This window comes from Frieseomelitta varia, unplaced genomic scaffold (genome assembly GCF_011392965.1).
Source record: "Frieseomelitta varia isolate USP_RPSP 00005682 unplaced genomic scaffold, Fvar_1.2 scaffold_551, whole genome shotgun sequence".
Classification (NCBI taxonomy): Eukaryota; Metazoa; Arthropoda; class Insecta; order Hymenoptera; family Apidae; genus Frieseomelitta; species Frieseomelitta varia.
In genome coordinates this window covers 20,456-164,634 of record NW_025110314.1, presented here as the reverse complement: position 1 = coordinate 164,634, position 144,179 = coordinate 20,456, and the positions used below count along the sequence as shown (strand labels likewise).

Here is a 144,179-nt window from a genome sequence, read left to right as displayed (position 1 = left end):
CTAATTTTTATCTTAAATCTAACCTAAACCTTACATCCAAATGAGCGATTCATTTTTAAGGTTAGGAATATTTCAGTTTTCATTCACGAAATCTAAGAAATCTCATTATTTATACGTTACGAACGAACTGCAAGTTATAGTCGTAAATTCTAATATATGTATGATTGTAATATGAGTTATAAATCACGATATGACGAAAAGCAAGTTTCTGCATTATTAACCCCTTGACATACGAATCAAATTGAGATTCGATATGACCAAAGAAATGCAAACTTAACAAAGATCATTTTTACACTCGTACAATTGTACTGCAAATTGTCATAAACTTACAAACAAAATTAATAATAAAAAATGATGAAAGAACAGATTAATAATTCGATAGCCCCTATAAAACGCACGACGTCTCATTCTATGTCAAAGGGTTAATAAACTACAAGTTGTAGTTACGACGATGGATTATTTATACGAGTATTAAAAATGTATCTGAATCATATTCAAAATAACCTCAAATCATATTCGAAATAACCTCCAAGTCAAGGTTTAGGTTAGGTTTAAGTTAAATTTACGTTAAGTTTAAGTAAATAAGGTTTAGGTTAGATTTAAGTTAAGTAGGTAGGGTTTAGGTTAGGTTTAAGTTAAGTAGGTATGGTTAGGTTAGGTTTAAGTTAAGTAGGTATGGTTTAGGTTAGGTTTAAGTTAAGTAGGTATGGTTTAGGTTAGGTTTAAGTTAAGTAGGTAGGTTATTTAGGTTAGGTTTAAGTTAAGTAGATAAGTTCCAAGGTTTCCAATATTCATCGCTAAAATCTACAACAGGAGAAATGCAAAACGGAGATGCGAGTGCGTCCTAGAAGCAGCGTTCATTCTCTCGACGCGCGACGGCAGTTTTTTTCCAGGGCTGAAGTATCGCGGACCTGGTTGTGGCGCGAGGATATAATAACGTTCAATTACCGCTTCTGTCTCGACGTTTAACGGGTCTCGAGACGTTCCGGGGAGGAGAGCCCGGATTAACGCTTGTTAGCAAGGTTAAAGATGCTGTTCTTCGTGACTCGGGGATTACTGGGTTGCGTGCGTGATAACGTGGCTTCAGGATGGAATTAACAAGAGTCGAAGTTATCAATTTGTAGGTTTAATGGATGTCTCGCGGATCTAAAACCCCTCGTGAAAAGTTTCCGATCGATCGTGATTCATTTTAACAACATCCTAAACAGTTGGCCTGACTTCAAAGGCGCCGAGTCCCTATTTTTCGACAAATTTCCTTTCGTTTTTCCCAAAAGTGCTTTTACGTCGAAGGAAATTATTTCCTATTACCGAATGATAAGCTTATAATTCAGCATTGCAATTCAATTATACTCGTTTTCAGTGTTCAATATAATTTTACGATTTCACTCGCAACGTTTCATTCTCATTTCCTTTTCCTATTACTGAAATAAAATTCCAAGAATTCTAGCCAGAATCGATAATCGTATAAAACCGAGAGGAAACTGCAACATTTCCAACGTTATGATAAACCACTGCTTGGTTCCTAATCCTTTGAGTGTTTTCCGGAGCACTGTACAAATAATCTCATAATCTTATAACAAAATGATCGATTCACTTGTTCAGAAGTTCAAAGAGAATAATATATCATGATGTAGTACAACACACAATGCACAATACAACATATACAGGTACATTATTCAAAGATGAACGCATTCTTAATTTGTCACATGCTCAGAATTCTGAACACTCGAAGGGTTACTCAATGAGTTTAAAGGAAACATCCCAAAAAAATCTACTAGAATCACTGACTCACCCTTAACCCCCAAACTGACCGATCCCAACATCCGCACGATCCGTGAATGTCCCGTCGTTGATCTACACACCAACACCGGAGCCACATCCATATTCATAAAACACACTCGTTAACAAGCCTCATCCAGCCAAATTCGCCGCGCAACGCGACGCGTATCAGCAACATCGAAAGCGCCGAGACGAAACAGGGGAGGAGGGAGAAGGTTCGCGAGAAGATCAAGCTACGAGATGCATAATTCCCCCTGGGCGGCCTCTCAAATTATATTAATCCACTGCCATCAAGAAATTGGAGCTCGCAGCGAGATAGATAGAAAGAGAAAGAGAAAGAGAGAGAGAGAGAGAGAGAGAAACTGCACGACATGTGTGCTCTGCATTTCCCTTGATCGATCTAGCGCGCGATACTAGCGCCCGCTTATCCACGATCTGATCGCGGATCTGGCTTCAACCTTTTTTCGATGATTGCTCCGAGCTACTACAGAAATAAGCGAAGGATGGAGAGGGAGAGACCTTCCCTCCAGAGGAATTTTCAAACAGAGGTTGGTAATTGGGTACGTACCGGGCTCTGGGTTCTCGTTGTTTATCCCCGTATCGCGAAATGAGTTTTCGAAATGAGCAACGCGGCGGAACGAGAAGACGCGTGTCGACGACAAACAAGATAGGGAACAAAAGGGAGGGGGGGGGGGCCAATTCTCGACAGCTTGTTATCACTGGCGCAATTTTGATTAGAATCTGATGTAATATTACTGATGAGGTTTTATTAATAATTGAATCTTTCACTGTTCGCGTGATTCAATCAGACTCAGGCAACGTAATTTCTAATAATAATTTCACGATAAATTCAACAAGTTATCGTCGTATCGCGAGAGAAATGTATTTAGAATGGACATGGAGATTCTCGAAATTTTTCGAAAATATTTCGCCGACGTTTTATCAATTCTTTAAACGAAATAGGCGATGAAAATACATATAATGTGATAGTGAACTGCTGTTACCACTGAGAGAAGAGTGGAGATCTACTTGTTCAGAGACATTCTATGTCAACTGAAAAAAAAAACAGTTTTTTTTTTCTATACACTATGTCTAAACAAAACTCTTCTTGCGAAGGACGACTATTGTAGCTCATTTCTAAAATGTTATTCGACATATCCTGAGCTACTTTCAATTTACAGCTCGTCGTTATCATTATCAATTATTTGTAAATATGTTTAAATAGAAAATTGTAAAGTATCGATAACAATACCAAATTCTAATAATAATAAATAACAAAAATAAATTGACTCGACAAATAATTCATATTATTCATATTATTGTTATTATTATTTCACTTGTTGTTAGTAAAATTGTCAATGTTATAAATTATTATCTTATTAATATATTTTAATCTTTTCGAAATTTCAGTGCCAAGTAAAAATTAAACTAATATTACAGTCGTTCGTTTGTATACTAATATCGTTAGTTTGGGAATTATTGTGCAAGAAAATCCAGGGATTACCAATTCTTGAAATTTCCAGGCACTCGAAGGTTGAACTTGTTTTGGTATGCTTATTGTGAATAGTATTGAAACGCGGGAATTAATGATGAAAACTCTACGCTATTTATCTTTCGAAATGAATGGCTCCACAATCGGAATATTACATATTATATTACGATATTTCACATATTATGATACCTCGCTTATGAAAAGGAAAAAATACCATAAAATGATAATTACCGTAAAATAAATTAAATGTTGTAACTCTTAGTTTGAATTGACGAGTATAAAAATGAGATATTACTTAAAAAATTAGTCGCATAAAAATTGCACAGACATTATGAAACTGAAAATAAAAGTTTAATTAGAGGGTGTAACAAAGCTCAACTCCATCTTATTCTTTCTGTAATTCAACCAGAACATAGCTGTGACACCGTGATTTGATGTTACAAGAAAAAAGAAAATTAATAATGAAACCAACCTCTCCAACTGTAGGAAAAATTCATTATGAACTCAAAAAGAAAAACCTCGAAATTAGTAAAAGAAAAGAAAATTTGCGTGTAAAGCGGAACCTCTCAAACAGCGGTTCAAACTTGTACAATTCTCGTTTACAGTAGTTAAACTGTAATCAAATATTGTAACATCTACAAGGAATTAGTAACACAACAAAATTTCTCTGCACGAGAGAGGAACTGAACCAACAGAAAATCGAAATTGCAAGAAAAATTCACGTCCTTGCAACGAGTCCTAAAAAAAGAACTTATACCTCCGAACGAGAACAATATCCCTGTCAGTTATAACTTTTCTGCAAGCCCAACCATCCCTGGCCTCGTTCAGTCTGCCCGCTGAAATACCCCGGAAAGAAAATCCGCGATGGCTCCCATCGGCGCGTTCGGATAGTTCTATGTTCCGGGAGAGTTATCGAACAAACGACGACGGTCGGAATAGGTTGGAATTTTTAATACCAGCGGACGCACGCTACTCTAGCAGCGACTGCGGCACCGAGTGACACAGCACTAGAACCACCCCTAAGCAGTACACCCGACACCCCTACACGTATTTCTAGAACCATGCACGGATGGTGAAGTCACTCACCGTCAACAAGAAGACAGGCCAACACCAGCAATCCAAGTCTCCAATCCATGATGATGAAAGTAATCAGTCAATGTACAACACCAGCTTCACAAACTTCGCTGAGATATACTTGTATTCACCAGTCTCACAGACGCAGCCTTGCGTCACACACAACGTCAGCTCACCGAGACGGCAGTCCACGCACTGTAACGTAGCCAAGTCAGAGGCACCTTGACGAAAAGGAGGGAGTAGAGCAAGCAGCGAGAGAGGCTCGAGAGGTCTGCCGGACTCCCCTTGACCTCCCTCTCACGAGAAGTCGCAGCACGCGTGACGATCGCGCGAAAGGCACGCGTCGCGAGGAAATAACCGCAGCCGGTTAGGCATTTGGGATGAGCGTGTGCACCGCACGACGATCGCGTGTCCAAGTGCCGCGACCCGCCAGGCAGGCTCATGCCACCCACTCCACACATACACACATACACACACACATACACACCCTCCCCCCCTCCATGTGACGCACGGCTGCCGTCAAGCGGAGCAGCAGCGTGGCCGAGCACCGCCGAAGAGAACCGAACGCGACCGAGCGCGAGTTGCGCCCTTTCAGGCACAATTGGTGGTGGGAGCGCGCGACGAGCTCGACGGTGGTGGGGGGCACGCCACGAGCTCGATGGTGGGGGGAGCAGGACACGATTCAGGAACGACGCGTAGTGACCTGTACCCTCGTCAATGCGTCCCTGAAGGGCTGACGATTCCGCCGATTTCCGAATTTGGTAAAACGAGATTTGCTCCCGAGCGAGACCAACTGGCATTCGGTGGGGTGATCAGACGACGACGACGGTGGGGACTAGACGAAGGAGACCGGAATCTCTTTGGGAATTTTTCTGGCGCACGTCGAAAGGGAAAGCGGTAAATAGAGGCGGGCCAGTGGTAATGATTGTGCGAGCGAGCCAAGCTCGGTGGTAATTAGGGGGGTGGCGCCGCTACCGCACCGGTCCTCTTTCTTTTTTACTAATGACTTGATTGTTCTCCTCAGCGGGATTTTGCTTTTCTTTCCTGGTCGTTCCCCGCCAGAGTTTCTCGTATTTCTTTTCCTTTTGGTGGGGAGAGGCGGGTTTGTCGAGCACCACCGACCAAGCACGGTTGTAATTGTTGATGTTCCCTTTCTCCCTTTTATTTTTTTCTTCTTTTCTTTTTTTTTTTTTTTTTTTTTGCCTTTCGCAAGAACAATTCCGCGGGAATTTCTGTGTATTTAAATACCGGACCTGGTGGGGAAAAAAAAAAAAAATTCCTACCCCGAGAGTGGAAAATTTGTTTCCCGCTTTTTATTCGCGCCCAAACGGGGACACGGTCTTTTGACGACTTAATTAGATTTTTGTTGCCCGACAACAGCAAAAGGATAGACCAGCAAACCCTTCCAGTTCTGCGCCCGCCCTTTCCCTTAATTATTTTCCGGATTAATCAACTTCCAAAAACCAACAACGAAATTAAGGAAACTTTTGGCCACAGGCACAAATCCCGTGCACTTCATTAATATGGTAAATATTATACCGAAAGTTTAGAGCCACGCCGGTTATATTTTTCAAAAATCTGCTGAATAACTTGGGATTTTGCTTATTATATTCGTTGTAGAAATCGCGCGTGTCGAAAAAAATTTTTTTCGATTTCTATTAAATTCAGGGATATTATTATCCTGATATCTGAATAATTAATTGCGAATTAATAGAATAAATTAACAGAATAAATTGACAGCGTGAGAAAATCGTGTAAGTTAGTCGGTTGGATCGATGGATCGACAGGAGGGTCGACGATATCACGGAAGGAAGAATGGGTTACACACACCCATAAACAAACGGAATCGCGTCAAACCGTGGAACCGCAATAACAAGCCGCTACAGTTATCGTCGCGTGTGCACTTGTGCAATTATGACCGCGCCAGGGGGTTGGCCCCTGCGATTGCGCTATCAGTGTAAGTTCTCCCGTGCACATGCAGGCATTTCTCAAACAGAGCAACGCCCGTAACAAGTATTTTTTCAAGTAATTTCTACCACGACTATTTTTGCTTCAGCGGCCGATGTCGCAGGCCAACAATTTTGGGAAAATTCAAGGGTATTACAAGTAATTGGCCGGGATAACAGGCATCCAGCTTTTTCTAATGAAGAGAAACATCGTGTAATTGATACCTACACACGGTCAATTGCCACGTCCACCTGTGTGCCGCGGTCACCTGCTTTGCATTTGAAAAGACACGTCGCGTCAACGACTACGGGTGTCGCGTAAAATTTGGCATGAAAAACGTGGACGAAAGAAACACAAGTAGACTTCAACTACCGAAATAATGAATATTGGAATAGATTTAGCAGACCCGAAATGATAAATTGGCCCAATTCTAACCAGTTGCACGAATATCAAATATTCCACGAAGATTTCTGTCACAGAAATTTTGCATTTCAACTGTCAACCAATGAAGGCAAACGAAGACCTTCGATTTACTTCACGCCTCAATTTAAAAATTCCAGTGTACCAAATCGAAAGAAAAGAAAAGACAAGAGCAGTGTGGAACAGTCAACCCTGAACAAAAGGGTTGCTTGTAAATCTCCGTGCAGTGCGATCGTTGCTATACGACAAATAAATAAAAAAAAGAGAAGGAAAGAAAGAAGGAAACGTAAACGAAGCGGAGTGGCACCTGAGCCCCAGAGCGGGCGAGACGCTGTTGAAAAATCGTGTTTCCCTAGCGTGGCAACTGGAGATGGTCGAAAATTGATTAAAATCGAGGCAGAAATCGAACAGGTGGCGATTTTTCAACGCGGACGCGGAACAATGTGTCGCTATTTTGCCTTGAAAACCGACCGAGGAATCGACGCGATAAATCTCGGCTGTCGGGGATCCATGTAAGAGCAAAGGACACACGCATGCGCGAAGACACAGTTCTAGGTTTCCACGCAAGAACGTCCCATTAGCGGCGAGCATTATTTCGCCGCACGATCGCCACCCCCCAGACCCAACCCCTGTCGATTTTCTGGTTGAGAGTACATCAATAGATATCGATTTTTTTCCCCTCTATTTTTTTCGAATTTATGCACACGAACCTGTTCGGAAATTTATTTCCTCCTCCATTATTTAATCCCCTCCTAAGTCCAACATCTTCTCGTAACATCGCGATGCACGTGGCTGGATTTTACGTGTGAAACTTTCGATTATTCTTTGCGGAAAAAAATGTAGAAACACTCTCTTCACCGAGAGACGTACATAACGTTTTCGTATAAATTTTTAGATATTTACAGAGCGAGGTGATAAAATAAAGGAAGGCTGCGTTAGAAATGTTAGGGGGTACGTTCTGCGTTCTTTGTTTCGCAAGGTAAGTGTTATTACGTCGCGAATTAAGGGCAGTTAATAATGTTGGGCGATTTTTATCGGGACGCCGGGCCAGTAATGGAGCCAGGAACGACTATAATCGCGATTTTATCTGCAAAGGACTTTTAAAACGATCCCCGTCTCGAGTCGACCCCTTTCTAATCGATAGAAACCTGCCTTAATCCTCCATAAATCATGACACCTTTGTTACCGAAAATGCCTGCACAAAACGATCTTCCGACAAGATCGTGATTCAACAGGATCACAATGAAAAACGCGGCATAACCCTGTTACACTTCCTCAATCTTTTACGTCTCAATCTTGCCTCGATCTCAACCGACAAAGAAGAAAAGACCTCTGTTGCTGTCAAATAACGTTCTCGCGATTTTCAATGCGTCGTACGCAAAAGTGAAAGAAGGAAATACAAAAAGTGTACGTCCACGAAGCCAAGTTGAATTATTAACTTGATTTTAATTATAATTTTATAGTTATTATATATAATATATAATTTTAATATTATATATAATTATCATTGGACTGGATTTATATAATTATATAATTATTATTATATAACTATACATATATATAACATTATATATAATTATTACTAACTTTATTTTAATTACAATTTTATAGTTATTATATATAATATATAATTTTAATATTATATATAATTATTATTAACTTGATTTATATAATTATATAATTATTATTATATAACTATATATACATACATTACATATAACTATTATTTTATACAATTATTTTAATTATAATTTTATAGTTATTATATATAATATATAATTTTCATATTATATATAATTTTATCGTATAATAATTTTATTAAATGGTTATAATGTTTTGTTAAATATTTTAATAACTTTATTCAACAGGAACAGACACCCTGTATATTAAACTCGATCTTCGCTGCCATTCTCAAGGTATCAGAAAAAAAAAAAATTTTCGAAAGAAAAATACCGAGATTCGTTCGCACGTGGTCTAAACAAGCAGAGAGGTTAATTACTCGCGGGAGTTCATTTCAGGTGAGGCCAGCAGTAATTGCAAAACGCAAACACTTATCCGTTGAACGTGCAAAAGTGCCACGTGGCAACTTGCCTTCCCCTCCACTCCTAATCGCGTCCCTCTTTTGCATTTTCCTTCTCTCTACCCCTTCTTTTTTTCTTTCAATTTAACCGCACTCTCTCCTCCCCCCTCCCGCCATTGTGTTTTCTCTCTCCACCGTGCGAACGCGAGTATAAATAAGATAACCGCGCACGACGCACTTTACGCGTCACTTGCTCTCCCATAAAACAGCCCTATTTTTCCATCGACGACGCTCGCTTAACTTTTTTTTTTCCCCCCCGCGCCGGAAAAAAATGCGTTTTCGAAACTGAACGACTCGTAGAGGACGGCAGGTAGAAAAAATTAAATTTTTTATTACAGCGGGATTAACTATATATATAAGTACTCCAGTGTCTTGAGTTATGTTAACGATTCTTGACCAGGTATGTATGTCTATTTTTGTATTCGCGATTTTTCAAAGTACGTTCGCGTCGGGCGAAGTCTGAATATTAATATTTACGAAAATCGTGAGCCATGATCTTCTTTTTACGACGAGCATAAAAAAACGCTATTCTGGTATTCTGTCCCCTAACGTAAACGATGCTCCTGACTCGCCCGGGGGAGGGTCGGCCTTTATAGGAACCCTCGAACCATAAAACTCGTTACGATCAAATCGAAAGGAGATAGTTCAATCGTTCAATTAACCTCAATTAACGCGATCGTGATTATCAACTGACCGACGATGATACCATCGAGCCCATACGGTGCAAATTGGTGGAATATTTCACGAGACTGAGCTCGCAAGTTTCCGCGGCTCGACATCGTCGATGACATCAGTTTTAATTACAGACGATGCACAGTGGGATCTTCAGATCGATCGGCAGCTTGGTCGAGAAATAAATTGGTCGTTGTTGGAAATTTTAATAAAAATTAGCCATTGGTCGAGTCACGTCACGAAACGAATTGCGAATTGAAAGAGGTGACGATGTTTTTGAAAAGAACCTACATTCCCCCCTCTATCGTTCCTCCCACTGACAAGATTATTGAAAATTATCATCCACTTTCTCCGGGTTATTTCATTTCTTTTTTTTTCTTCTTCTTCTTCTTCGAGACACGAAATTGAGAGAATATAGATCCAACGAGCCAGCCCAGGCACCCCTTCTGTTCTTCTAGTGGTCGATTTAAGGGGTCCCATAAAACTCGGCCGGACAAGATGGAGAACCGCGGTGGTGGAAGGAACAAATAACGGAGCAGGGAATCGTAAGGAATAATATACGATAAATCTCAGCCGCGATGGTTCCATGGTTATTCAAGGGGTAGAGGTGGTGCGTGTGCGCACGCGCGCGCGCGTGCAAGCCCTTTTGCGCGCGTAACCACGCGATGCTCAGGGCAGACGTTGAGCCTCCACAGCCCCCGGCAATGGAAAAAAGAAATATACGTACATATATACAGGGTGTTTCGTAACTTGTGGCACCCACTTGTACGCCTAAAAATAATGAAGAAATGTCATATAAATATATGTCCTATCTGTCTTCGTTTATGAGATATAATGAATTTTATAAACAGAGCAAACTCTAGTAAGCCAGTTTCACCAGAGATGTTATATTCAATTTTCATAATAATCATAACTGGGATGAAGAATGCCCGCGTGTTATTGTGCATTCAAGACATCAACAGCAGTTTAGTTTAAACGTAGGGGCGGAAATAATTGATAAATTTTTAATTGGACCGTTTCTTCTTGATGGGAAACTTGACAGGCACAAAGTACGTTGATTCTTTGAGCAAGCGTTTACACGAAATATTAGAGGAAGTACCAATCGATGTTCGTATGCTGTTTATGCATGATGGAGCTCCGCCGCGTTTTAGCCGAGTGGCTAGGCAATTTTTAAATCAACACTTTGCAAATAAATGGATTGGTCGTGGAGGTCCTATTGCATGGCCTGCTCGTTCTCCGGATTTGAATCCATTAGATTTTCATTTGTGGAGACATTTAAAATCTATCGTATACGCAACATCGATTGAAAATGCTGAAATACACTACGAAATAGAATAGTGCAAGGCTTCCGACAAATTCGAGAAACGCCAGGAATGATAGAGAGAGTAACCAGATGAATGACAAGACGCGTGCAGGCTTGTCTTCAAACGCAAGGTGGTCATTTCGAGCATTTTTTGTAAAAGTAATTAAAACAGAAAATTCATTTATATCTCATAAACGAAGACAGATGGGACGTATATTTATATGACTTTTTTTCATTATTTTTAGGCGTACAATCAGCTCCCGATGTGGGTCCGACAAGTTACGAAACACCCTGTATATAAATACGTATAATGGGAAGGCTGCGGGTCACGAAATGGCCGAGCATTAATCCTTTTATCGCGAGGCATAAATGTTCGGAACGGTTGACAAACGTTTGGCCGGTTCTGTTTGCGTTTTTAATAAAGCGATATTTTTCAGGAAACTGACTGGCCAAGGTGGTTATTTACATTCGAGCGCTCTTCCAGTTCTTCCCACCAGGAACCACGATTTTGTTTAAATTTCTGCCAATTCTTGCTGAAACTAGGTGAAATTAGGTTCTTCAGTTTCATTCACTTGCCAGTTAATTTCGCCGGTTTTCTCTTTTAGACGGTTCGAGTTTCACGCGGCAAAATGAGATTAATCTGGAAGATGGATTTGGATTTATTTGACGTAAATTCGTGTAATGGTTCTTAAAAACAAAATTAGACAAAGGTAATTGAAGCTTCTGCGATCAATAAATATATAAATTCTACACGCTTGTGTGAATTATTTCTGGGCCCGGATGTCGATATTGTCACGTTTATCAAAGAATATAATTACCTCGAATGCTACTTTAGTGCCATCTCGATTCCGGTTACAATTGATGCTTATTTGTCGATTAATTTATATTCAAATTAGGTCGAACATAGGAAACTAATTATACACCAATGTAGTAGCATACACTGATACTTCAATTGGTTAAGTGAAAATTAATGTTTAAGCCGGATATCGGTTTATTCTCCTTTTTTTAATCGAAGATAAATTAACTTGGACTCAACTTAATTTCAAGATGCAATTCAACCTAACTTCTCAGTCAGTGAAAAGTTAACTGATCCCAAGTTGACCAATTGAACTCAAATCGAGTATTACCGATCCTGTATTACACTTGAACTTAACACTTAATAAATCCAATCTTTTGTGATTTGAACGCAAAGTAAATTTAACATTATCTCAAAAAAAAAGTATCAGCTTGAAAGAAAAAGGAAAATGCTCGTCTACACGAGCAAAAATCGAAAATATATATATATATATATATATATATATTGAACATACGTCGAACGCAGAAAACCAAAGGATCGTTAATTAAAGACCGAGGTCTCAAGAAGCGTCGCCTAACCTGATTGATCGGCGGGTCAGTCGTCGAGTCGGTAAATGTTTATCGAATAAGCGTGCTCGATTAATTAACACGGTGCCTATTGTTGCTGCTTACCACGTCCACATGTTGCGCTTGCACAGCACAGCGCCTGAAGTTGCCCGGAATAAAACGTTAATTATTGCTTGACAATTAGCTCGTCAATTAACGATCACGAGACGGTTAATCTGATGGAACTTTCGGCAAACTGTTGTACACCTGTTGTCACTCCCTCCCGATACGATTTTAAATAGTCCAACGATTCGGTCACTGGTTCGGAACTCGCGCCTAATTGGTTCACCAACCTGCTGAAAAATTCATCGAAATTGGGCCAAAGCCAAATTCCCCGGCCGCCACGAGAATGAGGAAATTATACCACGGGCCGTTAACTCGTCTGCTGATCGATGAATTCTACGTCGACCCTTCTTGGCCACCGTGGAATCGAATTGAGGAATTGCTCAACGTTCCTGGGTGCAATAGAATGGATTTTTAGACGTAGTTGTACATCAGAGTAAGACGGAGGAAAGACTTGCGAATTATTGCGTGTTCCACGAGGGAGGACCGTTTAAATAATATTTTGAGTGAAGATTGCGCTACTCTCTTTTTCCTTCTGTCTCGCGAACAAAGGATACTTGTAATGCCAATTTGAAATTGGTAACGATAATGCGATATGAACATTAGAATTATTATTTTTAATCCTGAGGACTTCTAGAGAACGATTTTTATCATAAAATGTTTCAATTCCCGAAGACTCCGTATCCCGAGGTGTTCTAATTTCTGATATTAAAAATCTTCTGTCTGCAAAGTGACTCAACTCGATTAGCTAACACGTTGGGAAAATATTCCGTAAAACGCCTCGTTTCCAGTGCGATTTTTATTACAACATACCAATCGCGTTACTACTCTCTGCTCGTAATTGAAGCAAAAGGACGTGTTGTCAGAGTTAGGTCAAGCCAGGTAGGAATTAGATCACCGTCAACACGTTGAAAATGAAACGTTGCTTCAGAAGAAATTCCTGAGGAGCAGCGGCAGGATAGACTATAATCCCTTTAGTAAAGTATAACGAAGATCAGGGTGAAACAAAAGGCTCTTAATCTGCGACTCTAGATAAGCCTCCTCCTCGTGATTATACCGTTCATAATTATTCAAACGATACCTGCTTTTATAGTTTGCCTCTCCACTTTTATCACAGGCAGCATTTTTTTTTTTTCCTCGTCTATTGGCTATTGTTATCGTTGCACGATTCTTTATTAAAACAATCGACACTTTGTTTCTTGTATCGATCATCGTTCATGCACATCCTCAGCTCAAATTTACTCGAGCTTACTGACTTTCGAAGTCGTTGGAAATGACGCAGACCGCTTGACTTTCAGAAGTCAATAACAATATCACGCGAATATTTTTAACTGCACTCATAAAATTATAGTATATATTTATGACTCGTCGATTGTAAAACTTCCAGTACGCAATATAAGTATAAAATCGCAAATTTGTTGATAATCCCAATATTTAGAATCAACTGCGTTAATACCCAATAACGTCGAGTAATTTTATTATTTATCTATCGATGTAATACAACACAATTGTGTTATGGCGTATGCGTAACAACATCGCGCTGTATTAATATAAATAAAATTCTTTATTGTTGTTAAAATCGGTCCATCGTGCAATACGAATATAATAATATCGACCCGGTTGTGCTCAAATAATCTGTCAGACCTGTGAAACATCACTATTTGCCTCTCCCAATTACTGCAAGTTGCTCTTTCCTGCATCCCCTGTGTTCCAGCCTTAACACGGAAGCGTTGCTCTCTCAGTCGGAAGAAGGAAGAGACAGAAAGAGAGAAAAAGTCTACGTAAAAATTAATCGAATGACACACTTGCAAGCCATGCATTCGTCCAGCTCGCCTCCGGCGAGCCGGGAGGTGAGGGTCAACGGGACAGTCCCATCCCTTTCGCTGCCCCGGCAGAGACGCGCAGAGCATTGTGCGGGCCAGCGAAAAGTTAGCAAGGACAAAAAAGAAGTGGCCCGAGCGCCGGCGGACTTAATGAGAAATAATTGAGTTAAGGCGAGTTATTTTAAGCGGAAAAGTTGCCGTCGAAAAGCGTAGCCTTGTCGAGCAAACCGGGGCCGGGGCCTTCGTTCAACTCGCGCACAAGGGTGAGGGGGAAAAAAGAAAGAAAGGGGAGGGGAGGGGAGGGGAGGGGAGGCGGGGCGCGGGGTTAATCGATCGAACGATGCCGAGAAACAATCTCAAGAATCAAATTCGACGAAATTGGACGACAGTTGAACGAACCACAAGCAACGATTCCGCAATGGACGGTTAAGCTTTCCGCTGATTAATCGAGTTATCGGCCAACGTGAGAAGATTGCGACGCGAAAAATGCCACCTCTAGGCGAGCTCCCTGCGAAATTTCAACACGAGAATCCGGCGCTGCCTCGCGATTTCCTCGCCACCGGGCGAACGTCCTCCGACGGTAGTTTTATAAATTAGATCTTGGGAGTTTGCTTTTAATAAAGTTAAATTTTTTCCCAATAAATAGAATAATCCGAGAGTGTAACACGCTCTTGCATTGTAGCGTAAGTAAATATCTCTGGAAATTTTAATTTGTAAATTATCTTCTCAATAAAATGAAAATCAACCAAGAACAATGTTGTTTCGAGTAACCTTTCACTCCCTTTCGAGCTAAAAATTTCCCAAGCCTCGGCGTATCTGGGTAAGGGGTTGAACAATTTAGAGGGACCCCCCCGAGTTCCCTGATATTCCCCCGGCGATCCTACGTTTGCCCGAGGCGCCGCGAAAAATCATAACCCCCTCGTACAAAGACTCTAGACATCCTGTTTATCGTGGCCGGTCACGTAGACGCGAATTCGCTAGCGCGATAGCGTGTACACTCGCGTACTTACACGCTGTTACGATAACGTACGCGCACGACGGATATGTGTAACATCGGGCAGGGGGCATTTAAACGCATATGGCTGGCCGCCGGCATAAATATGGAGTTCTGTTGCCGGCTGGAATGCGCAGCATACGGCCCTGCCGCCCGCCAGGATAATGACCACGCGATCGTTACGCTATCGATGCACGACACGTTCTACCAGCTGGCCTCCCCCGATCGTTTTGCGAAAAGTATCTTCGCCGTTTGTCATTATTCGCCTGACTACACCGCCCTGGGGGGATCTTGTTGCAATTTGACAGGGGTAATTAAGGGGGTTTGGTACTTACAAAGGGGTCACAGGGTGTTAGGTTTTGGACTTTGGTCACAGTTCTATTGGGGGTAGATTTTTGATTTGTAACGTCAAATTTTCCGGCTTCTATCTCTTGACACTGCACTCTGTGGACGATATTAGAGTAGATGCAACTATATCTTACCATATAGACTAGATATTACGATATAAAGTAGAAAATATTAGAGTAGATGTACTATATCTTACGACACAGAGTAGATATACTACATCTTACGATATACAGTAGAAAATTTTAGAGTAGATATACTATATCTTACGATATAGAGTAGAAAATGTTAGAATAGATGTACTATATTTTACGATACAGAGTAGAAAATATTAGAGTAGATATACTATATCTTACGATATAGAGTAGAAAATATTAGAGTAGATGTACTATATCTTACGACATAGAGTAGATATACTACATCTTACGATATAGAGTAGAAAATTTTAGAGTAGATGTACTATATCTTACGATATAGAGTAGAAAATGTTAGAGTAGATGTACTATATTTTACAGTACAGAGGAGAAAATATTAGAGTAGATGTACTACATCTTACGATATAGAGTAGAAAATATTAGAGTAGATGTACTATATCTTACGACATAGAGTAGATATACTACATCTTACGATATAGAGTAGAAAATTTTAGAGTAGATGTACTATATCTTACGATATAGAGTAGAAAATGTTAGAGTAGATGTACTATATTTTACAGTACAGAGGAGAAAATATTAGAGTAGATGTACTACATCTTACGATATAGAGTAGAAAATATTAGAGTAGATGTACTATATCTTACGACATAGAGTAGATATACTACATCTTACGATATAGAGTAGAAAATTTTAGAGTAGATGTACTATATCTTACGATATAGAGTAGAAAATGTTAGAGTAGATGTACTATATTTTACAGTACAGAGGAGAAAATATTAGAGTAGATGTACTACATCTTACGATATAGAGTAGAAAATGTTAGAGTAGATGTACTATATCTTACGATAGAGAGTAGAAAATATTAGAGTAGATATACTACATCTTATGATATAGAGTAGAAAATATTAGCGTAGATGTATGTACTACATCTTACGATATACTATCTTACCATATAAAGTAAATATTACTATATAAAGTAAATATTACTATATAAAGTTAAAATATTAGAGTAGATATACTATCTTACCATATAAAGTAGATATTACTATAACTAGTAATTCAACTTGACTTTATAGGTCTTCTGATTAATTTTAAGTGCTTTAACTTCCAATTGGCAATCGCTGGAATTTGACTTAACTTTTTCGCTAATTTCTATTAGAGAGAATGTACGACCAGTCGTTTCAGACTCGCAGAACAAATTCGATTTTGGTACTATTTTAATTCTCTCGATTAATATTCTATTATACATTAAACTTCAACGTAGACTGTGTAAATTTATATGCCTCAGATCTGGCCAAATTACATTTCAAGCGGAAGCATTATCTCTTAATCTTGGGCTTCCAATTAGCTTCAATTTTGGCGCCAATTTAAATCTCAATTTCTCATCCGATACGGACACCTTATCACGTGTAACTTAATTTAGACCGTCTTGATTTAGAACTTCAAATGAATTTTCGATTAATTCGTTCGAACGAAATGTTTTATGAAATGGTTAAAAGTATCTGGTATGAAGTCACTCTAAATAACACTAGGTTTTGAAATTTTTATTGCAACTCACAAGGAGAGCGTGTCATTCGAGATAAAGGGATAGGAAAAATTCAGTAGATCGGCCTCACTCGGGGAAAACACAGGGCATTATTTCTAAATCCGAAGGGAGTTCCCTAATTCCAGTAACGCCTCGATCGAATTATTCCCCGCGAGTTCTACGAATTCAATAACATTTTGTGGTCGTGGCTGGCCGATAGTGCAGCACCGCCGATAAAATATTTGTACGAATATCAGGAGATCGTTGTAGCGACCCATATACCGGTGTAGCGACGATATTTTCCCTCTCCTTGTATGTAGCTGGAAGGTTTTCTAACCTTCGACGAAGTTTGCCCGGAGAACTAACTTTCAAAACGCTAATAACTTGCGAAAGAAATTTCCACCGAGTGGAAAAAATTTAACAAAATATGTTGAGATCAAGGGAGAGTAATACTAATAATCACAGCCTAATATTCTATTTAATATGTTTCCCAATCCTGACGCGTTGATACATCTGATTCACGTTTAACGGCCTAAGCTAATCTATTATTTTGATATACCTAATTTGTTCCTGACAATCCAATATCTTCGACTCGGGTTTAATAACGTAATCTAATTATAGTAACATTCTAAGTAAGTCTCATAACCTAAGTAATCCAATCTGCTCCTCACAATTTAATATGAATATTACAATTACTATTACAATTTAATAATAACTAACGATAATATACATAAAATTGTAAACTGATATTCTGATATATCTAAAGTTATCAAAATCTGATGTATCCAACTCGAGTTTCATAACCCAAGTACCTAAACCTAACCTAACATTTTAACATATCCAACAAAATACATGTGACTCCAGTCCAATAACTTAAATATTTACAATAACTACTTCAACACTGATAATAAAATAAAAATTGTAAGTTGACATTTTAATGTACCTAATTTGGCCCTCAGAATCTAATATATCTGACTCGAGTCTCATAACCTAAATATCTAAACCTAACTTAACATTTTAACATATCCAATCTGCTACTTGCAATCTAATATATGTGACTCAGGTTGAATAACTCGACAATATAATATACAGAATTGTATGTTAACATTTCAACGTATCTAATTTAGCCCTCAGAATCTACTGTACCTGACTCGAGTCTAATAACCTAAATACCTAAATCTCACATTCTAACATATCCAATCTGGCTAGTTTAGAGTCTAATATAAATGACTCAGATCCAACAGCCATACAATTTGCGATAACTACTGTAACATTGGTGATCTAATCTGGTAAATAACTACCCAAAGGCCTAGATCAGTGACTCAACTGAATCAGGCCAATATTCAGGTTGGCTGCGCAGGTGGCTAAGAGCAGTTTGACGCGAGGGTTAGAGAGAAGCTCGACGTTCTGTTCATAACAGAAGCGAGCGGGCTCTAAATAGAGACACACCGGCAAACGTTTTGTGATTCTACGAGCACTTTAAGGATCCTTTTACTGCGGCGCAATACTTTATACGTCTATTGCCCGTATATGGGCGCAGGTCGATTGAAAACAGCTGGCATCTCGCTCCTTCATTCGCGCTCGACCCGGAGTCTCTCTAACCGGAGTCTGCTTTTATTTCCTACCCTCGTTTAGGCGTGCATCTCGTGGAGCCCGCATTTCGTACAATTACCCGGAACGTCCATTCGTTCCATTTGAAAGATTGAAATTTTTTTCGAGAGAGAAAACAAAAAAAAAAAAATGGAAGAAAGAGAAAAAGGAAAAACTCCTACGGTAACGCCACAGACCGGAAGTGGATCGATGGTAACCGCCTCTGTTTGAAACCGAAAAATTTTTTCCGCATAATTCACCCCGGATGAGTGCCACCCCCTCGCCCCTTTCTCGCCCGAGAGCGAACCGACTTCCTAATGGCCGGCGAAACTTTCGACCCGATAAAATTACCGATCGGACCACCGAATCCTCCGCCAGTAAGTTTTCCTTTCCGACCGTCAAACAATCCAATTGAATTATGCATTTTTTATTGATACTGGTAGAAGCCCGAAGTTTGTGGATTTAAATTATATCCGAGTCGAGATCTAAGTTGAATTCCGGTTGTGAGCGGTTCTCCATGTGGGCTGAATTAGATTAGGATCAGGTTTATCGCCCGTTTGAGCTGAATTTAATATTAAGTTAGGTTTGCAATTAAACTGGTACTAGGTTGAGTTTGATCGTCGACCGGAGTCAAAAGGAAGATTTAACGTAGATGTAAATAGATTTCGGGCATTTGGGCCAAGATCAGATTTAAAGCAGGCATAGTGTTAAACGTCGTCGGCCTAAGTTCAATTAGGCTGGAATTAGGGTGTAACAGTAAAACTAATGACCGAAGTTATTATCAAATGGTGATTCTGGCAACCACGACGCCGCTCTAATGTTAAGACAGATCTGAATCTGGAAGCAAGATTTAGGTTGGCGAGAGATAGATTTCGGTATTTATGAATTTAGACGGCTTCAATTACTTAGATTAGTTACCGATTTGTCGAGACGGAATTAGATCAAATCTAAACTGGGACGCTAAATTGAGCTACTGTTCGATTTAAGCCAAATTTATGCCAAGTTCACGTCAAAGTATGGCCTACATTTTCCCATCTCCACTTTTTCCCCTCTTTTCTTTCATTGCACTTTCGTCAGAAATTCAAATAAAGAAAATACGACGAAAATCTCGCCGTGAAATAATCGCCTTGGATGCGACAACTTCAAACGAGCATCGGCGATATTAATTATCAATTTCCAATAATCTCGTTCAAATCGAATAATTAAAACAACAAACGGATCTACGGATCCACGCAAACAAGTAAAAACAGCCGTGTAACAGGACAGTGATCAAACAATACCGTGCGAACAAACATCCGATCGTCCAAGCACCGACGCGCCTCACCTATAGAAACTATATTTCAATTGTGTTTCAATCGTGATCCTAAGTAAATTCCGTTAGCTAATACTCTCGTGACAGTAATACCGTATAAAACAGCATTTCTGAAAGGGTCATTGTAACAGAATGATTCAACAGAGCTAAAGTATCATCTATCAGAACGATCCTGAGTGTCACTCTTGAACTAACAACTCTCGAAATTAATTGCCCTGCTAACTGAAATTAATTATTCTTGAACTAATGATTCTTAAATTGCAACAACGTTTTTTTAAAATAAGTTGCAATGTAAAAAAAAGTTATGTAAAATGATGTCGCTGAAGAGTCAAATAAAAGCGCTCTGTTTGTTTCTTTTTGCTCTATTCTTGCTCTATTGCTCTTTGCTCTAATGTTACTCTTTGTTTCTTTTTGCTCTAATGTTGCTCTATACATAATGTTGCTCTTTATAGTGTACAACGTGTTAAAATAAACCACAGAAGGCTCACGTCGATCGAAACATGTACTTTCTTTCTACTAGCCCCCCAAAGTGTTCGTGGCCCGTCAAACTGTCCACGCCCCCTTTAATTAAATATAAATCACGGTTTGTCGTTAGTATCGCTCGAATCAATTACCATCCGATCTGACTGGGTTGCCTGCGCATTGTTGGCAAACCGTATCCCTCCATTTGGATCGACTCGAACTCAAGAAGGATTTGATACCAAGCCGTATATCGCCAGATTCCCCCCCAAGATACCCTCTGCGGCCGGATCTGCGCGAGCATGAGCACCGAAATCAAGGCAGGGGAGAGACAGAGAGAGCATCGTCACGATTCGAATGACGAGAAGAATAGGAGGAAAAGTGATTTTTGGTACGCGAATGCTTCGGAAGCGGGTGCCTTCAACGGCAGGAGGGGGAGGGGGGGGGGGAGGAAGAGGCGGATGGAAAGAGGAGAAACGCATCGACGGGCTCCGGTAATTACTCAGGACGGAAGACAAACGAGCGCGGATTTCAATAACGACAGATGCACGGCGGGCGGGCTAAGCGGATGATGATCGATAGTTCGGAAATCAACGACGCGAGAAACCGGGTTCTCCGTTCTCCACGTCTTGACACAGAAAATTGAATTCTTCTTTTTCTTTTTCTTTTTTCCATTTTTTTTTTTTTTTTTTTTTTTTTTTTTTTTTTTTTTTTGCTTTTCGAAGTGGAACACGACCTGGATGCAGAGAGCCTCGAAGTACGAGCCTTGCCCGTTTAAACGTTGACGACGACCGGGAGACCCGGTCAATCGGGTTGCACGGAAAAACGAATGATACGAAGAGGCGCGGGGGGGGGGGGGAGGCGCACTAGCTGGCTAATGCGACTGCGACAAAATCACGGCTCGCTAGGTTAATAGGCGGAAGAAAAAAATTGCCACGTCCGCGACTGGGAATCTCGTTACAGGGAAATTTAATGTGTCAGTCGCGGATGCCGCACGAGGATGAAGTATAGAGAGAAACGCGACGAGTTGGAATTTTGACGTTGAATAAATTTCATCGAACGTCTCGCCACGCCATGCGAATTTTTATACGCACGTTGTTATATATTACATTTTTCATATTTTCGTTTCTTTCCTTTTGTTTGTTTTTTTTTTTTTTGTCTTTAACTTTTGATGCGAAAAGTTTGGCGAGATTGCCAGCATGATCAAAAAGATCGATTCACAATTTTTTTTATGGAAATTTTACGCATTTATTAATGTCATTAATATGTATTTTCAAGAATTCAAACGATTTTTTTAGATTGTGCTTTTTCTATCGTTTCGTGAATGTTTCTTTCCATTTTTTTTAATTTCACTGACAATGGTTCTAGTCTTTTATAATACAAATAACAATTCTTTCTCCAACACTTTCCCCAACGAGCACCGTTGAATTTCGATCATTCATCTGGCCGTTTGACAGTCGCGTCAAGGGATATCGATCATCGTTCAATTAGACGTCAATTCAAAACGAATCTCTCTTCAAGTTAGGACAAAATTGACTTCAATCGTCGTCAACTCGACGCTATTCAGTTTGTCGCACGAGATTCTCGAGAAATGAAATTAATCGAACGGGCGAAACTCTTTGCGAAACTATTTATTTCCGGACGAAGGAGTAGAGGGCCTTTTTGAATTTAGCGAAACTGACGAGGCATTATTCGACGATCCAGCCGATTGACGCTTTGCGGACCGCAGCACGCACGGCATACCCGAAAAATCGTCGATCCCACCGTCGATTCTGGAAAGTGGAATTTTCGATCGACACGATCGAAGGAAAAAGCGATAACGTTGGTCGATTTGCGTACAATGGCGCATCAACGAATCTGCCGCAAAATAATACCTCTCTTTAGGATATAGTGTAAGCCTGATTGCACTCGACGTGGCCAGAGGATGGAGCGCGAGCCGATGCGCGAAATTTTTCAATAGAATCGCGCAATATCGTTGCTAAAAATACTTTTCAATGGCTCGTCATACGCCCTGAATAATCCACAATGCCTGTTCGCCGCCGGGGAAACAAATGAACGAGGTTTATCCAGTTTTTCCAGCTGCCCGTAAGCGATTGTTTTAAGGGAGTGGGCCTCTCTGAACCCGTTCAAAAAATAGACGAAATTTTGAGAACTCTTTCCCCCCTATTGGTAATTACCAAGTGAAAAGTTTCAACGATCTCGAGTTTCAACCTTGCGTCTCAAAGTTTCCAAAGTGAAAAAGTCAGAAAATGATGGAGATGTATATCTCGATTGTTGAAAAAGGACTAATACATTCAACAGGAAGTTGACTTGCAAATAAAAATGTGTTATCTAAAATACAACGTAGAGATTTAAAAGGAATTTGAATTGTTGTGAAACCTCTTCTTATCGACGAAAATGAACTTCAAACGTTCGTAAGTAATCAGGTAATTGAAAAATATTGCAAAAATTTAAACAATTTAAGAACTTGAATAACCTCACTGCTTCGTAACGTTTTGACTTTAAAAATAATCGAAACACTTCGGAGAAACTTGCAACTTTTCACTTTGGCAATTGCCCGTTTGGAAAGAAAAAAATTTCTCTTAGGTTTCCTCGACTCGAGAAAAAACTAATCTACCCGGACGAAACGGAAAGCTCGGATCTCCGAGTGCAGAAACACATCAGGTTTTAGGTTTTCGCTGATACTGTCGACGACTGTAAATCAAACTGCTAAGTAATACAGGACATTAAACCATGGAACCGTTCTAGAGATGACATCGGGGTGGGCAGAGAAGGATCGTTAGTTGTAACCGCAGCAGCACGAGGGACAACCGATCCTGTAGGATTCCCAGGATAACCGCCGGCTTTCCAACTATGCCGATTAGTTTCTCGTGGACACAGTTTGGGCTATCGATCGCTTAGCCGTGATGACCATTCGCGGCTGCAGTTTCTTACTGGGCTGGTTAACTGACTGAATACGATAATTCGAATCATCTTAGACTCCCTCTGTTCGTATTAAAATATTCAGCGGTAGAAAAGAAAAATTAAACTTTAGACGTTGTACGTAAATAAAGAAAGTAATATTTAATTGTTATGAAATCACAAGTAAGGATCGTATTTGGAAACGATTTGCTCGTTTAAATCTTTCAGTGTAATTCGTTAATGCAGTTACAATTTATATTTTAATAAAATAAACTTGCCCGAATAAGATAGAGAATTATTTACTTAAAATCGATGGAAAAACAAAGCTTACATTTACGTTACAAAGAGACGCCTCTCGTTTCTTTTCAAAAAAAATTATGAAATACTATACATACTGTCATGCACAAGATCGTGTACAATCTTTCAAACTCAATTATGAAACACTGCACGTATCGTACACCGATCTATCTCCATGCGAGTAGTTAAGTGAGTTGAGCAAGTCAATTAAAAGTGGAAACGGGTTGTAATTGAGCTGACTGGTTCGGTAGTTTAATTTGATCTATTTCATTGCTTGCAAGTTTTTTACGCGAAAAAGTTAAAAATACCTCTATTGGTTGGGGTTGAAAAGTGGTGAAAAGTTAGTTGAAATGAACAGTACTTGTAAAGGTAACGGCGAATAAAAGTTTTGAGTGGTCAGAGAAAGTTCAATTTGAAATTTCGGATTTTTCCAGAGTTTCGGTCAATATTTGAGCGTTACAAATTATAGGTGAGTGTAGTTCGGTGTTTTAACTTTCTACTTTTATAAAAAATTTACGTCGGAAGAAGAGTACCGACTAAACTCGTTTTAACGACTAAATAACCAGAATCTATCGTAAATCTTTCAATATTTTTACATTATACATCCCGTATTATAATTCTAGTTGATTACGAACATGCATGTCAACGAACACACTGTAAATAATAAATTATCACCAGACGTACGTACAATACCTTGATACAATATTACTGTCACACTTATCACCTTGAACTTTTATTACAAAAAATGAGAAAAGTTCGACAATTTAAACTCATCGGTTAGAGATTATTCCATTCTATTTTCGAAATATTCCAACTCTTATTTGTTTGTCAAATAAGTGCAACAATTACAGATGACTTCTGGGTAGAGTATATATAATAAAATTTCGCCGGTTTGTCAAAAGAAATTATTTACGCACGAGGAAAGCATCGACAGGTGAAAGCATGATATACGGCCGTGACTACCAAACCCGCAAACGCGAACGCGTTTGTCAAAATGCCTAAACATGGCCGGCTACGTAATCCTATCCATCAGCTTATAATTCCGTGTCGTCGGTGATGTAACTACTCGATGTTGCTTTCACCGGCGCTATCCTTTAATGACACCCTCCCTAGCTTTTCCAGATCACCCTCCGTGCATGGATAGTTTCAAAGCGGAGCACATCCCTCCGCACTGTGACGCAACCAGCCAGCTTTGATACCCGCTGAGTATGAACGCGGCGATTAACCCCGCATCACCCTCTTATCAACCGAACCCGTATCCATGCTTCTTCCACCTCGGCTCGTTCGTTGGCAACCCCATTTGGTAACCGATTGTTCCTGCCTTTTCCCCTTTTTTTCGTCCTCCTCTTTACTTCCTACCTTCTCCCTCTCTCCCTCTCTCTCTCTCTGTCTCTTCATTTATCTATTTATCTGTCGGTTATCATCTCTTTCAACTTCACTTTGAGAAATTCTTCGAATCGACGACAAAAGCGTATAGAAGGGTATAGAAAAATGAGTGTGCAAAGAGTGAATTTTGCGAATAATAAGTGTTTAACAATTACAGAGGTGGAATAAATTTCAAGGTGAAAAAATGCGGAAGATGTTTGAAATATGCCACTTAAAGTGGAGCTTTCTACCATTTTATAGAAAGAGGGGGGAAAAATTACTTCGTTGCACAAAGGAAATGTATAAAATATCTACTTGATATAGCATTCAATGGATGAAACATTCTACCGTTTTAACTTTAATATACAAAATTGAACGCCTTAACGAGAAAGTCTGACTTAAAAAGTTTTAACGATTTAAAAAAGTCAAGTGGCAATAATATAACGCGTTGAAAGAACAGAAAATTTGTGTTCACAATTTTGAATATCTACAGCGAATTATAGAAATTTGAAGAGTTTTAGGAACTGAGAAGTAAAATAAATGATTTCCAAATGTAGCCAACTGCGTTCCTGCACTATGCACGCTAGAAAAATACTTTGGCAATTATATATATAATACATAAACAATTATAATAAATGTAATTGATCTAGTACGAATAACAATGAAATCAATTGCCCCCTGTCCAATTTTATTAATTTTTTCATTTGAGAATGATGAGCTTTCGCCTGCAACAGCCTTAAAAGCGTGTAAATTGGGCGGAGGGTCGCGTGATATTAACGACCGGAGAATTGTTTTTGCCTACATCTCGAGTATCGAAGATCGAATGGCGTCGCAGCGGCTGGAAAGGCAACAATTTCTTGGCACGGCCACCGTCTAGCCGTGTAATCATTTTTGGCAGTGAGATGCATTGAACGTAAAAAGCAGCTGGAATTCCGCCAGTTGCATGGGCAACTGTATTGCCTCACCTGTTACTGGCTTTGTGTACGATATACAGCCAGAAGAAAAGACACGGTGTTCATCTCGCTTTTGTTACGCAAAAATGAATACGACGTATTGTTTGGTGCCACGGTGCAACTATAAACTTGTATAGACATTCGGAGCAATTGGTACAACACCAGCGAAATGCGTACATTAATAACGTAAACTTGATCGAACTAAAAAAGTATCAACCACATAAACAAAATGCGAAAGAAATAATCGTAAGGCGATGATGTTAAATAATACGATTTATATGATGTGATAATATTGGAAAATTGATTTTCTATAATAAAAGAGATTTATATGTCATTTTATCGGATAATTTAATTACGTAATTTTATAGTTACACAATTCTATCCATAATTGTCCCTTTAATGAGAAAAATGTTGCGATATAAAAGTAAAAAAGAAAAAACTGAGTGACAGAGAATGATTGTGTCACTTGAAGGTAAAGCTAGGTTTAAAAAATAATGCGAACCTTCTAACCTCCGACGATTTAACGACCTCGAAAAAAGTAAGAGCGTAAACGAGGAAGAGATTCGCAAGAAAACTTCCGTACACAGTCGGCAACCTCTTAACAAGTTTTAAGGACAAATGCGACTACTTCGTGTAACCTTAATGGCGAATAACACCTTGCCACTGCAATTTCGCGCTTCAAGGAAATGTACGAGTTCATTTTTAACTTGGTTGTTGAATATTAAAACGCACGCGATTCGTCAACTGCGTGTTTTCAAGACGGAATTTTCCTTGAGTTATTAAAAAAATTGTCTCTTCGTGAACTATTAGCAGCAGAAACACGTGGTTCGACGTTCGATGCGTTAAATAAATAGTAATCGACGATACAAAAATTTAATTTCTCTCCTATTCAGATACTTGGACTATTGAATTTAATAATTCGATATAAAATTTAATTGACTTTTCCTCTGACTAAGAAATAAAGACTAAATAAAACTCTGTTTCATCCAGTGAACGTTACGACGAGCGATCTATTTTGAAAATTCATCGCGCGCACTTTCGCACCGGTTCCAATTTCCCGCGAATGCGTGAAAATCCGCCATCTTGGTTGGCGCCACTATGAAAAAACGTCGTGAAATAATTCTTGAACATCAGGAATCGAATCAACGAGGAGTTGCTCCAGTTGCTCAAACCGATTGCAATTCATCACCAGACGGAAATATGTATTCCCAAGGGAATCGTGTTTCCATCGATCGAAAAACGCGCTTCGCTTAAAAGTTTCGCGGCAAGCCGCCTCGTTGGTGGAGAATTTATTATTTCGGTGGAACAGTACGGGAGGGGGTGACGAAAAAAAAAAAAGCGGTGTGTACTAAGCAGAGTTATTTAGAATGCGCGAAAGTGTCGAGTGCTTGACACAGACAGCCAGGATTGGCGGAGAGTAGCTCCAGAGATGTAGGAGCCAGAGCTGCTGCCTAGATTGTACAAGGGCGGGAGAGGAAAGTAGGAAAGGGGATGCTTCAGCGGCCTGTGTCCTCGTTACGTGTAGTGCTACGATTCCATGGAGGGAGATTTCCAACCGTTTCTTAACAGGTAGTACAAACATTTCAAGTATGCGCTACTACCTGAAAGAACTACTACCACACACGGCTACCACACACGCGAAAACACACCTAGGCACGTACGTTTGAGGTCACTTTAGTCGTTCTTAGATCAGAGTAAGAGGTTGCTGGCCGAGTAAGAAATTTCGTCGAACGTTTCCTTTTTCAGCCGGTTCGTCTTCTTTCGCTTTTAACTGCGAACTACTCGGCGACGTTTCCTTTCTTCCTTTTCCCTCTTCACTTTAAGGGGCAAGTAAAAAGAGTGAAACTTTGAGATTTCAACTCGACGACGGGAATTGTAATTCTATTTATATTTTGGAACTTTGACGATGTTTTGAATTGTTGTGACTTGTGTTACTAATTACAGTTCGCTTCATTTGGAAAAGTAACAGAAAAGTTACACGGAATTTTAAAGTTTCTTTAGCGATTCCAACGAAAGTATCATTTGAACCCTCGTAATATTTTCATCACAAAATCATCGTAAATAAATACATTAAAATTCAAAATGAAGAATCGTTAATTCCAAATCAATCGGAAAACTATGAAACATTTCCTCGTACAGTTATTTTTCCCGGACTTGTCACGACGGACTAACTGAAAAATTAAAACGCGAGAACAAGCCGCGTTCCATTCAATATTTTTCCTTTCTCCCTCATAATTGTCACGTCTGCTGACGAACAATTTCGCGTTCGCGAGAGAAATAAATAAACGCGCGGCGAGGAGATTTTTTTGTCGGTTTCAAGAGCACTCTGACGCGAATACATATAATGTAGTACGGTTAGCCAGCCGCTATTCCCTGCCGAGGTTGTCGACAGTTAGGGCAACACGTAGCTGCATAATCGTATGCAGATGCACGACTGACCATACACTCATCCACCAAACTCCATTCGTACTCCACATGCAAATCGCGCACTTGCAGCGGACCCGCCGGCAGTAGTTAGTACTGTATGATCGAGCGGCTGGCCCATTTTCCTATTGGTACATACATCAGTTATGTTTCGTACATTAACGTTGCCCGAACTGTACGTCTCCGTTAGGATATGAATTATAGAGCAGCAACTGATAAGAAAATCTTTTCGAACGTCAATGAGAAATTTGTGAGGGAATTATGATCAATTCCCTGCCAGTCTTCCAAATTCACGATTCTGAACTTCTTAATTGAAGAAATTGAGATTTGAAAAAGGACAGTAAAATATGATTTGCTGTAGTAATAAGGGAATGCCTGCTTAATTGAGAAGCACCTATTGTTTCTATTTCTTTTCCTTTCGTTTCCAGTGATAACTGTAAACTAATTTAATTTGATACAGATAAGGTTCCTTCTATGTATTTGTAATAAATTTTTAAAAATAACGACAACAATGTGATCGTGCTTTTCCACTTGTGTCACAAGTCAGTCGTTGAAATACACCGCGAGAAAATTAAATTCTCTGTACGTCTGTTCCTAATTATGTGAAATTTATTAATATCAAGTGTGAGATTATGTCAGTTTATTAAGTAAAGTGTTCTGCGAATCGGAATTTACTGGCCGCTTCGTACTAATTATGCATCCACTTCCCGAGGGCGTATTTATGCGTATTTCGCAGCTAAAGGATCAAAGTGTTCCGTCAGCATTCGTAATACCCTCGTCAGTAATTTAAAATAAAATAGCAGTTTGTGCTTCAATTGAAATCGCTCAACACGGGGAGTCAGCGATATTTCTATTATTTATTATTCAATTAGATTAAATTTCACTGTCGTCTGGCTAAATGAAGAAATTATTTCAAACCTACAGATTATATCGTATCGTCTTCTCAACGAAATATTGACCAAATGAAATAGAATATTTACGTTTCAAAAATCACAACAGCGAAGTTAAGCAGAGAATTTTCTACAATTAACGAAAAGTGACATTTACAGATCCTATACGGTCGTTATTTCGACGAGTTTTTAACTTAATTGCAAACTATTTTGTTTCATCATTTGTTCATTCTACAATTCTTCTACATTCTTCAATCACCTTTATTACTTTAGCTTTATCTCTGACATATTTTAAATCACGATTCAATATAGAACTTTAAGGAGTTTACGGAGGAAATACTAATTAAATGTGACCAGCCAGAACTCCTTTATTAGTAGCGTAATTATATCGTGCTTGGGTACGTTCGGGTACAAATAGGTTGGTCTAAAAGCACTACATGACGTGAACGCCAAAATCAGTTTTCAGAGTACATTAATAATTGACAACGTACCTGCATATATGCATGTCAGATTTAATAATGCGTTAATTAACGTAACGAAATTAAAGTCAGAACCACGAGAAATCTAAAATTTAAGACTTTGTCACTAGTTCGCGGATATTGAAGCAAATCTAAATCTGTCTCTACGTAACTTGCGAAGTAAAATCTAAAAAAAAAAAAATAGAAGAATAAATTTCTTTAGAATTGTTAAAATCTGTTTGTTATTTATTTTGGAAATTTCTACACATCTACTTGTTAGAAATAAAAATCAAAACATTTCTTATACTAATTTTCAATAGTTTCCAAGAAACTACTTCATCATTCTACTGAATTTTGCAATCCTATAACGTTTAACAAATCACTTGAGATTAAGAGGAAATTCTACGAATCAGCTTGAAACGAAACGTGTTTATTTAAAACAAATTTTCTTACGCAATAGTAATGCACGGTGTGACAAATCCAATAAAATTTGTAGAGTTCCAATAATATCGAGTCGTAACAATGAAAAGTGTTAGACGTTGTTTGTATTCGTAACGATACAATCAACAACGTAGCTGTGAAACAAGCGCTCACGGGAAGTAGAAATGCATGTAGTTCAACAAGTGCGTTCAATTTTAATAACCAACACAACAGTGAAACCATTCCATTCTGGAAATGTATGCATCTATCTCGATAAGTATGAAAATGGGATCACAACGAACGAGCTGTGATAGGAAGCAAAGAGGGCAAATACAAATTATATTAATAATATGTTTGCACTTTCACTCATTGTCAGAAGCCTTAGGATAAATTTGCTACAAAACCGACAAACTTATACTCTCTACAATAGAAAATTTAAAAATTATTGCAGTTAAATAATAGTTTGTGCAATAAAGAATCAACGACGTTATACACGCATTGTAAAATAGATACTGAGCAATAAAAATAAAAAAATGTGCCTAAAACTTATGAGCGTGAAGTGTATGTGATATGCAAGGATTAATGAATTTTGTCATTAAAATTTTCCGGTGCCTCGCGGGAATTTTCCTGCGAGAGTCGAATTGGAAGGTATCGAAAATTTTGAGCGGTCCAAATCCGAAAATTAAATATAGAAAAAAGTAATTACGAGACGATCAATGATGACAGTTACCCCCCCAAAAAAAAGAGAGAAAAGAAAAAGATCTCGAGCAATTCCACGAACGTCGCGAAGAATGCCGGAGTCGCCGAGAGACGAACTAAATTATTCACTTGAGCGGCATAATCAATTATACGGTCTCGCAGGAAAAATAATGGCCACTCGGGCGGCATTAACCGCGAATATTCCATTCTGACACGTAGCTATATTACGCACTGCTTTTGCGTTCCGCACTACAGAATGTAAATATGAACGAGCACGAGAGCCAACGTTGTAGAAGGTTCTTCACTCTTTATGCAGATGCACGGTATGAAGTTTTAATTAAAGGAATTTATGGGCCGCGGCGCGACGTTTAACGGTATCACGGAACTTCCCTCTCGTTTGCTTTGCGTGTTTTGTTCTTCCTGTTCGCCTCTCCCGCCCCTCGTTTTCTTTTTCTCTTCGCCGGCGTTTCTTTCACTTATATAGCGTACGCCACCGGGCAAATACGCGTTGAAAAGTACCCTAAAGAGGACAGCCGCTCTTCACCTACAGGACAATTTGATCGTGAATCGAGCTCTCTCGCTCCCTCCTGCAACACCGCGCCCGTATTTCTTCGTTTAGACTTCAGCCACGCTTGCTTTTCATTCTTTCATTCTGCTCTACATAACACGGAAGAATGAAGTTCTTTCCTGTTTTTTTTTTTTTTCTTTTCTCGTTTTTCTTCTCCTTTTTTTAATATAGTATGTTTAATTAAAGTCCCTACGCATATTTGCAGAAATGTTCCCTGCCCTTTCTTTTTTTTTTTTTTTTTCTTCTCGTTCTGGTTGTTTAAAAGAGATCGTACGCTGCAAAAGCAGCGTACACCGCGAGAACGCGATACGGTTGAAGGCAGTTTTCCGTAAGTTAAACAGACGAAATCTGAAAAGCTACTTCGCTATTTGCGTACCTTCAGACTTTTGACGAAGTTCGCTACACCGGTGGTGAAATAACAAGGAAACTTCTTTTTTTCAAAGAAACGCAAATTATCCACGAATTTTTTCGCAATTCAAACGTGTCCGTGATGTTTCACAAAAATACGATCTGTCATTAGATTCCGTGATAACATGCTTGAAAAAACTTTCCATCTTTTAATTATTGATCCATGAAATTCTCAAATCGCATGATTCTTAGCCTTTTATGTTACTCGACCCTGGAATGTTTATTTTACTCTACTTTTTATCGATCGGAGAATGTACAATCATGAATGATGATGAATTACTACAATCATCTATAACCCACCTGGAGAGTATTATTCGAGAAATATAAACATCCACAATCCACTCGTATTTTTGCATATAACTAAATAAAATACTTTGCATATAACTAAATAGAATACATTTCTAAACATCGTGTAAACAAATGCATTGCGCAACAGGAGAGAATCGAAAGAAAAATTAAAAAATATTCGAGAGATTCAAGTTGAAGGTTCGTATCGTCGGAGTCATTGCTCTCGTAATGGTAAACTGGTAAACAATCGTGCACTATCACAGAAGTGTCGGCGCACACCTATACGATCTACAATGTTGTATCGCTTTCTCCGCCTCTTTCAGACTTTTCTTCCTATCGTGTAGCCACAGAGAAGGGATAGCGATTATTCACGCTCCATCAACCTCGACCACAAAATCCTTCCTTTCTACATCAAAGTCTGTTTCACGCCCAGTTTCCTTCGTGTCTGCATCTGTTCCCCTTCCTTGTTGCGGCAGACGCCTGTACACAACCGCAAAACGGCGTATAAACAGCCAGTTAGAGGGTACGATACATTTACATCGATTACAGCCGGTCAAAGATCTACCGAAATAAATTCGATTTACTCGATATCGCGAGATTTCAGTGGTCCAACGTTTTTAACATTGCCAGAACGATCGACAAACGGATGTTTATGCACTGTCCAAAAGGGAATTCAAGGTTCCAAAAATTCGTAGCGTGTACTATATATAATGGGAAAAATAAAGTATTATTGTAAGATTCAGTAGATGAAAATTTTTCATAAAAGTTTGCGCTTTGCATTCCTTTAATACGATCGAATTTACGAATACGAGTTTCATTTCTGTTGCATCTACTCCAATCATTGGTAATTCTAGTGTCTACGATCGTTACAATGACACGTTTCCTACTAAAGTTGACTTTAAAAACTTGGATTCAAACAAACTGCAAATTGCAATTCTGTTGAAATACAATTCATTTCTCTAGAATTTGTGTATCTCAATTTCAAAAATTCCTTGTTGCAACTGAATACGAATTTTTCTGGCAAAAACATTTTTAATCTGATTATCTGAATTCCCTGTTTGATAAATTTAATCAACCAATTGTTGTTATCTGTTTTTTGGCACGCGAAATCGTTAGAATTGCTATTTGTTTGACCATCTCCAAATTGAATCACTTCGTATAAGAGCAGCGAAACATTTAATCACCGAAAGGTGACGACTGGAAAACTCGCGTGGGAATTTTATAAATATGGATGAGAGAAGGACAGAAAGTTGTCCCATCTGTCTGCAGTTCATAGGTGATTGCGTGCATTGCCACAGTCCGAAATCCAGCAACACCAACGCGGTGACACACAATTACGTCTGCCAAACCGATGTTACACAGGGGCGCGTGTCGTGTAGCTGTCCGACGATTTTCATGGCTGTCCAATAAAAGACCAAGGGAAGACAACGTCGAGATACAGAGAAAAATTCATCGTCCCACAGGGCAGAAAGAGCAGAAAGAAGAACGTCACGAAATTTCAAGTGTCATGTTCCAGCTGACATTGTACAAGCAGTAAGGTGGAGACGAAGAGAAAATATGTTGGCAAATATTATATTGGTATCGTTCAAATTCTTCATGACAGTTTGAACATTCTCAGCAAACGGAGAAATCAACAATGCTTTGTATAGCAACGATGATTAATCGAGGAAATTTTTTAATTAGAACGAATTACGCCTAACTTGAAAACAGAAAACATGTTAATGATAATATTTGTCAACGGAATGAGATAGAGCAGATTAAGACAACGTCAAGTTGGAATTAAATTGATATTAATTAAAAGAGAGTTGAAACGTTCCCTTACAAATTCGGATACAGAAATTAATTCCAATAGAAGAAAATCTCGTTCGAGTTGAAAATTCCCGTCAATAGAAACGAGCGAAATTAATTATCGTTGAAACGAAATTCGAAAGGGAACGGGTTTGATCCTGCAGGAACGTAGTACGGAACATCATGAAACTTCGAGTATTCTTAGCGAACATCGAGACTGAGGGAAGATTCTCGGAGCATCGGTAAGAGCAAAGAAAACTGCTCTCCTAAGGAATTAAAATTTATAAGGGGCTCTCGTGGACAAAGAAATTTACGAGAGAGAGAGAGAGAGAGAGAGAGAGAGAGAGAGAGAGAGAGAGAGAGATAGAGAAAACGTCTCAACTTCAATAAATCAACGTTATACAAAATTCTCAAAGTCACCAGACAGCGGAATCCTTTCCACGTCCGCGAAACTTTCGATTCTTCTTTCCTTCGCCTCCCAACCCCTCCCCCTCCCGTTCCCCGCCCCGCTCGCCGACTCCTCTTTTCTTTATAGAAAAAAGATTACGAGAGCAATCTAAGTTTGCCGGCTTTCAAATTTAGTCTCCGGGATTAGTATTGAGAATGAGCGAGTATTCATAAAGAAGGAGCCCGAGGATCGAGAGGTGGGACAGTGAGGAATAGAGCGCCGCGCGCGAGTTAGGGGCAAGCACAAAAGGACACGGAAAAGGCTGGGCGCCGGTACCAACCAACTTTTCATGATTTCTCCGCGAAACTTATTCCATAAAGATTCTTGTCAAAACTTTCTTATTGCCGAATAAAAAGTCAAAACTGCACAGCGAGAGAGAGAGAGAGAGAGAGAGAGAGAGAGAGAGAGAAGAATCTCGAGCGCGATGGCTAATATAGGCGGAACAGGTTTGATTCGACAGATACCAATATCCTTGCCGGTCCATAGCCTGTCCAATAGTATCGATATTGCATTCTGCCGGCGATATATTTCGGCCGAATAATTCCCTAACTATATAGTCGAGAATGTATTAACGTTATTAAATTACGTCAGCTTCCGCCGCGATCGTAAGTTCAACAATAGAAATGCACCAAGAATATCTCGACAATTACTGTGAATTATTGAGAACTTGATCGTCGATGATTTACCTATTTTTATACTTGAGAATTGAGGATAAACTGAGCTTCAATTGTTAGACATTCGAATTTCAAATTTCCTTAATGATCGAGGCTTTAACGAAGTTAATCAAATGTTTAAATATGAAACTTGTCGACAATTCAATTTGTTTGAAAATTCAAACTTTCTTTCGCTCAGAATTTTAAAAAATTTCATCGAACGATCCGACATATAAATCAAATTTAATTCTTAGAGATTCTAGAAGATCTTAAGCCAACTAATTTAACTTTCAGTCTAATGTATTTCAATAAATGTATATTAAGCAAGAAATCCATACGCGAAACGAACTGGAGAAACACATTCACCCCTGATGAAATACTACACAGTACGTGAATACTGCGATATTTTCGAGTTCACTAGTCTATTGTCCAAGAAAATCCACTTCTATCTTTATCGCCTATAAGTCGATCATTATCAACATAAGCCCTGAATATAGGTAGTTGAATTAAACTCCCTGGCTGAATAACGCCATTGGTCACACCAGTTCCGCAACTCGCACCACCACCTCCGGATTAAATCATCCTATTATTCGAGCATCGCCGTTCAAATCTTCCACTGCCATCCTTACATTATAGCTAGAAATTTGCATTCGCTTCATCTGTCATGAACAGTTTGTAATACCGACTCGAAGATACCGATATTTCCCCGTTGGAACGACTGAAAATAAATTCATTTTGTCTTTTTATCGAAGAGGATGTAACTCTTAATTTACTTACAGAAACTTCTTATGAATATATCGTGCGATTAATAGAGTAGAGGACGCTTCGAAAATTCGTAATTAAAATTTAGAAAGATCATTCACCATTCATATCGACACAATCAAATAATTTTTACGAGCTCCCAGAGAATTTCATTACCTGTCTTTTAAATAAATTTTAAATAAATAATGATACATCTGAGGGTGAATATCTCTACCTACTAGCATTTCACAAGATACTCGTGCGTTTGCGTTTTTAATTTTCATGTACATATTCAGATTAACTTCAAATTTTCGTCCTTTCCGTTTTATAAGTAAAATTATATTTCCGTTTCCTGCTTTTATCACTTCAGAAAATAGAACGAAAGTTTTATGATAACAAGCTCGATCAAACTGATTAATTTGCTCAGAGTCTACGCTTGACGATAGTTTTACTTCAAATTTTTCTACCCTTGTTCCAGAACTTCATTTCCAGTTGCAGTATCCCACATAGCATCGGATACTTTGCAAGTGTAACAGCATCGCGATCTCTTTGTGCATTCACTTTCGGTTCAACAACGCGTTTCCAATTTACAGTACGCGCACCGTATTCCTATCTTCAATTTCAATTTCCCTTCTCCGATTACGGATGATCCGTGAAACGAAACTCCTAGGTCAACGAGTCACTGTTTCGCAGAACCTTCGCTGAAGCCGAGGTGCATGCATTTTGAAAATTTCATCTTCACCCCGCAATGAATAATTCCCCGGCGGAACACGGCGGTTATTTGTTTCGAATAGTCGATATTTCCCCCCTTCGTTAATTTGCATCGAGTATTAAAGGCGCTTTTGTCTGTCCCGCGAATCGTCGCGCGCGGGAAATGCGATTCGCGCGATGAAAAAAAAGAATGAGAGAAAAAAGATACTCGCGCTCGCAGCTCGATCGCGATCCTATTAAATCTCAATTATTTGTTTTACGCTAATTTCCAATTCACCGGTTTCCCTTTAGCCTCGGGAATTACTCGGAGAATTCCGGTGATCCTGAGCGACAATTTCAATTTCCAATATCCTGTCGGACAATTCGCCAACGAGACCGCTAACCGAGCGGCGTTCTCTCCTTCTTTTTCCTTCCTTTTTTTTTTTTTTTTTTTTTTTCTATCGCGACCAACCGACGTCCGACTTGTACGAAAGTCGAACTGCGATCTGGCTGGTCGTTTCCTCGAGACTTTGACCGCGGAAGTCCGCAAAGGATTTGCAACTTTAAAGTGGCGGGTCCGATGGCCGAGCGCAATCCCGATTGCTTGTACGTTCGAGCAATTGCAATTTCTCGTTTCCTGACATTGCCGGCAAACAAACGAGGGATTTCCCTCGCTTTGCGTGTTTGCTTTTACCTAGGACGACGTACGATACGTACTACGTGGCAAATTAACTTTGACTTCTTATTTTACTGTTTAACAAAAGTAAAGTAGCCCTTTGGTAAAATAAATTCGTTCTCTCTTTTATTTGTGGGGAATTGTTATAGAAAGACAGAGATGTTCGTAGTATTTGTTATTTACTTGATTAGAAAAAGGAGAAAGCGTCCAAGTTAATTGAGTTTTCTGGTATTGTACGAGATAATTTATTCAAGGAGCAAAGAATTTGTCCCTTTCTTACTCCATATCTGAGAAAGACAGTAATTTCATTGCTTTATGTGACAACTATTATTTTATTTACTTTACATTGCAAAGATGGAAATGTCAAGAAGTCTTTTGATACAATTAATTTTTCTTCTTCCTTTCATTTTTTTGGAAACACATTAACCTACACCCGTGGAAAATTTTTACTTCTATCATTCAACTGGGTGGGAACACGAAACTGACAAATATTTTTACTCTGAAATATACGAGGCAGACGTTTAGAAAAAAATTTTTAACTGCCAATAACTTGTAACAAATTATACTGTGTCGCGTCGTGTAAATTATTTCTGAATTCCGAGAACAAACATTTGGCTTCAACTTTTTAATAGAATTGAAAGTTATGGAAGGAGGTAGAGTGGAAGCGAATTTCGTAATTAAGCAAGAGAAAGATGTATACGAGTATTACATAATGTCTTTTATAATTTCAGTACATCTCGAATTATTACAGCTAACATTCGTGATCTTGAAAATAATTTTAAAGTATTTCATTTATCTCTTTCATAGTCTCTAACATTTATCGTCTTTAACGTCTGAAATGCTCGAATGGTGACTCGAATGAATTCCCTGAATATCACACCGTAGGCTAAAAATTGCAAGTTTTCAATGGCACATTTACATGAATATTACAGTACCAAAGAAATTTCATTTCATAAATTTCCGGATTTTAAAAATTATTATATGTGGGCAAATGAAATATTCAACGATATTACTAAAATACAAAATCTCATTAATACTGAAATGTAAGTAATCTGAAAGATCGAAATTGTAATATTCCCAACCATTTAAACAAATACTTGACCGAGAAGAAGATTGATTTAATTAATGTATTTTTAAAATACAGTACATTGTGTTTTCTTTTTAATACTTTTGACTGATAAATTCATCAATTTATTAATTGTGATATACGCAATTATATATATATAAGAATCTGTATGAACAATATATCAAGATTAATTACATCGAACATTTAGACCAATGCCTTAATACTGAATATTTACACTTCTCCTTGCTTTAAAAAGTGAAATATTTAATTAAAAATATTCAATTAAAAATATCGCTTCTGTCTTATTTAATTCACGTAGATTATCACTGTTATGTAATTTATCCAAGTTCAACAATGAATTAAATCCTTGTATTTTTATTACAACTCCTGTATTTCCAACAGAAAAAATATCGTTTCATTTATCTTACTCTATATTGAAATCGTCTCGAAAGAGCAAAATTTACAGAAACTCTAAATAACTAACTCCACTGTGAACGATTTTACCAACCAAGTAAACAGAAGTGAAGTCTTTAGACCGACGTGTTATTTATATGATGTCGTAATCATAGACAAAGATACAAATAATGGATATATAAAATAAAGGTGACAAAGAAAATAATCTTCCAATTACTTCGAGCAATTAATTTGCAGATCAATTAACTTACAGAAGAAGATCAGGAGAGCCAGCCGAAAATTTGTATTTTCCAAAGACATACATATCGCTCGTGGGAACCAAAGAGAACTCGAGAAGAAAGTACGACGTGTAAACGACTGGAATAAGCGATAGGTCTAGGTTAAACGGTATAACTGCATATACCAGGCACCTGGCAGAATCCGGAAACCAATTATTTTCGTGCTCCAAATCCTATTCCCAATTACCTCCGGCCGGCGCGGAATCTCATATCGGGCGATTCGCCGACGTTCGCTAAAAACTTCCAGGTCGGCCGAGCCGATCCGAGCCAGGCGAGTCACCAATAAATAAACAAGTTTTCAATTAATTTCATCGACACCGGAGCGCGGTTCGTACGGTTACACGATCGCGGGCACCATTCGTTCACGTCAAAGTTTCCCTCGTATAAATTAATGCGATCACTTATCCGTTCGTCCCTCTCGCGCCAACGAATCGCGAGTCAGGTTGTCAGGTTCGTCCTCTCCTTTGCACCAGTCGCGTCCGTCCTTTTTCTTTCTCTCTTTCTTTCTTTCTTCTATCAAATGCAGCCCAATTTCGCGGTTGTCAAACAGGGGCCAACGAACGTAATTATTCATCAATTAGAAGTGCGAGCGCGGCGCGAAAATTCGTGGTAATTTCCTTGGTGTTGAAATCTTGATAGACGGAGGGGCACGGTGAAATTGATTAAGTTAATTAAAATGGTAGATTGGATAATCGGCGAAATCGATTCGCTTCGTTTCGGGTAAAATGATTAGATCTCTTTGGCGATAAAACGAAGAAGAGAATTCGACGTGAGCAATTGTTCCTTTACGGCTAAGGTGTCTGCTGTTTCGCGTGAATAATGCGTATATTGAACTTTTCATAGGAGATAAATATTTATTATGAATATTTATGTGAATTTTTATGCGAATTTGTAAGCAGACTAGAAAACTTTTGTGTGAATCCATATTTTTGAAAATATAATCGAAATGAAATTATAATTATAAAATTCTGATTGTCATGTAACCAGCGTACAAATTCTTATTCTTTAAAATTCTCATTTTTCGTATGACGTGCAATTTTGCACTTTAAAGTTTTCTGCTAACGCATTAAAATTCACAATCGTAATTGTGACATTCAATTGTTATTAAATACTATTGTATTTGATATTGTACATAGAATTGTTTGTGTTATTTCCTCGCGTGAAAGGGTCAAATCGATCGTACCAATTTCTTTTACTGATTTCGTTATTTGTTATTTGAATGTAACAACTGCTTCAAAGCTAACGACTGCACAACAGGAGAAACACATAGAACAGAGAATGAATTTGAAGAATAAAATATACGTAGGGAACGATAGAACGAGAAATATAAAATCGAAATGTGGGTCATGCCTCGACAAAAAAATTTCCTCGCGTCCTAGCCAACGATTTATCATTGCAATGCAAATAACCGGAGCAATCGAAGAGAGAATCAAACTTTTCCAACGAAATCGAGCCATGCTTCGAATTAAATTCAAATAAATCGTTTTCGAATTTCTACTGTATAACCAGAAAATTGAATTTTCTTTCCCATTGGACGTCAAAGTGCTTGAGAAAAATAATGAAATATTGATAGCAGATGCGTCTAAACTATTCGCCGACTAGGAGAAACTCGTATAAAACTGCATATCATATTTATTTCCGTAATAGAGTGTTTGCCAAGAGGAATCGATCAAAAAATGCTGTAAATTTCTCATGTCGTTTTCTCAAATCTTTCGATCCTACTTGCCGGAACTCTCAAAATCGTATTATAATCAGTAACGAAATATAATTGAAATATATTCACGTTATATTTCGACAATATAACGTTCGTGTCATATTTGCACTTTTGAATTCTACATCGATTATTTTATGTTCATCGTGGAGATATTTGATAGATATAGATCAGATATAGATGAGTTAGAAAATCGGAGGCCTAGACGTTCGAATATACAGACTGCTCGTAATTCAAACACACTGTATTCTGGAAATATTTCGAGAGATTTAACCAGAAAGGGAATAGCCTTGAAACACAACCCTATTACCAGTAATCAGATGGACTTGATCCCCTGGGAATAGAAGCTTAGAAGGTTCAATTCTAGGCAGAAAGGTATCGGGATATACCGACACGCTACGTGAGCGTAATTGAAAGTTTCCGGCTGCGGGGGCAGCAATGGCGTCGTACACGCTGGCGTCGCGCTGTTCACTTGCAGTTTCGCTTCTTCGGCGAACTTGGCGAAACACGCGGCAAAAGGGGTAGGAAAGAGAGAGAGAGAGAGAGAGAGAGAGAGAGAGAGAGAGAAGAGAGTGGCTGGCTGAATGAAGCTTACCATACCGTAGTGAGTGGAAAAGTAGTGGATGTTCTCTTAGCTGAACGAGTAAAACGAGGCCTTTTTATGGTTGGAATAGGTACACCGACCTCTGTTTAGAAAGTACGAAAAACACTCAACGCTAACCGGAGAAAACTCGCTGGGGAAATTCCTTTTGCGATCGGGACGAGTGCTTCTCCCCTATCTCCTGTTTTCTAACAAATGCCTCCGGACCGCGTTCAACAGACGTTCCATGATAGATACTCCGCTAATGTGTTGGCAACGGGTCGTTTGTTCGAGTCAAGTCGTGTTCTCGAGGCTTGCGATTCCGACGGAGATCAATTGACACTTACGTTGATATTATTAATTAGAACGGTGGTATTATTTCCACTTTAATTATGATACGTTCAATGATCGAACTTTTATTTGAGCAATCTAGGAAGATTCGTATTAAGGGAAATATTATAATAGGAATTTTTAATATTTTACTTTTATGAGTAGTAACTGAAAGAGTAGGACCTGGACAAAAATTCATTTTATCTACAAAGTAATAAATACTAACAACTCGAAACATATTTTAAGAATCTGGAATTTAGTAATGAAGATGGTAAACTAAAGATACTTTTGTAGATTAGAACACAGAATGTAAATAATTATTATTTATTTAAATAATTACTATTATAAAAGAAATATTATTAGTATAGGGTCATTAAGGGTAGCAGGACAAATCACCTTGATTAAGAATTGGTGTGTAATAGATCAAACAAACAACGATTAATCAGTACATCTAATATAGTGTGATTAACAACGTCTTTGTGTTCCACAAGTAGTCAAAAATAAGCGGCTTTTACAGCGCAAGTAAAAAATAGAAGATTTCCTGGAGCGAATAAATAAAACGTACAAGAAAGTAGCACATTTTTAATATTCACAATGATTACATTTGCAGCCACCGTAAAAGAAGATCCCGTTTTGAAAATCAGAAATAGGAAATATTCTAAAAACGTCTCATGGAATAATAATTTCGGACGATTCATTTTACACGACGAGGAATAAATTTTTTCAAAGAATGCAAGTCTATCTTTGCAATACTTTTCTCCCTTTAATCTTTCATTCTTACAATCTGCATAAAGCTACGTCTGGATAGAAGACTGTACGAGAAAAATTCTCAGATAAAAGCGCATCTTCCGGAAGGAACGTACATGTACACGTGTCGTCTTCACGGAAGAGGTGCATTTCCGTGTTTCTTCAAAGTTTCCGCGACATATGGCAAGGAACTTTCAAAACTACGAATCGAACCTCTCTCGCGTGTGACACAGAGCCAAGCTCTTATCGTTAAGATTCTTTAAAATTACCTAAGTATCGAAATAGCCATTTCTTGGTAACATACATTTCCCGTGGAACTAGTTACCAAACCGAGTACGAACAAATAAGAACGTATCTTGAGAATCGAATGTGCGAAAGAAACCAAAGGAAAATGGAGAGAGAAAACGACAAAAATAGTAAATAAAAAGAATTGAATCAATAAAAAATATTTCACAAATAACGAAAATAACGAAAACTCACAGAAAAAAGAAACAAAATTATCGTAGCAATTACAATAAATGTCATATTACGTAAAAAAAAAAAAAAAGAAAAGAAAAAATTCCAAAGAGAGAACGATAATGACAAAAGCGTACAACAATGTACCAAAAAATGCGTGAAAAGAAAGTTTCTCTCGAGCGAGACGAATGTTCAATATCGAAAGCCGGAGTTTCTAACAGCGAGCTAGAAACCTCAAAACACCACCGGCCCAGGCAAAAAGTAGCGACAGGCGAGAAGGTGGAAGCGGCGCGAGCTTTTTGCAGAACCGACGGAACACAGCTTCGCCGAGAGTAAAACGGGAGAAACACGAGTATAAGTAGCCATGAGAATACAATACCGGTGCGCGAAGTAGCGTAAAAGGTAACCCGACGAGGAGAGAAAAGAGCAGGTAGAAAATTGACGAAAGAGGAAGAGGAGCAAGAAGAAAGAGAGAAAGTGAGGTAGAAAGGAAAAAAGGAAGAGGAGTGGAACGAGGGCGAGAGAACGAATCCTCTTGGCTGGCACGGTTTGCTTTATACCATCTAACTCGTCTTCTGTTTCCACCGGGCTCGCTTCGCCTATTTCTCGCACCATTGTCTTCAGGTTGGCTCCGGAGTGCGCCGCAAAAGGCTTCCCAAACACACTCCGCCACCATACAGTCACCATCTTTCCACGGGCTTCTTCGCTTCCTCTTACCCACTCGCGCCGAAACGGATCCAAGATGAAAATAGGTTGAGCCTCGAGTGGGCCAGGTAACAGGGAACGGGTTTAAGGAGGTCGTAGGTCGCGAACCGGTCACGATGAACACGAATGCACGTGGCAGCGATGCTTCATTATCAGCTAGATTGAATTGAGAAAAAGGACGGCAGGCGGCCGGGTTTCTGTGACGGGGTTGGAAAGAGAACCCGGGTCTGTCTATCCGGCGTCGTCGAAGGATATGAGTCACTGACCCGTGTATAAATGAACGTTATGAATTCACCGGCAGAGGGAATATTCATCCGTAAGTCTAGCCTCTGGGCTCTCTCCTCTTTCGGAATCGAAGCATCGGCCGTACTGGCATACAGAGGAAATCGAGGATGAGTCGAAAGGCAGAGGGCAAAATAGAAGAAGTAAAGTGGAAACGACGACGGGTGCCCTGAAACGTTTCCCGTCCGTCCGAGAAGGAGGGAGACGCGGCATTTCTATCTTGCCGTGAGATCGAGAGGAAATCTTCAGATCGTCGAAGACGAGGAAGATTGCCACCGTCTCGACAGGAAGGGATGACGACGGGACCGTGAGGGCGACGAAGCTAGGAAAGGAGTCTTTCGCCCCCACCCCTCGCACGTTTCTACATCATCGATGAAACTGGCGCGATTTACTTCACCGCTGCCACCACCGCTTGCCCACGTATCTGTGAAATAATGGATAACGCTTCGAATCCTTTTCATATTCCTCCTGCCCTCTTTCCGTTCGGCTGAATTCATGATTTCGGGAATAATGGAGGGTACTCGCTGTGTAGAGATTTCGATTATGATACCCCTGATAGACTGCAAGAACTCGAAAGTTTGCTTCTTAGATATTAAAACGCCCAAGCGATCCGTGATACCAACTGTGGATCAAACGACGAAACGAATTTTGGTTTGCGTCCTCTTATTATATGACGATAAATGTCGTTTCTATGCATCGTTAGGAATTGAAACTGGAGATTGTGAAAGATACACAGTAACTATATTCTACAATATTGTACTTTAAAAGAATTTAAATAATTATTTATAACCTAAATCTTTCTCTTTTTCCCTTGAACTAAATACATGCTTAATTTGATCCTCTGATGATTTAATAATAGATTTGCATAAAAGTATATTCATAGGATTTCAAAGTTCAAACCAAACAATATTTTCTCTCCCATTCGTATGTTCCCGTTACTGACAATCGTTTTCACATCAATCTTTCAATCAATAACGTCCAGATCGGATCCTACTTTCGAACATCTGACGAGAAGTCTGCAAGTATAATTTAACGCGATGAGTTTCCGTGCGATTTGAAAGCAGAGGCTCCCTTAACGGAAGCTAGAAGGATTCTCGAAAAGTACAGAGACAGAATTACAAGGAGAGGACGAGAAGAGAGGCTAGAAGAGAGGAAGAGAGACGAGTCGAGTGGCCATTCCACTTGGTAGGTTAAGGACACTGAAACGAAGATCTAAGGAAGCGGACCCGCGACAATAGAACCGTCAACCAATTGTTCAACTACTCGGGCTTCTCGCGATAGTTCGACAAGATCGATAGACACTGTAGCGCGTTCATTGAAAGGAAATTTGATTTGAAGAACATTCCCCGTCTAATAATGGCGTTGCGGTGTATCGAGGTACCGACAATGGTTTCAGTTTCCTGTAATTGAATTAATTTCTTGCCGAGATATACGGGGCATCTAAAAATAGATTTAAATGTTATTAACTGATCGTTGAACGCAGAGTATCTAGGCAAACTTTCAATGTTTTCACGGATAGGTCTTTTGTACAGACAATAATATATACAGTAAAGGTTTCGTCAAAAGTGAATTATTGTAATAATTGAAGTTGAAATTTAAAGAAAGAAATCAACGAAGAATACTTATGACGTGTGAAATTTTATTTCTGTGAACAGTTTTTCTATCCAAATTTATTCAGTAACAAATAACCACGTTACACGTATTGAGCAAAAGAAGTGAAATTGTACAAAAATACTAAAACATTTTACACAATCTAGAGCTAACACGCTACAAATTTAATATTTTCTAATCAAATTTTCATTCAAACTTGTTCGATCTCATGGCGAGTGAACGTCTTCACCAATCTCGTGGAACCGTTTAATTCATTATCTCGCAGTTGTTCGAAAGCAGACAGGAATGTAGGTACATACGTCTATACGTATCAATTAATTCTCAGAGGAGTTAAATTCCGTGGCAGACAATCGATGAGCAATCAAACATCCCCGACCAAACGAATACTTTCCACGTTCCGTCATACCGTATAGCAAACGTTCCGATAAGACTGCATTATACCATGAAATTATGCATTCGCCTCGATAAGATCCATCGCGCGAAATTTCAGCGATTGTGGAACCCGATTGTCTCCCTTTCTCTTCTATCCTCTCAACGTCCTGTCTCTCTATCCCACCCTGTTCTCACCCCCTATTCTATCTACCGGGCTCCTCTTTCCACCATTCATCCTATAATCAGCCAACTGTCTCTCTATCTCTCTTTCCAGCGAATCAACAGCATGAACCAGCTTTATGCAAATCACCAAATCTCTGCATAATGTGCCTCGTAAGCCTGTCTACGGTTGTCTTAGCTCTTATGGCAAAATGGCGGCCAGACATCCTATCTAACATCCTTCGTATAATTTAAGCATTTCTTGCGCTTCTGATACTCTGTGCCTATTCTTCAAACGTACGTGTTTCTATACGCTTTGTTTCGCACGGTAACACAACGCCACGAATATTCGTATATAAATGTTTTCCAAATATCTAGCTAAATATCTAGCTAATGAACACTTGAATGGTTTAATATATGAAAGAATTCATTGAAATCAGCATACGTATTTCTCAATTCTAATAAATAAATAAGTATATATACTTGTTATATTGAAATAAAGAAGCTTACTTGTAAATAAGCGGGCGCTTTAGGCAATTTGTTGCAATACTTTGCGAATATCAATAAAATGTATAAATCAATCTAATGCCAATGTAATACAAAGTAATACTTATACATTCAAATTTTAATACAATTTCAATGCAGGTTATTTATTTCAAAGTTGACCGATGATAGATTAAAACTGAACACACGATTCATCGATACATTTACAGATATTCAATTTTCAAATATCACTAAACTAATTTTTTATAAGTTTAGAAGAACTTTTATCCGAATTTATCCCAACTTATCTTTTCTTATAAATTTAAAAAATTTTTTTGCTGTATATTTCGTCTTTTACTTTTTAATTATTTTTTTTAATATGATTTCATATTTATTATTTTTTAAATTTCAATTTTATCATTCAGTAAAATAATATAATTATTATAAATAATAATACAATTATTATGTATCAACACAATATTTATATGATTGTATAATTACATCTGATTATTATAAGTGCTTTAATATAGCTTGTAAAATCATGTCAGAAATGAATAAATAATATGAATAATAATATGAAAACGTCCAATAATCTGCCTTTGTCTAAATTTAAAACAATTTCTGCAATAAATCGATCAATCATTTTACTCCAAAGTATTCGCGGAATTCAAATATGAAACAAATATGGCATCCGAAAAGCGCCACCTATGGAACCATCGCAATTCAAACTTCTTATACGATTAATACGTTATGGAACACCTTTATAAAATGAACAATATACCAAGCCGTGAAAACGATTTTCATAGCAAATTTATACGCTGAAACGAGTCAGACGATACAAAAAGAAAAGATACTTCGTCCGATTGTGAATACACGAAGCTAAGGCAGTATTGGACTCAAATTAATTGGTTGGAAAAAGGCGCCCTTGAGCTCACTTACCTAGTCCGAATATTATGGAACGGGAACTTACTGGACAATGGGCGGTCTGCGACTCCCTTTGCTCGCCTATTCTTCTTCTGTTTCTCGTAGTTATTGTTGTAACACTCGCGACTCGCGACACTTTTATTCACACGAACACTCAACACGTAAACGGAGAAAAAGAAACGTCGAACATTACAACGCGACGCGCCGCGCGAAATGGTGGCGCTACGTTACGTTGGAAACAGGTGTGGGTCAAGCGGGGGTGCAATATGGGGCACCATGAAATCTGAATTTACGTACTGATTTACAAAGGTATATGAATATTTACTACAGAAAATGTTTACATACGTATACATTGTATGCATTATACACAACATTCGGAAATTTTTATAAGAAATTTCTATGAATATTAAATTTAATAATAATTTAAATTAAATTTAAATTAAGCATTAACATATGAAATAAGATCAAATTTACATAGAACAAATACTCGGAACGACACGAGCTTTAAGAATACGTACCATTCGATCAATAATTCTAATTAAGATAAATTTTGAACTGCATTGTTCGAAATATTTGCTTGGTGCTGCGACTTACTTTTCGTAAGAAGAATTCTGCTTGTTAATTCAATGCCGAGAGCTAAAAATACTGAAACACTGCGAAACGATAATCAAGGAATGCGAATATTTGTAACTTTTGACGATGTCTGTTGAATAAAATTACGAAATATGTTAAATAGTTCCTCCACGTAGTTTCCGACGTACGTGCCCGCCATCCGTTGCGAAACTAACTGCAGCAATACGAAATCAACCAATCACAGCACAGGAAAAGAATTTGAACGCGAAAGGAAATCGCGACATCTGGGTTGGAGGCTAAGAATCGATTCTCGATATAAACGAGAAATTTCGATAGTCGTTTTGTGTAACAGTCTACTTTAAATGAAATGAATCGCCATATTCGCACCCGGCAGAACGCATTAGTGAACGATATTGAGATATTTTCCGCAAGAAATTCAAGTTTCACAACGATACAACCTTCATCGTCGGAAACTAAACCCGAAATGAACACACGTGTATCATGTTAATCGATGAAAGTCGACACACTGTTGTTTGTTGGTAATGTGTAAGAAGTGTTTATTTTTTAAGAAATAATTCCGAGAAGTATTTGTCTTCTAAGAGCAGTTAATCTGTTCTTAGAAATATTTTTGCTTAAGTTGGCCGTGGTTTGTTTTCCAAGAATTGTTTTCGACAATCTGTTATTTTTTGTTTAGCTTGGCCATGCTGGAGTTGATGTTTATGCTTCATTCTAGTGTGAGGCTTCAAGGTTTCGACACGGTTTTGGTGAGAATTTCTGCTCATCGGCATGTGATCGGTGAGTTATTACAACATTAATTTTGTCTATTTAATTCATAATTGATAGGATGATGTTATTTTAAAACTAATTAATGCAGTTATGTAGTATAAGTTGTCTTGTATCATTGAATAAGGTTATAAATTTCACAAATTATTATGTTCAGCTTCATTTGGTGTGACGCTTCGAGATTTCAAGACAGTTTTGGTGAGACAGTTTTCTGATTATCGGCATGTGATTGGTGAGTTATTACAATATTAATTTTGTCTATTTAGTTCATAATTGATAGAATGAGGTTATTTTAAAACTGATTGAAGTAATGTAGTTACATAGCATAGGCTGTCTTGTATCATTGAGTAGGGTTATAAATTTTACAAATCATTATGTTGTACATAATCCATATTAATAAATTTCACACATTTGGTAATGAAACAAATGAAATTACTGTTTGATTATCTTATTTGACAAAAAATTATAAAATTATAAGTGTGTATAACCTATGACTGTACTTTGTCCATGTACTAGTATTATATAACTGATAATTATAGTGAAAGAGATGTTCTATGATATGAAATTTTGACAAATATTGTTCAAATATTAGATTTTAATTGTTGTTTTTTGTAATCTAGATTTTATTTCAAATGTATACATAAAATTAAAATATTTATATTCACAAGTAGTACCTACATAATTATTTCAAATAAAAACTACATGTTAATCTCAAACTATTAATTATGAGTTAATAAAAAAGAATACAAGATTTGGTTAAACTGTGTTTTATATATAATCTTATTCATTGTTTTCTTTTAATGAAAGTTGAATAATATAAAGTCCTATATTACATATGTATATTTTTCAGTAGTTTTATTTTGTTCATTTTACAAATATGATATTTCACTGTTCAATTGAATTAATATTAAATTAAAGAGACAACATAAAAGCATTTGAAAAACTACTGCAATTTGACCAAATATTTCCAAACAGTTAAACATGATGTGCTAAATAATTCGTTTCATGTACAATCATAGTTAATTGGGTATAAGTTGTGCTTATAATTCATTTTTAATTTTGTCTGTAATTTAACATAGGCACATAATTAATGGCATTATATTTTTGCAATGTCAATTTTGTAAATGCATGTACATAGACAAACAATGTCGCCAATACAAACTAAATAGATAGTCACTAAAAATGTTCATTTAATTTTTGATCTTTGAACTAATTTATTTTATTAAGTTCATTGTACATCAAAGTACATTGTATACTTGTATATTTCTCGAATGAATAAAATAATTTTTCCCTGTCACCTTTTGTCTAATGTAAATTAAAAAGGACATAAATTGTGATGTACATATATATGCATTTACATTTTTCTGTTCATATCTTCATTCATTTATTCTTTATTCTAAGTTATTCATTCCAAGTTTCAAATTAGATAGCAAATCATAACCATTTTAATTTTTTCCCTGCAGTATCGCATCGTGATTCGTTTCATGTCATAATTTTAGTTTCTCCTCATCTCTCAGAATCGTTAACATCTTGTTGATTAAAAAAACCACAGTACACGTGACAGCAATAAAAAAGTTCGACATACAACCGTGAGATACAAAAGATACTAGACATGGGAATCTTCATCCACTTTGTACAAAACGACCGGTATTACGTGACGGGTCGATAGATTAAATTGACTCTTTAAATGCTGTGTACTATTAATCGATCCAACGGAAATTACATGTCCACTTTGGTACACGGTGCCATTTTAAAACTCGTGCGATTTCAGTCTGCAAATTGAATTCCAAAGTCGTTTTACTATATCGTCGTTAACTAACAGCGTCGATACTTGCGACAGGCGATACTGCAATGACTGTTATGTATGTGAACACACGCCAATTCTCTATTCCAACTTGTACTTTCTCTATAAAAGAAATGTAACTCGTGTAAAATCATTCCATTTAATTTTCATTTTCATTTTTTATCAATAAATATTCCTAAAAGAATTAATCTTTACTTTACCAAAAGAATTTGAAACTTTTTGCTTTCTGAATATAGGAAGTAACCCTAATTTTAAAGAATAAAGCAGGAATATGAGATAAAAAGGAAATACACGGTAGAAGATTTTCATCCATAATTACTATAATATACAGGTGTCATAAAAATTTATTGCTTCTCTGTTAAAGTTTGTCTCATATTTTAATTTGCAACTATTTTGGGACTCTCTAAATCAAAAAATAAAACGAGCTATCCTTCTATTTTTCTCCTTTTTGTAAATAGTATGCCAATTTACAATTTACTATGATATCCTAAAGTTTTCAGAGTCAATATTTCTCTGTGCTCAAAAATTATGAGCTGTATAACTCTTCGAAAACCATAGTCTCTCCTGAAACAATTGTTCCTTTCTCAAGTAGATTAACGTAATCGCAGATTTTTGAAGATAAAGAAACGAGAAACGATACGCTTCGCGCTTGTTCTATTCTCTTGCGACGAAGCAAGATCTCCGATACGCGTATCAGAGTCCTCTTGAAATTCTATGACAAGAGTTGAAGAAGCCTCGAATCGTAAAGATTCTTTCCCCAGTTTCACTAAATGTTCTCGACGTCGTCAAGGAGATTATGTCGTCGAGTACGGTAAAGCAGTATCGAGTATCAAGTGGCTCAGTCTTTGCAGTTAACTGACTCCAGATGGGATTTCATAGCATTATAGAACCATTTTTTCCCTCATCGATTTGCCAAAGTGAACAATCCGAGTTCCGGTTTGTGTAGTTTGTTTCATGCTAATTTCCCGATTTACCATTCGTCTTTTTCTCTCGATGCTATTAAAGCTTTCAGTTCTTTTCTGCGATTTCGAATTATGATTTGATAGTTCCAGTAATTCAAACTCACGAATATTTCAAAGTTTACAATTTTTTAGATACGTCATTCTTTTAACAAATCAATCTTTGATCATTCTAACATCCTCTTCTGATTCACTTTCCTCTCATCCCTGTAGATCAATTAACATCAACAACCTTCAGGATGAAACTTGTCTTATCAGTGTCTCTTCTGAAGAAAATTTGACGAGCGAGAATATTTCTAAGGAAAATTTGAATATCAGCTTGCGCAGGTGAGCAAAATGCGTGAATAATTTAAGCAGAGTGCAAGGTTTTACACGTCGCGTCGTGCGAACTGCAAAAGGGTATTCAGCGGAGCGAGAAGTTCTCGGGGAGCACGTGTACGTACAGTGCTCGGAAAATTTGAAATCTTAACAGTGAAAGGGTTAAAAGCGTACTTAACCCGAAGGACATAGAGTTGTAAAAGACATCACTGACGCCACTGACGTACGAAACCGTAACCCGGTTCGCGTGAAAGATATCGGCCCGAAATACAATGTTCCCGGCATGCAACACGCTAAACGTGTTTACAATGCATCAGTTTTATGATCGGGAGTTGCATTACCCGGCCGCGGACCATTTCCCCTAATGAACGTGGCGCGCTTTTATCATACGCCATTTGTCAAATCACATTTTTGCCCGGCGGCTTTCGCCCTCTCGGAAGCCGCCCACCCAGGCAATTTGTTTTCATTTCTACTAACGATTCTGCCTGCCTCGCGGCCCACTTTCCATACAACCCAACGTAGTACGAATCCTTCGAAAGAGTGCAATCCTCTCTGAACGATCGATCTTTCGCCGCGGCGCCGATGCTTTCTTCCTGCTCTTCGCTTGTTCGCCCGTAGGAACAGGGCTTCGCCGTGAATTTATGATACACATCGGTGTAAATTTCGGTTAACTCGCGATGGATGAAGATAGATAATACTTTGGCTCTAATATTGTCAATTATACCGAGGGAAAGGGTGTGTGGATAAAATACGGGCGAAATAATTGATGTTTTAACTGATTGCTTCTGAATACTGGAATATTAATTCGGGGATATTAATTTTTTTTTTTTAATAAATGAATTAATCTATAACTAACGTCTTTTATTTTTCTTGATACGTATAATATGATAACTATGCAGTGGCGCCATTCGAAAAATTTTATGAGCAGATCAAGCAGTTGAAATAAATTTTTAGAACGTTTGGAATCTCGAAGGAGTTAGAAATTCAGGTGTAGGTTACATTTCTTCGAAAATGGTATTCAATCAATTTTCCAGTGCACCAATTACGCAAGTCTATTGAGAGTTTCATGATGAATTGATGCTGCACAGGTTTATTCAGTATATCATCGATACATGATTAGATTTCTGTTAAAGCTAGTTGTAGTGCTTTTGAAACGTCAGAACTCGACGTACGTATGTATATCTGAAACATAATATTTTTTTTTTTATAGAAAGCAGAAATTAAATTGTGATTGATGAAAGAGATACTTTGGTATCAAGTGGTTGAATAATTTGGCAGATTCTAATATAGAAATTTTTGAAAGATAGATGATAGTAAATCTGGAATAATTAATGTAATTACACAGCAGAAACATATTAAATCTCAAACTGAAAAAAATGTCAAAATTGGTTGACAGCATATCCAATATGACTCATTACGCCTCTTGTTTCCAAAAAGTTTAATTGCTCAGTAAAGTAAAGAAATGACAGTCTACAAATGTTTCACGTTTCGTTTCACGTCAAAGGAATAGAAATAACATAGATCACACTCAAGGGACATAGAAAGCTTGACGGGAAAATGGCGGATTCAATTTTCCTGGAATTCCGAAATTTCGTTGCACTAGAAAGAGGTAGAAATACTTCAAATAATTCCGCTCAACGAGTGGCAGTAGCTTGGTGTCAGGTGGAAAATAGACGAGAGAACATGTAATATTATTGGTTCGGAGTCAATCACAATGGCATGCTAGGCGACGAAGCGACGTATCGTTACTCGAGCTAGCATACGATGCATCTGACGCAATGCAGTTGTATACACTGCACCGTATGTACATACATGCGGCGCATTGTTTTCAGATTTTCTCTTTCCATGTCGTTTGCTACTTTACTCCGTCTTATCCATTTCCTGCCTATGCTTTACTGCACGATTTTCGTCTTTATTTCTAATATCCTTACCGTTTGGTCCGACACGTTTCATAGTTACTTACTGATTTTATTTCAGAAACGCTACTGATGTCGTGTATTTTCTTTTATTTTTATCAATAGATCTGTCTGTTCATTTCTTGAGAGTGATTTAAAAGAAATGTGGACCGCTATAAAAATCTTTTACGAAAGAATAATTTTAAGTTCAATGTGTTGTCAATCAAATTCATATTCTCCATTAGATCACAACTAGTTTTCTTAATTCTTGGATTAAATTCCTTTTTCGTAAATTCTAAATTCCTTGTAGATAGTAATTTTCGTTTCCATTTTCCTGTTTCGTATAATTGGAATACGCGTGTGTTTGATTTTGGAGAGCCTGTTACTAAAACATAATGGTAGCAGAATTCTAGTTTAGTAATTTAATAATGGAAGGTGGTAGTGATATTAATTACCTTTCATGCGTTTAATTAGAACCTCGTTAACTAATTCGATTGTATTTGCTATTTGTTTGCCTATTGTAATCAAATCAGTGGAGAACTGCTGCATTGTTGGGAAAATTTTCTCTCTCGTTAAAGGAACAAAGTCAGCTGTAACGAAGAAACTCTTCCAAAGTAGAGTAGCTTGTTACAATTTTTAATGAGTAAGATCTAAAGATCTCTTTCTTTAATCACATCCATAAAGGTACAAATCTTTGTAAAAATCTGCAGTCTAATAACATGCAAAGAAATTGCCACCTATGGCATCACGTAAGATCGAATGATGCTCTGCGCAACGCTGGCTGCGACGTCTAATTCCCCTATAACGTCAGGATAATTTGCATCGCGTATAGCACGTTACAGCGTCACGGGTAAGCTATCATTTGCCAGTGTTCCGCAAATCTTGCTCATTTTCGGCCGCATAATCACTCATTGAACAATCCTATGGGCAAGCGAGGGCCAAGTTCGGTAATAGGCTCGTAAGACGAACACACGGGACGATACTGTGCGCATTCCCGACACTGTGTGTGTGTGTGTGTGTGTGTGTGTCCCGTGTTACATTCAATCCCGTACGCTCCGAATTGCTATTCGCAAACAACGCGTGGTTTCTGCATACATGCATCGAATGTGCGGTTAATTACGACCGCGTGGTCGTGTACGTACGTACGTTTGTGTGCACGTACGTGTGTGAGTGCGCGCGTCCCGGTGTGCGTCGGCTGAACGAATGAAGTCTCGAGCCCGAGTCTCGTGCGTGTCGTCGCGTTATCGAGACTCTATTAATTGGATTCGAGTAATTTGATTACATAAGAAAGACGTCTGAATACCCACAAATTCGTTCCACGAAGCTTCTTTCCTCGCTCTAGCGTCGCAGCAAGACGAGGTTGCAAGGCGGATCACAAGGGAAACGGAACCCATCGCGTTCCACTCGAATACAACCTTCAAAATCTAATTTCCATACCAACCTCGACACACGCACACGTGCCACTATATTCAATTCGTTACTTCCCTTACGAACAGAAGATAAGATGGAAAGCACTCTGTATTTCAGAAGCCTTGTTCGCACTTACCCTCGGCGTTTTGCGCTTCACGTTCTCGACGCATGGGAATCCACCGCACTGAAACAACAAAGAAAAAAACAGGGATTGATATTTAATTTTAATGATTTTAATTGTTCGAAGGATAGATTGATAGATTTCTTTTTTCATCAAACTTGTGATTATTATTTTATTTGTAACACTCTCGCTCAAAAGATACAATTTAGAGGATATGAAGATTACAAAAAGAATAGTGGCTCGTTTGAGTAAATGTCTATAAATATTTGTGATTTTAACAACTTCTTTTAATCCCTTTGTCAGTTTTTTAATTAATTTCATATAATATATTTTCATGTAATTTGTAACGCCCTCACTTGCTGATAATATACAGATCTCTATAGAATCATAGAATCAAGATATTCTAATCGCGACAATCTTTCTCGCAACAGAATACCAAGATGGATCTCTTTATACAAGCCCACAAAATTTCTCATGTCAATGCCACCGCCATATTTTGTATCATGTTATCCAACAAAGATATATATGATCCCATGAAGAAAAGATTATCCGATGATCTTCCATGCTTCGCATCTTGGGTTGGAAGGAGGGTTATCTTCAAAGAGCTTACAATGCGATTTTGGCGAATCCTTTTCCACCCTGACCGTTCTCGTTTCTTCGTGTTATCGTCGTATACGTGTTTGACGTGTCTAGTGATGAAACAGGTTGTATTCTTTCAAGTTGAAGCATTCGAACAATTGTAAAATATTGTAATTTATTGTTTCATAATTTCGTGAATTCTTTCCGTAAAGTTCAATCTCTCAAGAGAATAAACGAGTTATTTTTAGGAAAAGAAATTAATTTCCCGGGCTGGCTTCGTTAATTATAAAAATGATACATTTGCTGATATAGACGTCCTTATTGTTAGCTTTATGTCGTTCTTGGTATTATATAAGAATATCAATTATTAATTTTCCAATTTGTGGACAAGATTATCAACTGGATTAAAAGATATATTATTCCTTACGTGATTTGCTGGATATCTGTCTCCTTAAGTTTTCATAGCGAGATTTTCAAAAGATTATTTTCGTACATACTCCAAAAGTAGTGGATATTTCGATACTTTATCGTCTTTCGTTTCCAAAATTTAATAATTCTAATTCACGCCTTGTAATAACGACGTTACAAAAACGCACGAACGTGTAAATTCTCGCTTGCAACCAATCAGGATTTATCAACTTTATCTCTCGATAAATTATCTAGCCGCCTGTCGGGAATGCGTTGTTACGTTTTATGCGATATCCTCGACGATCGATAATCCCACTCCTACAATCCCAAGTTTTTCTTTCCTTTTTTATTTTTCATAATACGCGCACTAAAAGTACTTACATAATACGATCGAGCCGCGTTATAGAAAGCCACGTTACAATAGCGGCTATAAAACCAGGCCAGTGTTAAGCTTATCAAAAATTGTATGTATACCATCGTATCTTTCCGGCGTGTGTACGATAGCTTTTTCAAAAGCGGACTCGAAGCTCGTCAAGCGGAAGCATTACGTCGATGACGTAACGATGAAAGGGACCTAAAGTAACAGGCTTCTGAAAATGTAATCCGCGTGCAGGCAATTTCGCGGTGCTCGCGAAAGGATTATTTGAAATAACAGCGTCGTGTCGCGGCGGCTTATCAAAAACTTTCATCTTCGTACGACCGATTTAATTCCGTTGTAAAAAAAAAAAAAAAAAAAAAAAAAAAAAAAAAAAAAAAACGAAAGAAAGAAAAAAAAGAGAAGGGAAAGAAAAAAGGAGAAAAAAAAAATGAAATGTCCAATTCCAATTTTCCCCTTTACCCGGGGACGGGGATTTTGGGAATCCGCTTACCAGCATCCGGAGGTCCTTTTTGTTTTGCGAAATTCAACCGCCGTTACCGACAATCGTAAAACTTCCGCCAGACGAGAAGGATACTTGGCCGAATTCCATCGCCGAGTCAAACGCCGGATTAAGGCCAACCCTGATAAATTCCCTGCGTGGAAATCGACATCGAGATCGATATTAACAGCGCGCGCGTTTATCGCCGCTATGTTTGACTCTCCGGCCATTGTTAATTGCATTTGAACTTTTCCAATTTGGGATTTGGATCCTGGCTGAATATCGCTGCGCTACTACTGCGATATTTCGTTCACGTCACGTATAGAATACGCAGAATCTCTGCTCGTCCGAGACAATTTTAATTGGCTCATTATAGGACGCTGTTAATTGTTGCTAGGCTGATATTCTTCATTTACTCGATGATTTCTCTTTTTCACGAGACTTTACAGACTCATTTTATTTATCAATTTACAATGAATGTTAGCTTGATTTAAGTGACCGTCTTGTAAAACGGAGGATTTTAATTAAAAGAACGCTTGTTCATAAATGTTAAAGTAATTCGTGCTTTCATCTAAGATGTGATAATTCATTTATGTAAATCGTCGAACAAATGATTGGAATCTTCCTTTCAATTTCCTTTCTCCTTTTGCTTTTATCTTTCTCCTCTGGATTTGTCTTTTTTTTTTCTCCTCTTCTACTTCTTTTTTCCCCTTCTTTTTCTCTATTCTCTTTTCTTCTCTCCGTTCTTTCTCTTTCCTTCCCTTCTCTTAATAGAAATTAATTTCTCCCTTTGAAACACTTAAACTTTTCCACTTTTAAAAAGTTTCCCAATTTTGAAAAGAACGACTATCTAATATAAAATTGGAACAAGAAAATTCGTATGTTAATAGCCACTTTTCTTATATTTATTTGAATAGTAGGAAATCAAAGAAGATAGTTGGACGTGTTTAAATTAAAATAAGGGTCGTAACAGGATTAATATTTGGAACACTGAGATTGCTATTTTGTAGCAGTCATTTTGTTTGAAGAAAATAGATAAAACTTTATTTTTAAAGGGTATAAAATGAATTTATCGTTTTATTAAGTTAATTTTAACTTTCGTATTGAATAATATAATAATTCCGTTTTTGGGGACAAAATCACTTAGAAAAACAAATTCCAGAACGAACAGAGCTAATTTTGATTATGCATGAGTCGATATTATTATTACCGCGAAAACGAGAGCGTTTCATGTATTTCAAAAACGTGCTTTTTAAAAGATACATATCGAATGATTCAATAAATGTGCCAGATTTTACGTCAATCGTTCTTAATCTAATCGTGCTTCATAAAATCTTGTTTGCTTTGCTGAAAGCAAAAGCGAGTCTAGTAGTTCAATAAAATTTCAAACTAGTATGCTACAATATCGTTCAACTTGGCTGTGTTATAAGACGACGATCTCGAGCGTTGATCCTGTGCAACTTATTATCAGTATCGTTATTAGAAAAAGCAAAATTGAAGGCCCGTGCAAGCTGGAATTTAGTAGAACGTAACTAGGTTGTTAGCAGAACTTTCGCGAACAAATTTACTCTAGTTTCCTCTTTTTTAATTTCGTAGAACTTTCAGAAAGTCTTTAAAAAATAAAGTTAACTGGAAACTTGCAAAAACTAAAATTTTAATTATCCAAGATTGAAATAACATAATCCAAAAGTTAAACATTCTTGTTGTTTTCTTCTTTTTTTTTTTTTTTTTTTTAAAGTCTGTAATTTGTGCATCTGAGAACACTTTGACTTTCGTGAAAGTAAACTTTTACGTATGTTCATGTGGTTCCATTTATACGGGTCATCTTTGAAATTCCAAGAACGATTAAAGAACCTCCTCTAGCTTTAATAATAAATTGTCAGGACTGTTAATCAATTGATGAATTAGAAAGACAATTCCGTATAACGTGTCGCGCGTTAAATTAAATAACAGATGGAAAGATCTTGTCGCTGCATTTACAAGGAATTCAGAATCGTTGTCTCGAGTATAACTTGACTGATACGGAAACACTCGGGCGTTGTTGACTCGAAATGTCGAGGATTTGCAAAACGTGACCTGCAGTTCGATGAGAAGATTACTCATTCTAGTCAGTGGAATCTAGAAAGAGCAGAACTAAATTTTCGATCGAGGCTCCGAATGCCCTTTAAAAATACCAACGTCACTAATTTCTCGAGTCACCCGTTTCAATAAACTGGAAAGAGAATTACCTTTCACAGTCGTGGTGACTTTCACGTTCGCTTGATGAAGCGTTTCATAACGTTACATATATTTGTAATAGAGGGAACGATAGAGTTCGTCATCTTTTTTTTCGGAACGAGTCCTCCTCTCCAGGCATTCGAAAGACATTCCATTCGAAGGTGGAAAGAGTCGAGTACTTATAAATCAGTGCGGAGGTCGCGTGTATACGTGTTTAAGAGTCTTCTATCGCGCGAAAAGGACGGCACTTGGAATCGTAGGAAATTCTTGACTCACTCGAGAAGGCTTTAATACTTGTGGTTTATGGGCCGATGGACGTCGAGAACGTAAATTTCGAAATTACGACGTTTCGAAATGTCCCTGTCGTGGTCCTTCGTGTCTCGATTATTAAGTTTACGTTTCGATAATAAAAAGGAGAGAGAAACGTGCAATTTCGCGCAGTCGGAGCTCGGAACTTGGAAGAGGTTTTCAGCCTGCGGTAACATCTTCCTGATAAAATAAAATTTTCGAGAAATGCAGCTTTCTCGACTCGGTTTGCGAGTGGTTTATTTGAACTTGCGCATTTTTGCACGACCGAAGCTCGCGCTTTGGAAGATTTGTAGCATTTACACGCGTCTACGAGATAAAGTAGAATCTTGAAAAATGCAGCTGTTTCGACGAGTTTTCGGTCGTTTATTCAAATCTGTGCAGTTTCACACGACCAAAGCTCCTTTTGGGAAATTTTTAATCTCCGCGAATGTCCTCAGGGCGAAATAATATTTTAAAAATTGTATCCTCTTTCATCCTTACGAGTCTTCCGTTCGAACATGTTCAGTTCTTTGATTCACGATCATGCTGAAGTTTATGGGACACTTTCATATAACGGTGCATAGAATAAACAATAAAAGTTTGTAAAGCCTGCGAGAGTGTGTAGTTTTACAAGGACGCTCGTATTCCTCCGGAAGCATGAATATCTCGAAGCTTGCATGGAGTTCGAGAAAATTTACGGTACATGCTGGAGCTTAATATTTGTGATTTGTTGCCGATGCTCGAGGAAGCTTCTCCGAAACATTTTATTTTGCGAATTATATCTGATGTGTGATCCTCCTCGTTGATTCAAGTAATTCCTCTAATTTTATTAAATCACAAATGTAACTGAGGAGATGTATATTAATAAATTCGTCTCGTCTACCATCGTAACAAATACATTTATATATTTTTCAAAAATGAAGAGAAACACGTTCGCTCTACTGACAGTATGCAACGATTTGGCTTCGAAGTTGGCAATCGAATTTTAAGATGTCGAAAGCTCGAGTGTCAACGCTAGCACGTCGTAGAACAAAGATCACCGTTGCTCATCGAAATTTAAAAATCGCTTGCCAAGCTTTATCATACACGGTGGCGCGGCGAGGTTCCATCGGTACGGAAGAGAATGCACTTCCTTCGCGACTTGTCCGGATTATCCGATTCGGAGGATCGATCGTAACCGGTGAGCAAACAGGAGATCGGAAGACAGGCGGTGCAGGTGACTCGATAAAAGGAATCGCGCGGAAAGGGTACAAAGGACGGAGAGTGAATGAAAGAAATAGCATCTCGACTGCTCCAGGTGGCGAGAGTAGACGAAGACGTATCGATTATCTCGCTCGACTTTGCGCAAACGAGACCGCAGCGACGCGAAAGTACGATCGAAGATAAAGCCACGTTCCACCCTCCACGAGTGGAAGGTTGCTCGAGAAGGAGAAGGACGAAGATAGTAGAAGTGGGGTGGCTTGAGTCTTCCCGGCGTTCCTCCTACCCTTCCGAGGATAAAACTCGGGGGACGACTTAATCATCGATGGGCAAGGCTTTTTTCTCGATCTGAGAAAAGAGAGTGAGGAACTTCTGCACCGGCTAACGATCGTGAATCCTTTGGAAAAAAAAGAAAGAAAGAAAGAAAGAAAGAAAAGAAAGACCGATTGTTCGCCGCTCGAGGAATTGTAGGCTGATTTTCGTAGGCTAATCTGCGGCTTTGCAAACTCACGAGTAAACGTCGATTTTTGTCCGAGATTAGAATTAGATTTATGTACTGGAGTAACAAGAATTTCTGCCTGTCTCTGTATGTGTTATATACCTAATGTATGTTAGTTTTATAATGCGCGTTGCGTATTTTAAAAAAAAAATTGCTTCAGAATTAAATTTAAAATTGTTTATTTGAAATAAATGATCAAGAGCCTGGGCATCCTGTGTACATTCGACTTTCGTTGCGATATTAGAAATGTCGAAGGATACTCGAAAGAAAAGTCGTTTTAAAGAAAAGTTGATTTTAAATTTCCTAAAAAAAGAACCTGAAGAATTTAGTCTTTGCACGAAGTTCCGATACTTGGTAATTGGACGATGATTTTGACAATGGCAGAAAGTCTTTCTCCTGACCCCTGTCGACCATATTTTTCACGTTTAATGCATTCACGTAAATGCAGCCACGTTCTCCAATCTTAAATCACGGTGACAACGCAACAAGTTAATTAAACCTTACCGAATAATTCACCGTGTGAATAATTCGCAAACTATCTATCATCGGGAGCACACAAAACGGATGTATGTAACTGGCTCGTGTACCTGAGGCGGTGGCAGCGGCGGCGCAGTTGTAAGTTTCGCGCGAGCACAATCTGGCCAGGTTTCGAAATAACAAGAAATCGCAGACGCGCGCGCTACATCTACGAAATTAAAGCTCGATATATACCCGCTCTAAAGGCCGGGACGCACTCGCTGGATATTTCGGAATTTACAACTGTAATACCTGGCGAGGTCCGCGCCGGCTGTAGGTTTCGCACACACATACATAGCTAGCAGCGGAATGTCGATATCAGCATCGCTCCTCATTTTTCCACCGCCGTCGTCTTTCTCACGTCGAATTACGCGATCGAGCAGCAAGAGTGAGCTCCGGGCACCAAATTTATCGAATTTCTCCAGGGACCCGGCCACTGAAGCTGCTTTAAGTAGGGATGGGATCGAGCATCTCGCAAGTACGTTCAAATCCTTAGCCGTTGGATTTTCGATGTATGTATTTCCACTGACACTTTCCAAGTATACTCCGAGTACAGAAATTACTTTTATTTGGAGTGATGAGCAAAGCTGAACACACGCATGGAATTTTTAACGTAATATTTTATCGAGTATTTGCAGGTGGGATGTGAAAGAAGGAAAATACGTAGTGTTTTAGCTTTCTCAAAAAAGTTTTAAATCGTTGTGTTTTATCGTCACTGTTTCTGGCTTTCGCGGAGTCAGTTTTGCACTGCGATTAATTTAAATGAAAAATTTGTATGAAGAAAATCATATAACAATTTATTTTGTCTCATTTTAAAGCGCGAAACTTCTCTGAATTCCGAAATATTTTAATGTCACGTAGCAAGTGGGAAAGTGTTCTTTTCTTTAGAACAGAAAAATTCTCACGTATGTAAAATATCTCACTTACGACTAAATCCATTGTGGTCTTGAAGATTGAAGTTTTTTTTCTTTACAACGAATCCTTTAAGCTTACTATCTGATCTTTTCGCGTCATTTTATCAAACTTTGAACGTTAGAGTTAAACGACGAAATTCAAGCAATCCCAACATCTCATCATTTAACTCTCTCTAATGTTCTAATGTTCAATAAAATGGCGAACAAAAATCGTGCGACAAGGTTTGAGGGATCGTTGTAAAGAGAAAATTTCAATTTTCTGAACCATGGTGGATCGAGTCATGAGAAAAATTTTATAATGTCTTTAGAGACATTTGAATTTTCAGAATTTTCGAGAATAAAGGTACTCTTGCTACATGATGTAAAAACATCTTTGAAAAAAAAATAAACTTCAGGGTAGAAATTTTACGCTTTAAAATAAGACCAAATAAATTGTTATACGATTTTTCTTTTATACGGCGTAACAATCTAGGGTATTGATAATTTTTATCGTTATTATATATTCAATTATTCTCTTCACTGTCACATCATTTTAACAATGGATTACATGATGTTAATTTATGGTGCAAAATCTTAACAATTCTTCAAGAACGGAATTAAAAAGTAATTGCAAAATTCAACCTAGAAAAAACGTTATTTACAATGTCAAGTCTAATAATAATAGTGATATTCAAATATTGCGCGTGAAACATACACAGAACGATGTACAGCTTACGTAAAGTGAATACATTGTATCGTATATTCATTGAATACGTTGTGTAGTTCACGAGCACATTGTAAAAACCGAACACAATGAACGAACATATACGTTGCGCGTCGAGACACTTTTACGAAACTTGGATATCGAGCTTGATTCGGACTCGCGTAAACGTGTATTGGGCTTGATCCCATCCCTATCTTTAACGTTCGAGATATTCTCGCGACTCTCCCGTTCGAAACGTCGTCGTCGTCGTCGTCGTCGTCGTCGTAACAGGAAGAAGAAGAAAATGAAGAAAAAGAGGAAGAAGAAGTAGCTGAACCAGCTGGGGGAAAAAGAAGTTGGTTGTATAAGTGAAATACATAAAAGTGCAACAAGGATGGGTGTATGTGTCAGGTGTGGGGAAGAAAGCTAGGCGGGTTTGCTGGCGCGTTATGGCTGCTGCAAGCAGCAGAAGAAATCAATGGTTTATAAATAATCGGAGCGTCGCTGCCGGTGTCGAGATCTCCTCCTTCGTTTCCCGTCTCGCTCCCGTAGCTACGGTATTAAATTCCTATTATGTCGGTGCTGAGTGGGAGCCAGCTTGCCAGAGGCAAGAAGAAGAACAAGCTGGATAGAGAGACTCGAGTTAAGGGTGTAAGAAACGAAAGGCCTCGGTGCCGAGAGTCTAAGGTATCGTTTGAAAGAAGACTCGATGGCAGTCGAGGCTAGACTTCCACTTGCAGACATTTTCTTCGACCCCGTCTCTTCGTACGTACTATACTGTGCTGTGCTATGCTATGTTATGCTATGCTATGCTATGCTAGACCGTCGCGTCGCGGTAAACCCGGGCATATCACGGTCGAACTTCCGGCTTTCCTTTTCCAACGGGGAGAAGAACGGGCAGACCTTGGGATAGCCCGTTTTCTGTTCGCCGCCATCCGAATGCTCTACTTTGACGTCTGACTAGACACCGTGCGCCGTACATATTCTCCTGACGGTCCCGCAAAACAGTTCTTTCTGTTCCATCGTGCATACGAGCAACCTCTCTCTCTCTCTCTCTCTCTCTCTCTCTCTTGAGAAAGAGAGAGAGAAAAATGTACGTTGATTTATTCAACTTTTCCTGCTTACGTATGCGCCGTTCGCTGCAGCCGAAATAAAACGAGATACATACTTTTGGAAGGTCGATCCATTTCGGTACAGAGCAGGTGAAATTGTCGAGATGAAATATTTATATTCATCGCTGGAGACACGCAGTTCGGCGAACAAGTGGAAGTCGCTGGGAGTTAATAGGGAGAAGGGAATGTTATTAGAAGTTCGGGAATGGAAGAAAGGGGGGCTTATTAAAGAAAATTGCCAACTATCGCGCAAGGATAACAGTAGCTCGATTTCCGCAAGCCCAGGCAGAAGTTGACTCTCTGGCAAACTTCTTCAAGTTAAAACGAAGAGGTCCTGGAACGAGAAATCTCGCTCCTTCCTTCTTGTTCGCAGAAGACTGTGAAGTCACGACGATAACAACGATAACACGCTTCGACCGACGACGCTTCTCGTTCGATGGAACAAGAAAAAAAAAAAAAAAAAAGAACGAAGAGAAAGACGAGCACCGGCTCGAAGTAGTTCGGCAGTCATAAATATTCTAAAATCAGTTGGAACTAGCGTGCGGAGAGCTCCGCTCTCGAGTCGCGTGTCCGCGTTTTTCGAGCTTTTCGTCCTCTCGCTTCGCGTTCGCTCGCTCGCTCCTTAGGAACCGAGAGACGAGACAGTCTTAACACTTTCTCAAACTTCCACGTGAACTTCGGTCAGAGTAAATAGTTCCGTTCTGTAAACAGTTGTTGAATTATTCATCGATTCGGCAGGGATAATTCATGAAAGAACACGCCACGCTGTCAAGCTTTATTTTCTTGATAGATACGGCCATGGCGAGGTAAACGAATAGTTGAACACGTATGAAGTATGAAGCTGCACAGACATCTTGAAGGGAAATTTCTGTATCTCCAATTTCTCGAAGAAGACGTGTAATTTCCCTTTTAAATTTCGTTTTTTCTTTTCTCCTTTTTGTGAGAAATGTTTCTTGCGTGAGAGAAGTACATACGAGTACAGTTTCCTGGATAATAGTCGGGGGGCAAGAGAATTAATTCAAACTGTTGATACTTGAAACCGACCTCTACGCGATATGACACATACTGAAGTCTCGTTCAAACGTTCTTCCGAAAATGTCGATCCATTGCTGTAATTTGCGTCTCTGTATTTGACAAATAGAGCTCGAGTGTGTAGATTATAAAAGAGCAAATATTGTTTGTCTAAATCTTCTCCAATATTTCACTCTGTTTGTCTGTTTTTGTGGATGGAAATTGTCGTCGATCACCTAACAACATTCAGACGCTTTAATTAGCTTTCAGTTTAATTTCTGGCCTTGCCTAATTATCGCGCTAATTTAAGGTACTGGAATATCAACACTGAGTCTGACAAAATTCCACGCGAACCAATTTCGCACGTAAAACGTAGTTTCAAAATAATTAGTCAGAAGATTTAATATCTCTGACGAAATCGTCGTAAAACCTTCACGAAAACGAGCACCATTAACCGAAGCTCTTTCGTGGCGCTGAAAAATACCCGCGATGGAGTCAGAGAGAAGTAAGAGAACCCGAGAGAGCGTAGCTTGTGTGAACGAGTGAGAGAGAGAGAGAGAGAGAGAGAGAGACCACCACGCTTTGCGCTGTTCAACAATTTCAGCTCGTTGGATCGATATCCAAAGCGCATTTGCAACCGCATCCGTCGACATTTCGCGTGTGTTTTAACGCAAACATTTACCATCTGACGATGAGAAAATATTTTCTCTCCGTGCTCTCTCTATCTCTCTCTCTCTTTCTTTCTCTCGCCTACTGCATTTCACTCATAAAATTGCTGTCCCAAGCAGCAGACGACGAAATTGTCGTAAAAAATATTTCAGCTTCGCGTTTCCGAAACACCGATTGCTTGCCTTTCCCAGAACTTTCCCACGGTACGATTCTCTTCTTCGTTCCTCTCCTGGAGGATCGATCTTTACGATCTTTACGACGCGCAATTCTATGTCACTTCCCTGCATGTGTATTCGCAGTTTTTTTTTCTCGCAGCTGGTTGTTGGTAAATTGTTGAAATTTCGTAATTAACTGCGCGATTTCTCAAGAATTGAAGAACGTGCCTACTCCTCGCGCTAATTTTTGCACGTCAAGATACCAAGGCCTCTCGTAGAGAACAACTGAGGCTTTAGTTCCGCCCTGTCCTACTTTTCATTCTATAAAATTGTAACGTACATCTCTTTTCTTTTTTGCGAATAATTTGGAAAGTGTCTGTCATTCTTTTAATCGTCAAATGGAATCGTTGGGTCATCACATATGACTGATTATTTGATCTTCAGTCAGATCATTTGATCTTATTTTATATTTCGTATTCTTTGCGATGGGGGATTCTAGCTACGGAATTAAATCCGTGGTTAAAAATTCTGAAATGAAATAATTCAATCCCGAATTGCAACGATTCCGAGTCAGGCCTTTAAAAGAATATTATTCACGGGGAATTGTTCATGGGAATTGTAATAATACTGCAGCGCGAAAAGCGTTAATAAATAATGATAACAAATAGACGTCTCTCGTGAATGCATCGCGAACGGCAGTTTTGTCTTCTTAAAAGCAGCTATCGCTAATGTAACAATCGAGAGAATTTCGGATTATCCGGGAGACGTTGAAAACTATGTCGGCTTTGATGCATTTCATCTTGGCAAACAACAAAGGAGCCGCATTACAATTAATTAACAGTTGTCTAAATGTTAGAAGTTTCGCATTTAATTGTTCGCCGGAGTGACTAAAGCCTAAGTGCTGTAGGAGCAGCGAGCGAATTGACTCGAGAATATTCAAGGCTTGATTGCTTCTAAGACTGACTTTGGAAGTCTAATGATTCTGCTTCACGATTGACTGCTAATTGTCTGGATGACTGCTCATTGATCACCAACTTCGGATAGACTAGAGCCTCTTCCATTGTGCTTCCATTCAGAGAGATCCGTCTAACTGTCCAAGAGATTTCGTGTGGGTCATCAGAATCTTTTAAAATTATCTCTCTTCAACTTTTCGAGTGATCTAGATACCAATTTCCTTGTTTTCTTGTTTAAGTAGAATTATCAAACGGAATATGCGTTTCAGAAAACAATCGCAGAATTAACAATCCCATGTGTCGATAAGCAAAATAATTAAAGCTGAATGGAGCTAAATTTTAAATTGTATTCGAAATGTTACACCGATAGTCTGTCTAATAGCTGCAAGTTCTTCAGTTCGAATTTAAAAAAGTTGAAATTGTTAAATAAAATTCATTTTAATGCTCTCTTTGTCTAATAATCCCTTGAGCTTGTAAGCGTGTACATATGTCACTAGTACAGTGACTGATAATATTTGAACTAAAAAAAAATTCCATGTGAAAATATAACTCAAACATGTGGAACAAAACTTTTTTTTTTCTATTTTCGAATAATTCGTCAGAGAGCAGAAACTTTTCGTTCGTGTAGAGTTAACAGAAAATAAGTCAAACAAGTAATAGAAAATGCTTCGTCGCAAATATTTGCCTTCGAGCATAGTCCGGCAGCCTAACTATTCGTTTCGTGCATATCTGCAACAACGTGTACCAAATGGGGAACTTCAATTTTACGAGCTATAGCTTGGGGAATAGCAGGATTCTCCGTTGGTATTTTATTGAGATCGTGTAATACGTGTCTGACACAAAAGGGAGCAGGTCAGTCATCGTAGAATGGGTTTGGATCATTCCTCGAAGGGAACAAGGGAGGGAGGAGAGACGATAGTGAATTACACAGATCCGGAAGCACTGCGCTCTGGGAATATGGCGGGAATTTCGCCGGAAGCGGAAAGCATTCCCACTCTTCCGCGTCGCAACCGCGGCCTGGTCTGTTCGGCGAACCACCGACAAAACCGAGCATCGTTTCTCCAATGCTCGTAATTCGTCGGCCTACGAGCCTCTTTGTGTGCACCCTCCCGTTCCAACATGCCGCTCTTTTTTCGATTTAATGGCAACGCGTTATTGGTGACTCGAGGGAACGTTTCGTCGATGATCCTACAAACTTAATTCATTACTAAGAAAGCTCTAGCGTTTGTGACTTTTCATTTTTACTTCCATTAATCGCGTCGCAAATTCCAATTCAGACTTCAGTTAAACTTCTTCGATGAAGTTTAGATTAGTATCATAAGGTAAATTTACATTTAAAAGATGTTGAAATTCTCGAGAATTATCCTCGAGTATCCCCCGAGTTCTCGTGTTGTGAAATATTTCCAGAAACCCGATTCGATCATAAATCGCGAATCAATGAACGTGAAGTCGAGTTAATAATCGTTAATGAATCGCCAAATATATCGCCGGTATTCGAAAAAAAAAAGAAAACAATAGAAAAATCTGTCGCTTCCCTGTTGTTACGCCACACACGTACATATGTAGAAATAAAGGAAAAAGACAAAAAGTTAACGTGCAATCGATTAAGAAGTGCATCGGCGTTCCAATGATTTTGCTCGTCCCGAACCACTGCTCGTAACAGACGAGCGAATGCAAATCGAGGACGCTTTGCAGCCAAGGCCGCATGCACGCATTAAAACGCAAATACATGGTTCCGTGAGCGGAGCGAGCCCCACGTTTGTAATTGCATTGGCATGAAATTGCTTTTCATAATGACAAACCGTTTCAACTTCCTCGCCGCGGTGAAACTTTCGCGGCAGTTCGCCCTTTCGTGGTATTTGGCTGTGGCAGGAAGCACTTTCATCGACTGGTAGACATTTCTTCCCCGCTGATGAATTTAATTAGCCTTTCGTGATTGAGTGTCTCTTGGACGATTATGCGACAGAAATGGGAATGTACGTTTCTCTTCGTCTTACGATTGAGAGAAGTCGGGGTGTCGCGTAAGTGTTAGCAACGTGAGATTGCTTCCACTGTGAGTTGAAGCTTTTGAAATTCCTTTTCGAGAATATTCGTTTTTTAAAAATGCTCTTTTACCTCTGGGTAATTTGATCTCTCGCGGTGCAAGATAAAGTTACAGTTTTAACCTCTTGCGCTGGTATGACGTGCCACGTATGTCGAGAATTTTTTATTCCAAAATTGTAATATTTTCTCAGTTTTAAGTATATTTAAGTATAACCCAGACGAAACAAATAATAAATTTATTACTTCTCAATAATTTCTATCCAGTCGATATCATATCGACGAGTATTCTTTCAAAAAGAAAGCGACGAATTGTTGTGTACGGTTTTGGTCACTCGTTATGGTCCGCAATCAGTTGCCAGCGCAAGTGGTTAATTACAATTTAATTATTCATATTTCCAGGTATATCTGGACATATTTTTGTGTATTTGACAAGTCGCTCGAAAAATTGTTATTTTTTAATATCATATATAATAGAAAAACGTTTTATTCTTTGTGTCTTATATTAACTAGATGGAAAACAAAATATTTTATTTAGAGATTGTTCGGAAAAATTAAAGGAAATTTTTATTTTAACGAGAGGAAAACGAAAACGAAAAATTTTTTGTTCCTACGTAAATGCATGCGTCTACCGCAAAAATATGTAGAGCTTTTGCCAAACATTTAAAACTTTCCTTCCTACACGTATTTTCACAATGTAACCTGCATTTTCACAAAAAATGAAACTCTTTATTCAGAAGCGTACAATTTCCACGGAAGTCAATATTTAAAAAAGATTCTGCACACATCCGCAGTGAATGTTACGCAGAAACTAGAAATTTTTTTACTTCTTTCCCTTTCAACTTTTATCCACATCGGCACAAGAAGAATCGCTGAGAACGGTTCTAGAATTGTTTAAAACAATTTGCAGCTGTTTTGTTAAAAGAGAAGGAAAAAATACACAAATATTTCTCAAAACCTGATCTTGTTTCAAATTTTTGTTTAATCGTGCGATAGAGAGAGAGAGAAAGAAAAAGAATATGCAGAGGATCGTTATTAATTTTACACGGTCAGGGAAGAAAATAACAGTGAATTACCAAAGATCGATTATCTTCCGGTAACACAGCCGGAATATTGAAATACGCGTCGGAAAGTAGGAACCTCGAGAGCAGCCACGCGAAAACACCGAATACGAACGGGTCAAGCCGTTGGAGTTCATCGTCGGAAAACACGGGCATTAATCATCCCGGTCCATTATGCAGCTTTGGTTTTTGACAAACGACGAACACTCGAACCCGTAAAGTTATAAAGGTTTTGCGAAACAGCCGCGCGCCATTATCTCCCATTGAAAACAATAGGAACGCGCCTATAAAATATGCACTGATCGCGTATAACAGCCGCGTTTTCAGAGAAGTATCGCGAAATGGGATATAGATTTTATCGGGAAGTGATGCGAAAAACGAGGGACCTAGGGGACGCTGGGAAATATTGAAGTGGCTCAAAGGACTATATTTTCGCCGGAGCTCCACTGCGAAACTGTGGGCTAAAATTTTGATCTCGAGCGCTCTTTAACGTCGGACGAAGTATTCGATCGATCTGGCTGGCCAAAAATCGTGCCCAGCGGAAGACGTCTGATTGGAAGAAATTTTTTATACCTCCGGAGGACTATCCTCGACTGGAATACAACCACTGCGAAGAGAAACGGTCAAATTTTAAAACGATATACAAATTTTTTGCAAATGGAACGATCTGTAAAAAAAAGAACAGGTGCGCAAAAACCTGAAAATATTTAGAAATCGGATTTTGACTCGAAAGTATTTCATAATTTGAAAATTTCGAGTTTCCCGAGAATTTCGAAGGATTTGTCGAGAAGTATGAGAAAAATTCCCAATAGCAAGTGGGGACAATTAAGAATGATTCAAATTTACAAGCCGCCGATAATAAATAGTAAATTCAATTTCGATCAAACCTCGTTGATTCGTACGTTCGTAATGATCATAAATCGCGTCGAACGTTTCTCGTATTAATAGTTGTAATAGCTTAACGTAGAAAAAGATGATAAATTTTACAATAGTTTTGTTTTTTCAAGAATTAAAATTGCTGCACTTGCCGTTTCGCGTTGCAACGGTAGATTTACGAGGAAAGCTAGTTTGTCAGCCTTCGAATATTTGCGTTCTAAATCTATATGTCAATTGGTAAACGCACGTGTGTACGTACCGTACGAGTTGAGCACATTTTATTTGAAATTAAAATAAGATATACTGCGTTGGAACAACAATTCAAGTTTACGCTTACATTAATAACCGTCGGCCATCAAACGCCGAATATCGATTTTCTTCGTGCGATTGCAATTTGATACAAAAGTATGAAAACAATTAAATCGTTCCACATTCGCTCCATAACTGGAAACATTCGTTTTGCTGTTAATTACCTCTTTCATTATTTCGTGTTATTTCCTCGATTTTCTTTTTGAACGAAATCGTAAGGGAAAAATATAGCACACAGTTCTAGCCAGTAGAAATATAAATTTTACTCGTTTCATGCAGACAATAAGGAATAATCTAGGTAATGTGTGCATCGTATTGTAAAATACAAAATTAATACCAAAATTATTGACGAAAAGAATAATGTAAAATAGACTGTAACTTGCTCGTTACGACGTTAAATTCTAGTTGGATATATCGTACGAAACTGCATTTAAAAACTGTAGTTAAAAATATCGTACTAAATTAACCTCATAAATAAGCGTCGATAGTTGCAGATACGTTGCGAAATGAAACGGCTTGTCGTTCAATTCTACGCAGAAACGAATGCGTGCACGCTGGCTTTACTAATGCCTCCGTCGTATATTTTCGTTGACTCCGAGCGAAGGTATTCTTTTTTCTTTAAACGTGCTTGAAAAGCGCGTCACAGAAACTTGTTCCGTTCCCTCTTCGAATAATCGATACTTGCTGTTATTCCGACTACAAGCTCTAGTTGTTCGAAAATGTCCTAAGTGTAAATTCGTCTCGTCGTTTGCCAAAAAACGCAAGTGAAAGATTTTCACTCTTTTCGCTCTTTCGTCGAGGATTTCTTTCGGAATAACTCTGTCCTTTGAAAAGATTTTCTACGCCGTCGGTCGCGCGACTCTTTCTTCTCATTAAAAATTCAGCAAATGGAAAAGCATTCGAGATCCGGCCGCGTCGCGTTAAGAGCTCTCGAAAAGCTAATACAGTTCCAGTGGAGCAAGGATCCAGGAGAAACAAGCGCCAACGATAATCTGATTATTCACACTAGCAGGATATCTGTGTTTCTGCCGCACACTTGTCAACGTAAAATCAAATACAAATACACCGGGATTTCAAATATACTTTGATCCGTCACGCGGAACGCAGCTATTTACTTTAATTCCGTTATCTCAGCTGCGTGCTTAATCGTAATATTTTATCTCTGGGAATAAATGTCATTCCTTTCTCTTTTTCCAAAATACCTCTGCGCGATCGATTTACGTTAAACGTTGGACGAAATGAAATGTTAGAAAGTGGAGATGTTCACGGCGGCAAAGTTTTATCTCGAGCTCTAAAATACTTATCAATTTTCCACTTTCCACGCAGTGATTGACATTCAAAAAGCGTGAATTTATTTCCGTAGTTCGGTCGATCTTTTTAGATGTTTGTATTTCAGGTCACTTCGTTCGTAATTAGAAAAAAAAAGTAACGTAAAACAGTTAAAATTGGCAAGAATTAGATTCATGGATATAGTTATCAAAATTTTACAAACTACTTTAATATTCTGCTGAGTAATATTCTAAACAAGACGATTTTAATCAAATGATTAATTTAACCAATTGAACTAATCGATCCTCCATAAGAAGTAAAAAATTCAATTGTTGCAACGTCTGAGCTCAATTCTTAATTATTAAGTCGATGAGAGTAGATGTTAAAACGTTTCCCGAGCGCGGAGCATTAAGATTATCGATATTTTTAATACAACTATAGCTGAACTCCGTTCTTTACATTATTACACGTATTTTCTTTGATGCATAATTACGCTACGATCGTAACGAAACGGGACTGCATTGAAGTTCCAATTAAAACGTCATGATTTTCCCATCTGCGACGTGAAATGTCAAGGTTGAAAAGGGGGCCGTGAATCGTTAAGCCTAAGAACGACAGGCACGTGACGATTCGTAGCAGAAATCCAATCGAATATCATAATCCTCGATACATCGAGTCGGTACATTTCAATTATTGGCCTCGTATGTGTCGAACGTATAATTATAACGCGAGTTAACAGCGTACGCGTCCCACATAACTGTCCCGGATACATATAAGAAATTCAAACACGTTTATCAGCTGCCGCGAACGTAAATCTCGCGCACCGCGCGATACACCGCGAGAGGTGTATTGATCGACACACATAATCTACAAATCCATCCATCATAGCACTCGTTGATAGATCATGGACGCGTTCATCCACGGAACCGAGAAGTGACAGTGATAGTACAGGCCTATTACCCGCGGCACTTTTAGTGCAGATATTTTCATTAGACGAATCGTTCCCCGTGAAATCCGCGTTTTCGGTGGTTACTTTCCTTTTCTAACAGTGGCTAGCCAAGTGCGAAGCTTATCTCTCGTAGATGACGCTTGTTAATTTAATTTAATTATGCGAGACATTACTGCGTTAATTTTGCTAATCCGTTTCGCTTTCGATTGTGAGTCGAAACGACCACGATCGATCTTGTTTGCATTTTACAGGGAGAAATCAATATCTTAATCTTTTGCGCTGGAATGACGTGCCACGCACGTCGAGAATTTTTTGTTTTTTTTGTCGAAATTGCAAAATCTTCTCTGTTTTAAGTATATTTAAATGTAGCCCAGGCAAAACGAACGATAAGTTTATTACTTCTTGATAATTTTTATCCAGTGATGTAATACCGACGAGTTAGAAAAGGAAAAGAAAGCGACGAATTATTGTATACGATTCGGTCACTCGTTATGGTCCGCGAACCAGTTGCCAGCGCAAAGGGTTAATATCCTCCGATATATAGCGAAAGTATTTGATCACTTATCGTACAAAATTCGTCGACAATTGTATCGAAATTTCTTCTATTATTCTATTATACTCTGATTGTCACACCTGCTAGAAGAATGTGAATATTTGGCACGTACAAGATAGACACGTTCGCGAAGGAAAATAAAAAGAAGAAGAATACTAATCGCAGGAAATAGTCCAACGACAAACGTAATATTAATTTATATCAGCCTGATATAATGATTTCAAATTTTCTAAAATCTTCCAAAGTTACGATGTCGATCGCATAGCTTGGCAACGATCGACGTCCGAACGTTGAATCGAAACAAGGGGACTCGTTACTCGATGGTAATTCCTCGTGATTGATTATCACGTGTTCCTTGAGATCGTCAGATTCCAATAATTTCCCGGAGACGCGGAGTACGCGCTCGTAACGCAGTGCTAATTGCATCATAGCGGATTAAGGAAATTAATCAAAGCTCGCGTGCAAAACCGGCTGAATAATTACATTCGCTCGGCCGCTAATTGCTCGCGTCGAAAAATGAAATAAGTTTCGCGAGTATTGGTGGCGATTAATCCGCGACGATCAGTCAACGTCGAATCGAAAGAGCTGGGGAGGGACTTATCTTTCCAGCTACGGTATCCTTCCTCCTTCTCCTCCTCCTCCTCCCCCCTCCCTGTCTATTAATCACTGTTCGTCGTCTTTTTTCGCTTCCTTCGATTTCGTAGAACGCGAACGAAACATCGGATTCGAAAGTCTCTAGGAAAGAAACACTGTTGGGATAATTGATAGGCTCTGACGCACGTGCACGTTGCATACTGCAACTTATCGTACCACTGCTGCTTATCGCGTCGCGTTGTGTCGCGTAATAAACGATCAGCGCATGTAACAATAAACGTACGTGGACAAGAGTAATGATCGTTTAATCGGGACGTTTAATTTAGAAAGAGTGTCTCGTGTTTTGTAGAAATGGATAGATGCTCGGAATTATAGAAAATTGCAAGAATATCGTTTCGGGGGGTTGGCTTGAAAATGAGACACGCAAATTTCAAATTTTCGTATATCCCTCGGAAGCATACATATTTTTTGAAACATTTGACACGACGTCGCGAGTTCCAGTTGACCGATCGACTTTTTGCATGCACTATCCGCACGAAGTGGAATTATTTTTGTGTTACAAATTACTTTCGTTTTCTTGTTTTCCTTGGCCGCTGAAACATGGAACTTCAAACTTCGAAGAGTCATCGCTATTAAAACCTTCATTTTTTTCCCCCGTTCTAATTTGTATTATACGCATATATAAAGTAGAACGAAAAGAACTGTATTAATTAAGAACCAGTAGTGTAAACTTCTAACAATAAGACCTCTGAACGTTATAATTCAATTAATTTTATTTAAAAAAAAATTTGCAAGCATTCTTGAAAGGTGGATAAATACATATAGAAAAAAAAAGAGTCTTACGATTCTTTAAAAAAATGAAAAATAATCCAAAGTTAAGCCTGGCGAGTGGTGCTCCAGACTAAAATACTCTCTTAACAACTTGAGATATTCCGAAAGAAATATCGAGTTAATATCCGTTTCTTCTCTCTAGACGTAAAGCACGAAAATTCGTCGAAGATATTAGGTAATTCCGATCGAAGAAGATCGAACACGATCGACTTTCAGAATCAACCTGCTACTATTAAAATGTTGTAAAGCCCGGATATTGAGGCGGATAAGCGATAGCTTGAGATTTTTACCAGACCTCGCGATTTATTACTTGGAAAGTTTCTCTAAAATCTGTATATTAAAAGGTTATATATACGTTGCAGCGTGTATTACGTTCTTTTGTTGGCTATACTGCTTATCTACTTCATAATCCAGCGTTTGTTGCCGAAATTTCGTACGTTTCTCTTAAGCCAAAACTGATTGCAAGTACGTAAATGACCAGGTAATAACATTGCCATGATAAATCACGATGTTGGTTGACGAGCTGCTTATTGTGAATTTATTTGATATTTTTTTCTTATTTGTAGATACAGAGCTAGGGGTTTTAATAAATTTCGCTAGACATAGAACTACAATTGTTCTTTAATGTGAATTTCATCGTTGAAATCGTCTGAATTCTAGCTACGAACGTAACTTTCTATGATTTTCTTATTACGAGTAACGCGTTATATAACTGCATTTCGATTTTCTGATAACTTTCAAATTCCATTCCTAAAAAAATTGTTAAAATTTTAACACAGAGCACTCGGCCAGTGCTTCGCCATTTTGTTAAATTTAACTCGCGGAATTTTTAATTAAAATCTTGTCTCAAAAGAGCTTTACATTCCAAGAAGTAAAAATTGAAGTAAAATTCGAGATTCTTTTCTTTACTAAGAAACGCTCCAACAAACAAAGTAACTTTCACTCTATTTCGATTGACAATACGATTAGAAAGGTCATGCATTACAAAGTACGTGTGTACATGTGTGTGTATGTCAGTTTTGCCCGGGAACTTACATAACGATTCTGTTTACATTCGCATACGCACTACGGCCGCGTATTTTATCTATCCGCTTCACTACGCGGCCGTAAAGCACGATACAGTTGGCATTAAAGCTGCAATGGCTGCGGTATAACAGCATCGTACGTGTAATTGCTCTTTCCGGGGCAAGTATTTATACCAGCCGCGAAATCACGCTTCAGCATCCAGCGCAGGCGGAACACGATAATCGGTTTGCGTACGTCTCCCTTCGCTACGAAGCAATAATATTAACGCTCGGTAATCAGCCGTGAATGTTTGCTCCGTTCTCTCCGCCCCTACGATCGGCTACGATCTCCGTCCAACTTCCAAACTATCGGAATCCTATGGCTGTTCGATGATTTAAACTATCGAGGTGTTAGTGCCAATCTGTGCCTTTGATGCCCCGATTTCTCGCGGATGGTAAACGACCCTTGCAACGCGATACTTCATGACGAATAATCACGACAATTAGAAAATCACTAGACATCGCCTGGAGTCTTAAAAAATGAAATTATATATTTTAACTTGAACTTATACACGATAGCATAGTGAAAAGTTTGTCGTATCTCGTACTCGGTTCGATTATGCTGTTATAGTTCATTCCTACAATATTTTTTGATAAACACGCTCGTTTTCCTACAGTGTACTAAAACACTCTAGGTAAAGCAAGCACTATTGATGTCAGAAATGTGTATGTTGATATTAGATCTACACGTGTATTTCACACAGAAAACGCGTACTCGAACTCTTGGCACTTTATATTCGTTGTGATTCTACTTCTGACACTTGTATTGATAAAGAAACGAAGATTTCTAAAGTTAGAGAGTAAACTCTAAAATGCATGAATTATCATTAGACTACGGGTTTTTATGAAATGATTTAAAATATGGTGCACGTAATGATACAACACTTCGATCAAACTCGTGTTCGTTCATTCATATCGTTTATCACTGTTAGTAGTTTCGTACTGTTACACGTACGAGTGTCGGTACGATGAACACGCATTCGATCGAAATGGACCGAAATGCACCCGCTCATTTGATTTAAACGCGCCAATGCTATTCTCGTATTCAACGATACTATTTTCTCTAAAAGTACGAGTTTTTCCCAAAAATAAAAATTTACACCAGTGATTAATCCAACGAATCTAATCGTCGTGTAACCACTTCGGGAGAAAACACCAGAGGAATCATCCAACACTTTCGAATCATTGCTCGATATTTCAATTCACCGATAGTTCACCGTGTGTATTAACTGTGTAATAACGAAAGAAGCCGGGTGAAAGGAAATCGGGGCATTGTTCCTGCCAGGAACTGACTCGCGGTCGAGTTCATATTTCTGTAGGTGGCCGGATGCCAAGAATGTATCGGCGCTTGTTCGTTATTGCGCCCGAAACTATTCGAATTTTAACGACGCTGCTCGTTTGCCAGCGGCCAGGCATAACGGACGTATCTGCGAACGATTAGATAAGGAGACAAATCGGCGAATATCCGTCAGCAGAGGGGGGGGGAGGGGAGAAGGGTTCTGTTGCTTGGACAAGCTTGGACAACGTAACTCGCACGCCATAGTATAATTCGGCCGGCCGGTTATCGCCCTTCGTAGATCAGAACGCGCTCAATGCAACAAACGTTGCGCACAATGCACGTGGACGACTTGGATTTATCGACGTGCCAGAAATTGTGTTTCCCTCGGTTTCGTCCTTTGGATACCTTTGCGGCCGTCTCCCGACTCTCAACTGTTCGAGATTACATTCATCCTTCGTGTTTCATTCGCACAGAGAGAGAGAGAGAGAGAGCGAGAGAGAGACGAGGAGTTTGCGGCTTCGTGGAACTCGCTAACGAATTCCCGAATCGAACGAAACGAAACGCTGGGGCGAGATGCTGGATTGATATTGTTGGACGGGATATCGGACGGGTCGGAGGCACGAGATATTTGATCCGCTACAGACTCGGGAATTTATGTTTTCGTAGGTGCGGAAATTGGAGAGAAATCTCTTTTTAACCTCTTGCGCTGGAATGACGTGCCACGCACGTCGAGAACTTTTTGTCCCAAAATTGCAATACTTTCTTTCAGTTTTAAGTATATATATTTAAATATAACTCAGACAAAATAAAGTAATAAATTTATTACTTCTTAATAATTTTTATCTGCAGTGATCTCATACCGACGAGTTCGAAAAGAAAGCGACGAATTACTGTATACGGTTTGGTCACTCGTTATGGTTCGCAATCAGTTGCCAGCGCAAGAAGTTAGTAGATCAAAGATATTGCGACGAGTGCTTTACCGTTCAGAAATTTCGACCACTTCTATTAATTTCTTACTCAAGAAATAAAACACAATGAAATCCTGAATAGTATTACAAATTTTCTTCAAAAATATTATCTTACATGCCGAAGAATATTTCGTACTACATTTCTTCATTCTCAGATTTCGTGCAAACGTACAAAAATCTTTTCGCAATCTGCCAATAATAATATCCTATATGCAACTACAAATCATCATGTAATGAACTGATCTGCAAAACAATTTCAATTCGTGCAATTTGATTTCCAAGAGCGAAAAACAAACGGTGGCAAACTCTCTTTTTTTCATTGATATTTTAATCCGGCTGTAACGAGAAAAATTCAGCGCTCGCGCTGTTCCGATTTAATTGTTGTTCAATTTTCAAACGGAATGCAATTATTCGCGAGAAGATCTTGAGGAGCGAACGCTAACGTTTAAATAACGAACAGATTTTAAATCCTTTGAAATACATATACACGTATTCTCTCACAACAGCCTCTAAGTAGTTGCGGCACGTGCGGTTCAGACAGGTGCGCTCGCGAAATCCAGTTAAAATACTTTGGGAGTTTATCGTTGATTTACGCGTTCGATCGAACGGGTTTCGGTTTGTTATTAACATCTTAACGATGGATCAAGTTAGAGTATTTTCATTCGAGTAATCTCTACGCGCGAAATACATTTTTAAATTCAATCAACAAGCCAAATTTTCAGGAATTTTTAGAGTCACGATTACTACGGATTTGCACATTATGAATTAACCTAATACTATAGATTGATGCTTGTATAATTACTCTATCACCGATTGTAACTAAGCTTCCATTTCTGTATTTGTTAGTGGCTATGATTTTGATTTCAATAAACTATAAAACAGGTAACTACAGACCGCCAGAATATAATTGGAAAAATAACATTTTGTTAGAAAATGGCTTTACACGATCAACATTTTAGAAAGCACTGTACTTTATATTTTCTTCGGTGTTACGTGCAATTTCGCAAGGCTTCCACTTACGACGTAAAATTTTAACCTACAAGAGTTTCCATAATGTTGTTGTATCGTGTCAGTTTCAACGTCTATAGCTGAAGGGTTAAACAAGAGTTCGTTTAGGAAAGCGAAAAGCAGCAGAAAGGAATTTTTTAGCTTGTAGCAAAGAACAAAAAACCGTTTCTTTTTTTCATTTCTTTTTTCTCTCTCTCTCTTTTTTTTTTTTTTTTTGAAACGAACCTCGCATTATGAAGCACCGAAATGGTGTCAGCGGCATGCGTAACAATACGTCTGTGCGATGGTTGGCCCAGATTAACACGAACGCGAGGAATTCTTGCGCGCAACGTGGATATCGTGCGGATATGAGTTATGAAATTTTTCCGCCGAGTACGCACCAGCGATGGATTTATATTTAGCATTCCCATTGTGTATTATAGTTGCGATTTAATTTATGGGAGTATGCACAACCGTGGCACAACGGAATGAATTGTATCTCTACGGAGATTCTTACGGTTAATAACACTCGAGCGATAGCACGAATATTCGGTATACTAAAATAAAATGGTATTGTTATACCTTGGGATAGTTAACATATTTTGTATAATGGATACGGAGAGCAAGAGAATATTTGTATCTAGAAAGTATCTGGTTAAATTATGGTACAGAGAAATGATTCCTTGCGAAGATTATAAGTAAGATATAAGTAAGATATATAGAATGAGATTTTATTTATTACTCCAGTTCAGTTTTCGTGAAAAATAATTTCAATTGTTATATTGTAGCTGGAATACGGGGACTAGGAAAATTGACGACGATAATGAAAAGTTGTATAAAATATTCAAAAATATTCAAAATATAATATTTCGTAATATGTTGTAGATTTGAAATTGAATCAACTTGGACGTTTGTTTTAAGTTCTCATAAAATCATAACAATATATTGCTCATTCATTTTTATTCTCGTAGACGTATGTCATCTAAAAAAAAACCGCAGTTTGAAGAAAAGATTAACTTTTATCGTAAAATATAAAATAAAATATAAAATACTGTAATATATTGATAAAAAACACTATAACAGAAAAAGAAACAATCTTTAGTTAAATCTGTAATAGTCAACTTTAAAATTAATCTCTAGATATTCCCTGCTTACAATGTTCTTGAAAATGCTACTGTAGAGTTTTAACATACACAGAATATAATCATAATTTAAATTAATTCGCATCTCTCGAAAGACTGTAGACAAATATGAAATGGTGAATAAAATTTCATAAAAGTAAAATACTTTAATCCAAGTCATTTAAGATTTTCGCGAAGTGCTATATATTTTTGTACCTCCTAATATGTAAAAGCAAGCGGAACTCGTGTCAGGAGCTGAGTCAGGATAATCCACTCCTCCGAGATCATTTTTCTGACACGTCACGGATCGAAAACGAAAACTTTTTCCCACGCCGAAATCACAAATACTTAAAACAGACTAAAAATAAACTGGTCATTAGGGGAGTCACTGCGCCACTTTATCCCTTTTGCCTATCGATCCGTCCTTTCCTACAATTTTCGACGTAATATTTGAGGGATGGGTCTGTCGAGTCATTCCCAAGACGATAACACGTCAAACACGATCCTCTGTTCCTATTCCCCGTATTCTAACGCGCGAAATCAGATTTCCGATAAAAGTCAGGGAGTCAGAAATATTTATAAATATTCAAAGTGCACCGCATCGGATTGATTAAATCAAAGTTAATATTCTGAATGTTGTAAATATTATATAACTGCTATGAAAAGTATTTTGCACATCAATGCAGACATCAGTTCCATCGAAGAAATAATTATTTTCCAAATCATTTTGAATTTTAAATTTTCTTGTTACTTCAAAAATTCATCTCCATTTATTTTCCTACCGACACAGGTAACAGCAGTATACACGTCTGATACATACCTGTGTAAGTTCATTTTTTTTTACAACGCCGCGTCGCCTCGTTACGTAACAAATATTTATAAACCAAGGAGGGTAGTTCAACGTTCGATATCACTGTCGCGCGACGTTCACCCTTTATGAATTTCACACTATTTCTACTCTCGAGACCCGCCGGGCTCATTCATTCCTATCATAGCCTTTCATACGTCCTACGCGCGCAAGTAAATATATCCTGCGACGCGTTACTCGCCGCGGAACAATCGCGGAGTTCGTTATTACCTGACCCTGAGCGACAAAGAAAACTCATTTACCTTGGCGTCCCGGCTCTTCATCTCCTGCCTTCTGGGCACCGTGTTCTCCCCGTCGGCGTACACCAGGTTCCTGATGAACCCGTTGAACCTCGGCTCGAAGATCACGCTCGGCAGCGCCAGCAACGTCAGCTTGCTGTTGTACCAGCTAGGCATACCGCCCACGTAAACGTCGGAGTTGCCTGACAGTTTACCAAACTCGAACTCCTTGCCACGTGACGTGGATACCGCGCTGACACCGTCCACCGTCAACGTGGTGTTCTCGTTGCACCTGGTGATCTGCACCTTGTGCCAGTGGCCGTCGCCGAGGTCGTGGCCGACGGTGACGATCTGCGCACCGCCGCCGAGGTTGTATCTCAGTCGGAGCGCGCTCTCGACCAGCTTCACCTCGAAGAAGTCGTACGTGCCACCGTCGTCGGTGTAGAGCAGCAGACCGTTCCCCTGCTCGGTCTTGAACTCGAACTCCAGCGTGCCGTTCAGCCCGGCGTTCCATTTTCTGAACTGCGCGTAACTAGTCGTCGAACCTTCCAACACGAACGACATGGCCACTTGGCCGAGCAACACCACCAGGAACGGCAGCAGCGCGCCTACGTTGCTGGTCGCGAGCGAGGAATGCATAGTTGTTGTAGGCGGTGGGTCGTAGCTAAGATCGATCACTGCTAGATCCTGTTCATCAGAGGATCGAGCAAGCGTTGTTTTTGTCCACCTCTGTGCACGTCGAGGATACGATACTCGAACTTGAACCAAGTCCACTCGGCTTTTCGTTTCTTCCTTCGTCACATTACACCGGATGGACGTCGTTCACGAAGGAGCGTGATCGTTCAACGGCGGTGGTTTGACATTTGCTCCCAGACGGGTCGCAAGATCGACAAGAGGGTTCGATCAGCGTAGCTCGCTGCGTTGTGTACCCGTTTGCTGGCCACGTTGCACCGGCTGCGATCGCACGTGAGCACGCACGCGCGGATGGTCTTGGCTGCGTGCGTGGGTGGCGGATACGGAAAGAGAGAGTGACCGTGCACACGTCCGTGCGGAATCGCTCGACGAGTCTTTTTCTCGGACGCGCGCCTCGCCAGGGCAATCGAACGAAAAAACTCCAACGGGTGGAATTATTGTTACTTTCAAATTTGTTTTTCTTTTTTTTTTTTTTCTTTTTTCTTTTTTTTGGGGGGAGTTTCGAGAAGTTAAATCGTTAAAGAAATTAAGTTGAGCAGGTTCAATTCGTTTCGCTTGGCAAACGGCAGTGTAACTGGATATGTATGCGATCTTAACAGTCGTTTACCTTGCCAATTAGAAGATAGAAATTAGAGGGATCGGGAGAGGGTGGTCGACGACACGGAACACGCTCGGAACACCTCAACACCAGATTTTTCCCTTAACTCGCGTTGCACACGTTCGAGTTACACTCGGGATCCGGTGTAACGAACCGGACTCTGCCTCGTACGAGAGAGTATCACTTCACAATCACGTTATTCACAATTCGATTCTGACGAATCTTTTCCGGGCCACTCGTATATATACGTGTATGTATACGTGCGCAAATCGACACTAGATTGCGTTTAATGAATTCACTTTCCAGCAATCAGATCAATGAAACTTTGTTAGCGAGATTTTGATCGGCCGAATCGACGTACAGTCGGTATTTTCTCACCGAGATCATGTTCACTCTCGGTTCTACGAAGCTCTCGAGATTATTTCTTTCGTTGTATCCGTTTGACTAGGCTAAACGATTTTTGACGATTTTTTTTTTTTTTTTTTGAAAAATTTTTATTTTTATGTTTTGAAAATCCTTCGACTTCGGCGAAAAAGTTTCAATTATTTTCGTTATCGTGTCAACGATCCCTTCCTTCTCGCTTCTTCGAGCATCACTTCACCCGGAGGAAGCAACTTCAATTCGCAGATAATTAACGCGACGTCTGCTCGCGGGTTTGTTATTCTATCGTCGCCTCGCGTCAAGGGATTCTAGCAGCGACCTAACCTAAGGCACCTCGAGGTGCCTCGTACCACGTCGGTGACACACTTTCTCCGTCTGTCCTCTCAACAGAGCCGCTTCAAGTAGCCTTCAACCTCCACTCCGGTCGATTCCTCGGTGTCACCTCTTTCTTTCTTTCTTTCTTCCGTCTACGATCCGCCTCCTATTGGCGATCACCAGCCAGCGGTCGCCAATTAGCCGACGTTTCCCCTCAGGGTCACGAGAGATTGCACCACCGAAAGGGAATCATTCGACCTCGAGCACCCGGTGTGTCGAGGATTCCTCGAAATTTTGTCGTCGACTACCTGACACGACCTCGACCTCCTCCTGATACACACGTTAACACGAGCACTTTCACCACGCACTGTACGCAGTTGCAGCAGTAGCGGAACCTGTCACGACCATTCGCGTACACACACGCTTCTCCGTTTACGCGCAGAGTATCCTACCCGAGTCGTCACGCGGACTGGTGGTACTCTGCGTCGAGAATTCTCTCTCTCTTTCTCTCTCTTTCTGATCGTGTCCTCGATGTCGTGGGTTCTTCTCTCCAAGAAGACAAACAAAGATACACACACAAGTGACAGAAATCTTGGCCTGATAACCCCAAACACCGCCACGATCCACCGCACTATGGCGCGAGTATTTCCGCGAGCACCGAAAATTGCGTGTACCGGTGGTGGCCAGGCTACCACGTCCCGTACGGTTTCCACTCTCGAGAAAGGTTACTCCACGTCGTCGTCCATCCAGCGTACGTTTATTTCGCGATCGATCCGGCTCTCGTGGCTCGGCGTACGCCCCATTTTTCTCGTCCAACCCTGTGCTGAGTTCTACTGGTGGCGAGCCGCGCACATTGCACACGAGCCACGGGCGGCTATCAGCACGGCACACATCCGCGTCGTCAGTTGAAAACTCGTCAGCGAGTCGGGGCAACGTCGTTGCGCGATGGTCGACGGGGTTCGTGGGTTCCGACGATGATACGTTTTGGTCAGGATATGTACGTGTGTTGTAAAAGCGTAGCGTGAGCGCCGTATGCGGAGGTGGATCAACCCTCTCGACGGCTCCCGGCTTGATACTGGCCTAGCGAGAGGAGAACGCTCGGTCGAGACGGTCGGTCGGTTGGCCGACGACGTTGGTGCGACGCCCCCGGCACGACGCCGACGCCTCGCGCCGTTTCCACGCGCAAGCGCCCCGCTCAGACGCGGAACGAACAAACGCAGCGGCCTCGGTGCGACGAACGTCGTCCACCGTCGAACGATTCGCGCTGAAGGAGGACGAGGCGAACCGCTTTCGAAGATGTGGCCGAGAGAGGATCCCTCGTCGTGTAGTCTCTCTCTCTCTCTCTCTCTCTCTCTTTCTTTCTCTCTTTCTCTCTTCTGTGTTCAGGGATGTACGGCAAGGGTGCATCTCGCAGCGTGATTGCTCACGGCTACCTCTCTTCGAAGAGAAAAACTGCTGGCGACGAGATGCTCGCGTTGAAAAATTGCTGGGTGGATCGAGGAGCGTTTGTTGCTTCGCACGCGGATCGACCAGTCGATCTTTTGTACGACTTTGCCGATGGGTCAACGACTGTCTCGAGGATCTGTGTAACCACTGACGTCTTTCCGTTTCCGTTTCCGTTTCCGTTTCCGCGAAATGAGCAACGTCGATGGGGATCGTTTGACGAATAGGTTCGCATCGTTCGATGCGAGCGTCGATGATGGAACTTGAGTTGTACCCGAGGCTTTGAAATATGTTTTATTATAATTGTAGTATTGTAGGTGGTCATTGTTAAGTTGTTATATCTTTAATCGCACTAGATGGTAATGTTTGCTGTGATTGGAACGTAACGAAGTACAATTAAATAGTGTGAAGTGATTTTATTGCAACAAGAACCAAGTAGCTTGTTGCAATAGCGTTTGAAGAGAGAAATAGTTTGATAGCTATGGGGCGTCGTGTGGCCATTCGAGATCAGCCGAAAGAAATGGTGGACATCAAATTTTACGATGAACTATTCCAATGCCCGAGCATTCGTTCGTGAAATGTTCTCGGAGAAAAACAATGTCGTGTAACAACGTCGAATCGTTGAATCGCAATCGGATGCGGTTGCATCAACGTGACACGAGTTTTTAAACATAAGCTCAATGCTCAAATTTTAAAATGAATAACGACCATTTGAAACGCTTCCAGCTGGATTAAAAGCACCTTTTTCAGCGCGCGTGACGCTTTTAAAGCGAAAATGGCATCTATAAAAAATGACGGCCGTAAATAACAACGGTCGTGTGAAAATTTTGTCATTATGCAGTTGACATCTTTCCGATTGAACGTGTATTCGTACGAATGAAACAGAAACAAAAGGGGGATGTACTCTCATAATTTGAAATTGGAAAACGTAATAAACGTTTGAATGTAATTTCGTTAATTAATCACAATTGAACGGTTAGGGAAACTCGTGTGGGTAATTTGTGGAACAGGCAGTTGCGAATTGTATAAAAATATGAAATGTGGAACATGAGTATTGCACAAAGTCGAACGAAAATAGGAATACAATTAAATAAAAATTAAATGTAATGTATGTGAAACGTGGAATATTATTTTTATTACAGTTTTTTTTAATTTTTCCGAATAAAATTGTAGGAAAAGAAAGATATTTACTTTGACGCACAGCGGAAAATAGTAAAAATAATGAATTATTGTGCGAAAACTGTCGAAATAAGTTTACTGAGGTGACATTATTTCCGCAGTGTCGTGTACAATGCGTATGAAGAATTCAAAATTCCTGAGCGGTTGGTCTCTGGCGAACCTTAAAACTTGCCTCGATTTTTATTGCGTTTGAAATTTATCGCGTGTTGATATTGAGTGTCGCTTGAATTCCAGTTTCTCCGCCGTAGAGATACTTTCAACGCGAGCGTTCTTCTTAAAATTCGAACACAAGGGGACAAGTCGTTTGTAAAATATCGATGCTCGTGAATTTTAGATCCACAATTGAACCGTTCCGAGAAACCTTTCTCTTTAAAGCGCCCGAGTTTCTTTGCTTTTGAAATGTCGACGGCTTCAGCCAATGCGTCAATACGTTTACTCGTTATTTCACTCGATGCAACGTAAAATGTAACATGCATGTAACATAATTAAAGACGACACGTGATATTATTGACACGTTCGACTCAAAGTCGAAATAATTAACGATCTTGGCACAAAGTACCAAGAAGACCAGGCGAAACTCTTCTCGAAAACGAAACCGAGAGGCGAAAGAATTCTTTCTTTGAATCGGATCGGCGAGCCAATCGCTGCACGTGGATCGCCGCGTTACTAGCCGCAAATCGCTGCAACGACCAATAACCCGACAGCGAGGGTACCGTCCGCGCGATCGATTCATCGGACATGCGACAAACGCGCGAATTCAATTAATTCCCGCAAGGCAAGCATCGAAATAATGATGACGAATCCGCGTGCAGGGGCACGTCGTTGGAAGGACCACACACCGTCGGCCGAAACCGTGTGTGTGTGTGTACGAGGCTGAAACGAAGTGGAAAACCAAGCAGTCGAGGAAAGAGGGTGGAGAGAAGACGCGGAAGATGGAAGAGCTGGTTAGAGGGAGGATAGAAAGAGAGAGAGAGAGAGACAGAGTAAGAGCAATGCGGACCAAAGTGTCCGAATAAGAGTGGTTAGACAAAGGGAAAAGGCCGCAGAGGAGGCAGGTGGTGCAAAGGTGGTGTTCGAGGCGAGTAGAAGGATGGCGGGTGTCTGGCAGAAGGTGGAAACCACCACCGGCAGAACGGCGAGGCAATGCTGAGAAAGCATGGCACAAGCCCGTGAAAGGCAGCGATCCGCGAGAACGATACAACACGAACGTCCAAGATGGCTAACGTCGTTCTTTCCCTTCTTCTTCCCTGCCCGCTGCACACTCTCTTCAGTCTTTTATGGCTGGGGGAGTGGATCCACGCTGAGAAGAGGATTGAGTATCAGGCAAAGAGAGAGAGAGAGAGAGAGAGAGGGAGGAAGAGAGACATTTTCCTGAGATATCGTTGACACTTGGTCGTCAGGGATCGGGGGTTAATTAGAGGACTTGCACGTCTAATAAAGAGCGAGGTTGTTCGATGGAGAGAACTTTTCACCAAGGAGGGCCAAATTTTAACAAAAATGGCAAGTTTCTATCTCGATTTTGGTATTCGAGGAAAGCGGGACTTTCGTGTGTTTAATTTTCTGCTAGTTGCAAAGCAGCCTACTTATAGCTATAATTGAATTGAGACTTTTAATTGCTGGCGGTTGGTTGTTTTAGAAAATTTTCAGTTTGTTAAAGCGTCCTGTATTTGAAGTAATTAGATCAGTTATGCGAAATCTGTTTAATTCGCGTTTAATGTTACCAGCGAATGTATTTGGCAGATACGTTCTAGTTGGAGGAAAGTGATCATAAATTCTGCGTCGATTAAACTTCTTTCAGTAAACGTCATAAATAATCTAATAATAATTTTATCTCTAATATAATTATTCTACCGATCGTCACTATTGTTAGTTCCTTTTGAATCAAAAATGTTAGTTTCTCGTCATTGGAAAATTTTCGTCAAGAATTGCTTTGAAATTTCAGAAAACCACGAACGATAAACTTGAAAATTGTCGAAACTTTTTAGAAGTTGTATCTCAGCTTGTTGTCTGATATTTTGCCTCCCCGCTGTATTTAAACACTTCGACTCGATCGTGTCACAATATATTAACAATTTCGCACAAAGTCCAAAGACTCTCATAAACATCTGTCTTCAACTCTTGGCGCAGTTTGAACCGCGAGCTTCTCCCAATAGACTAACCACCAGCGTCAACTACCTTCAGCGGCTTTCAACTATCTTCAGCGGACCATCGTCGACTTTAACGAACTCTAACCGAGTTTCATCGACTAACTTCTCCACTTTAGCTGCGTTTCACTTTTGATTCATCACGTGTGCATCGTGCATTCCTGTCGTCTGTCTCTTGACTAAAAAAAGTTTGGTGAAATCCATAAACTCGTCGCGACACAGTCAAACAGTTTTAGCTTTTCGATACCTTGAATATTCGATGCTCGGATATTTGGTCGGATTTCGGTTTCTCAACTCGTCTTGACGATTAGAACGTTAAATGAAAATACGTTGGATTATATTTCAAAATTTCTGTTCTGGGACTTCTTTCAGTGTAAAATCTGTACCTCGAGAAATTAACCTGTACCGTGTCACGCAACGATTACGAGCCTTTTCACAAACTTCGAAAACTAACCGAAAGTCGAGAAGTTACCTTCGAGTATTTAATTACAGAGAAACGAGAATTTCGCTGAATTCTTTATACTTTCGCCTGCTTCTACACCTGCCATTTGCTCGAGCAAGTTTTCCTACCTCTGCTAATTACCGTGGACCATCAATGACCCACGGCGGTACTTTCACTCATTTCGCTCTTTTCTAAACGATCATCGTTAGCGCCCAACTTCCAAAAACTTCTCCCCTTCTCGTAAAAAAAGGTTCCTGTATTTACGAATAATTACGTTCCCCTTCTGCATCTCGGGGGTTTCGAAACATATTCAAATATTTATACTGTCAGCATAAGCTCTGAACCAGGTTATCAGGAGCTAAAAGCTTGCGAAATAAGAATCTATTGGCGCAAGTTTAACCCGGTTACTATTTCTTTCTCTCCGCGGTAGTGTTTCTTTCGGCGCGAAGATGATTAAAATTTCATTTAAATTTCAGCTCTTAAAGTTCGAATGCTCGCGTGTAATATATATGTATTTAAATCATTTATTTTTGAGATAATTAAAATTATTAAAATTAATTAATAAACCCTGTAATTATATAAAATACATATTACTTCTCAATAATTTCTGTCCAGTGATATGCCGAACGGGCATTCTTTCAAAAAAAAAAAAGGCGACGAATTATTGTATACGGTTTGGTCACTCGTTATGGTCCGCAATCAGTTGTCAGCGCAATCGGTTAAAATTCTTACTCGCTAATGAGATACCTCGTTTCTCCAAATTTAAATGCTCCAACTCGTGAGAATCGTACGCCAGCCAACCGGTAATTTTATAAAATCTGAGAACAACTGTGCTCGCGGACACGAGGGAACCGCTAAGCCTCGCAAACGCGCAAGAAACGGTAAGAAAATAACGTTAGACCGTATCAAACGGGAAAGATGAAATGGGGAAGAAGGTAATCCCTTAGGGCTGAGACTTGACAAAAGAGGACGTAAAGAGAAAGGAGGCGGCGGGCGCGGCCAGAGAGCAGAAAGTGACGGGGTAAAACGACGAGCGCTATTCAATCTTGCTGAATGAATCCACTTTCCACGCTCGTGTCTGATTTACATTTGAATGATCGAGAACACTGGCGAAATAAGTAAACCAGTTTCGTTGCAGTTCGAATGCTTGCGTTCGCTTCCTTCGACTCCGATGATCACTTGGAATTTTACATTTCTCTCGTAACGAACGTTTTAAAGGGGGGGAAGGGGGGGGGGAATGCAAATTGAAAATTACCAAGGAAACGGGATACTACTGCGAAACAAACTGATTTGTTTGAACGAACGAGTATCATTAAGGATTGCCGAAGACTCCAACGACGAATATGTTCGAGATTCAGAAAGTCAGAAATTCGAGCTGGAAGATCGAATATAATAATAATTTTCAATGATAATTTTTAACAAATTTAGTTTAATTTTGGAATGTTCTTTCCATTCTTGTTCATCGTTATAATGTTCGATAATTCACCGCGTTTGATCAGAGTTCGTATGTTTCCGTCACCCATTTCCATTTCTAATTAAACGATTCCGATCTTCTCACTCTTTAGAGGTGAGAAACGTCTGAGGCGAGCTACGAATTGCTCGTTTTCACCACTCGGTGAACTCCACGTTTAGTTTTGAAAAAGTTAGAGTTTCGATCGCGATTGAATCGATCGTTATAAGCGATCTCGGTCTCGATTTCTGGGACATTGGACAGAAATCGACAAACGCGTTTACGAGACAAGTGGCAGCGTCTTGAAAACGGTGTAAGAGAAACGATGGGCACCCTCGTGGAGAAGCTAGTTCAGTTCGCGAAAGTTCAATCCATGGATGATGCACGATGAACTCTTCGGGCTGACCTCGTATCGGGAAAAGACCAGTTCTGAATTTCGAAGTTCGCCCTCTTAAACGTTGTTGCCGGCCGTGTATTTGCGCAACTCCCCGCTATCTTATAGGGTCGGGCTACACGAGCGTTCTGACCTATAAAGCAGAGGAATTCATAAAAACAACTTGAATCCGCGAAACGCGTCCTGTTGTATTAATTACAAGTGAAAGTTGAGTCGTGCTACTTGTACATATTGTTCGAGCTTTGTATCTGCAACGTGTTACGTTATTAGTTGTAAATCTACGAACTGAAAGAGAGTCGAATTAATTTTTATTTAAGTAAATAATATTTTGCTAAATTTTAATTTTCTTTAAATAATTGGTAGGCTACTGATAGTCGTGTAAATTCAATTTTAAATTACACACGGCTAAAGAGAAAAAATTTTAATAAAATATTAGGTCTTTATACGTAACGAATACTGGAAATAATAATTATTATTAGTCTGGAGAAATAAAATGTTAACTATTAATCTGCAAATTTTTAAATATGAAAGAAGACATATATATTGTGGTAGTTTCTGACGGTCGAAAATAATTAAATGACTAAAGTAATCTAAAAGTTTTCATCAGTTTCTATCAAAAAAGGGAGAAAGTCAGTAAAATAATGAAGAATTTCTAAAAGTTTTGTTTCACGAGCAATCAGGAAGGGTCAAGAAGAAAATTAATTAACTGAAATGAGGAAATGGCAGCATCGATGCTCGTGACTTTTCTGCTTGGTCACGGACACCGCGCTCCTGTGCAATAATTATAAAGTCCACCGGGTCCCACGTTGGCGTGTAATTAACCTACAACGGACGACGCTATTTACTTGAAATGGAAGAAATTTAAATACCAATAACCAAGCCCGGAGGGTGTCTTAGCAAGCGAGCAGAGTGGCGAGCACCACTCTAGAATTCTCGAGCAATCTAACGAGAGAACCAGATGCTACGGAAAGCTTTATCAAGCCACCCTGCGAATATCATGTTTGAAACTAGACACACACACACACACACACACACACACATACATATACACACTTTATTTTCTTTATATACACGTATAAATTATGTTATACATCCAAGACTTTAAAATACGAATCTACGGAAACTTAGGGTTTATAGAGCACTTACGAAGATAAATATACTTTTTATCAAATACATTGTCTCTCTCGGGGACAATAGCAAAGGAGAAAATGTATATTTAACGAAAAAAAAAGAATATTTAACTTTTAATAATTTAGGGTTAAATTAATTTCGAGATTTTGAATTTCATCGTGTGAAAGAAAATGAAATATCGATATAACACAAATTACTATATTACGTGATATTTAGAAAATAAGAAGTCTGAGATTCAATGGACTTGTACTATTTAAAAAGTAAAATAAAAGTTATTTAATTGATTCCAAAGTCGATGCTTTTGATGCGAAATATAATTTTCTCTTTTATGCTTGTATCTAATAAGAGTAATTTATTTTAGGGTTAAAAATATATATTCACAGAAGCGTTTGAACCTGAAGGATTTAGAATTACAATATTGCAAGTCGCTCTCTTTTTGTTTTTTTATAAAACTTTCATTGTCAATTTTCCATATCGCAACAGAAGATTAAATTATAATTTAATTATTTATGAAACTTTTGTAATAAAATGATAGGATTATATTTTGAGAAGGATTAAAGTACGCGATTGCATTCAAATTTTGAAAAATCCTGACTTATATATTATTTGTCATAAAGAACTTCATATATTACGTATATTATGTTAATAAAAGGTTTTCTGAAATATCAATGAGACAAGTATATCGATAAAATTTGAAATTATTAAACGATACCCTAGTTTCAGTTCCTCTTCTTGTCGAAATTTATTCGCTGATTGAAGTTCAAAGAAGAGAAAAAACAATCGAGTTGAATCATATGTTTTATTTATAGTGAATGTGATAGGTTAAGGGAAATATTACATGTAATAAAGAGTATTTGTCCCGTATATATTATGTTTCATCTTTTTAAAAATATCTTACTTCAGTTTACTTCTCGTTCGATTTTATTTCAGTTTCGAATTCAGTTAGGAGATGGAATTTTTTTCGTGTTATTTCGAAATAAACTTAACAATTTATTTCCACGTTGATTGTTAGGAATTTATTTAAAATTCAATTCAGAGATAGGAACAAAGCGATAATATTTTCTGTATTGAAGTTTATTTTCCACTATATGAAAAAAAGAGCAAAAGAGAAATATTTATAATGTAACAAAGAATTCACATCAACATATGTATAAAAATACGCGATATATATCTTTGGAAAGAGAAATGCCTGAGTCGCGATTGACTTATACTACTTACAGAAGGAATAAGAATTATTCATTTCGTATAAAGGAGCAAAGTATATAATTTTGTATTTTGTATCTCTATTTAATAACTGTGATTTACTCATCAATAATGAATAATGAAGATAAATTATAACAATGGATGAAATATGAATGTGTATCAAACCGTGTAGATACATTTGAAAATTTGCATATGTCGATTCATAATTCACACGTGTAAATATCACATTGAAATGAAAGACACATCAAACAGTTTTCCTGAAGAGAAAATGATGATTTGTATCTTAATAATTTTTTGATATCAATCGTTGACAACCTTGTCACGATATCTGCAGTATTATTTCTCTCTCTAATTTATATATTTCTATTTTAAAGTATTTGCTAATGATAAATACTCGGAAAAAGTTGATTCTAAATTTTACTTTAATTAAGAAAATTTATCTCATTACCGTCATTTGCATTGAACTCTTAAAGTATCATCATTTCTTCGAAATATCGAAATTAATTTTCAAGATACCGAACTAAAAGCTTTCTAAATTAAAAATTAAAACGATGAATTCCTCGAAAACAAAACACAAAAGTTTGATATAATTCTACTCAACTCTTAATTACAATTTACAACTCTTACACAATTCTTAATTAATCCTTTCGGAAGTTTTTCTACGATAAATGTTCAAACTTTCGTGAGCCAGCGTACAACGCGTCTGACTCGTGATGTACTCGTACTACTGACGAAGGAAGGTTGTTAGACGTTCGTTGAACGTGAAAATCGTTATTAAAAGCTGCGATATATATATCTTATCGTAAGCTGGTTCCCTTCAGAAAAGAGAATCGACGGGGAAACGATCGAATTTCCCATTAAATCCAATTACTATCGCCATCAAAAAGCGACTTCCTTGATCGAAGGATTGAGCGCGAGTGCGCGTCCTACATCCTTCTTTCTTAATTTTCTGAAAATCGCGTGTAATTCCTCCGGTGGCCCCGGTCCTACCACTGTCGTTCAGCTCTTATCCCGAGCTGATATAATGCGGCGGAGCATTCAAATATCGAGAAATAAATGGAAGCAGAGCGCCGCGATGATCAGGCCGCGATGCAGATGAGAAGGGACGCGAATGGCGGAGACACGTCGCTGGAGAAAAAGCGGCAAATAGTCCCTGTCGAAACCACGTGACAGCGCCGCATATCATTGACTTCGGTCCTTTCAATTTCTCATTTTCTCCGGATCGCGAGAGAGAAATCGGTGGCTGCGAATAACATGCGCTCGTGTGAGAACCGGATCTGTTTCAGAGATTGTTACAACAGATTGTTGCAATGGTGTAACGTACGTGGATATTGGCATACGTAGGGAAAATATAGGTCAATAATGTAAGTTATTTTCGATGGTTATGATATTTAAAATTGGTGAATGTTGCTTATGTGAGTGAGAGAGAATTTTGTGTTTTTTGGATGATGCTTTCTCAGAGTCTTGGATGATAGTTGTTTTTTGGTATTTATAATATTTAAAGTTGTTTATATGAATAGAAAAAAGAGGACTTTGTTTTGTTTCTAGGATGATAGTTTCTTGGATTCTTGGATGATAGTTGATTGAATAATGGTAAAAATGATGATTGAAAGATAGGATGGAATTATGCGAAGAATATTGAAAGATTGAATTTTGTTTTTAGATATTTTTTTAATTTTCTTCTACAATGATTAGAATCTTTTAATAATAATATTGTAATTATACATATTATAGTAAATGTACCAAGTTAATTTTACTTTGAAGCATATACACGTTGTTATAAAAACAAATATAAGACAAATTAGGTAGGTGGTACTTCATTTGTACTATTGGGCATTGAGACCACATATAACATAACGTAGGATTGAATTATTTAATTTATATATTTTTAATTCTACTTAATTTCATTATTAATCTCTGTGTCGCAAAAAATGTAAAATATAATGTGTAATTTAACAGAAATTACTTTAATATATGAATTCAATGATATTGTTCGAAAATTAATGTTAGAATTAGAATTGAAAAACAAAACGTTTAGAATTTTGTCTTTGAGAAATACAATAGCAATCTTACGCTCAGCTTACGTATACTAATCTATCAATTGTGAATATATAATTCTTACAACATCACAATTATGAAAGAGTATGTATTCGAGTTTTTCATTCAATTCGATCAATTACAAGGGAAATCTTGGTATTCATAAGCGAGACATTGTGTGATTTATCTACAAGATTGCTCGTCGTTATCTCGATACAAATAGTCGGCAAGTTTGATTTAATTAATAACGATGACGTGGTATGTAATATCCATCGTGGTGGCAGAGCGTGTTGTGGCTATTCAATTGATTCAAATTAATTCCGTTAATGGCTGCTGCTAGTGTTGCGAATCCTATTGATTTCCATTGGACTCGTTCTTTTCAAAAGAACGTTCTACCTATTATTTTTATTCGATATCGTCTGTTATTCGAAATTCTATCTCCGATTAATCGAGAAGATTATTTCCTCTCTTTTCACAAATTCGCGTTTAAAACAGAAAGTTTCAGAATTCACATTTGAAATAGAAAATCAATATCTGTTGTGCAGCTCGATAATTTGTAAATTTATAAATTTAAATATTTACTCGTTCTTCTGCTACGTGTACAATAATAAATCGCAGGTTTCGCAGTTTTCTTAATTTAGTGAATTATATAAAACGAAAGCTTTTTCGTGTATAATATATTTTTCTCGTATACATGCGTAATGTTTTTTTCTGAACAGAGCAGAAAATTATGATATTCCTCTAATTTGAGGAAATATTTTTCTAATATCATAATACTTCTAATATACACGAGTTGTCTTATTCGATACAATGTTTAACTTATCTTTCTTTTTCCATGAAGCATTCTCTTTGTCATTTTCCACGATTCATTCTAGTATGAAATTTAACATGTTATGATAAATACATTTTCCCCAATCACACACAAACACATACTGTAAATATCTCTCTCAATTTATCTATATAATATTCCAAAAAAAAAAAAAAAAAAAAGAATCCTTCGAAATACCTTCGAAATTCAATAATTACGGCTCGATGGCTAGCCTTGAATTCTTAGAAATTCGCGGCGTGGACGCGATCGATCGCGACTTTATTAGTTTTCGATGGTGTGCCACGGGGGAAGCGAACAAGAAGGAACGGAAGGGCGAAAGAGAAACGGACAGGGCCGTAATAATATCGCGCTCGATCGTGCATCGTGGAAATGCAGCCTAAGGAATTCCGCGGTCTGTCGAACTGCGAAATGAGCCGAGACACTTCATTCCCCTTTCTACCGATCCCGCCGTTCGGAGAAGAAACGAAAAAACTTAAGGAGGCCGAGGCCCCGCCGCCGGTGTGTTTTATCAATAAAAATATTCGCATTTCTCTTTGCCCGCGAAATTGATACTGCACGCTGCTACTCTCGCTCTATTTCGCCGCAATATTCCTTTTTTCCGTTCGATTCGGTCAGCTTTGATCGGCTTTTCGTTATTTCCCATTCAAAGCCTCCCTCGACGCATTACAACCGTTCACAAATATCGCAAATCGGTTTATTTTTTTTTTATTTTTTTACTTTTTTTTTCCTCTGCCTGTAGGTCGCGAACTTGTAAGCTTTAGCTTTCTGCAGATTTGGCTTATAAAGTTACGAAATTGAAATTGTGCTAGTTATATTCTGTCAATGTATCTCTCTTTGCGAAGATTTCAATTTAATTACGAATTGTGCTAATATCAGTGTTTTTGATATTTAATATTTGAATGTTGATTAATTGAATATATTGTCTGTCGTTTTTCAGAATATTGTTCAGCGTTTGACATTTTTTTAATGGAGCATTTCACGTTTTTTCTCATTTTCTCAATTTTCATTTTACCTTTAAAATTTCTTGGTTCTATCGTTCAAAGAAATTTCTGTTAATTACAAAAATTCGTTATTATTTTATTATTCCTTTCTCCTTCTATAATTGTCGATTCTCGTCAGGCGTAGAAATTATTAAACGATTGAAAATGATCAACGTCTTCGATGTTGGTCACGAGTGACGAACGTTTCAATGAAATGTCTGAGAATGTGATTTCAAAGAAATATGAAATAAATATGCCCCGCGAAACGCATCCATAACAAAGTGCATTGTTACGTGCTTCGTTTCTCAACGACTTATAGAATGTGAACAGAAATCGGTTTTCATTCAGACAGGGATTGTTATTGAGAATCTATTATTGAACGACGAGTTATCCCATCCCAGATCCCATTTCGTTGAAACGATATTCGCGCTGTAATATTTTCGTGTACGCTGAAGTTCTGTATAATAAATGTAATTTATTCATTCCGTATAATTAAAATTAACCTCTATGATATTAAAAATAGTTGAGAATGAGTAAAATTTTAGAAAATAAATTATTTTTTTTTTTATCAGAATGATTCTTACATTACTAGCTTCAGATACTAAAAGTATGTACTTTCAATTCTATGGTTTAATTATAATTACATCTAAGAGGTGAATTGTATAGTACGAATGTTATATTTGACGGTTTATTAATATCTCTCGCATACATTATTAAATAACGTAAACTCTGATAAAATTCTGCACGAAATTTAAATAATTAAACAATTCCCAAGTATTTTCCACTCTTTTAAACGTGACCTAATTTTCGAGACGACTGTGATATTTTATACTTTACACATGTGAAATGCAGAAACTATTTAATAATCTTAAATTCTGATATATAATAACAAAGTACGCGAAATACTTAGAAATAATTCCCAAGCATTTTCAATGTTAATCACTAGATTGTGAATTTCAGTGAAAATTTAACAATTTAGTTATGAATTTAGTTATAAAATTTAACAGTTTAGTTATATTCTTAACAATATAACTAAACGTAACTTCGCAGTTTAAAATTTCCTACAAATGCACAAAAATCCACAGCTTACTACACACGATTCTGATTTTTTTTGAAAAGAAGTCGCTCTTCGACACAAATGTAACACCTCATCCTTTTTCAAATCTCTCCAAAAAAAAAAAATAAAAAAAGGAGCCGCCGTGAAGTCACTGGCTACAATTAAAACTATCGAATCCTGAAACTCCCCGTATACTTGACCAAAACTATCCGAGGTTAATTAAAATAGCTTTCCCGTTTCGGCAGAGCGATGGACTCAGCCGAGCTCGACCAACTTCTAATTCAATCTGGCCTTTAATCAATCTTAATTCCACCGGGGCTCGAATCGAATCGAGACGCGACAAGGGTCGATAGCGAGCCGGGTCAGAAAATTTCCATTCCGCGTCTTTTTCTTGCCGCGCGGAGTGCACGCGATAACGAGTTGGTGGCCACGGGACCGCGACTTTTCTCCTCGAAGTCGAGCCACAATTTCGAATCTCTCGACCCAGTTACAAAGAACTACGTCAAGAATCTATCTTCGTTTGATTTCAGCCCACGTTGCGTCCACACGTGTGTCCTCCCCTCCAGGAACCGGAAGCATCAAGTCGACGAAAGTTTATGGAGCCCGGCTGTATAAACGACAACCGATCCAGTCCGGTTCACCAGGTGTCGATCGACTTCGTTCTCTTCAGGACTGCCAGCTCTCTTCTCGGTGAGTGCGTGATTCGATTTCTTATTGCGATATAACGAACAGAGGGAGGGAATTAGAAAAATGCGGAAGAGGAAAATTAATTTGCAACATTGAGTTGGAAATCAGTCGAGTTTGAGAAAGTTAATTTCCAAATTAGTAACTTGTGCCAGCGATTTGTGTGTCATTAGATTATTGGGAGTTATGAAAATTTGGGATTCGGTTTATTTGATAATATTGCAGGAATACGTATGTCCTTTGCTTTTTACAATATTTATATTTCGTTATAATTTTCGTTATTATTATTTATTATTTATTATTTCGCAATTTGTAATTGATAAATCTAAATATTATCTCCTGTTACATTTCCAAATGCAAATTAATTCCATCAGAAGTTTGGAGATGTATTAACGTGACACGCGATATATTTATATCAAATATCATATTTATTTCTAATAATTGAAGTACGATCGGGTAATAACATTGTTAATTAAATATCTGTACACTTTCTCTATTTTCTTTCTGAATATTCTTAACAATTCTTTATTCCAATAATATAGGACATGGAATATATTTTATTCTAATATTTAAAATTAGCATTTAATCTTTTCAATTTCTTTTTAATTAAAAGTTGTTCGAAACCATAAAAAATAGATTATCGCAGTACCATATCGTCGAATGTTTCTTTCTCTTTCTGATCAAAAAAAAGCAGCAATTTTAAAATTCGTTCGAGGGAAAAACAATACTCACAAATGAAGACAGTTTTACTTGAGAGATCGCGACCTAACTGCAGCATGAGTGAAACGATCCAATGTCACGTCATCTGTTAGCGAAAGCTCATTTGTTATTGTCTTGTTTAAGAGGCGAAATAATTTCCTCCCAAAGTTCAATGCTTGTCCAACGCATCTTGCTACTTCTACTTGTAAACGTCTTCGTCGTGTAATATGAAAATGCATGAAATATCCACGGTCTGGTCATCACGCAACACATTCGTCGCGGATTGAATTTCAAAACGAAAGAACCGACGCAACACGGTCACCTCGATGCAAACTTTTTCGAATCGCGTGTTCGTAAAGGTCGCGTAACAATCCTTTATCGTCGAGTCCTTCCTTTGTCTTGACGAATACAAGAATTTCTCTGCCGACGCGAATAAAAGAGAGAAAATTACGTACAACGTCATTCAAAATTTGTCTTTTTTCTGAAACCTGTCGTGTTTCGTCACTGTGTCGACGAAAGTAAGACTAAAATATCGTGTGACGTAAACTTCAAAAATACTTTATCAAACGTGGCACTGTATCATTAGTTCGATATTTGTGCAAGTACTGTTTCTCTTACAGTCGATACAGAGTAAGACCGGTTTGTGACAAGCATGCAAACTATTTTGTATTTATCATTGGTGAGATATTTCGTAACGAGTTATTGATAAAATACGATAAAATAGACGAGATTTATCGTTCACGTTACAAGACTGGAGAAAACGTTCGCGTAGTTTCAAGCGGTGACACAAGTCCAAGCGAAGAAGCTTTATCCCCGAGCGATTCGAGTGTCAGATTATCATTCCGCGATACTTGTCAAATCGAAAAATATGAGCATCCGTCCCTGGCAAATCCTCTTCGGGAAGCCTCCTTGGATCTTATACGTTGTCGCAACTTGTTGTTAGCTATTGTCTTTTTGCGTCATTTATGCACACGACGTAAATCCGTAGTCTCGGTTGGAAATCCCGAGTTCCCAGCATCCATGGACTCGGATCGAGTCGTCGAGATCTCAAGGCATCGCGCGGGTCGAGGGAATGTAAAATTTATCCGTGCTCCCTCCCTTCCAGCGGGAAGTTCACTCGCGTATACTGAAATAATCTGATCCATTTAAGTTTCGGGAACCGATCGTGACAACTGGGTGACGTGAGATCTTCGGTCGCTCGCCGATCCGAGTCAGAACGATCGCTGCGACCGTGTCAGGCGACGTTTGAATCGCACGGAATACTCGAATCAATCACGTCGATTACGTCGCGGAGACGTCACCTGGCCGAGAGTACGAGTCTTATTAACCTCTTGCGCTGGAATGACCTGCCACGTACGTCGAGAATTTTTTGTTCCAACATTATAATATTTTCTCAGTTTTAAGTATATATTTAAGTAAAACGAAATAGGCAAAATAAATAATAAATTTATTACTTCTCAGTCAAAAGGAATGCGACGAATTATTGTATACGATTTGGTCGCTCGTTATGGTCCGCAATCAGCTGCCAGCGCAAGTCGAGAATTTTTTGTCCCAAAACTACAATATTTTCTCAATTTCTAAGTTATTTAAGTAAAACAAAATAGGCAAAATAAATAATAAATTTATTACTTCTCAATCATTTCTATCCAGTGATATCATACCGACGAGTTCAAAAGGAATGCGACGAATTATTGTATACTGTTTGGTCGCTCGTTATGGTCCGCAATCAGTTGCCAGTACAAGTGTTTTAACCTCTTGCGCTGGAATGACGTGCCACGCAAGTCGAGAATTTTTTATCCCCCAAAGTTGCAATATTTTCTCAGTTCTAAGCATATTTAAGTATAACCCAGGCAAAACAAATAATAAATTTGCTACTTCTCAATAATTTCTATCCAGTGATATCACACCGACGAGTTCAAAAGAAAAAGAAAACGACGAGTTTATTGTATACGGTTTGGTCACTCGTTATGGTCCGCAATCAGTTGCCAGCGCAAGTGTTTGAAGAAGTCGAGAATTTTTTGTTCCAAAACTGCAATATTTTCTCAGTTTTAAGTTATTTAAGTAGAACAAAATAGACAAAATAAATAATAAATGTATTACTTCTCAATAATTTCCATGTCATACCGACGAATTCAAAAAGAGAGAGGGACGAATTATTGTGTACGGTTTGGTCACTCGTTATGGTCCGCAAACCAGTTGCCAGCGCAAACAAGTTGCCCCAAAATTTGCTTCTCATCGGTCGATCTGCGCTGGAGCACCTTATCACGCGTACGTTTCAACGTATACGGCTCGTGACTCACCCTTCGAAGGGTGGATTCGTGTTCTTTCACGTCTGAAGATTGAAAGCGTTTCATCGTTCTGTCGGTTAGACGTTATCGATAGACTTTCTTTGCGGATTTTCATCGCATTTCTAGGAAACTTTTTCAAACGCAAAATTGAACGTAATCCCGATGATCTGAGAAAGCGACACGATATTCGTATGTAAAACAATTTTTTACCTGAGTTCCATTTTTTTTTTTATAATATCCCCGAAAATATGAACTTGCTTAAGAATCAATAGCCTATTGATAATACGAGCGAACGTATGTATGTATCTATATTTCGTGACATCTACGTACACACATCTGCTTCCTTCACTGTATATTCGCAAAATTATTCTATAGTGTTTCTTCAAGTGTTCGATCTAAATAACCTGTGTGTTTCGCTAATGCAGTCATCGTCAACAAAGAAAGACAAATTTCGCAATAAGATGAAAATTTATCTTACATTTTACATATTTCTTTAATCTCGCGCTTCACTAGACCATGATCTACGATCTTAACGATTTGATCCAGCAAATAGAAAGCTTGGTACCTAGGTTAACGTGTGAAAAGTCGGTGACGATGATTACAAAGGAACTCGGAATTGGCTTTCCTCGTCTCTTGCATGTAACGAGGACTTCTCTCTGACTCGAAACCGAAGGATTTACTATGCACATGGACGCCATTTAAGATTCGATCGACGAGCTTACAAAAGCATCCTCCGTTAATAGACGGCTGGTCACGGTGAACTTTTTGATGTATGTAAATGAATGAATAATGGCCAGTTGAATATGTAGATGGTTGGGTGACAGATCGAACTTGCTCGCATCGACTTTCATGATTTATGACCGGGCTGTTATCCAGAGGCTTTGTCTTACGTAATTTCTTCGCCGCCGCTAATCATCGGATCTTACGTAAATTTTTTGCGCTTGTCTGACAATCAATTCCAATTAACCGTCCCTAGAAGAAAGAAGACGCGTACAGAGAGTTCTAGTGTGAGAAACGTAGAGAAAGATTGACCTACATTTCCATTATTTATGTTTAAAATATTGTATCGTAGGAGAGAGGAATTTTTAATAGCGAAAGAGAGAAATTGATAAGTACGTTTAAAAGTAATTTGCAAAACGTCGGGAAATATCGATTATCGTAGAGGAATATCGGATGAGATAAGATCTGCCTGTGTGTTGGATCGTAGAGCAATGGCTTCTGGTAATTATATCAAAGTGAAGCTGAAGAAAATTTAGCGCATCTTAACAAAGTTCGAAACATTTTTATATCTTTAGAGATGTTTAGATCCTCGAATCTTTTGACATTGGAGTGTCAAGTTTAATGAATTTTCAAATTTAAAGTTTAAATTCCAAACCTGCTATGTCCGAATCTTTTCTCAAGATTTTTAATAGTGAAGCGTCCAAGCGAAGAGCTTCCATATTCGTTTTATTGTCAGATATTCGAAATCTTCGAACTTTTTTAATATCCAAATTTCTCATTAACCTTCAGTTTTCTAGTTCTCAGATTTTTCTAATTTCCAACGTCTCGAAGTCCCTGAATTTTTCGAGAGATGGTTTATTCACCGGCCAAACGTGACGTTATCGCGTGACAAAAATTGCGAACAATTATGCGGAGCAACGAAGTGGCAGCTTTCTGAAATATAAGTATAAATACGTTGCGTCTCGCATTTCGACGAGTTCAGTCGCGGCTCTGGCAGTGAGACTGGAAAAACGCGAAGAAAAGCGTAGCCTCCCTTGGAAAGGGAGCTTTCCAGCTCAAATTTCGAAAAGCAACATAATATCGCGGTCACAGGTACATACACGTGTTCCGTTATACGTGTGCGTGTTAATACACTGCGTATATGCGAACACGCGCGGCCAGTGTGCCACTTTTAAAGCGAATAGACACGATGAGTATTGCACGAGCTCCTATATAATCCGCAATATTCACCGTGTACTATCTCCGAAACAGTGACCATTCACTCGCGCATCGTGCATACTTTCGTGCCTGCGGATTGTTAATATTTAATACAGCTGCCATATAATATCAAGCGCTAGTATTTGCTTTTGAAGAGATTTAGGAGCTTTAAATACTTCTTGAAGATTTGCGAGCAAATTAATATTTGGCATTGTTAATATTTGTATATATGTATATACAAATCGTCTATGATGAAGTAAAAATATGATCTGAAGACAATCTGTCAGTCAATTCTCTATCATAAAAATTTCATTTCGCAGAAATTCTACAAATTTAGATAAATTATTACTGGAGTTTAGTATCTCGATTAATAAGTCTATCAATTTTATGAAATTGAATGAATGAAACTGTCATCAGAGAAAATGACGCTATACGTTAAACATTATTCATACATTTTCCTTCTCCTATAAATTAAAAATTTAAACATACTTTTATATATAAATTCTTATATATTTATTTATATATATATTAAATATATTTTTATATATACTACAAATTAAAAATTTAAACATACTTTTATATATAAATTCTTGTATATATATACATATATATATATATATATTAAATATATTTTTATATATACTTTTATATACTATAAATTAAAAATTTATAATATATAAAACATAATCCTTATTTTATAAATTAAAAATTAAAATATAAATTAAAAACGAAGGCAACCTTCTTAAAAAAAAAAATGCAACGTAAAAATGCAACGATGAATCGCCGTAGAAAGAAATTCGATGTTGAAACTACCCGAGATAAAGCATGTTGCGGGCGGCAAGATGTAACGATTCCTCCACGCAGAGGAATTTCCCTAGCACCTTTCTCCCCTAGCTCCACTGGTCAAAGTGAATTGCGGAAATTGGATTAACGAAGCGGTTAGCCGCGCACCAGGATCGTCTGATTATTTCCAATGACAAATGACCCGCAGAGGCTTGGCCCGGTGTGTGGAAATGCAGGTGGGCACACTTACCGCTAGATAGTGGCGACCGCGACACCATTCCTCCACGTTCAATCGCTTCAGGTGCCGGGCACGAATAAAGACCAGAGATGGGATCAAGTCCGGTATATACTTGCGAGTATATCCAAATCTCGTACGTTTTGCTTGACACTAAAAATATCGCGCGTTTAAAATATTCGTTTATACATTTGCATGTGTTCATTTATTATATAAATATCAAGTTCACTATACTTCAGTGTATAAATTTCATGAAATACAATGTATATATTTCGTAGTTTAACACGTACAAGTTCAATGAGTATATTTTATATTTTATTGTACCATAGTTCTGTATATGGGTTCAACGAATGTATACATTGTAGTTTAACGTACAATGGATATATTTTATTGTACTATGGTTCAATATACGATATATCAGTGACTACTAATATAGTTCAACATAGGTCAATGTACAAGTTCAATTTGATACATTTCATCGCAGTTCAGTGTACAACTTCAACACGTGCAATCTCCTATATCGTCAAGTTCAACGTACATTTTTATACAACTCAAGTGCACCGTCAAAGTTTCGTTTCAACGGGTTTGAAATTGACAACTTGAAAATGAGAATGTTTCAACGACAGTACAGTTCAAACAAGAAACTGCCGGTTTTGGAAATGGGCATTCATAAATAATTCCATATTTATGAGATTCGAAGCTTTCACAAGCCGTGTACTCGAGTCTTGCAAATAAAAACCTCCTCTTCTCGCTAAAGGATCCGAAAGAGAAGCTGCTTTATATTGTATGTGTGTGATTTGTTTGAAACGAGATTTGTTTCTTTCCGATTCTCACGTACGCACATATACAGTGATCAGGCTAATGGTAGCTTCTACTTTGAGATCTGTAAAGATGGAATTTTTTATAAGCGTCAGATACGTGCTCGTCAGACTAGCATTTGTATGGATGCAATCGAGAACGTGCTTCCTTTAATCAGAAATTTCTAAAATTTCGTACGCCAAAAATCATGACATTGATAAATCATTTATTTATCATCTATTTTTAGTGATTAATTGGAACCATTGCAGCCTTGTAATTTTAAATTGATAATTATCGTGTACTAATGTCATTATTTCGAGATTTGTGCAGAGGAGATTTTATTTCCATTTACAAATTCCGTGTAAGTTCTTCAAAATCACTATTAAACTGAAATCGAATTATCCACTTAAGGGATAAGTTCTATTTTCTTTTTTTGAAATTGTCAAGATTTTATGTCATAGATTAACCCGTGTGTACTGGGAAATATTTAAAAAAAGGATTGAAATCCAACTGTTTAGTCGAAAATGTCTACTTGTGAGATACTCGATCCCTTCTCTAATAAACGCGACAGTACATCGCAGCGAGATATATATTTCGTTTTAGAACCACAGCCACAGTTAGGTATTACAGACGTGATGCATTATGAGCGGGAGAACAGTCCGAAACTAGAGCAATATTTCCTAGATAAATTTCCGCTAGAACGGGGTCACGAAACGACGAAAGAAGATGCTAGTTGAAACTGTTGAAACTTGCTACTAGCTGCCGCTGTTCGGACGAATAATAGCGCGAAGTTGATTTAGTGTATTTGCTCAGTGGTTGGGTGGTTATTTTCGGACGAGGTGCAGTTTCGTCCATTACGAAATTTGAAACAGATTTTTATTTAATCGTTTTTGTAAAACGATTTCATTTCGCGTTGTTATGTTTTCGCTGCTAGATCGTGCCAATAAATTTTCGTCAAATATCGCGACTGGATTTTTTAAACGAATCGACGTTTGGAAAAATGCCGAGAGTCTATCTGTGATTGAAAGTTAAAAAGATACGTGATTATTTCACTTTCACGATGAAAATTGAACATTTAACATCTGTCACAAGCATTTTCAAAAATGTAGATTTGGAGATTTCGTTGTGTTTTTTCTCAATTACTTTTTCTCATATATTTAAAATTTTTCTTCTTAGCGTCAGAGAAAATAGATATTTGTAGTTCTAATGGTGAAATGCGATTATTAATAAATGTCTTCGTGCTTAAGAAATTAAATATCAAACATAATCATCAGCTTTAATCTTCCTTATGTCGACAGAAATACGATTTTTATATACACATATTTCGAAGAAAGATCCCTGATTTGAAAGTCAGTTTATGTAGATGTTCCGATGCAGAGTGCAGTATTAAAAGTAGCCCTGGAAGAAAACTGGAATACAGATCACTAAACCGTATGACTACATACGGTACAACATAAATCGTAGGAGATTTAGCGGTGCTTAGTCGGACGTCCTCTCGCATTACACAAAGCCTTTGCGAAGATTACGTCCCTATGGCTGAAAAATACCTTTGCGTTCGCGAATATTAAAATGAAAAAATAGAGGAATAATTTCAGTGTACATACGCGCAGTACAGTTGTATTAAATGTTCTATTAAAATTTCACTTGACGCTGGTCTACCAAAGATAATCTTTACAAGTATCCTCTATGACATTTCGTAACTTGAAAATTAAAAAATTCCGATATTTTCGAATATACGAGGTGGGCCAAAAGTTTCTTCCTATCTATTTTTTTTTAAATAAAACATCAAACAACAAGAAAAAATTAATTTTATTAATTTTAAATTAAATCTGAGTTTGTTAATTTAAAAATTTCGTGCACTTAAAATACTGTAAAGAAAATTTTTTTAAATATATAATGAAAAGATTACGGATTTATTTTAGTAGGAAGTGATTTTTAGGGCCCACCCTATCTTTCATTCTTCGTAATTGTTTGAACATGTTCGTCAGGCGAATTAAAGGAAGGAAAGTGTCGAGAAGGACGCTCGTATAAACATATACATGTGAGCGAATACACCGGCGAAAGAAAACGTCGTAGGCTATTTCTATCTCGTCGATGTTTACCCATCCTGTGAATATATCGTCGACAAACGCGAATTTATCTAGCGGAATAATACCGGTCGTTCCGCGGATCGTTGCAGTCACGACAGTCTCGTACCGTCTAGTCCTTAGCTCGCTCGTGAGTTTAGTAAATTCGGCCTTGTAGCATGGGAAATATCTGGAAGCGATTAAACGAAGAAACGAGATTCGCAAAAAAATTTCTGGATCAAAGAAAAGAAGAAGATAACGAGGAACGTAAAGAGACTAAATTGTAGATGAAGGAAAAAAATAAAAATATTATAGCATGGTCCATGGGGAAGCTAAGTCACTTCGTGTTCATATCTAATTGTTTCATTCTTCTAAAAAGTCTTTTAAAGAGAAATTTTAATTACATAAAAAAAAATTTAAATTATATAAAATTTACAAAATTATATAAATTTTTAATTATATGAAGGAAATAAAAATTTTAAATTTTAATTATATGAAGAAAATTTCAATCACTTAATGACGTCTTTGCTACGTTACACGAACTTTGAAAGATTTCGAGAAAAATAAAAATTCGCTGCGAAATTTCATTTTGCTCAGCTTATCCGTGGAGGGTTGAAAGAAATTATAAATGAGTGAAGAGAATAACACGGAGAATGATAATCCAGAATAATAAATGTTAATTCAGTAGTAAAAGATGTAGAGCGAGGAAAGAGCGAGAATATCGATAACATAGAAGAAAGAAAGTGGAACAGCCAGTGACCGCCAGCTGACGAATAGGGTTAATTTCATCTTAAACGAGATCCTGTCTTACTTACAGACCAGTTTCTAAAAGAGACGTCGCATTTCCTCGCGTGCTCGTTCAGAAATTGTTCGTCGAAGCAATTCTCACCTTCTCTTGCCCGAAATACCTTTTCACTCGGTCGCAGAGCCAATCGACGCCCCTGGTGCCACGAAATACATTTCAGTCGTGGCTGTTAAATATCGATGGTGTTTTTATGGTCGAGGTAATGCGCAATGTTGGGTCGATTATGTGATTGGCAGGTGGAGGAGTTCGAGTATTGATGCTGCGAGGTTTACGACGGGGTCACGCGTGTTACAAATAGACATAAAACAACTTTATAAGTGTTTTATGTTGATTTGGGTGTAGCTGAGAGAGCCTCGAATTGTTTATGAATACTTTAAATACTTGGAAAGTGGCCACAGAAAGTATTTGCACACGAAGTTACGATGTGAAGATAAGTATCAACGAATGATATGAAAAAAAATTGGATATCAGTTAAATGATATATAATATAACATAATATTATAATATAATATTATAATAGATGTAGTATTAATGCAAATATTTTTTGTACTCACTGTATACATTATATTTACGTATGGAACATTTGAGAGTAAAAGTGATACAAGTCAAACATTTCTGCGACACTGTGCTGCATTCTACAAATTCTATATATAAACTATTCCATAATATCTATAATTCTAATATCTAAACTATTCCATAATATCTATAATATCTAATATTATTAAACTATTCTACAATATCTCTTCTCAATATCATGATTTATTATCGTGAATAAGTGAGCGTTGAGATATCTCCAACACATAGCGAGGACATTTTAGAAATAGTAAATTTCTCTTTTTTTTTTAATGTATTAATGCTTGTTCGACGTGTACACTGGAAGAACTTACAAGTGATGTTAGAAGCTATATTTTTCTCTCCGAATATTTTTATTACAAACTTCGAAACTCGAAACAATCACAGAGTATACCGACGAAGCTGTGAAACTTTGAATATAAAAGCATGAAAACGCCAGAACGTGTGGTTTTATCGCCACGAACTGGGGAATTATTGTTTAATCGCGACTAACGAAGATTTGCTTTAAAACGCATCGTACAATTTTTCTAGACTATACATCGATCCTCCACCGATGTGTTGATGCGACATAAAACACGCGAACTGTTCGAAGCTAGCTATTTTAGCTCAACTTTAGCTAAACAATGGCGATAATATGCGACATTGTTTCAGGATTATTTGAAAGTCCTATTTGTCACGGGTTTGTTCACAATAATTCATCTTTCAAACGTATTCGTTTTGAATGGTTTGGCGCCACTGTTGATTTCAGTGGAGACGCTCTCGTATGAAATGATTTGAACGTACACTGACGCTCAAAAATATACGAACACTTACCATTTTTCTTTTTATGAAATCCACGATATAGTAGCTTATGTCTATAATAATTTATAGATATACGTATATATTTTATAAATTATATATAATAATCTTATATGCATTTATAATAATCTATGATAATATACATAATGTACGTTATGTGTATTATGTATCATATTACATTTACAAATTTTACTTATTTGCTTCTCAAAAAATTCATTTTCATTACTTTTAACTATTAATAATATTATTAATTTTTAATTGTTACTAAAATATTATTTTTACTATAAAACTTTATTAGATTATATTAACTTGAAATTTTATATATACATGTATAATAAATTTTTATTTACATTTTAATATTTTAAAACTATGAATTTAACTACGAATACGTGCGAAACGAGAAGCGACAGCGAAAATTGGCAAAGTCCATTCGATGGAAGGAAGATAATTGCGCGCGAAGATCGGACCGGAGCCGGGTGAAACAATAATGGAGGATAAATTCAATGGCGAACGAATTCTGCGAACGGCGAGACTCGGCTGCCACGGTTGTGTATATGGCACGATTTCGGTAAAACACGGCCAACGCATAGACGAATAATAACTAGAATTTCTCGAATAATAACCGAAATTCGTAGACTTCCGCGAGTTCGAACGACACCGGCGAACCGGCGCCCCCGTAATTATTCCGCGTGCGAGCAGTCTCATCGATCTTCGTCGCGAGCAACAATAGCGCAGAAACCGGCAAACGGGCGCAAACAAATGCATCGTGCGGCCTGAGCATAGTACACAGACCCGGGAATATCCTGTCGTGGTATAAATACGAATAGTTATCCCTCTGGCGCGCCTTCCTGCATCGTTAGACCGTTGATTTTTATACGCGTTTATGAGAAATTTAAGTCAGCAAAAGCGAGAACACAAAGCGAATAGAGACTAGCAATCTGCTCACGAACTTTGAAGAAATTTAAAGACAGGAAAATCCATATATGGTGCATACAATAAAGTAAAGTTGTGTTGGAAAATATTCAAAGAAGAGCGCTTATTATATTATGTAATTTAGTGGAAGAGAATTTATATTCATCTTCTGTGTTTTTTATGAAGACTCAAAATTGCACAAATGTGCGCGGTTTATTTGTAAAGTTTAGCAGCGGAGGTTCCATTTTTTTTTTTTTTTTTTTTTTGAAATTGCACAAGTAATTGCTCTCTAAGCCAGGAAATTCGTTTCTTCTCTAGAGTTGGAAGTCCCGATGAATATTTCACATTTGCCGTTTCCAATTCGACCTATCGTAAATATTGAATTTTGAAATCAGATTGATCAGTTGAGCAGGCACTTTTACATTATTTAGGAATAAATTGAAAATTAGCAGAAAATTAGATCGATTCGTGAAAGTTAATAAAAAATTAGATTCTTATTATTTATATTTATTCGCGATTTACAAGAAAGATAATGAAACTCTTTCTATTCTTCATTGGTGGATGCGAATTAATGGTTTACTTCTAGTATAACTGAAATTATTAATCAAAGTGATGAGATAACCCTTCTTCTTTTATTAATGACTTATATTCTTTTATTAATGAATATATTCTTCTTGCTGATAAAACAAATATATTAATTATTATTTTCTTGAGTTGTTCGACAAATTTTTGATAAAATTTTGTTCGTGTCATTTCATCTTGATAAGATAAGAAAACGCACTTAAGTAAATAAAATTTATGATTCTCACAATCTTTAATATTCGACGTTTTATAATGTGTCTAGAACGACGTGTTTTTCGCAACCATTTTACTTCCAATTTAAGTGCAAATTTTTAATTTCCACAAATCCCGCAGTTTAAATTTAATAACGATTCCGTAGTTTTGAATTTTTTAAAGAAGTTTTTAAATCTGACACAATGTCTAATATATGTCTGTCTGAAACATAGTTCATTCTTCGAACGTTTCTGCAATCTTAAACTAGTCTATTGACTGAAATTAATTGTTTTAATGCAGCAAAAACAATTAATTCGACAAGACTGTCATAATCAAATACGCAGAATAATAATCTGTCGGGCGTCATAGTACCAATGTTATATTAATAAACGTGAACGAAATGGCACAAAGTTCTCGTCGATGACCATTATAACTAATTAAAAATGTTTGTTCGATACGTTGCGCTGAAACGTGTTATCCGCGAGTCCTGTCGTGAATGCGAGCGACCACCGAGAGGGTGAGAAAGAAGGTGAAATAATTGGAACGTAGTGTAAAAATGACACGTGGATCCAGTGAAATTCGTTGCGTTCAACTTTCCCGATTTTAATGAACGAAAGTAATGGGAAAATGTTTAATTGGAACGTGGAAAATAGGAAATCGCGGACAGCCATCAAAGTCATCCCAGACGTAACATGTTAAGAGTTGAAAGTTTTTTTTCAAACGTCTTTAATTAACAGTGTCTTTCTTTTTCTCTCAAATTACATTTTCGAGTAAAATTATTTCTTTCGTCTGCCTTTTTTTTTTTGCAGTTGCAAATTAACAGTAGAATAAATGTTAAACTGTGAGAATTATTTACGTAGTTACGTCAAATACTGGAAGTTTATTAATCAAGGAATAACGTGTCTGCAATGTTCCAATTAATAAAAAAATATGATACAATAGCGTTAAAAATATAATATTATGTAAAATAATATGAATTTGATTTGGTGATGATATCTGTAATAAATCTTTCTTTTTCTATCATTAAATAATTAGAAAATTTAAGAAAAAGAGTCCAACATGGAAAATTTGCAATTAACAAACAAATTTGTTAATGTAGGTTTCTTCAGTTATTATACATTAAAATGATTTAAGAAACTGAGATATTCAATGAAAAAGAAATCTGAAATAAAAATTAACAAGCATTATATTAAAATCTGTCTACTGTCCAGGATTTAGTAACCAAAAGTATTCTAAAAGTTATGAATGTACGTACATAGTTCAAGTTAACAGTCCAATTAAATTCAAACAAGGACAAGCTAAAATTCTGATAGAATAACAGCTAAGCTTTCTAAACCATCACCTTTAATTCAGATAGCAAATCCTTCTCGAAAACTTTAATACGAAAATAAATCTCTGGCGATAGAACAACGCTCGAGATTCGCAGAAAATGTGACGTTTGAAGGGAGAAGGATAGAATAAGAAACAAGATGGAGGATGGAAAATCAGTATCGTCGTTTGCCGAGAGTTCATCAGAGACGGATGAATCTTCCGTCTCCTCGAAACCGCGAGATCGAGTTATATACTCGCGATAGGCATCTGGAAGTAAGAAACGCCGAGTCTCTGTCCCCCGAAACGACGCTGGATAATTAGAAAGTTTATCTGAGAGTTTATCTCGTCTCGTAATCTTATTCGCATTAATTATTTTTCCCTCCGCGCTCGCTTCAGATCTGATTAAGACCCTCCTCTCTTGCGCCTCTGTCCATCTTTCGTCGGCAAAAATTGTCCGGAGAAAAAATAGAGAGCATTGACAAGCTCTCTCGAAAGATTAGGAAGAAAAAGATATAGACAGTGGGAAGTGGCGAAGGTTGAGGGGAAAGAAAGATACACACTCGTCTCTTTCGATCTCGATTAGTCTGTTTCAGTTAGTTTTGTGGCCTGATTTGGCAATATATTTCGTTTTTCGAAACAGTTTCATATTCGAACATAACTCGAAACTTAAGCAGAGAGAAATCTCGAAGAAATCTGACTTTAAAATAAATTCCTTGAAACTCGCGCGACAGAGTGTCAAGTATCGGGAAACGAAACGAAATTTCATTCGTTATTCCGTCGATATTTTGCGCTTTGTTTTCAAGCTTGAGATGGCCTTTTAATTTTTAGGAAAATGTAAGTGGGTCGGAAACGACCGAAAGGAACGCAGGAAAATTAAATAAAACAGTGTAGCTTTTCGTGTAGCACGAGAGGAACGAGAATAAAACGGTCGACAAGGGATGAAAAGAAAAAGAAAGGGGAAAAAAAGGAGATTGAGAAGAGTTCAAGGGGCGGGAAGATAAAACGTGTAGAAGAAGAAGCGCATGAAGTAGTGGGAAGAAGAGGGTGGGGGGGGGGGGGACAAAAAAGGGGACAAAGAAATAAAGAGAGAATAGAAATAAAAGGATCGCGGGGTGGAAAGTTTTGTGCGGAAAAAAGCCTGCAACGGAAGTTACTCCGCGATAATGGAGGGCGAGAACAAAATACTGAACGAGGAAAAGCGTGGCGAGGCAAGGACAAGGTCGATGAGAAATTTACGAGACCTACGAGCGAAAAACGAATTTTTAACGGTGGCTTTTAACGATGGGAATTTCACCGACGCTCGACGCCACGTCCCTTTTGTAGCAAAGATGGATTTTAACGATTTCGCGAATTGTTGGAAAGAGAAATTTAGTTTCGTTCTCGTTTCCCCATTTTATTAACGCCGATTCGTCCAATAATAGTCTGGTGCGTTATTACGGGCAGTAAAAAGATTGTTAAAAACATTTTTGAAACGTGATTGAACGTCTATGCTTTTTATCTCCTTTTAAGGATTTTCCCACGAAACTATTTCATCTCCGATTGTCAACGTAATTAATTTGAACTACCATCATTTTGAGAACGTCGGTTTCGAGTTGTTCTTCGAATTAGTAATATTTTTGATATGTATAAATAATAAAGTACTGTGAGATAAAGGGATTCAATATTTTCGAATATTTCGTTACACATCCATCCTTTTCGTTTGCACCAGTGAGTGTTGTATAATCCTGCTTGTTCTGTTTACGATTATGAATGAGGTTAATTCGAGTTACTCCCACTTCGTGGTCCGATTAGAACGTAGGGTTTTTGGGTTGCAACCTCTGACCTCCGTTCCCGAGTACAGCTAAGAAACATTGGAGTCTCGAAGCTTCTGGTTTATACCAGAAATTGATTGAATTTGCGAGATGTTTTGCAACGTAGGTAGTGATACATGAAGCTTGAATGCATTAAGACTATGTTCAGTACTGATAAGACAGTGCAATTTCTTTTTCTTACACTTGTGGCATGGATATTCTTGACGAACGTTCATTCAGAAATCCCGAAATGATTTTGTTTGAAAAAAGAATTGTCCAAATCTTTGTCGGAGAAGCGAGTTAAAAATATCCGAGAATTTTAAGATACATTTTCTTCCAAATCCCAAGAGTACTTTACTCTTTCGAGAGCAGCTTCGACGAATCACTAGAATTTTCCAATTAAGCAACCGGGCAACAAGACGGGGAAGAGTTTCTACGATCGACGAAACAGAATTGATAAAACGAAATTGAAGGGAAGCTGGTTGCGCGATAGAATAGCGCGACAAGGCAAAGGAAATTGATAAAGGCTGAGTAACAATGAGAAAAAGAAGTTCGCGAGGGGACTAGCTGAAAGAGAAAGAGAGGACGGGGAGAAAGAAACTTGTTCGCAACTTTTCAGTCGACAGGAACTGACGTGCGTCGCGTCGTTTCGTTTATTAATCGCCCCCGATTCTACAATCGCCGAACGTGAAACTTGTAGTTGCGCAATTTGTCACGCAGGCGGGCCGTTATCATTAAAATTGGCGAAGCTGGGCGACTGGCTCTCGAAGGAACTAACTTTTCAATTAAATCGCGGCCGAATCGAGAAGTTGGAAAGTCATCTAATGGACGCTGTAATAACTGTATGTAATTCCACTGTGATTTCCTGAACAGTTGAACAGTTGAAATGTATATTATTAATATAAAATATATATTATTATATATATTTATATATATATTAAATAATATTTATAAATATATTTATAAATAATATATTAAATAAATATTATTATAAATGTATATATTATTCTGTTTTGTACGAAATTGCGAAAGAGCATTGTCAATTCTTTTTTTTTTTTTTCATTTTTTCCATCAGTTTCTTATCTAGAAATTACGTTCCAAGCTTGCAAAGTCTTTGTGACTTTCGCTAGAAGCGTTTCTTCCAGAATCTTGAGAATTACCTACGGTCTGTTTTTACATCTAGAACTTAAGATTAATAATTTTTTTTCAGGTACACCATAGTACTGTAGAGTAGTTTTTTTTTTTTACAAATTTTCGATTGAAATTCGTCCACTATTTTGACATTTTTCTTGAAACTTTCACTTATTAAAAATTCAAGGAAAAGTTAAAAGAATTAAGAACTTTCTTAACACGGAAATAGAATGTAGTTGCAATGGATAAGAAGCAAACATTTCACTGGAAATTATTAATGAACAAAATGCAGAATTTACGAAACGATTTGACAGTAACTTTATTAATTATTCAGAGGGAATTAAGCTTTCTTCTATTTGGTACTTTCTTTTGAAAGAATGGCATTTTCCATTTTACTGACAGCGATAATTCATCGACTGACCGTTTTCTATCATTTATAAACGATATCCCCGATCACCTGTTTCGAGATATGAGTAAAATTTCATTTTTCTCAACGTTCTAGTAAGCTACGCTCGAAACGTTAACACGACTTTGAGACACGTCCATCGAAAGGAATGATCGATTATCCCGCCAATGCGAAATAACTTTCACGATTTAATATCTTATAATCAATCAAGGTTATCTTTACGTTTTCTCGATACGTCAGGGTGTATATTTTCATCAAATTTTTATTCGAAAATTTCGAAGTTATTCCGTAGAAAAATTTCGCGGAAGAATTGTGCAATAAATTTATTTAGGACACTTCTCCAGATAATGTAATAATAATCATTTGAATCTTTTCAGCCGTGTTGTCGAATTGAAAGAAAAATTAATACAATGAAAATCAATACGAGATATCTCACATCTTTTAGATAATTTTCAATCTGTTCTTCAACCTTGCAAAATTTTTTCCCACAATTCTTTCTCAAAAGCGAGTTTCGATTCAATTTTAAAAATTCCAAGGAAACAGCCACCGGGCAAAAATAGGTATAAAAAGATCCTCTGAAGAAGCGAACAACATATTTTCTACGCGTTCTTCTACTACGTTCGGCTACTTTCCTTATTTAACAACTAGATTCATTTAACCCCGTTCTCGGCCGTAAACCGCAAAGCTACCACCGAGTGCAGTCATTTCACCCAGATCCGCGTGTTCAATTTACAAAACTTCAAACAGAGAGAACCTGGAACGCGACTAAAAGAAAAAAAATAATTACAAGGAGTGGTGGGGGGAGGGAAACCAGATTGATTATTAAATTAAAAGGGGTTGAATCGCGTTGAAATTCCATCGGAGAAACGTAAAGCTGTAAAAAGTATGTCCTTGGTCGCGACCGTGTCTCTGAAGCCTTGAAACGGGAAACAGTTACCGCGTTCCAGCTCGCGTGAGAACGAACGTTAAAGCTAGCAATGCTTAAGTGCAGCGGATTTCGAGCGGTGTGCGAAACAGCCGACGCTTTGACATAACGTGCGCTGAGTCGTATAGGGGATGCTCTAGAAATGCGGATGCGTAACGCAACGCGACCCTGCGACCGTGTTGCCATCTCCTCTTTGTTCTTTGTTTCTCCCGCCTCTCATTAAGATTATTTTTTTCTCTTTCCTCTTTTCTCTGTTCCCTTCCGCTTCGTTGGTCCTTTATTCGATCCCGTTGTGTTTGAATTCTTGGCGTATTTTTGGAATTACGTCAACTTCTATTTGATGTTTAATTCATTCTAATATTATACATTTACCTGTATATAATATACATTATAGTTTAATATATATATAATATAAAAAACATATAATATAATAATATAATATATATATAAAATATTAAAGTATGATATATATTACCTTTGTATATTATATATATATATATATATTTACCTGTATATAATATATATTATAGTATAATATATATAATATAAAAAACATATAATATATGTATATAAAATATTATAGTATAATATATATTACCTTTGTATATTATATATATACATTTACCTGTATATAATATATATTATAGTACAATATATATATATATACAACATAAAAAACATATAATATAATAATATAATATATATATAAAATATTATAGTATAATATATATTACCTTTGTATATTACATATATACATATATATGCTATATTTGGTGTTTAATTTTTTTTTCTGATAGATACGTATGGAGGAACGTTATAAATATTATCTGAACAATATGAAAATAAGAGTAATTAAACTTTTTGTTGTGATACTTTCGTATGACAGTAATGTTTCAACTTACTCTTTTAAGGATATTTCTATTTGTCGTGCGAATATTTTCATTTATGAAGTAAATGAAGTAGGAAAGCTTTTCAAAATAATTTCATAATTAGTCATCTTTCTTAATTGGACTGCAGCTCTTTGTTCTTTCTTTCGGCTTCCTCGCTTCATTGCTTTTACATTCCATTTTTTGGCTTTGATGCGAACCTCGTGCGGTTTCTCTGGCATGTTTCTCGCGAGCAGCAACGATCTGTTCTTCGCGTTTAACTAACCCTTCATAACCTAAATCCCATTTCGCGGGTGCAAAAAAAATTTCGAAGCCAGCAAATGTAAACCTTCGAAACTGAAATAACAACGAATTTATAGTAGGCGAAAATTTTTTTCTTAAGAAAAAAGAAGAATATAATATATTCTATACGATAGTTAATAATTATGGACCTCTTTTTACTTATGAAGTTATTAATTACTATTCTGGACGTTTGCGAAAAAATACGTAGGATACACATAATATGCAGGAATCTATAATATATTCATAGTACAATATCCGTTATAATAATTTAACAAATCTCAGCTTACGTTTCATTCGTTTTTCACATTCGCAAGTTATAAATTTATGTGAACATCCGCGTCTGTTATTATTCGGAAATCGATGTTCGTTTCTCAATCTAACAATCTCTTCCCTTGCGAATAAACGAGATTCTAGTTGTAAATGGTCAACTTGCCACCGTCATTTCTTTTTCACGTGTTTTCAACAAAAATAATATTACAGTCCCGGGTTTCCACGGACATTAATTTCGCCCGGGAAATGTTCGTCCGTTTATATTAAGGATCAGAAGTCCAACAAGTCCGTACCTTGATTTTAATTATCGTGCCTGGGAAAGGATCTTATCGTTTTCTAGCGAAAGCGAGGAGAGACCGGCCTCGCGTGAAAACCAACGTCGTCCTCTCCCTCCTCCATTCTGTATTTTGCGTGCATTTCGCCGTGCACCGTTTTCTTTAAAAACACGTTCTCTCTGCTCGTTGCGCCGGCAGATTCGAATCTCCGTTAAAATCCCGTGACCGGGCTGCTTTGCATTTCACCCGCCATCAACGACTTCTCGACGACGCGTCGAGAGAGCCGTTCGATGGAAATTCTAATACCTGACTCATCGCATTCGTTCGTCACAGTTCTCCCGATCACCTTCTAATTCGCCAACCAATTTTCCTCATCGTCTCGTTTGCTTTCTACAGGCTGTTCATAAAGTCTCTTTACAGTTTCAAAAATTTATTACAAAGGCAAATGAAAAGACAGATAAGTGGAAATTATTACAAAATGAGACGTATATATTTAAGTTTTTTTTTTTTTTTTTGCCTCATTTAATATACTTCTATATGGGCACCAGTATAATATATAATATATAATTATTATATATAATATATAATAGTTTAGTATTATTTATAATAAAAGGTATAATATATATATAATTATTATATATAATATATAATAGTTTAGTATTATTTATAATAAAAGGTATAATATATAATATATAATTATAGTTGTACGAAGCACATCAAGATTTCTTACCATCATCAATGGCCTCTGCTTTAGATTTCAATACGCAATGGTGACCATACAGAAGTGTATTAAATGAGGCAGAAAAAAACTTGAATATATACGTCTCATTTTGCAATAATTTCCACTTATCTCTCTTTTCATTTTCCCTTGTAATAAATTTTTGAAATTGTAAAGAGGATTTATGGACACTCTGTATTTCGCGCTCTCGTGTCAGCGAACGCGAGATTACTCGACGCGAGAAACCGCGGCAGTGAATGGAAACTTTTTAGTCGCACTCTGGGTTAGTTTTAATATACCTACGGTCATTCGCACGTGTGATTTCCCCGCTTCGGTTCTTTATATTAAAAAGTTCTCTTTACCTGCAGTTTGTAATTTATATTTTATATTAGAAGTGTTCAGAGTGCAGTGTATCCAAAGTAACAGACGCGTGGAAAATGAGAAACTGTTACATAGATATTTGCTCGAAGCTTGAAAATGATCCTAGAAAAATGTACAGACGCGAGCAATGCGCAATACTGTAGAAGTTCTTTTTCTGAAAAGTTTGAATCTGTGATTATTAGATCGTGTGTTTTTATACGTTTATGAAAATCTAAAGTGCGAAAATGAACAGAACATACGTAATACACAAAATATAGTTACGAATGGAATTACAAATGTATAAATTCCATTCCTTTAATTGTGATCATATGTCAACCAAAAGAAAGTCAAACGTTTTCTCGTTTTTTCAACAATAGTTAGTACAATAATTTCCCATCGTAAAAACCTAAAAAAATAAGCAAACCTCGTTCCGAATAATCATTCGCTCATCCGAAGTTGAACAATTATACATCCAGGTATATAAATTCGTCGTTCGAGAGCCTTAAAACTGTTGGAAGCTTCAACTATTCGAAGAGTAGTATTTAGTAGCTGTATTTCACGTTTATAGAGTTTACGAGCTCGATATTCCGTAACCGTGTCTATAAATGATTTTCCAATACCGCGCACGATCTCTTAACCAGTGAAATATATCTACAGCTGATCAGAAAGAGAGAAATAGGAAGAGAACGACTTTTTAAGTGATAAACGACGAGGCCGAACGCATAATCAGACCGAAGTAGAACGAGGACAGGCTTGGTCGGACGTCATCGCGTACCGCCATCTGAAACACGATCGAAGAACTATAAAGACCGCTTGTCAGAGCGGGAATTTCCCTTTTTTTCTGTCCCATCGATTTTCTTCGGAGTTCTTCCATCTAAACTTCGATTTTTTTTATGATAAATTTTACGAAAAACTATTCTACGCGACGAAAATTATAAAAAAATTATTAAAAAAAAATTACGATTCATTCCCTTGTTTTCGTCCACGAAGTGAAATTGCAATTGTTCTGGCTGTTCACTTCAGTTTCCGTAACTTCTTTTTGTTGTAAAAATACTATTACACTGGAAAATATTTTCCACGCGCGAGTTTATTCTAAAATGTTTGCGTTTTCGTTCGCGTTTACAAGGCAAATATCGATGATATCATCCAAAGTTTCGCGTGGGCCATTGTTTTGCATCGCGAGTTCCGAGCTTATTTCAATAATTCCTCAGTCATGGAATATCAACATCCTGCTCGCGTCTGTACGAGAAAAGATTTATTCAGTAACAGACATTAATTTAGAGTTTGGGCTAAAAGTTACACTGGCGAGGTTATGTAACGGAATGCAAGATCCGCAACGAAGTTGCAGACAAGTTATTGATAAACAAGTAAATATTTAATAATAATAATTTCGTTTATTATATTGCAATACATTATTTAGCAAAAAACAGAATAATCCCAGTATAATGAATTAAAAATTGATTATACTTGATAAATTCTCTCGGAATCGAAAGAAGTCCCTGAGAAAAATTATTTTATTTATTTTATTCAAGCAAATAACCTCGAAGCTCGAAATTTTCTCGAAAATCCTTGTTTTTCAACCAAATGTGAGTTCCTGTTTCAGTAATTAACAGACTGCGATTAAATAATTATTTCAATTATGTGCGCAGAGATGAGAAATATGCACAATCTACTCGTTGCTAATGAAATTTCAAAATGCCTCGTGCCTAACGTAGAAAGTTCTCTATAATAAATGTTCAGACATATTTCGTGAATCACTGTACGTTTCACATAATCGAACTTACTTGCCGATTTATCTGGCAGTTCATCAGAAATACGTTGTTACGATGGAGAACGTAACGACTACAATCGCAGCCAGCTGCAGAGCTGATAAAAAGGCAATTTTATTCTCGTGGAAACTCGGATCGCCTGTCTCGTGTTCTGAATTTGAAGAGATATGCAAATGCAACGCGTTAATTGCACTTCTTTCGCTACTATTTTACCCAACGGTAGTCGCCGGAGGGTCGTCTGTTTGTATTTCCAACCAGTGATTAGCTACAAATTGACCGTCAAAGAGTTAGCCTGCGTGGCGAGATACGCAGCCACGAATTATTCACAGTGTGTCACTTTCGAAACTTCGCGGCACTTAAGCCGCTTGGATGAAATTAAGTTGCATCGCGTGTAGCTGTGCCTGCAAATCGTTGACGGGCTATAATTAACTCTTATAGAACGCGAATACCTTTAGAATGGAGTTTTGGTAGAACGTACCGTGGGTACGTTCATGTTATATTCGAACACTTGTAGGAATATTTTATGACTATATATAAAACATTTAGAAATTTCGTCAATAATTATATTATAATATTGTAACGATTAATAATAATTATGTCATTAACGTTATAATGAGTATATTGGTCAAGTTTGAAACAAATCTAAAATAATGTACATAGAAATTTCAAGATATTTTATACAATTATTTGAACATTTCATATATATATCGTGTATATTTTATGAAATTTCATTAACCCTATAATAAAACTGTCTGTCAGGTTTGGAACATACCTAAAATTATGTACAAAAATTACAAGACATTTTTAACCCATTGCAGTGGAAACTAATTGCGGACCATAACGAGTGACCGAACCGTATACGATAATTTGTCGCTTTCTTTTTCTTTTGAAGTCGTCGGTATGATATCACTGTAGATAGAAATTATTAAGAAGTAATAAGCTTATCATTCATTTCGCTTGTGTTACATTTAAATATACTTAAAACTGAGAAAATGTTGCAATTTTGGGACAAAAAATTTACGTTATTCCAGCGCAAGAGGTTAATGCAAGTATATATTTCGCCGAGATCACAAAAGTAACATCAACAATTCTCAATATTCGGTAAAATCTGTAATACTTGTCATATGCTTAAGATGACTAATTTTGTTATTAAATATATGCGTACATATATTTTCAGATTAAAATCACATTTGTCATCTCTGATCAAAAAGAATTTCAAAATGTTGCATTCATCAACTTACGACTGGTATCAACTTGGCAAAATTGCGATTATTCAAATATACTCGACGAATTTTCAAACTCGATTTTCTCGAAAACGAACGAAAAAACATTGTTACTTCCTTTCGATTTATTTTTACGCGCAGAATCTCTCTCTCTCTCTCTCTCTCTCTCTCTCTCTCCTTGTCTGTTGTCACCACAATCACACGGACACTCAAGTGTAATCTCAGGCGGGGCTCGCCTGACGTTTGCCAGGTCCCCGATTTTATTTCCAATCGTTTCCGGGGCCGCGAAAAGCTACAGTAATATCATCGGGACTCCGTTCGAGCACGTCATATCGCTTTCCCAGCGGAGGTTTATTTGAATTCACGCACGCCCCGGCGGTTTATTCGCACGAGCGACGTCCCCGCTTATCCCTATTTCTCCAGTTTTCATCTTCGCGAGAATGTAATCTTTGGAGTCACGTCGCGCGTTATTCGATCTCTCCGCGCCACGATGGGGGGTGAAACGAAGTCGCAGCACGAAGCAGCCGCGCCTCCTTTGTGGAACGGACCATCGAGAAACTCCTCTCCCGATCCGACCATCGAGATCGTGGAAACTGGGCCATCTCCGATCTCCGAGCGTCGACAGACATTGTGTTCCCGAAATTTCTCCCTTCGACTTGCTACCCTCCGTCACATGGTGTCGTGGCGCGCACGCGATGACGTTACGCTTGGAGAAAATTTCGTTTGCCGAGAGCCTCGATAAGAGGCTTCTCAGTTTGATCATATTTCGAACAAAGTTTCGTATGGAGAAAGATCGACGATTGATTGAGAATTGATTCTTTGTTTTTTTTTTTTTTTAATTCGTGCAATTGTATGTTTCTGGTCGAGCAGCTGTATCATAATTGGAAGCTGAAAAGATGGCTACGTAATTTTCAATGTGTTCTGTATGTTTTTTATTTTCATGTGTTTTAGGTATTCAATTATGGTCGACTGTTATCTTTTCGGCTCGCAATAGAATTTTTACCTTCAATAGAAAAAATCTTTCTTATACCTAAAATTCAGACACTTGAAAATTACTCGTAGGTACGTTTTTTTAAAAAAAAAAAAAAAAAAGAAGGAAAGAGATCCACTCTAATTAGTAGAAATAAATCAGAATATATAAATCGTTCAATGTACGAGTGTTGAATGTAATACCACTCTTGTATCACAGGAACATGTAGAAAGCATCATCAGCTACTTGAAATACACAAACTTGAATCACCAAATCTAGTTATTAGGCTGGGAAATTTTATACATTCGTGGAAAATTTTGAAGTACAAATATTCCAAATTACGTTTCGCCACGTGAAACAATTTTTCAATGATATCCTCGAAAATATAAATTTCCGTGAACATCTGCAGTTTGTGTATGTATTTTACGTTCGATATTTCCCGCGGCGCCTTATATAAATCGATAACAATTACATAAGACGTCGAAACCAAACAGGTGAGTCACTTGACAACCGTCTCCTGCCACCCACACTTGTCGTAAATTACAATTTTATGAAGAATCCATTGAACGACGTGAATCAGTGCAAACTCTCATTTGTTAGTACAATTTGATCCTAGTACTATTGCCTTCTTAAAGCTGCTTGGAAATAGGATTCTTTTTGCAAGACTTGCCAACTCGTAGATAATGACTCTGTTGAAGCTGTTCGTGTGTTTCTTAGAAACGCATATGGAAAGCTGAGTCTCGCGCTGTTTTATTATTGAAATTCATATGGAAATAAATATGGAGATAAAGGATGATGTCATCTAGTGGAAAAATTCTGCGACGGCTTGAAGATTCCAAAATAAGAAAATTGACGTCTGATAGGATCTAATACTAGTATAATTTCTAATTAGTTTTCGTGAACTGGGAAAATAATGTTACTTCATCTTGTAAGTAGAATATTCGATGCGAAAATTATTGGAATGGTAAAAATGATTAATTCATAATTTTTTATTGAAATTTAGTCTCATTTTATAATAATATTATAAATTAATTGTTAACTCTGCAAATTCTTTTAAAGCTTCTAATTTATTTGTAAAAATGAATATTCATTTCTATATTAAAAATCAGTAATATTTATTATTTTTAATAAATTACAATAAATCGTAATGATCGAGTTTGTAATTTATCTGTACAATTATTTAATACTTATAATCATTTATTCATAACAATTACATTATTACTTCAAATTATTCTGCCTGAGTTCATAAAATAATACAGAGACTCATCGTTGGTGAATTCTATAATACTATTAAAAAGCGAAAAGTGTACGTTAAGTAATACTCTGTTAATTCATTTTTTTCGTGTTATTTATTTCTTTAAATCATAAAATACGTCAGAAGTTCCAAAGGCAGAAGCTTCAACGGCTATTCTCTCGCGTGGTCCAGTTTCTCGAGCGGATACTCGCACCCGATCCTCCCTGTCGAAAATAAAAATTCAATGCAAGTATTCTCTCTCGTTTCATTCCCCTTCCTTCTTCTCTCGTTCTATTCCCCTGCTTTCTTCAATGAATAACTTTTCGAAGAGGAACGAGCATCCGAAGACTCCGAAAAGCGGGAACGTTGTAATTACGAAATGGACTTGGCCTCTCTTGTTTCCTGCCCACGTTGATTCGCTTCTTTTCTGCCTTAGGAGAATAAGGACGGCAGTGCCCGGAGGTTCCTTCCGAAATGGACGCGTCGGAAACGCAAAATTACGAGTTCTGTTCCTTTGTACACGTGACGTTATGCGCAATAGCGGACCAGCAATGAAAGATGACCCCTTCGTGTATGTTAATTCGCTTTTGATTGATGATTATTTGCATTCTCTAATTATTTTCATGTAATTTACTTCTACAATAATCTCCATAACTTGTAAATGTTGCAGGCTAGTTTCTATCCTCCTTGCAATTAGTTCTTTTTAAATTGTTTAATTTTATTCATAAATTATAAATGAATATTATTATATAATAATATTAATAATATAAATTTATTATTGTATAATAATATTTATATATTATATATATATATATATATATATATATATATATATATTTATATATGTATTATATATTTTATTTATATTCATGAATTATAAATGAATATTATTCATATTGATAATCTTCGTACTAACCTTTGAATAATTTACAATTTATAAATTCCAAAACCAGTTTATATTCTTCTTACAATTTTTTTTTTTCTTTCTTTTTGTTTAAATATTATTTAATTCACATAAATAACGATAATTGATTCTCTACAATTAATTGTAAATGCATAGTCGTTCTGATATTTCAACTTTGAATTCTAATATTCTCGTTCTAACGTTCGAATTTCTGTAAATGCCCAAATTATTTCCGACGAAAGAAGCGAGTTCCTCTTTCAAACAATCGCTACGTCCGTATCTTCGGGAATGATTAGAAATGGCGCAGCATGTGAAACTTAGAAAATTCAGTTTCAATTGTTTTGAGACCAACTAACTTGACAATTGTTACTAAAAATTACGAGTCTTCTACACGACATTGCACACGATCCAAGCGCTAAATCCTCCCATTACGATGCGACCGATGCTCGTGCAACAGTCGCCAATGATCGTAGTTTCAGCAAACAAAATTCCAAACGAATTCGCGCCGCGAACACGGTGCAAGATCTCGATTTCCTTAAACAGAGAGAGTTGCAACAGCGCGAGCTCTAGTCTACCACGGCGGCATTAATTCGATCCCCTTTAATTAACGCGCTCGCCAGTACGCGCGGACCTTTCTGACCCAGCGTTTCAACCTGAAACAGTATATCCAACGTCGTTTTACCCACCCTTATTTTCCACCGGAGCACCGGATGAAAGAAGATCCGGCGACCGGCCAAGTGAAAAACTCCAACATCGAACGCGAAGGATATTGATTATGCAGCGGGTTGATGGATCTTTTCGTCAGTGGTGAGACGAGGTTATCGATAATCTCAGCTGGATTAAAAATATCGAACGATAGGTAGGTGGTTGAGTTACGACGAGTCGATGATTAGTCGTTCCTTCGGATAATTAGGACCGCGTTGTTGTTGATGATAACGAGTGATTGATGGCAACGAGTGGGAGAGAAGGAGTTGGACGGAAGTTTTTGTTTGTAGGAAGCCATCTTCTGTCGCAGTCTAACATAATTATAATCTGATACTTATATAATCTTATCAGTCTCACAATCTGTGTTATCTATCAGTGTTAATTATCTATAATGTTCGTAATATTATAATCCAATATTTATATAAGATTATAACGATCTTACGATCTATACTTCGAGTGCTAAATGCAGTGTCTTTGTTTCTGAAGGAGTGACAGTTTTCTATTCGTGGACGAAGAAAATAGACGGCAATAAAATAAAAATCTTTCTGTCAAAGACTAACATGTGTACAACCATTGTTGAATGAAGAAATATTCCAAACCAACTGACTAACATCATTCAAAAGAAAAGATCGTGTTTATTCATTGCAAATTGCAATACACGCAAGATCTGGACGCGTTAACTAACTCGACGACAAGCAAATTCATTCTCAAGCCTTCGTCCATCAACGTCCGCTGCTGCGCCACAGCGTTTTCCAAAGATAATTCGTTAATAAAGCCCACGCAGCCAGTCAAATTTTTCACGCAGCGAGGTCCCTGCTGACCGTTTTCCCTCTTGTCGTCTCTTTCAGCCGAGCTCGAAATTATCGGACGACAGTAACGGATATCTTCGGCGAATTAAAAGTGAGCGTAATCCATCGAGCGACGCGTGGGTGTGAACAGGCGCGAGGAAAGTGGCTTATTTCGAGGAGATTATCTCGAGAGGCGCCTGTCCTGAACGGAAAAACCTCCGGTTTCCTGATTCATAGGGTTCGGCCTCGTGTTACGAAGCCGCTCCCGTCTTCGCCGGCAGCCCGAGACGAGCATCTCGCTGGCGCGCGCTAATTAAAATTACGCCTGGCTGAGCTCGGCTCCGCCACTCGCCTACGGCTATCGTGCGTGTTAAAGGAAATCGTAATTGGTACTCGTTACCCGCTGCTGTAAATGTATCACTGGTGCTTCGGATGCCGTGGCCTGTTTCACGGCAGGGAGAAAGTATCCGCGATTCATCACAGCAGCCGTGCTGCCGTATTCTTCTTTCTCTCCTGGATAACAGATTTTTCGTCCTTCCGAAGTATAGGTATTTTTTTTTTTTTTTTTTTTTTAGGTCGAGAGAAGCGATTTTATATGTTTGTTAAATATAAAACAATGTTTGCTATTTTCTATTTTATGTTTAATTATTTTATATTTTATTTGTTTGTTAAAAGAACTAAATTTTAGAAAATTATATGTTATTTTTAATTTTTAAATTATATATTTAAATTATGAATATTAATTTAGTCAATGGTACAATATTTATATTTGTATTATTTGTCTTGTTTATTAAAAAAATTAAATTTTAGAAAATTATTTTTAATTTTAAATTTTTAAATTATATATTTAAATTATGAATATTAATCTATTCAATATTGCCATTATTATTTATATTTATGTTATTTGTCTTGTTTATTAAAAAAATTAAATTTTAGAAAATTATATATTATTTTTAATTTTAAATTTTTAAATTATATATTTAAATTATGAATATTAATCTAGTCAATGTTACCATTATTATTTATATTTGTATTATTTGTCTTGTTTATTAAAAAAATTAAATTTTAAAAAATTATATATTATTTTTAATTAAAAATTTTCAAATTATATATTTAAATTATGAATATTAATCTATTCAGTATTACCATTATTATTTATATTTATATTATTTGTCTTTGACAATAGAACGGATTGATGCATATTTTGGAGTATAACATATAATATATTCCTTTGTGTGTGCTCCTTTCAGGCATTGTCAAAGTTGCTAGTCGACAAAAAGTTCGAGTTGACAAAAGAAACAGTTGATCTGTTATTTATTACATTTACATATTGTAATAATCTCGTAGTTATAAATGAAATTATTAATATTTACGTGACAATAAATCTCCGCAAAATTCCTATGAAAAGTTACTGATCAGCCTAATAACAGAGATACGTCACATACTCGATTCCAGTTGTTGCCAATATAATCAAAATGCAAGAAGTCTCGTCTCGATGTCCAAAAATGAGGATATTACGCAACTTTAATTGCGACTTCGTGGATCAGTTCGATATGGAAAAAGGCGTCACACATCATGTTTCTTATTACATCAGCATATACAACTTGAACGATCAAAGGTAATGGGAATCTTCGACATTGATTTTCAAGCCGGTTGAAAGGTGGTGGGTGTACGTACGGCGAATTAGAATTGGAAGCTGCTCGATGACTCGCGCGCTTAGTCACACAATGAATATCGCGATTGAATATTAAAATGACATCGACACGAGCCGCAACAAGGAGACTGTGTCGCGCAAGCCTTTTTCTCCTTTGATCAAACTTCCCTCCTCTTCGCTATTGTTCTATTTTCATTGCAGTTGCATTGCGTCACGTTGAAATTTTGTCCGAAACGATTTAAATTTAAATTTGTCTTTTACGATCTAAATTTAAATTTGTTGTCCTCCATGATTTTTCATTTTCTTTCTTCTTCGACTTCGAGTTTTTGGAAATTTGGGTAATAAATAAATTCAGCGTCAAATTCCTAGTTGCGATTTTCTCTCTCTACGAAATTAAAAAGGACAGCACGATAGACACGGTTGTTGTTCATTCGTATAGGATGTTCGATTTCACTTCGAACATGATTGCGGGTGATTGACATTTTTGATCGTGGCATGATTGACGAAAACCGAACGAAGCTTTGAACCGGTAACTCTGCAACATGCGATGACAGGATATTAGTAGATGAGAATAATCATACAAAATATGCTTCAGTAAAAATATAACGATAATATTTGTAAATATTTTTCTTTTCTTTCCTCCAATTATTATTGAAATATTTACGTATTTATAGAAAATTGAAAGATACAAAAACTGTAGTTAACTAATGAAATATCGAACGCCCCAAAAAAAAGAAACACTTATTCATAAAACTTATTCTTCGTGGTAAACGTTCGACTACATCTCCTGAATCACTGTACATTCAATCACCAACACTTCTAACTAAACAAACCGTATGTCGAAATACATAGTTGGAATTAAGGCAAAGTTTCCTACCGGTTTTAAACAGACGTGTGCCTTTCTAAGTGGCCGTGGTGCACAATGGCCCGAGATAAAGAACGGACGAAGCAAAAATCACCTCCGCGACGTGAATCACCGGTCACAATAACAGAAAATTTGGACTGCTCCTAATTTAGTCTGTCCTGTCCACCTTTAGATCTTTCCAACGCTCGGAGAATAACCAACTCTGCGTTTTCAAATTAACTATTGTCCAATGTAAAAAAGCGGGCGAACTAGTTTGGTTCATTTCTAGAACGTATCGTTCTCGCGTGCTGTTAACGACACAATGTAGTTGCAGGCCGTGTAAGAATAACTTGACGTAAGGTATTGCCAGTCGCGCTGGACTTCTGATAAGTTTCACGTACGTACGTACATATATGCCTCGTACGTGTGTTTTATCACGCGAAACGAGGTTCAAACGATGGATTATATCGCTTGTCAAGGAGCTGATCGTTGTACATATGTGTAATTTGTTTTGTCTAATTGTTTGTGTATTATTCATTTACATTTTTGTCACGTACGGTTGCTCAAGTAAGGTATTCGAACATTTTTTTGAATGAATTGTCACACGTTTTGTTGTATCACGTAAAACATTTTCAAACTTTACTAAACACTGTTCGTCGAGTTTGAAACAAATTTCGAAAAAATTACAAAATATTTCATAGACATCAAACGTCAGACATGGACAGTCTTTAAACGGTCAATTATTCAATTATCCGTTTTAAGTATCAATGAACCTATAATGAAATTTTAGTCGTAAATAATATCAACGATCATTTGAAAAATGCAAAAATCACTAAAAATCAGATCTGTGACGAAAAGTGTTAAATTCTAAATCTCAGAGAGAGTACAGAAATAAACTGTATTACCAGAGAGGTACAAAATGAAAGAAAAAAACGAAGAATTATTTTATTTGAAACTATGTTATTCTCGTTTTATTAAAAACATTCCTCATTCTCTCTTCACCCCAAAAGAAAATTTAACAAAATGATACTTTTTCCACTGAGAATTTCGATTAATTTCCACGCAATTTCTCTACGCGACGATTCTCAAGCAAGATCGTTTCACTTCGTCTTGCAATTATTCTCAACAAATAAAACGTCCGTGTTGGTCGAAAATGTCGATGAATCATCCGAAACGTTTCGTAGAGTATATCCATTCCGCGAGAAATCATAAGCAATCGCAAAACGTCCATTTATCGACGCGCGATCTCTCCTCGTGGCCGCGATGCGTTTCACGCGTGTTCCTTTTCGCCTTTTTGGCTGGACACGAGCTGAAAAAAATGGCTGGTGGCCGTTTATAGATTCGAACGAGGCGCTCGTTACACGCGCGATCCATCGCGAATCCACGATCGATCATTCCGACGTTCGACCTGCCCGCCTGTTCCTCGTCCAGTTCCTAGACGAAGCCTTATAGGAATGGAGCTGGCAGCTCTGTTGCGTTTGCTCGCCGCTCTGGGACCTAAAGTCGCTCCGCAATTTCGATCGTGGCCTGGTCCGCCGTAAATTATCTCCGCGTCGAGATTATTGATTTAAAAGCAGAGCTTCGCGGTTGCTCGCTGAAATGGACATCTCGCTGTCCATTCCCAACACCTACGTTTATAATTAATGGACTGGCTCGTGGAACATCGAGTTACCACGACCGGATAGAAGTCTTGGGATGGCTATTGCTGGCAAATTAGTGGGAACGTTTGTGTAAATTGTTGCCCTTTAATGAATTTAATTCTGAAGAAAAAAAACTGTGTTTAACGCGCGAAAGTGAAATTTCATTTTTCTTCTTTTTTTTTTTTTTTATGAATTTAATTCTGAAAAGATCTCGTTACACGTTCCATTGCGTAATATATTTAACAGCGGAATTTCATGTATCACATACTTTATTTATTCGAGCGAGAAAATGAATTTGTAATATGTTATTATTGTACTATGTTATATTATTTAATGATTATATAAATTATATAATTTTAAAAGTAAATTATATAAATTTAATTCAATTCGATTCAATTGAATACTTTGATTCTAGATCGCTTTTAGATCAATTAAGATAGAAACATTTTTATGAAGCGAGGACTGTCCACAAAAAGTGATGAACATCTTGTTCAAAAAAAATTGAACTTTTGATACCGTTGCAAACAAATTCAACGCTCAACGAATTTAATTCGTATCTATCGTTCATGAAATGAAGTCAAATGTAAGAGGAAGAAACAAGAATGTTTTACAAAAAAATAAATATAAATAAATAAATTAGATTTTAGTCCACTCGCGAAGAAACGGTATAATCGATCAATTTTTATCGTTGGTAAAGTGAAATTGAAATGACAATTACCAGATTATTTGCCGATGGAATAACACGAGCGATTAGAATTACCACCCCGGCGCGTAGACGAACGGAGTAGTGAGCTTTTCTGTTTTGATCCGCTTGAGAACGATCGCGTAACCACTCGTTCTATCCTCGTCTAGGTATGTTTGCCACGCATCTGGTGGGAGAAAGACGGAGAGGGAGCCGTGTAGGGCCAAGCAGAGAAGTGGGATTTGGCGCGAGCGAGGAGAGAGGGATGGCGGAACTGTCAGTGCTACATCGGTTCTCTTCACGTAAGGACGAGCCACAGGGATCACCTGCGAATCACCTTCCTCGTCGGGACACCACTTTTCACCCAGGTGAGTCTCTTCGCCTCTCCTTTTCTCTTTTTTTCTTTTTTTTTTTTTTTTTTCTTTTTCGTCGACCGGTTGCAAGATTAATCGTCGCGGATTCGGTCAGCCGCGAGTTGGGTAATTTATGGCGTCTCTCTCGGTGGATCGGTCGCTTTGTAAACACGAGTATGTACTTGGTCCGGCTCTGGGAGATTAATCGTCCGACCGCGAGCGAATTCAGTTTTGACAGGGCGGAGGAGGGTTTTTTAAGGGGCTAGAGATTTTTGGTTGAGATCGTGATTATTATATTGGAAATTTAGTTTAGAGGTTCCGTGGAATTTGTCATCCCCGTGCATCGGATGATAGATAGTTGGATCGTTGAATGTAGAGGACACTGCTGCGGTCCATTAGTGTTGCACGTTGGCGGATGAAAGTATTTGGACATTTAATGTAGGAAACTTTTATAGGAGAAATTTTATTAACTAAATTACGGATGTGCAATTTTCAGCAAAATTTAGAATAAAGATTTTAACAGAATCTGCGCCTGAAATTTCGAGATAACAGGCCGACTAATTTATTTACCGAAGGAATCAAGCTTTCTATTTAAAAAGAAGACAAAAAAACTGTATTTCCTTTGCATAAAATGAATACAGAGCACACTATCTTTCGTGCTCACTTATTATTCCAAAGTATACGCGAGCGAATCTGAGAACCATCAGTGCGCTCCACTTCTCTCGAACAATCCTTTTAGACCATGTATCGTTTCACAGTGACAGTTATGGTTTTTATCGTTCCTTATTAATCAAACTCTGTATCGAGATTGTTAGATACTACTCTCGTTTCAGTAACAAGAAAAAAAAAAACGTAAAAGTATTTGTAGTTGTAATCGTACGAATATTTTTATTTCAGTGGAAGTTAAGAACTTCTTCAGTGATGTTGTTTAAAAGTACAATATAGTATTGTTGGATCATCATTTTCTTCGATTTTACAACTTTAAAGCAGCTTGTGTCAATTAATATTCATAATTTTGAAATTAAACTCAAATTTCAAGAAGAAGAAGAAAGTCTCGACGACAATACTGAATTTATCCAGCCATAAAACATAGGTTACAATTAATTGCTTCGCTTTCAGTATCCAAGATAGTTACTAGTTCAATGCCATTTTATTCAACTATGTGGCTATGACTAAAAAACAGAATTGTAAAAAGATTATTATTATCTCTACTCGTTCATTCATCAGACAAAACATATTTGTATGGTACGTTTCACAAAATATTTAGAATTACTCGTCAATCAACTATAATTTCGTTAATTTCACACCATGTCAAGCGTTGAAATATTACAGGCAACTGATGACAATCTATCTTACAAGATAAAATTGAAATTACAGTGAAATTTTATTACAGACATATACAATTGCCATCTTACGAAATGATAAGCGTCTTAACAAATACGAATGTTTATTTAAACCACGGATTCGTCAAAATCACGCGCGCATCGTAACGTTATAGTAATAGCAGCTTTAAACGTCTAATTTACTATTGAGATTCGATACTGGAACAGCCCTCGGGGCTGAGCCCATGTTTCATTTAAATTACCCGTATTTCGAGTTTCTACATGCAAATGATGTTCTTTATCCGTTGTAAAATCGACCGCGATATCATATCACATCGTATACGCAGTTAATTTTTCATCTCATTCCTGTCTCTTATGAAGACTCGAATTAATTTATTAATTAACGCAGGCAAATTTTTAGCTACAACGGGCCTCGATCGATTTTCAAATTTGCTTCGAACTTTATCTACCATAGGTAATCGTAATAGCCGTGTGCTCCACTAGAATGCTAATGAAGCTTCAAAAAGTTTTCCATATATTCATAAAAGTTCTCGATGGCGTGTGTTCGGATACTTCCGTGACATACCGTATGTTGCAAGCCAATATGAAGTTCTTGTTTTGTACGACATAATTAAACTAAATGGATATTGTTCTTTCGCTGCAATAGTAGATTAAACCGTTAAATCTCAACTTTTTCGATAAAAAAGGAAAAACCATTTTATAGCGCTCCTTTGTGCTTTCTTTCTTTCTTTTCAACTTTGGCGAAAAGGCAAAGTGATTTTGTGCAGCAACGCGTAAATTTAAAAGAAGAAACGCTATTTTTATGATAAAAACTTAACTCTTGAATAGAGTGATGATAAGATCAAAGAGAACAATGGCACAATTGTAAAGTAAACATTCGATAGTAAAAGTATGACGACACATAATATTTCACGTGTCTTTCCTTCAGTTTCGTTTCCGAATGATATAAAAGCTCACGTATTCGACGAAAGAGAAGAATCTGATGTGAAAAATTTGCTCGCAAGTACTATTGAATCAAGTCTGTCCAAAACTTAAAAAAAAAAAAAAAAAAAGCGAAAGCAAGGAACCGTCCGATCTTTACCTAATATAACTACCTAATATAATCACACCCGAGACAAACGATAAACACAGCACGCGCCATCCTTCGCCACCCTTACGCAGGAACATTTGTAGCAAAGAAGCCAAATGACTCACACTCGTTTCGATGATCCTCTCGAACCGACTCGCGCGATTAACGATCCACGAGTGCGCTATATTTAAAGGTACAAGTCATTAAATATTATAAATATCATGAAGTCTTATATTATAAATATTCTGGAAAGTATTACATTATATTATAAATCTTATATTATAAATATTCTGGAAGAATATAATAGAAATATAATATATATATAATATTATAAATATTATAAATATAATATATATAATATATATAATATTATAAATATTATAAATATAATATATATAATATTATAAATATTATAAATATAATATATATAATATATATAATATTATAAATATTATAAATATAATATATATAATATTATAAATATTCGGGAATTATTAATATTCTATTAATTTTTCGTAGAGGTTTACAATTTTCATAAGAACTCTGAGTACTTAAAATTTTATAGAAATTTATAGCTCTGAATTTATAGTAATTATTACGATATTTTGTAAATTTTAGAATGACTTTTCACAAAATATATGAATTTATCACATTATAAACTTCTTTTCGTTCCTTGCATTCTTCCATTTCTCCGACACGTGTTTCACTCTTTAGTCACGTAAAAAATTTCAAACGATTCCAATTCAAGGATCAAACACAGCTCGATAGTTAAGTCGATAAATTCGACAACGCGCAACGCAAGTGCAATTACTTAGGTAGACGCGTCTCCCGAGATGGTTTCCCTAGTCATTCGAAGCATCCAGCCTTTCTATCTTTCATCACCGCTCAAGCACAAAAGCAGACGTGTGGCAGACGCGATTCTCCGCGGTCTTGGATGCATGGCGATCGCCGGACGTGGTGATCTCCGGTTCTTTTTCAACCGCGCCCTCTTTCTCTCTTTCTCTCGTTTCCCTCGTGGCCGTGGGATCGTCTTTAATTAACCGCGATGCGATACTTAGGCGGCCCTTTGCTTGACATTGACGATTAAACTCGAGGGCACCAAGTCCCGTCTCGGTATATCCACTCGTTTATGAGTGTTACTAGATACTATTCCAGAAGATAAGAATATTTCTTTAGAATAATATTTTCATAGTGAATATATTTTATTCTCATGGTCAGTCTTGAATGTCTTGCATCTGCATCTTATTCTGCAACTTGTGACTATATATCTCGAGATATAGAATGTTAGTTAAGCCCAGATACTCGGAAAGATACTTGATAAATGAAAATATATAAATGTAGTAAATTAGCGGCCATACTTGTACGTACATATCACCATGAGCCATTCCAGTCTGCGTTAAACTAGAGTTGCTAATAAATATTGTTACTTGAAAATACAGCTGTCTGCTACCTGAAAATACTAATGTAATTTAAATACTAAAAAAATTTAATTTAATAAAATACTGAGATAACTTAATTGATAATTAACCGTAATTACTAAAACGTACCAACTGTAAACGAATTTAATCCTTTATAATGTACTGTCACTTGTAAATAATACGTACATATCAATATTCTAAAAAATTTATCCTGTACTTATTCGTCAAAAATACCAAATGACTTATAACAATTATTAATATTCAGGCTTTTAATTGTAATTATCCAGTAGTTAATAACAACCTTTCTCTCTCGTAGGTAAATAAAATTCTATAAAGAGTTGCGATAATTAATTCTTATTACAATGTATGAAATAACAAAATTGCTATAGCTTCGTGAAAAAATTTTCTATAGAATATTTCGACCAATCTTTACTAGCTAGGTATCTGTGATTAGGACATCTTCGACCGTCACGTTGGACAGATTTCCAACGATTACGTTAGGCAGAGTAAGAGAACGGAATTAGAAGTCGATTAGAGTGTTGTATCAATTAACGGCAGGGAAATAGAATTAACGCTGCTACATAGCGGGCAACTGCGTTTTCTGGACGCTTCGGGCAAACACGTGCGTGCCATGTGCGAATGCGTTGCTAATTGTACATGCAGAGCACGAGTGCTGCGTTTACGTTGTACGTGCTTTCGCTAGTCGAACGCTATAAATCGTGGTTTTTACTCGTTTCTGTCTCGAAATCCTGTTTGCTTAATATTGATCTCCCTCCTTAATATTCTATTGCACAGTGTTGTATCTTTTCTCTAAGAAATAACATCGCGATAACATCGACAAATGACGTTAAAGTTTTAGATGTCTCACAGAAATGTGACTAATGACCAACACGAAATATTTTTGGGGAATTTTTCATCTTCAACTATATGTGAAAAAAATGCGGAATTTAGAGGATTCGTACAATTTTAGGGAAATGTAGGAAATGTACAATTTTAAAATCGTAATTTCACGTGAAACGGACGAAAAGTTGAATCATAAAAGTAAATTAGCAAATTAGAGTAATGCCTTTATATTAAAATACATTTTCTAAGTCGTCGAATTTACATTATGCACTTGTGAAAAATTTAAAAATACAAAAATCCACGGGATTCCATTCAATCATATCCAAAATTTTTATAAAAATCCATCACTTTGGCTGTATTATTTTTTATTGTAAAATATTTTAAAATGCTCTAGGCTAAAAGATCGCTGTTGGTATTAAAATTACGTACTGATATTTCGTACACGTGTATCCAAATTTTTGGCAACGTACAATGGTGTACGTTTTAAATAGAATTTTACAGAAAAATATTCAAAAAAAACAACTGCAAAATTTATCACGATGAGTTACAAACGAATAGAAACGATGTCTCGAGCGTATCCCGAACGAATCGATTTAAATCGACGCGTTAATATCTCGAACACACCTGAGAATTAGACTGAAGTGGCAGCGAATTCCATTCGGAAGCGGCCTCGCGTTCACGCGCGTTTAATTATAGAAATGAAGTCGCGTACCTGAGCGAACCGTACTCATGGGAATAGCGTATGGTAATCCTAGCGAAGTAAGTTTTAGTAAAACTATAAATAATCCCGGCAATAAGAGGAGTCGAACATCGTCGAATACCTGGGTCAGCAGACGTTCTGGTTTAGACGGTTAGATTTAAAGGCTGCACGATTCTCGTCTCACACGTTCGATTTCCTCCAATTTATGCCACCTACGACCCGTCTGAAAAATCTGAAAAACCTACGCTCGTTGTACACCGACGATTGTTCAAATATTCGACCCACTCGTCCAACGAAATCAGCGAGTTTAAATCCCGCCCTTTTCCCCTTGCAATAATGTGTAAATCGATCACACGGTACAGTGATTTGAATGGTTGAAATAGTACAATAGAATCATTGTATGAGTTGCTACGTGCATTTTCGCGGATATAAAATAAGATACTAAAAACTGAATCTTCGATGAAGCAATTTGTATCGTGCATTTTTGACCTCTTGCCACGCACGTCGAGAATTTTTTGTCCCAAAATTGCAATATTTTCTCAGTTTTAAGTATATTTAAGTATAATTTAAGTATAGACAAAACAAACAATAAATTCTTTCAAAAAGAAAGCGACGAATTATTGTATACGGTTTGGTCACTCGTTATGGTCCGCAGTCAGTTGCCAGCGCAAGTGGTTAACGACGAAGAGAGTTCAATTGTTTCAAAATAAAAAAAATATATTGGATTCAGAATTTTAGATATTATACTCGTTACTAATATTTACCCTGTTTGCTTTTGAATTTGGCGTACAATAAATTTCCGAAATTATTCATCTGTTTAATTTCAAATTTCAACGTTCATCCGTTGTAAAAATGGTCGGAATAAAAATAAAATAAGAAGAAAATGGCTGTCTTGCGATGCTTTATTTTTCATAAAAGCCTTAATATCTACTATAGGCACAGCTTCTTCTCACTCTTCAGTTGTAGAATATTAAACCTTGAAATTTCCTTTTACGTGGAAAGATAGAATTTGTTGAATTAATCGGAAAGAATTGCAAGTGAAACGTTGCGTTAACGCAATTAGCTCCAATGAGTTTAGACCATACCGTATCGCGAATGTGCAAATAATATCCATCGACGGTGATAACGAACAAACATCGAAGAACGCGTAACGCGTTTACGGTGTATATGGTAGCGAGACTCGGCAGGACTCGCTCGCTGCTTTCTCCCTAAACGAGCCACCGAGTTCTAATTCCAGCCAACCGATGACACCGAACGAGTTTCCATCGTTCAAGGAATATCGAAAACGAAAACGACGATGAAAAGTCGGTGTCGCTTGATTCTTAACCATAAAAGACCATCCGGATTACGTCACGAGTCGTGACTCACGATAGCCGCTGGCCTAAAAGAAAAAACACTATCGCAACGACAAACGACGTATCGTGCCGATATAATTTCCTGCGGTGAGCATCGTCAAGGCCGCGATTGTTAATTCGAATTGAAACGGGCCGATTTGTCCTTTCCAGAGTCGATCCAATTGGATCCGATCTATCGATCCAGTCGATATTTATGTTGAATTAGAAATGGTCATCGATGAGGAGAATTGATTACCATGAAGCCGTTTGAAGTAGCTCCAAGAAGCTTCTTGATTTCTGTTGTAATATTTAGATTTTTAAAGCTATTAAAAAAAAGAAGAAGAACATTCGAAGCGTAAGATTTTCGTAGAAAATTTATGTAGTAGTCCACTGATGTCAAATGTAATTTCATTAGAATGTGATTAGTTCTAAATAGGTTTAATCGGTGGTACTTTAACTGGACAGTACTTCTGGACAAATGTTTATAAATTCAGTTTGAATAAAAAATTCGTCTCGAGGATCGTGAGGCTTGGGTTCATATATCTGTTGTTTTTTTTTATTTTTCATTGATTTATGAGTCGTATTATCGAAATAATTTATCCAGTATTTTTTATTATCATTACTGATTAGGAAAACAGTAATCACAAATGATCTTTTTAGTATTTAAAATATTATTATTTAATATTGTGTTTTAAATTTCTCATATATTTTAAATATTCGCAACGTTAGTGATAATAATAATTTTGAAACGAGTACTATGCGCTGTCACAAGGTATTTGGTACATCGGAAATTAGTTTGTCAAAAAATGAGGAAGAATATTCGTCATATTACAATCGTAAAACGAATTCGGTTAATATCCTCGGACAAAGAACGAATAAGAAGGATCTTTTGAGGCGAATTCTATTTCAGGAGAGATGGATTTAACGCTTGAAAGCGTCACAAAGTATTCACACGAGTGTACAGCCCGCATAGCCCTGTTTCTGCATCATGCGTTAAAAACGACAGTCTTTCATATCTCTGGCTGCGAGCCTCGAATCATTAACTTTAAATTGTCTTATATCATTGATATCCAAGTTGTATATTTTATTTTATTTAAGTTAATAAATTTTATTATTTAAATTAATCTCTCTCTCATTTTCTTAGTCGCTGGTTAAAGGTAAATACACGTAAAAATATACAAGGCAGCAATAGCATTAATATCCATTTTCTTAGTTATATTTTCAAAAATTTGAAAATACATGAAACCATTTTTGTCTTGTTTGCAGATAAAACGGATCATCCAGTCGCATCCAGAACAATCGGCGTTTGAATTGCAATGGCAGCACCGCAGGCCTCTTCACGTTTGGAATTGTTGCAGGTAGGGGAATATTTGTTCTTTTTGTAAAATATTTCACGACTGAACTGAACTATTAAAACTAGCAAAATAGGATTCGTTTAAAAGTGTAACTCGCGCGATTTATTTTCTGTGTCGTAAGAACTACCATATTTGTAATATTTTTGCCTACCATGATTCTGATGAAACTATTTTAAATTATCTTACGGTTATTTAAAGCTCGATCGTGAAATAATATTGGAAAATGAATAATGTGGTTAGAAATTGAGAGTTACGCATATATTTATAAATTGATCCGTTACTTGTCTAATAGTAATGTTGAAAGATTAAAAAATAGACAATGTGAGGTCAAAAATTATTTTTGTATTTTATGTCATATTTTGATATTGTACGTTAATGTTAAATAGTAGGTAATATTTTATATATAACATTAAATATCATTTTTATGTTATTGTAAAAATAATTTCGATTCTATTTCTAATTGTTATTCATTTATGGAATTAAATTTAATATTTTGACGCTAAATAAGGTTGCTATTTCGTAATTAAAGGTGGGAACTGAGATACACACGAGAAATATAAAGAATTCGCATTACATTCCTTGCCATTCATTCAGATGACCTTAACCTCTAATTATATAGTATGTGAGAAATATTTCTCAAAGATACAGGGGAATATAAAATTAAAAAAGAGGAAGAAACAAATTTTTCCTGGTAATAGTTTTCAACAGATTTCAACCTAGTCTCTCAGAGTATAAATTCTCCAATTTAAGAATATTCACAAAATTACGATTTTCATTCATCCAATAATTTTCTCCTTCTTTCGATATAGAATTTCAATTTTTCAGTTCTTTATTCGTTACATACTATAATATGTAATTCAAAGAGCTGAAAATATCCGATGGAAAGAAAAATCCGGCATAAAAATTTACTCTGGGTATAGATACATTCTCCCATAAAAATTTTAAAACAATCGTACTGGGAAGTTAATTGGAAAGGTTAAATAACACTTTATACAATGATTGTATTATAAAATACATATCCAGGAGAAATCAAATTATACGTAATAAATGAAATAAATAGAGGCAAATAAAACATTTCATCATCCGCGACAGAAACATTCAAAAAAGTGTTCGAGAACTCTTAAGTGTCACATCAATCTAAACCCACCGCGAATGCATGACGAAGAGAAAACAAATTCTTTGCTCTGTCGAGAAACGAACAGAATCCGTATAGTCGTCTAAACGATCCAAGGCAGAAGCACTCGTCTCTCGATTCTCGATTATCTAACCTGAACCGTGTTCACGTATCGTAAGAGTCCTTGCCACAGTCCTGTAATCTCGAGCCGGTTAAGGCGGTGCGTTGTATCGCGTTCTCCTTTGGCCCACGTAGCCATACGTCGAGACCGGACGCATATATGGCATCTTGTTCTTGGCTCGTGTACATAGGTAACGACCCACGTTGTACAGATGTAGCCGAAATCGACGAGCACGGGCCCGTGTGTTCACAAGTGGCCACGCTTGTCTTCGACCTCTGGCAATCTGGTGATTTGTCAACCCTTCGGTTGTTAGTTTCGGGAGAAGCTGCTTCGGAGTTCGACGAGACATTGAATACTCGCTAGACTGAAACTCGACCGTGTCGCAATTGTTGCAGCCTTGATGTTTCACCTGTCGTGCAATCATTGGCGCCTCACCTTGTAATAATCGATTATATCCTGACGATACAACGTGACGACACTCGCTCGTATTATTTCAGCAACTATGATAGCAACTCTTCGTGACATTTTACAAGCGTGTAAATAAACGTACGTACGTACGACCAAACATTTCACTTATCCGCGTGAATTTTTGATTAAAAATTCCCTGAATTCCCGGGCGCGAAAAGTTAAATCGTAGTATGTTTATTAGAATCCTGAAGAACTGTTCACCGAAGAATTCAGCGAGGAATAAATCTGTAATTTAAATGTCGCCGAAGGATGTCAATTTCGAAATCGTGAATTCTTAGGGCGCGCACATTCACAGTGCTCTTGCTACGTATTTTCATTAGTATTTTGCTGCGTGTCATTTCCAGTACTTGATTCATAAACGAAGTTGACAACTAGCAGTGAAATCAATTTAACGAATTAACGTGGCATTTAAATCCTCTTTGAAATTAATCTTAACCACTTGCGCTGACAATTGACTGCGGACCATAACGAGTGACCAAACCGTATATACAACAATTCATCGCTTTCTTTTTGAAAGAATATTCGTCGGTGATGATATCACTGGATAGAAATTATTGAGAAGTAATAAATTTATTATTTGTTTTGCCTGGGTTCTATTTATACTTGAAATATACTTGAAACTGAGAAAATATTGCAATTTTGGGACGAAAAAAGATTCTCGACTAGAACGTCATTCCAGCGTCATTCCAAGAGGTTAACAATTAATTAGAAGATGAAATTTACTACAATTCTCTAAAAAAATTACGGATTTTATTCTTTTTATTTCATTGCGCTTTTTCGAGAAAGTGAAAGAACAATTCAGTATCTTGTTTAGCCAGGAGATGCAGAATTGTCCTGTCGAATGATGGCCTGAAGACGAAGGAAGTGACGTCATATTATTATAGTTACGGCTGTTGGTAACCGGTCGCGGTTGACAAGCCAAGCGTCCACCGTACTCTTTTCGATCTCTTTGATATTCTTTACCCGCCTTACCGCAATGTCCGCTCCTTTCTTCCCTCGACCCGAGGGCTCGCCCTTTGTTCACCAGCTTCTCTTATTCGAGAGATCGCCCTTGACTCGCGCCAGTCGAAACTCCAGTTGTTCCGGTCGTGAAACGCGGCTCGATGACCTGCTCTGTGGTTCTTGAATGCATTTTAGTACCAGATTAAATTGTCAGAGAAATGAAAGTAGAAGGAATGAGAAAACGATGAACGCACGGTTTTATTAATCCTTAATTGGTAGCGGATCGTAAATTACACTAATTGAATTACAGTGACGAGCAAGACTGAGCACATACGGGTGTTTTTTGACATTAACAATATTTTATCGATTTTAATATTTTAAATTTTTAATGTTATAAATATTTTAACATTTTATGTTTGCATGCAACAAAAAAATCAAAATATGTACTGTTTTGTAGGACTGTTTTGGCATCTCAAACAAAATTTCCTGACAAATATAAATTTTTTTCCTGGAGTCAGTTTTTTGGACCACAGTTGATTTGAGTGAAAAATTGTCGGTACTTCGTTAAAAACTTCGTTGAAGAAAGATCTCGCTCTAGAACGTAAAATTTTTGT

At 37.5% G+C, this 144,179-nt stretch overlaps 3 protein-coding genes across 3 annotated transcripts in view; 1 reads left to right on the top strand and 2 right to left on the bottom strand.

The window, feature by feature from the left end:
- The window catches only part of LOC122533757 (cell adhesion molecule 2-like), a 62,717-nt gene extending 57,940 nt beyond the window's left edge, over positions 1 to 4,777 (bottom strand). Inside the window, exon 1 of the mRNA XM_043663775.1 lies at positions 4,358 to 4,777. Coding sequence (XP_043519710.1) covers positions 4,358 to 4,406 — 49 coding nt within the window. The 5' untranslated portion in view covers positions 4,407 to 4,777. The remainder of the gene's footprint in view (positions 1 to 4,357) is intronic.
- A 43,501-nt stretch (positions 4,778 to 48,278) lies between these two features.
- LOC122533756 lies at positions 48,279 to 132,873 on the top strand. Its single transcript, XM_043663774.1, has 5 exons — positions 48,279 to 48,331; positions 48,487 to 48,587; positions 48,733 to 48,807; positions 98,936 to 99,095; positions 132,676 to 132,873. Exons 1-5 carry the CDS (start codon positions 48,294 to 48,296, stop codon positions 132,809 to 132,811), a joined length of 510 nt encoding a protein of 169 aa, XP_043519709.1. The 5' UTR covers positions 48,279 to 48,293; the 3' UTR covers positions 132,812 to 132,873.
- Positions 55,032 to 85,230, bottom strand: LOC122533755 (neurexin-3-like). Its single transcript, XM_043663773.1, has 2 exons — positions 82,154 to 85,230; positions 55,032 to 55,145 (listed from the first exon to the last, which is right to left on the bottom strand). Exons 1-2 carry the CDS (start codon positions 82,766 to 82,768, stop codon positions 55,038 to 55,040), a joined length of 723 nt encoding a protein of 240 aa, XP_043519708.1. The 5' UTR covers positions 82,769 to 85,230; the 3' UTR covers positions 55,032 to 55,037.
- Positions 132,874 to 144,179: the final 11,306 nt, after the last annotated feature.

Coding starts and splice junctions, on each gene's coding strand:
- LOC122533756 (XM_043663774.1), top strand. CDS start 48,294: ATGTTAATCGATGAAAGTCGACACACTGTTGTTTGTTG. Junction 48,332..48,486: donor CGACACACTGTTGTTTGTTG/GTAATGTGTAAG, acceptor TTTTTTGTTTAG/CTTGGCCATGCTGGAGTTGA. Junction 99,096..132,675: donor GACTGCCAGCTCTCTTCTCG/GTGAGTGCGTGA, acceptor ATCCTCGTCTAG/GTATGTTTGCCACGCATCTG.
- LOC122533755 (XM_043663773.1), bottom strand. CDS start 82,768: ATGCATTCCTCGCTCGCGACCAGCAACGTAGGCGCGCTGCTGCCGTTC. Junction 55,146..82,153: donor TGAAGAGCCGGGACGCCAAG/GTAAATGAGTTT, acceptor TTGTTGTTTCAG/TGCGGTGGATTCCCATGCGT.